Source organism: Rattus rattus, chromosome 8 (genome assembly GCF_011064425.1).
Source record: "Rattus rattus isolate New Zealand chromosome 8, Rrattus_CSIRO_v1, whole genome shotgun sequence".
In the NCBI taxonomy this organism is placed as follows: Eukaryota; Metazoa; Chordata; class Mammalia; order Rodentia; family Muridae; genus Rattus; species Rattus rattus.
In genome coordinates this window covers 21405366-21549544 of record NC_046161.1, presented here as the reverse complement: position 1 = coordinate 21549544, position 144179 = coordinate 21405366, and the positions used below count along the sequence as shown (strand labels likewise).

The following is a 144179-nucleotide window of genomic DNA, read 5'->3' as shown; positions in this document are numbered from 1 at the left end:
GTCACACATGGGTAAATAAATATATACAAAGACATATCTACTAGCATGAGCTCACATGCACATGCACACATTAACATATGTAAACACAGACTCTCACAACTGAACACAAATTCATGTACACATACATGACATATATGTAAGCAGGTACATATGTACACAAGCACATATATGGAGTCACATTCATCCTTGAACATCTAACAAGAAATGAATTCATAATACTCAAATAACCATATATGCATAGGCATACAAATAATCATACACATCTATGCATGCTAAAATATGCATTCACACACATGAAAATATATAAGACACACAATCATGCACAAACAGACAGAAATAAATACATAGAAACATAAACACACATAGGTGTATGTACAAAAGGCTCCCTCATATACATTCATGATTCATGCATAGCTATGTGCATATATGCTCAGACATATAACACAAAAGCAGACACTATGTAAGCTTATATGTGTATACAGAAATATGCATACCCATGTATTCATGAAGAGATAAATACATGAGCACAGATGTATACACACATTATACAAACATTCGTGGCCTCCCATGTGTGCACAGTAAAATGGAAGCACACAATTAGGTACATGCACACATATGAACTTATATGTTTACAAGCACACCAATACACACATATATCTAAACACATACAAGAAAATGTATTGATTTTTAGAGATATGCACATGTGAACATTCAATCTCACACAACCACAAAAATATATGCACATAGAAGTTGATATGCATACATACAGACTGCACACATACAAAGACCCATTCATATGTTAACATATGTACACACATACACAGAGGGACGAATGCACACAATCAATTGTGACCACGTACAAAATATCAAGAGCATATGAACAAAAATGCATAGCCAATTGTGAGCTATTTTATCCACATGTACACACAACCACACAAGTGTGTATAAAAATATATATTCCTCTTGAACACATACAAATTCCTACATGAAGATGTTCACAAACACATACATAGATGGTACACATGAGTATGCACATACAAAAGCACATAGGAGTGTATACTAATATGGACCCATATCCATGAATGCAAATTCACTTACCTACACACACATTTACATATATATACACAAGCAGACACTTATACACACACAAACACAGAACTAGAAGTTTCATACACACACCCACACACACATATGGCCAAATATATGGGCACACATAAGGACACAACTATGAATATATGAACATATGAAAAACATAGATGATACATGTATGCATTCACACAAGTGCAAATACACAAAAACATATGCACAGGCCTGAATGAATGCATACAAATATAAATATGTGTGTACATATACACAAGCATTAGAGTGCACACAAATTGAAACATGAACACATAGACATGGACTTACATATATTTGCTTAAATATATTACAGACAGACATGTGCAAGTATGAATGGGCATACTTTTGTGCACACACACGCTAAAAACTATACACACTCACCACAGGTGTGTGCATGTAGATTTGCTCCTAAACACAAATATACATGTGTGCACATAAATATGCAAATACTCAATCACTTGTACATGTGTGAAAAAGTATAAATACATACAGACAAGCATGTATACAAATATATTTTCATGCATATTCATGCAACACATGATAAAATAAATATACACAAATAAAGTTACACACATACACATGAATACAGGCATACACACATGCACATAAACCCACACATGCAGGAAAACGTATTTGTGCTCACACAGACACATACTCAAATACATATACAGCTATACACATATACAAAACATGCCCATATGTATATATACATTTACATGTATGCATACATTTGAAAACATGCCATACTCTTGTACTTGCAAACACGTGAACATACACATGTATTCATACAGAGTAACACACACACACACACACACACACACACACACACACACAGATATACCAAGGAAGAAAAGACTTACCTTGGCCCACAGTCCAAGGATACAGTCCATTACACTAGGGAAAAGTGTGTGAGGTAGATCGCCACATTGTATCTGCAGTCAGGAAGCAGACAGAGTTGAATTCTGGTGCTCATTTTCTCAAAACCAAAAGCATGGTGACCCACACCTTGGGTCAATTTTCCTGACTCTGTCAAGTGTTTCTGAAAGCACTTTCTTAGATGTACTCAGAGGTGTTTCCACAGAGATTCTAAAGCCATCCAAGATCAATGAATAGTAATCATCCCACTGACAATGTGTGTTATTTTTCCCTTCTATAACATCACATAGAGGTCATTGCACCCTTCATACAAGTTCAACAGCAATTTATAAAGACATAGTTCTTGATGCTAATAAGCACTGTATACAGTGTGTAAAGAGCTTGTGTGGGCTTTTGGAAAAGCAAGGTTATTCAGAACCATTGAGCCTTTGAGTGCACTTTCTTCTATCGCATGTGATGACTTAGTATGCTATGCATCTTCACCTTAGAATTAGTGCAAATGGTTTTAAATGCTCACATTCCTTAATGTTCACAAGAATGTTCTATGTTCTCTGTGAAAAGATTCTCTATGTGTTTGACAGAAAAGTCCTTAGACTCCTGAAAACTTAATTTTCTCTTTCTACAATGTGACAATTTAGCATGAGATGTGAATTTCATTGAGCATCAACACAAACTAATTTATAATGACAAACGTTTGCTGTCCCAAAATGTTATATTCCCATTGCAAATAACTGCTTGTTTGTGTCTGAATAAAGAGACTACTGAGTGGACTAACATGTTTTCTCTCAGGAGACAACATAGCATGAGATGTGTTTTTCACTAAGTACCAACTATTTTGTAAATGCATGTTGGGTTGTAAACACTCTGCACTGTGTGTGGGTATGTGGGGGAGGGGTTCTTCTTTTTTTAAAAAATCAAGCATTTTCAAAGCTTAGAAACATTTGCAGTTCTTTGAGAATTTCTTCTTTAAGAATTTCATAAAATATATTTTGACCATACTCACTTCTCTACCCGAACTCACCCCAGATCCACCACTGCCTTTCCATACCTAGCTGACATTGAATTCTCAATTTTTAAAAATCCCTCTAGTCTGACTTGTGCTGCGCCTGTGCTGTTGAATGTGTGGCCATCCACTGGAGTGTGGTACAATCCACCAGGGGCTAACTACTTAAAGAAAACTGATTCTCCCTGTCCTAGAACCTATCAACTGTCAGTAGTTCCTCAGGTAAGCCTGTAACTTTATGCCCACCTGCCCTCTACACTGTGGCTTTTGTTTTTGTTTTTTAGTTTAGAATTGTACAGGTCTTGCGTGTGCTGTTACAACTGCTCAGTTCACACATGAGCTGCCCTGATGTGTCCAGAAAACACTGTTGTTTCTGTGTAGTCTTCCACTAATTCTGACTCTTACAACATTTCTGAGTCCTCTTCTACAATGACTCCTGAGACTTACCCAAAGGAGGTGTGATATAAATGTTTCGCTTAAACCCAAACTTTCCACAGGCTCTTGCTCCTTGCCTCTGGCCTGGCAGATAATTTACTGTTTTGTGCTTCTTTACCCCAGGCCAACACAAAAAGCTTAACAAACACATTATTCTGCGCTTACACACACTGCATCTTTTGTGTCTTTGGGAGAGAAGGTGACTTTTTCTTCCCTTCCATAGTTTCATCTAGCTTCAGAACAAATTGATTAATAAGCACCCATTCATTAGTGCTCATAGCTGCTGTGTTCACTGTGGGAAGGGCTTCATGTTTGCATCTCTGAGATGAGAAAGCTGTCAGAGGCCTAATGATGTGCTTTCCTTCCCTTCATGAGATCATTCAGTCTGCCATCCATCATTCATGCACAATCAAACCGAACTGTTTATCGAAATACATTCTTCGGTGCTCATAATTGCTGCATTTACTCCATGAAACACATTTGCTTGAGCCTGTGAGAAAACAAGGCTGCCTGAGATATAAGAATGTGTCCTTCCATTCCCTGAGCCTACTTACCATGTGACATCATTGGTTAAGCACTTCCCACAAACTGGTAAGGGCAAATTCCTTGCTGCTAGCTAAACTTTGATTCAGGGTATAAGATGCCCCTTGTTTTTGGTTTTAAAGGGGTTTGGGGAACATTTGGTGTCTGACACTGTGCTTTCTCTTCCCTTGCCTGAAATCGATTGGTGTACTATAGGATGATGTCATTATGCAGGTGAAGGCAGGTACAAGATAGAATGAGGCCTGTCATTGGATGAGAAGGAAGGACCAGCGAAAGAAAAGTTTTAGAGAAGAGGAGGAGGTTGGAGGAGGAAAAGGAGCAGCTGAGAGAACATGAAGGTGAATGTTGAGATTCCTTTCTGCACATTTACCAGTTGTTATGAATATTCTTAAGGGGTGGATGTGTACAGGATTTTGTATGTCTAGATGAACAAATTATACCTTATCAATTGGATCAGAGGTTATTGTGTTGTGTGTTCTTTCATGTGGTGATTTCATTTTAAGAGAGTGTGTGGTGGTAGGACACACTGGGCTGCCACGGAATTGGGATGTGTATGTCTGGCATGGTGGCTACCTGCCTTGGGAACTAAATAGGTAGAGAGATTGTTGTCAGGCTCAGAGAGTAGCCATCAGCAGTGCGATATGAGATGGAGCAAAGCAGGTGAGATGCTTTGCTGACTGAGATGAAAATATCTGACAGATGTCATGTGTGGCACTATGGTGATGGCACCTAGTGCAGGGTAAAAGAAACCTTTATTATAATTTTACCGCAACAGTGTGCGCTGCGTATTTCATTCTTTATCAGTGTGAGCAGTTTCAGAACACATTTCCTAGTGCTCCTGAATGTTGTGTATGCTCTGTAAAGATCACCTTGGTTTTGTCTTTGAGAAGGAAAACAGGAAGTTACCTAACAATGCATGTTCTACTTCTCTCCTATGGCAGCACCTGGTATACTGCTCCCTGATGACCGTGCCCAGCATACAGCACTGCCTTTATCTAGCACCCACCCTGTTTTAAACGTGCATAGTCCTCAGTATTCATAAATCCTGCATTCACTATCTCAAAAGAACCTCACTGTATCCTTACAAAATGAGCCCGTTCGACACCTGAAAAAAAAATCTACTTTTATTCAATGAGAAAAGTGTGATGTCTTTTTTCTTCACAACCAACAAAAAAATGTTTTGTGAAGACACGGATATCATATTAGGTACATGAAAAGCATCTTGTTTGTGCCTTTGAGAAAGAAGGCTGTCAGGTACCTGATAATGAGGTGTCTTCTTTGTTTCCATGGGAGCAGTCAGTGTATGAAATACCAAAAATGGGCGTGACCTGTCATAAAGACATACCCACTACTGCTCATGAGCACTGCATGTGAAAAGGCAATTCTACCCCTGAAAGAGATGGCTGCCCGTAGATACTGCACTCACTTGATGCATGAAGCTTGCAGGAACTTCTGAAGCAGTAAGGCCTCTCCTAACGAGAGAATGTGGCCCCTCTTTCTTCCATTTCATGATCTAACTCAGCGTGTACTAAAACTTTGACAGAATCACCATGAAATATTTTCTAGACCCATACTACTTATTGCTCATGGTTTATCCAGCATGTGAAGAAAACTTGCCTCCATCTGAAAATTAAAGAAGATTGCAGGCTGGAGAGATGGCTCAGCAGTTAATAGTGCTTGCTACTCTACCAAGAGGACCAGAGCTCAGATCCCAACATGTATACTGGGCTGTTCACAAAGACCTATAAGTCAGCTCCAAGGGGTCTGACACTTTCTCCTGTATTCTGTAGGCATTTGTGTATACACAAACAGACACAGAGAGAGAGAGAGACAGAGAGACAGAGAGACAGAGAGAGACAGAGACACAGACACAGACACAGAGAGAGAGAGAGACAGAGAGACAGAGACAGAGAGACAGAGACAGAGACAGAGAGAATTTTTCTTTAAAAAAAAAAGAATGATAGGTAAGTGAAAATGTGACTCCTTTCACTAATTATAAATTTTCTGTATGGTGCATCACTCACCCTACATCAGAACAAAACCCTTCATAAGGATACATCCTATATAAATCAAAGCAGAAGTGTTCATAAGGACATTTTCATTCTGTTGCTCAGAAGCTTCTGTTTATTGGGTGAAACACTTTGTGACTTCTAGAAGAAGGAGTGAGTGCTGGTCACCACACAGCGTGCTCTTCTCAGTGCACTAATGTACACCTCTTTCATCCAGCATTAATAAACATGGTTCCCAAACATTATACTTGTTTTGAAAACCTTTATTAAGCCTTTGAAAACATAATTTTCTTTTCCCTAGTGAGCACAGCAAGCTCTTGAAGCTCTGGGCCCACATATTTCCCTGGGAAGCACAGTCTGCCTGGGAGGCTCCAGCCCTACCCATTACTCAAAAGAAGATAGGCCTTGGATGCTCCAGCTCCAATCATCCACGTCAGAACTGCACTCCTGGGAGGCCCTGACTACAAATTTCCCCAAAGAGCTCATGATTCCTAGGAGGTCCCAGCCCTTCTGGTTTCCCTGGTGAGCCCCAGTCTAGCCTGTCACTCTCTGTGTGCTTAGGAGACTCTAGACATACTCATAGCACAAGTGAAGACTGTATACCTTAAAGGCTTTAACCAGGCCTCTAACCCTAGTGAACACCGCTTTCCCAGGATGCTTCAGCCACACCCATTGCCCAGGTGAGAACTATGAATCCGGGAGGCTTTAGCTACACCCATTGTCCTAATGAGGCTGAATGCCCAGGAGACTTTACCTTCCCAGTGTACACAATGTGCCCAGCAGTCTCCAGCCTCTCCCAATACCCGAGTGAAGAAGGAATGCCTAACAGTTTCCAGCCCCACCCATCAAGCTAGATAGCATAGACTATCTGGAGGACTCAAGTCCTTCACATTGCCCCAGTAAAATCACTGAATCCACAAGACATAAGTCTTTATTCAATCACTTTAGCGAATGCAATGCACCAGTAAACTTCAGCACTGCATATTACCTCTGTGAGGTCAGCACATCCAGGAGACTTCACTCTCTCCTCGTCACCCAGGTGAACACAGTGTTTACAGGAAACCCAAGCCCTGCCAGTCAAGGCTTAATCCAACCACCGTGCTGTGAACGACATGCTCAAGAGGATATAGCTCCGCCTTTCACTGAAGTGAAGTGAGCATGTCCACTGGATCTCCAGCCACATCCCTTAAGTGATAACAGCCCAGTACCCCATGAAGAGTGTAAATGCTCTCCTTCTGAAATAATAAGATTGAGTTAAAATGAATTAATAACAAATCAATTCAACTGGATCTAGCTCCAGATGCATATATCATAATGCAAAAACGTAGTAATATGACAAACTAAGGCATCATAATCCTACAAATACTTTTTTTTTTTTTTTTGGAGCTGAGGACCGAACCCAGGGCCTTGTGCTTGCTAGGCAAGCGCTCTACCACTGAGCTAAATCCCCAACCCCTCTACAAATACTTTTAACCATATAGTAATGACTTCCATTGAAAGTGAACTAAATAATGAAATCCTGGGTGGTTGTGGGGCACTTAAATCAGTGGTTCTCAATCTGTGAGTCAAAACCCCTTGGGCAAACCTTTATCTCCACAAAAATATTTCCATTACAATTCATAGCAGTAGCAAAATTACAGTTATAAAGTAGCAACAAAATAATTTTATGACTGGAGGCTACCACAACATGGCAGACTGTATTAAACGTAAGGAACTTATTTAAACGCTTATAATCATTTCAAAGGAGAAAGCAAACTCCTGAAAGAATCCAAGAAAACACAAACAACTGGATGAAATAGTGAGTAGATACATAATACAAAAGAGGAAAACAATAAGGAGAGAGAAATAGTTAAAAAAAAAACTAAACTGAATACTAGACATAGGCAGCATAATAATCCAAACTTTAAAGTTCTTTGGAAAGTCTCGCCAATAGAATCAAAGAGAGCACAAAATATCTGTTCTTAAATACAAGGTAGAGATGTTAGAACATTTCAATCAGACAGAGATAAAGCAATTAAAAAAAAGATGAGCTGGACTTTCAGTGTACAGTGAACACTACAAGTAGATCAAACCTAAAAATCACAACAAAAAAATAATTGAAAAATTCCTTTCCAAATGAATAGAAAACCTTTTAATGAAACCATAAAAGATTTCTTTAAGTTGGGCAAGCAAAGAAAGGTCAGTTCAAGTACAGGACACATAAAAAACACAATGCTGACAAAACTGGAAAATAGCATCTCCTCACCATATTAAACCACTAATCTTTCAGAACAACAACAAAAATGTATATTGGCAGGGACAAGAAAGAAGCAGCAAGACAAATACAAAAGGAGGCTTGCACAGATGACAGCAGATTTCTCAACAGAAGCTCTAAAAGCCAGAGGCAGTTGGCATGATGTTTCAAAAGGTTTTGAAAGCAGAAAATCAATTCCACAAAATTGTCTTCTGAGCTCCTCATGTGTGCCATGATATACACACGTGTGCATACACATGTAACAACAAAATAATAATTTAGACTATTGAGCAATGAATGGAATTGTAGAGGAAATCAAAGAAAAAATATTTCAAGAAATAAATAAAACTAAAACCACAATATACTCAAATCTATGAAATACAATGCAAGTAGTCCTAAGAGGGATGCTTATAGCTGTAAATGCTAAAACTAAGAAATCCAAGCAAAGAAATTTTAAGATTCAAATGAACAGAAAATATACTCTGAGATTGTGTCTCCTAGAAATAAAAGAGAAGCTTTAGCCATGATACTGAAACAATATGGCTGGGATAAACACATTAAGGGCCACCTCATCCTGGATTACTTCTGCTTAGGGCCAGTACAGTGAATATCATTTAACCCATCACATGGGGAAAAGTTGAAATGAAATAAAAAGTATACAGTAGAAAACTCTGCACTAAATATTTGCAACTAAAAATTAGAGTGGTCCAAAATATCTTAATGAAACACCTGTAATCAGGTTATATGCAAAATCAGTATATAAAAAGCAATAAATGTGGTCAGGGGGTAAATTACTGAAATAAAAAAAACAATAATTCAATGAGGGAAATAGTTCTTTAAACTTTAAAGAACTAAATAATATTGGCACGCTCTCAGCCAACCTAGTTGAGAGAGAGAAAGAGAGACAGAGACAGAGACACAGAGACAGAGACAGAGACACAAAGAGAGACAGAGACACAGAGCAGAGACACAGAAACACAGAGAAAAAGCTAATAAAATTAAGAGACAAATAGACATTTCAATAGATACAAATAAAAGTCAAAAAATCACAAGGACATGGAAAATCTAAAGAAATGGATGGCTGTTTAGAGGCACATGGTCTCCTAAATTAACTCAAGATGACATATAATTTGAACAGATATATAACAATCACCAAGACTAATACAATATTTTTAAATTTCCCAAATAAAAACAGTGCAAGTCTAAATAGATATATCGTTGAATTCCACCAAATAGTTAAAAAAAAAAAACTAAAAACAAATGTTTCCCAGACTACTCAATTAAATAAGGAAGGAAAAAACATACCAATTATTTTTATGAAGCCAGAATTATCCTCATACCCAATCTAGACAAAGACAACAACACAAAAGGAAAATATAAACCAATCTACATTATGACCAGCTACAAAGATTCTCAACAAAATACTTGCAAACAGAACTCAAGAAAAGCTCTTTCATTGTGATCAAATAGGCTTTACTCCAAATAGACAGGATGGTTCAACACAAAGCAGTAATGTCATATATCACCAAAAGATATCAAGGTCAGAACTCTCAGGGTCATTTCAATCAATGCAGAAAAAGCATCTGAAAAGCTTCAGTCTCCTTTCACAAGAAAAGACCTATATAAACTCAGAATAGCTTCCTCAATGCAATAAAGATTGTTATATTAACCCAACATTATACTGAATGCAGAAACATTCACAGCATTCCCACATAATCAGGTACAAGACAAGGTGATTCTCTTACTGCAGTCTTATTCAGCACAATATCAAAAAGCATAGCAAAAGCAGTAAGAGACAAGACACAAATTACAAGATGTAAACACCAAAGAGCAAGGTATATAGAGGAATCTTTTTTTTTTTTTTCATCTTTATTAAATTGGGTATTTCTTATTTACATTTCGATTGTTATTCCCTTTCCTGGTTTCCGGGCAAACATCCCCCTAATCCCTCCCCTCTCCCCTTCGTTATGGGTGTTCCCCTCTCCATCCTCCCCCCATTACCGCCCTCCCCCCAACAATAACGTTTACTGGGCGTTCAGTCTTGGCAGGACCAATGGCTTCCCCTTCCACTGGTGCTCTTTCTAGGCTATTCATTGCTACCTATGAGGTTGGAGCCCAGGGTCAGTCCATGGGTAGTGGCTTAGTCCCTGGAAGCTCTGGTTAGTTGGCATTGTTGTTCATATGGAGTCTCAAGCCCCTTCAAGCTCTTTCAGTCCTTTCTCTGATTCCTTCAACGGGGGTCCCGTTCTCAGTACAGTGGTTTAATGATGGCATTCGCCTATGTGTTTGCTTTATTCTGGCTGTGTCTTTCAGGAGAGACCTAGATCCGGTTCCGGTCGGCCTACACTTCTTTGCTTCATCCATCTTATCTAGTTTGGTGGCTGTATATGTATGGGCTACATGTGGGGCAGGCTCTGAATGGGTGTTCCTTCTGCCTCTGTTCTAAACTTGGCCTCCCTATTCCCTCCCAAGGGTATTCTTGTACCCCTTTTAAAGAAGGAGTGAAGCATTTGCATTTTGGTCATCCTTCTTGAGTTTCATGTGTTCTGTGCATCTAGGGTAATTCAAGCATTTGGGCTAATATCCACTTATCAATGAGTGCATACCATGTATGTTTTTCTGTGATTGGGTTACCTCACTCAGGATGATATTTTCCAGTTCCATCCATTTGCCTACGAATTTCATAAAGTCATTGTTTTTGATAGCTGAGTAATATTTCATTGTGTAGATGTACCACATTTTCTGTATCCATTCCTCTGTTGAAGGGCATCTGGGTTCTTTCCAGCTTCTGGCTATTATAAATAAGGCTTCGATGAACATAGTGGAGCACGTGTCTTTTTTATATGTTGGGGCATCTTTTGGGTATATGCCCAAGAGAGGTTTAGCTGAGTCCTCAGGTAGTTCAATGTCCAATTTTCTGAGGAACCTCCAGGCTGATTTCCAGAATGGTTGTACCAGTGTGCAATCCCACCAACAATGGAGGAGTGTTCCTCTTTCTCCACATCCTTGCCAGCATCTGCTGTCACCTGAGTTTTTGATCTTAGCCTTTCTCACTGGTGTGAGGTGAAATCTCAGGGTTGTTTTGATTTGCATTTCCCTTATGACTAAAGATGTTGAACATTTCTTTAGGTGTTTCTCAGCCATTCAGAGGAATCTTAATCCACCATCATGGCATCTTTGAGAAAAGATCACATTCAAAGCCTCCTTGGTCTGTGTGATCTGATTGTGATGGAGACATGTCATTAGCATACACCTTTAACCCCAAACGGCAAAGGTAATGTGAGTTAGTAGAATGACCTTTCCGGTTTGCATCTGCAACTGGAGAAAACCCTGTGACACAGGTCCTAAAATCCAAATCCCTTCTGGAGACAGCTGATCGCCAGGAGTGCTGACACACCTAAGAACAGAGGCTCACAGGCTCACAGAAGAGACAAGGTCCATTCAGAGAGAGCAAGAGCAGTTATCATGAGAGATAACCAGATGGCAAGAGGCAAGCACAAGAATCTAGTTGACAGAAACCAAGGCTACCTGAAATCATCAGAACCCAGTTCTCACACCACAGCAAGTCCTGGATACCCCCAACACACCTAAAAAGCAAAATTTTCATTTAAAATCACATCTCATGATGATTATTGAGGACTTTAAAAAGGACATCAGTAAATCACGGAAAGAAATACAGGAGAACACAAGTAAACAGATAAAAGCCCTTAAAGAGGAAACACATAAATCCCTTAAAGAAATATAGGAAAACACAACCAAACAGGTAAAGAAATTGAACAAAACCATCTATGTTCTAAAAATGGAAATAGAAAGAATAAAAAAATCACAAAGAAAGAAAACTCTGGAGATAGAAAACCTAGAAAAGAGATCAGGAGTCATAGATGAATCACCAACAGAATATAAGAGATAGAAGAGAGAATCTGAGGGACAGAAGACACCATAGAACACATTGACCAACAGTCAAAGACAAGGCACAATGCAAAAAGCTCCTAACCCAAAGCATACAAGAAATCCAGGAGCCAATGAGAAGAACAAACATATGAACAATAGGTATATAAAAAAAAAGCTAAGATTCCAAACTCAAAAAGTCAGTAAATATATTTAACAAAATTATAGAAGAAAACTTCCCTAACCTAAAGAAAGAGTTTCCCGAAAACGTACAAGGAACCTACAGAACTACAAACAGATTGGACCAGAAAAGAAATTCCTCCTGGCACATAATAGTCAAAACACCAAATGCACAAAACAAATAAAGAATATTATAAGCAGTAAGGGAAAAAGGTCAAGTAACATATAAAGGTAGACCTATTAGAATTACACCAGACTTTTAAACAGAGGCTATGAAAGCTAGAATATCCTGGACAGATATCATACAGACCCTAAGAGAATACAAATGCCAGCCCAGGATACTATATCCAGCAAAACTCTCACTTAGCATAGATAGAAAAACCAAGAAATTCCATGACAAAACCAAATTTAGACAGTATCTTTCCACAAATCCAGCCCTACAAAAATTATAGATGGAAAACTCCAACGCAAAAAGGGAAAGTACACCCTAAAAAAGCAAGAAAGTCATCTTCTTGCAACAAAACCAAAAGAAGATAACCACACAAACATAATTCTGCTTTTAATAATAGAAATAACAGGAAACAATCTTTATTCCTTAATATCTCTTCACATCAGTGGACTCAATTCCCCAATAAAATGACATAGACTAACAGACTAGATACATAAAGAAGACCCAGCATTTTGTTGCATACAGGAAACATACCTCAATGACAAAGACAGACACTACCTCAGAGTAAAAGGCTGGAACACAACTTTCCAAGCAAATGGTCCCACGAAATAAGCTGGAGTAGCCATTCTAATATCAAATAAAATCAACTTTCAAACAAAAGTTATCAAAAAAAAAAAGCAGTTCATACTCATCAAAGAAAAAAATCTACCAAGATGGACTCTCATTTTTGTCCCAAATGCAAGGGCACCCACATTCATAAAAAATAAAATAAAATCTAATAAAAAAAACTTTAGTAAAGCTCAAAGCATAGATTGTGCCACACAATAATAGTACGATACCTCAACACACCACTCTTATCAATGGACAGATCATGGAAACAGAAACTAAACAGAGACACAGTGAAACCAATAGAAGTTATGAACCAAATGCATTTAACAAATATCTACAGAACACTTCATCCTTAACAAAAGAATATACCTTCTTCTCAGCACGTCATGGTACCTTCTCCAAAATTGACCATATAATCAGTCACAAAACAGGCCTCAACAGATATGAGAAGATTGATAGAATCCCATGCATCCTATCACTTTATGACAGACTAAGGCTGGTCTTCAATAACAGCAATAACAACAGAAATCCCACATACACATGGAAGTTGAACAACGTTCTACTCAGTGACAACTTGGTCAAAAAAGAAATAAAAAACTTAAACACTTTTTAGAATTTAATGAAAATGAAGGCACAACATACCCAAACCTACCGGACACAAAGAAAGCAGTGCTAAGAGAAAAACTCATAGCTCTGAGTGCCTCCAAAAAGAAAGTGGAGAAAGCATACATTAGTAGCTTGACAGCACACCTAAAAACTCTGGAACAAAAAGAAGCAAATACACCCAAGAGTAGTAGACTGCAGGAAATAATCAAACTCATGGCTGAAATCAACAAAGTAGAAACAAAAAGAACTACAAAACCATCAGCTGGTTCTTTGAGAAAATCAAAAAAATAAATGAACCCTTATCCAGATTAACCAGAGGTCACAGAGAAAGTATCCAAATTAACAAAATCAAAAATGAAAAGAAAGATGTAACAACAGAAATAAAAGAAATTAAACAAAAACAAAAACAAACAACCAAACAAAAATAATCAGATCCTGCCACAAAAGCCTATACTCTACAAAACTGAAAAATGTAGATGAAATGAACAATTTTCTAGACAGATATCAGTACCAAAGTTAAATTGGGAACATATAGACCATAAAAACAGTCCCATAACTCCTAAAGAAATAGAAGCAGATACTAGAAATCTCCCAACCAAAAGAAGCCCAGGACCAGATGGGTTTAACGGAGAATTCAATCAGACCTTAATAGAAGACCTAATACCAATACCTTTGAAACTATTCTACAAAATAAAAACAGAAGGGACACTACCCAATTCCTCCTATGAAGCCACAATTACACTTATACCTAAACCACACAAAGACCCAACAAAGAAAGAGAACTTCAGACCAATTTCCCTTATGAATATTGATGCTGAAATACTCAATGAGATTCTCACAAACAAAATCCAAGAACAAATCAAAATGATCATCTATCATGATCAAGTAGACTTCATCCCACGGATGCAGGGATGGTTTAATATACGGAAATCCATCAACATAATCAACTATATAAATAAACTCAAAGAAAAAACCCACATGATCATCTTATTAGATGCTGAGAAAGCATTTGGAAAAATTCAACACCCCTTCATGTTAAAAGTCTTGGAAAGATCAGGAATTCAAAGTCCATACCTAAATATAGTAAAAGCAATATACTGCAAACCCATAGCCAATATCAAACTAAATAGAAAGAACCTTGAAGCAATCCCACTCAAATCAGGGACTAGACCAGGCTATACATTTTCTCCCTACCTATTCAATATAGAACTCGAAGTCCTAGCCAGAGTAAACAGATAACAAATGAAAGTCAAAGGGATACAAACTGGAAAGGAAAAAGTCAAAATATCACTATTTGCAGATGATATGACAGTATATTTAAGTGACCCCAAAAATTCCACCAGAGAACTACTAAACCTGATTAACAACTTTATTTAGAAAAATGGCTGGATATAAGATTAACTCAAACAATTCCAGAGCCTTCCTCTACTCAAAGGATAAACAGGCTTAAAAAATAAATTAAGGGAACAACACCCTTCGCAATAGTCACAAGTAATATAAAACACCTGGTTGTGGCTCTAACCAAGCAAGTGAAAGATCTGTATGACAAGAACTTCAAGTCTCTGAAGAAAGAAATTTAAGAAGATCTCGGAAGATGGAAAGATCTCCCATGCTCATAGATTGGCAGGATTAATATAGTAAAAATGGCCATCTTGCCAAACAATGTACAGATTCAATGCAATCCCCATCAAAATTCCAACTCAACTCTTCATAGAGTTAGAAAGAGCAATTTGCAAATTCGTTTGCAATAACGAAAAACTCAGGATACTGGATAGTGAAAATTCTCTTCAACAATAAAGAACTTCTGGAGGGAATCACCATCCCTGACCTCAAGCTGTACTACAGAACAACAGTGATTAAAAAAAAAAACTGTATAGTATTGGTACAGAGACAGGTTAGGTAGAACAATGGAATAGAATTGAAGACCCAGAAACAAATCCGCACATCTATGGTCACTTGATCTTTGGCAAAGGAGCTAAAACCATCCAGTGGAAAAAAGATAGCAATTTCAACAAATGATAGTGGTTCAACTGGTAGCATATAGAAAAATGCAAATTGATCCCTTATCATCGTGTACAAAGCTAAAGTCCAAGTGGATCAAGAATATCCACATAAAACCAGATACACTCGAAGTAATAGAAGAAAAAGTGGGGAAGAGCCTCCAACACATTGGCAGTCGGAAAAATTTCCTGAAGAGAACACCAATAGCCTATGTTCTAAGATCAAAAATTAACAAAAGGGACCTCTTAAAATTGCAAAGCTTCTGTAAGGCAAAGGACTCTGTCATTAGGACAAAATGGCAACCAACAGATTGGAAAAAGATCTTTAGCAATCCTACATCCAATAGAGGGCTGATATCCAATATATAAAAATAACTCAAAAAGTTAGACTCCAGAGAGTCAAATAACCATATTAAAAAAATGGGGCCCAGAGCTAAGTAAAGAATTCTCAACTGAGGATTATCGAATGGCTGAGAAGTATCTAAAGAAATGTTCAACATTCTTAGTCGTCAGAGAAATGCAAATCAAAACAACCCTGAGATTCCACCTCAAACCAGTCAGAATGGCTAAGATAATAAATTGAGGTGACAACAGATGCTGGTGAGGAGGTGGAGAAAAACAAACACTCCTCCATTGCTGGTGGGATTGCAGACTGGTACAACCATTCTGGAAATCACTCTGGAGGTTACTCAGAAAATTGGACATAGTACTACCTGAGGGCCCAGCTATACCACTCCTGGGCATATACCCAAAAGATGCCCCAACATATAACAAAGACACATGCTCCACTATGTTCATAGCAGCCTTATTTATAATAGCCAGAAGCTGGAAAGAACCCAAATCTCCCTCTACAGAGGAATGGATACAGAAAATGTTGTACATTTACACAATGGAGTATTACTCATCTATTAAAAATAATGACCTCTTGAAATTCTTAAGCAAATGGATGGAACTAGGAAATATCATCCTGAGCGAGGTAACCCAGTCACAAAAGAACAAACATGGTATTCACTCACTGATAAGTGGATATTAGCCCAAATGCTCGGAATACCCAAGAAACAATTCACAGACCACATGAAACTCAAGAAGAAGAAAGAGCAAATGTGGATGTTTCAGTAGAATGGGGAACAAAATACACACAGGGAGAAATACAGGGACAAAGATGGAGCAGGGCCTGAAGGAAAGGTCATCCTGAGACTGCCCTGGGGATCCATCCTTTATGCAGTCACCAAAGCCAGTCACTATTGCTGATGCCAAGAAGTGCTTGCTGATAGGAGCCTGACAAGGATGTTTCCCGAGAGGCTCTGCCAGTGCCTTACTGATACAGATGAGAATGCTTGCAGCTAACCATAGAACTGAGCATAGGGACCCCAATGGAGGAGTTAGAGAAAGAACTGAAGGAGCTGAAGGGATTTGCAACCCCATAGGAAGAACGACAATATCAACTAACCAGATACTCCATAGCTTCTGGGGACTAAACACCAAACAAAGAGTGCACATGGAGGGACTAATGGCTCCAGCTGCATATGTAGCAAAGCATGACATTGTCCAGCATCAATAGGAAGAGAAGCCCTTGGTTCTGTGAAGACTTGTTTCCCCAGTGTTGAAGAATGTCAGGGTGTTGAGGTGGGAATGAGAGCATAGGAATGGGAACATCTTCGTAGAAGTAGGGGGAGGGTGGAAAGGGGATACCATTTGAAATATAAATACATAAAATGTCCAATAAAAATAAATAAATAAATTTAAAAAAATAACACCATGGTACAGGCACAAAAAACAGACACAGACCAAGGGAGTGTAATAGAGGACCCAAACAGAAACATATGCAGCTATAGCCACTGATAACACTCATTGGAGAAGACAGTCTCTTGTACAAATAGTCCTAAGGAAACTAGATATTGACAAGAGGAATGAACCAAGATCCACATCTCTTGCCTTTCACAAAATTCAACTACAAATAGATAAGAAACCTTAACAAAAGACCTAAAACTCTGAAAACACTAAAGGAAAATGTAGGGAAAACACTCTAAGATGAGGCGTAGGCAGGGTGTTCTAAATACGACTCCAACTACTCAGGGAACGTGCCACTTACTGACAAACTGGTATTGTTTGTATTGACACAGTACCCACAGTTCTCATCTTAAAGGCAAAAAGAGCTTATCCTGTGGTCGTTAGGAGCAGTCATGGCTCGGAAACACAGACTTGTGTTACTTCAAATGCCATGGTCCAAGTTATTAAACAAAGAAAAACATAAACCGAGACAAGTTTAAAATACAGAGGGACACATCAGAGAGCCAGCCTCTATAGGCCTCTGATGCTACCGGATGACGTTTTTAGCTTTGGGTTGGTGAAAGCTAATAGTAGACTAAATAGATTACAAAATATTTTAATCTATTAGTCATGTCATAATGTGTTAGTTCAAACACAGAGGTGGACAAGGAATGACTATTCAGAAGCCAAAAACTAGTAAAAGGTGAAATAATTACCTCCGGACCTTTCCACGTCACAACACTTTCAATCAATCATTTGCTATTTGCAGACACAAACTTCTTCCCAGAAATTTTCCTTCAGGTATGGCAGTTCCCTTCCGAGCCATTCTCCTCCAGAAAGACTTATCAGCTCCAGGAGGTAAACAGGAAGTCACATGTCTAGGATGATAGGGGCTTAAAAGACCTTATGTCCCCTCCATAGCAGAACAGGGCCAAATTACAATTCATCCTGAGTGATAAGAAGACAGCCATTTCTCGCCCATCTCCATCTCAGACCCAACACTGAACAGGTAGCAGACAAAGCTGAACCTAACATCCTGACAAACAGATAAACCCTTCAGAATACATTAACTCAACAAAACTCTATTCTCATACAAACAAAGGGGCTAAGAAGGCTGTTAGATAGCATCTGAGGCCTATAGCAGAGATTCCTCTGCCCGTTGTAACTGCCCGCTTACTGGTACCACTAATGTATCCTTAAAACACCTCCATTTGTAAATGCTTTTTGTTCTGTTACTGTGAAACTACTTTCATGCTGGAACATTAAATGTAGGGAAAGCTATACCAATGCTCCCAGGCCATCATCCCATCACTCATATTTGACTCCAGAATAAACTATTTCGTATTCCTTTTAAGGCGAGAACTTTATTTTCCCCGTCAACACCAGCTTTGTCACTCTTGAGAACATACCCAAGGAACTATATCCTTCCACAGGGACACTTGCCCATCCATGCCTTCTGCTGTTCTGTTCACAGTAACAAGGAAATGGAGTCAGGCTTTCTGTCCAGCAGGAGATGACTGGATCATGAACACACTGGGATTTCATTCAGCCATAAAGGAAATGACTACGCAACTTTCAGAAATGGATGGAATTGAAAACATTGGACTAAGTGAGGCAGAGCTGAGCTTAACAAATAAACAGCACAATCTCCCGTATGCAGATTTTAGCTTCAATTTTCCCATATCCACGAAGGAAGGTTCTAGAAAACTAGTACACAGCCCATGAGAGGGAGGAATGTATTTTCAGCATAAAACACTCAGATTTAAAACTCAGTAAATGCCATCTATGCCTTATTCAAAACAGTAAATGTCATTGAGGGATAGCTTGGTAGTTAGAAGGCAGTACTGCTCTTGTAACGGATCCTAGTTTGGTTCTCTGCATTCACATTTGGTGACTCCCAGCAACCTGTTACTGCAAAGATGCAGGTGTGCATGTGTGCACACGCACGCACACACACACACACAGAGACAGACAGACAGACACACACACACACACATATACACACACACAGACACACACACACATATACACACACAGACACACACACACACAGACAAACACACAGAGAGAGAGAGAGAGAGAGAGAGGAGACAAAAAGAAAAATATACACACACACGCACACACACACATATACACACACAAAACTAAAACCCAAAAGTTATAAATTACTAAATTGGCGGTCTGGCCATTTTCTGAGCTATTTTAAATCTTTCATTTTGTTTACTTCCAGATCTATTTCCTTTTCTGACTAATAATGCTGGAGACATTTTTTGTGATATTATGTTTCAGTACATTTCTGCACATCCTGTTATTTCTACTTAGTTTCATTTTTGCTTGAAGCCTTTCATTAGTTCTCATTATTTACATATTCTAAACAAAATGATGCTTAAATTAAAAAGGAAGAATGGAAGGCATTCACAGTTTCAAAACACCACCAATTAAGTTGAAGTATAAGGAAACATTTGTTTTCAATAATGGCAAATTTCTCCTGAGAGGTATCAGACTGAGAAGGGTGTTTCTAACTTATAATGAGTTTGTCATTGATGGTCCCCTCACCCCTTGGCTCAGTTTCCCCATGCTGAGAAGAAACAAAAAAAAATTAAAACTACTGATGCTGTATCAAAAAAAATTTTAACTCACAATAGATGGTTCCAGGCATTTTGAATTACTTTTTAAAATTCAGTTTTTTTCATGTGCATGAGTGTTTTGCCTACGTATATGTATTTATACTATGTGTGTTTCTGGTGTTCCTGGTCAGAAGAGTTCCAGGCCCTTTGGAATTAGAGTTAAAGGTAGTTGTGAGCTGCCAAGTGACTAAGCGAGTTGAGCCTAAGTTGAATCTAGATCCTCCATTTCTCCTTGGTTACATCTGTTTCTTGGTTGTGAGTGTGTGTACACATGCCATGGAACACACATGGAGGTAAGAAGACTCAGTTCTCTCCTTCTGCCGTGTAGGACTTTAGGGTCAAACTTGGGTCATCAGGCTTGGCAGCAAGTGACCTTCCCCAATGAGTTGCCTTGCTAACAATGTTTTTGGTCCTTTTCTCAAATTAAAGCATATACATTTTCATTATGACACAATGCATAAATCACATACATATTTATAAAGGTATCTGCCCATGGCTCAATTATGTATTTTCTATTTCTCGCGAGACCATTTCAACCAGCAACAATTTCTTTATTAGCACCTTCTCTTTGTATCAGACAGTGCTGTATTACTCATGTGAAAAGAAGTCTGTGTGTCTGAACATAATGATACTTTCTGAGCCGGGGATGTTTTCCTCTCTTCCTTTAGAGCACTGGTTGTGATGAATCTTTTATCCCGTATCATCACGAATTGTTTAAGGACACATTTTTTAGTTTTCATTAAGTATATATTGAGTGGATAAAAGAAGACTGTTTTGTGTCCCTGATAAAAGGATACTGTGTGAGATATGAGTGTATTTTCATCTCTTCTTCCTTCAGAACATTGGATCGTGATGTATCTTTCTTCCAGCATCGACACATCATCAACCCATTTTGTTTTGTAAGCACACACTGCTGGGTGCTCACGAATGCCACATCCTCTCTGTGACAAGGAGCTGTGAATGCTCTATGTTTGAGCCTATGAAGTGTCCAAGTCCTAAGCATGTATTCTTTCCTTCCCTTCCATGAGAGTTCTCTTAGTGTATCATGCATTGTCCGTACACCACTGACAAAAAGGCTATACCCACACATCCCTTAATTCTCATGGATGTCTTCACTGTACAAGAGGAACCTTCCTTAAACCTCTAGAAAAGAAAGCTGTTCTGTAGCCTGAGAATGTGTATTCCTTCCACTCCAAGACATTATCTTAAAGGCATATCTTTCAAACATCATCAATACAAACTGTTTAATAAACACACATATTAGTTATAAGCTTTCCGTTCACTATATGAAAACACCTTGGTTTCGTCTAAAAAAAGACATAAAAGAATTCTGGATACCATATACTGTGTGTGATGTACCCTTCATTCTACATCATCAAAAACCATGTTACAAGCCTACCTTCCACAATGCTCATACGCAGTTTGTTACCACCGTCTCTCCTTGTGAGAAGCAACTCCTTTGTATCTTTGGGGAAGGTATACACTCAAAAGCATATTTTCCCTTATGTAGCAGAAATGTGTTTCATCTTTGACCCAACATCCACACAAATAAGCACCTATTCCTGAGAGTTCATCGTGGTTATAATTGGTAATTGAAATGATGCTTGTTTGAGCCATTCGAAACAGGAAACATGCCAGCAATCTAAGACCGGTTCCTACTTCTAATCAAGTGGCAACTTAAGTGCTGTTCATCTATCTTCTGCATCCACACAGCTGTTATATACGAACAAATTCCTTAATTCTCTTAGTGTTATATTCACTACGTGAACATAAGCTCATTTGTGTTTTTGAAAGGAATCTATTAGAACTACAGTTCTATTCTTCTTTTGTATGAAACCACTTAGTTTGAGATGCATCATTCAAAGGGGATCAGCATGCATGGGCTGTTTTATAAAGACACATTCCTCAGGTCTTCTTAATATTGCATTTAATACTGATGAGCATCATGCGTGGATCTTTGAATAGTGAATGTTTTGAAATTGCTGAAATGTTTTCTTCTTCCTTTCAATGAGATTCTCCTAATGTGGGAGGTATCTTTCATCAGCAACATACATGATTTGCAAAGACACACTTAGAACTCAGCAATGTGCTATTCACTGTGTAAAAAATATGTTTTTTGTGTGTCTTAAAAAAAACTGTTCTATCACATATTTTGCAGTCTAACTTGAGGTCTATAGTATGAGAGGAAGCCCATGCCTTGCCCTGCTTGAAAAGCCAGAAACCAAAGGCTGGACAGAAACCCAGGATAGAACCAAACATGACTGACAAAATCAAACAAAACAATAACAACAAAAGAAGTCAAGGAGATGGTTCCTAATTATATTCTGCTGTACTCACAGTTTGGTGCCTAGTCCAGTTGTCATCAGAGAGGCATCAGCCAGCAGTTGATGGGATTAGATGAATAGACCAGGGTATCTCCACAGAAGATGAAGAGGAAAGAAAGCAGGATCCAGAGGGGTTGAGGATACGGGATATCATGGCCCACAGAATCAACTAAGCAGGGTTAATAGGAAATTACAGACACTGAAGCAAAAATCATGCTGCTGGGGCCTGCAGGGACCTGAATTAGGTCCTATGCATGTACATTATGGTTGTATAGCTTGGTGTTCTTGTGAGATGGTATCTCTGACTCTTTGCCTGCTCTTTGGTCCCTGTTCCTCCTGCTAGGTTGTCTCATCCAGCCGTGATATGAGATTATGTGCCCTAGTCTTATTGAACTTGTAACTTGTTATGCCTGTTTGGTTAATATTCCTGGGAGGCCTACTTCTTTCTATCCTCCTCCTCCTCTTCCTCCTTCTCCTCCTCCTTCTTTTTAAGGGAAACATAAGAGGCATGAATATAAAGGAAAGAAGAGATGGGGGAGGTTTGGGAAGAGTGAAGGGATAGGAAACTATAGGATATAATGTATGAGAGAAGAAGAAGAAAAAGGAAAGAAAACTAAAAAGAAAAAGAAAAAGTGGTCAAGAAACTGTTGAGATGGTTATCAGTAAAGTTGCTTGCTATGCAAGAGTCAGGACCCAAGTTTGGGTCCCCAAAACCATGTAAAAGCTAGTCACGATGGCACATTCCTGTAAGTCCCTGCACTGAAGAGGCAGAAATAGAAAGATTCCTGGGGAAGTCTGGGGAGGCAGAGGCAGGTGGACTCTAAGATTGAGGCTGCCTTAGTCTACGACTTCAAGGACATCCAGAGCTACCCAGAGAAACCCTGTCTTGAAAAGCAAACAAAGAAAATAAATTCCCTGGAGATTGATGGCCAGCCAGCCTAGCCAAAGGGTAAGCCTCGGATTTAGTGCTAGACCTCACCTCTAAAGCAAAGGTGGTGAGTGACCAAGCAGATACCCAAGGCCTCCAAAGACACACACATCTGGGCACACACCTCACTGGTAGCCCCCATGCTTTCTTATGTCCTTCTGTGACATTTCTTGGTTTTTGAGGCATAGCTCATCTACCATCAGCCAACACTTTGAGGGTTGAACCATTGTCCAGTGAGATGACAACGAGCTGTGTGACCTGGGACTTTTTTTCTTTTTCCTTTTTGGTAATACTAGGGTTGGAATTTGCAGGGTTGTATGTAAGATGCAAATACTCTGACTTCCTTGCCTCTAGAGTCTCGTTTAAATTAGATGTTTAATGCTGGGTTTAAGTTGAGCTTGCCCTGGAGCTGTGTTAGTCACTTTGATGTTCTGAAGAAAAAGACGCCTAAAAGAAGCAACGCATGGGAGGGTTTCCTTACCCTCTTGTTTGGGAGAGCCCAGTCCATCCTCACAGGAAAGCTGTGGGGAAGGTCACAGCAGCTTGTGGCTACAGCAGCATAGCTGTTAGAAGAGCCACACTTGGTAATCAGGAAAGAAATAGGTTGGGCTAGGACTGGGTCTGAGCTACAGTCAATAAGGCCTATTCTCCATCTCATCTCCACCTTCTAAAGGTTTCCTCTTGAAGCAACACCGCCACTTGCTTTAAGGCGTTCTGTATTTAGTACATGGACTCTATACATATAGCCATATAACCTTTATTGGGCACTCATACTTTCCCTCCAATACCAGTTTTCTAGTTTAGAGGTTTGTTTGGTGGTGGTGGTTTTGGGGATGGGTGTTTGTTTTTCTCTTTTATCATAAGGAATGCTGGATTTTGTCAAGGACTTTTCTCTGAATGAAATAACCATATAATTTCTGTTCTTGAGTCTATTTCTGCACCACATTTACTGATTTGCACACCTCAAGCCACCTCTGGAATGCAGCCAACTTTGTCACGGAGAGTGATCTTTTTGGTGTGTTCTAGAATTCCATTTGTAAGTATTTGAGAATTTCTGTATCTATGTTCTTCAGGGTCCCTAATTTTCTTTTTTATTGTGTCCTTATCTGGTTTGAGAATCAGAGTAATGCTGACTTCCTAAAGGTGTTACCATCCCACAGTCAAAGACTCTGATCCAGAATTGCTCCTGTCTAAAAGAACTACAGTGACAAAAATGGAGAAGAGACTGAGGGAAAGGTAGTCCAGTGATGGGTCCAACTTGCAATCCATCTCTAGGGGAGGCTCCAAGGCTTGACACTATTACTGCTATGATATGCTTACACACAGGAGCCTAGCATGGCTGTCCTCTGAGAGACCCAAAAATCAGCTTACTGAGACAGATGAAGATATTTTCACACACCCTTTGGACTGAAGTCAGGAATTCCTGTGGTTGAATCAGGGAAAGGCTGGAAGAAACTGAGGAGGAGGGTGACCCCATAGGAAGGCCAGTAGTCCCAACTAACCTGGACCCCTCAAATCTCTCAGATACTGAACCAGGCAGCATACACAAGCTGGTCCCAAGGCCCCTGACACATATAGAGTAGAGGGCTGCTTGGTCTGGTCTCAGTGGGAGAAGATGCACCTAACCCTCGTGAGACTCGAGGCCACAGGGAGTGAGGAGGCCTAGTGAAGTGGGTCAGAAAACATCCTCTTGAAGACAGAGAGAGGAGGAAGAAACATGAGAGGGTAGACCAGGACAGACACAATGACTGAAAAAAATTAATAAAAGTTTTAAAAAGAGAGAGACTAGAATAGCATTTCTTCATTTTCTGTTTTATGGAATAATTTGAGAAGTATAGGTACTATCTCTTCTTCAAATGTCTGATAGATTCTGTAAATCTATCTGGGCTTGGAACTTCTATAGTTGAATTAGTAGTAGTAGTAGTAGTAGTAGTAGTAGTAGTAGTAGTAGTAGTAGTAGTAGTAGTAGTAGTAGCAGCTTAATGTCATTGCTCTTATAGATCTGTTAAAATTATTTTTCATGGTTCAACTTTGGTAGGTCATATCAATTTATTTCTGGTAGATTTTCCAATTTAGTGGAATATAAGTTTTGAAGGTATATCCTTATGGTATTCTAAATTTCACCAGTATCAGTTGTATCATTCCCTTTTTGTTTATAATTTTGTCAATTCATGTGTTTCCTTTCCTATTCCTATTTCTTTTAGTTTGTTCAGCTAAAGCTATATTGATACTGATTATCACTATATCTTTAGCCTTTATTATCTAGTTAGGGCATTATTGGTGCTGTACACCAAGTTCAGCATGGCCATAGAAGGGACACTGTGACACAGTTCCTGTCCCTGGGGCTGAGCCAGCAGGACTGACAGTTGCTGTACATCTAAGGCTTATTTGAATAGCAATGTATATATTTTACTTTATGTTCCTCCTTTGGGGAATGTTCTTCATGCCAAGGTTAATGACTCCATGATCATCAGAAACAGCATAATTCCAGGAAGCAAAAATGATTCTGATATTCCTCAGCAAAATGGTAATGCTGTGACCTTCAGGACAGCCCTTAAAGCTGTGGGGAAAAACTCTGAAAACATGACTTCAATAATACATAAATCAATGTAAGAACTGTTCTTTACAGGGTTCCTCAACTATGTAAAATATAAGGATGTAATATGAGTTGTGTGAGGGGCTTCACAGACCTGAAAGAACAGAAGCAACTGCACTAATGATCCAACTTTGTCAGAAAGATGTTAAGGATGGAGCTAAAGAGATTTAGAAAGTGGCGATCTCAGGGTAAGATCCCACCAAGCTAATCTTATTGCTTGTGTTTGCAGATGAACAAGGAAGAGTTGGGACTTTAATCTAGAATGAACTACAATCCAGAAATAGAGGGCATACCTGTAATCCAGATCTTGAGGCTGGAAGACACAGGCTTTTGATCTGGATCTTGAAGAATAGTGGCCATAAAAAAATATTAGACCTAGGCATAGTGGTACACACCTTTAATCCGACGAGACAAAGGCAAGCAGATATTTGAGTTCAAGGCTGGGACAGAGCAAGTCCTAGGTGAAGAAAAGCTTAGGTCCAGGTGTATTGGTTGGTATATGCCTTTAATCCCAGCATTCAGTAGATAACCATGCAGATCTCTGAGTTCAAAGTCTATAGAGCATATTCCAGGACAGCCAACCTTGGGCAGTGAAGGAGTTGGAAAACAGAAAGCTGATGATAATGTAATAGAACAATGGGGCCATGTTCCAGCTCCAGCAAGCAACAGAATTCACCAGCTTTGGCCATGTGGCTGTCAGCTTGCACCCATCAGTGACTCTATCATCCTTCTGCTGCTCACAAGCAACACCCCTTCCTCAGGACCCTTGACTAAACTGAGGCTGGTTCTCTGTCTCTGTCTCTGTCTCTGTCTCTGTCTCTCTGTCTCTGTCTCTCTGTCTCTCTCTCTCTCTCTCTCTCTCTCTCTCTCTCTCTGTGTGCATGTGTGTGTGTGTGTGTGTGTGTGTAGAAAGAACAAGAGAGAGGAATAAGAAAGGAAGTTTGTTTAGTAGTGTTTTTGAGAGGTATTTAGTGTTACTTATCCCTTCCTGCACTCTCCTCCACCCTGCATCCCCGCCCCCAACTAACCCTTGTTGTTCTATTATTCCCTTATCCTTTATACTCTAGCTCTCCTCCCTGGAAAATTAATTCCCATACACCTTAGTGATTTCCTGGTTCTCTAATTATATTCCAAATGAAATAAATGCATGTCTGAAGCTTCAAAGCTAAGATCCACAAGAGCGATAGCTACCTTTCTGAGCCTGGGTAGCCCAGCACGACTGTTGGCAGATATATCTATCTATGCGTTTCACTTTCTCTGTAACTAAATATTTTGCTATCTAAATGTACATTTTCATTATCAATTTATCAGTTGATAGACATCTAGGCTGTTTCCATTTCCTTGTTATTGTGACTAGAGCAGCAATAAATATTTCTGCAAATAGCCCTAATAGGGCAAGCATGAAGATCCAAAAAGTGGAACCCTATAAAACTGAATGGTTCCTACACAGCTGAAGATACCACTGTTTAAGTGACGATGTAGCCCATAAATCAGAGAAAGCATACCTTTACTAGACATGACAAAGGGTTAATATCTACAATATAAAAAACTCAAAAATTAAGCATCAAGAAAAGAAACAACCCAACTTAAAAAGGGGAGTAGAACGAAATAGAAAGTTCTCAAGGGAAAAACTTGTGATAAAAATTGCTATATAAATATAGCTAAGGAAAAATGTTCTTTAATATCTTTGGCCCACCAGAGAAATGCAAATTAAATCTACTTTGAAATTTCATTTTTCCTATCATAATGACTAAGATAATAATAATAATAATAATAATAATAATAATAATAATAATATGTTATATCATTATAATTTATAATAATAATAACAAAGCCTGGAGTGGATGTAGGGAAAGACTGCTGGTGGAAGTACAAATTGGTGTAGCCACTATGGAAATCCTCAAAAGCTAAGAATAGATCTACCACATGAACAGCTGTACCACTCTTGAGCATATACCCAAAGGAATCCACATCCTACAGCAGTGATACCGCTAATCAAACACCAGTTCTTCATTTTGTTGAATTTTTGTAATTTTTTCATTTCCATTCCATTGTCTGCTTTGCTTGTTTATTTTTTCTTATGTTCTATTGTATTTTGAGATTGCCTTGTTGTTATTTGTCTGAGACTCTAGGATGCATCATTATTTATTTGAGATTGTCTATTTTCCAATGACCATATATCTAGATATGAACTTCCTGTTTAGCCTTCTTTAATTGTATGTTATGATTTTGTACGTTTTCATTTGATTCTAGTAATTTTTAAATTTCTATCTTGATATCTTCAATGATATATTATGCAATAGTGTGTGGTTCATTCCCCAGAGGCTCATGTATTTCCTGTAGTCTCTTTTTTTAATCTTTCCATTATGGTAAAATAGAATAAAAGACATTATTTCAATTTTCCTATATTCACTGATACTTGTTTTGCATATTAATATGTATTAATATAGGATGTATTTTATAAATACAGAATGCTCTGCTAAGTCCATTTGTTCTATGATGTAATTTAACACATATAGCTTTATTTATTTTCTGTATGAGGTTATCTATTAATTGGTGGAAGTAGAATGTTGAAGTCACCCAAAATTATTGTAGTGGGGTTATCTGTGACCTTATATCTAGTTATATTTGTTCTATGAAATTAGATGCACTGATGTTTGAGATGTGCATGTTTAGCATTACAATTCCCTTAATTGGTATGAAGTAGCCTTCTTTGTGTCCTCTAATTTTGTTTTAAAGTCTCTTTTAGATGAAAAATGTCTGTGACCTTTCCATATGAAGTTGAGAATTAATCTTTCCATGTCTGTGAAGAATTGTGTTGGAATTTTGATGGGGTCTGCATTGAATCCGTAAATTGCTTTTTGTATGATGGCCATTTTCATTATGCTAGTCCTTCCAGTCCATGAGCATGGGAGATCTTTCCATCTTCTTAGATCTTCTTCAATGTTTTTCTTCAGGGATTTGAAGTTCTTGTCATACAGATCTTTCATTTGCTTGGTAAGAATTACACCAAGGTATTTTATACTATTTGTGGCTATTGTGAAAGATATTTCCCTAGTTTCTTTCTCAGCCTGTTTATCACTTGTATAAAGGAAGGCTAGTGATCTGTTTGAGTTAAATTTTTTTCCCACCACTTTGCTGAGTAAGATTTCTCTGGGGGAATTTTTGGGGTCGCTTATGTCGCTTATGATATAATCATATCATCTGCAAATAGTGATACTTTGTCTTCTTCCTTTCTGACTTTTATCCCTTTGATCTCCTTTTGTTGCCTAATTGCTCTGGCTAGGACTTCAAGTCCTATGTTGAAGAGATAGGGAGAGAATGGGCAGCCTTTTCTTGTCCCTTATTTTAGTGGGATTGCTTCTAGTTTCTCTCCACTAAATTTGATGTTGGTTATGGATTTCCTATATATTGCTTTTAACAGGAACAGATATGGGGGAGGTGACAGGAGAGAAGCCCAGAGGGCCAAGAAAATGAATGGAAATATGTAGCCTCTGGGGCTGGGAGATGGGGGAGCCCCTCTAGAAAGTCCCAGAGACCTGGGAGGTAAAAGACTCTCAGGACTCAATCAGTGACCTTAGCCAAAATGCCTAACATGACGGAAAGGGAACTTGAAAAGTCCACCTCCAATAGATAAACAGGGCCTCAAGTGAAGTGACAGGGTTATCAACCCACAGTCAAATTTTCTGACCTAGAATTCAGAACTACAGGGATAAAAATGGAGAAGAGACTGAAGGAAAGGCTGCCCAGTGACTGTCCCAACTTGGGATACATCTCATGGTAGGGTAGGTGCACCAAGGCTTGACACCATTACTGACGCTATGATGTGCTTACAGAGGGGAGCCTAGCATGGCTGTCCTCTCAGAGGCCTTAGCAGCAACTGACTGAGATAGATGCAGGTACTTATACACAACCATTGGGCTGAAATTGGGAACCCCTGTGGAAGAATTGGGGAAAGGATTGAAGAAGCAAAAGGGAAGAGCAACCCCATAGGAAGACCAGCAGTCTCAACTAACCCAGACCTCTGGGAGCTCCCCAAACTGAACCACAAACCAGGCAGCACACATGAGCTAAACTAAGGCCTCTGGCACATATGTAACAGAGAACTGCCTGGTTTGGCCTCAGTGGGAAAATATGCCCCTAATCCGTGAGAGACTTAAGGACCCAGGGAAAGGGGATGCCTGGTGGGGGACAGAGTGGAGAGCACCCTCTCTAAGGCAAAGTGGAGGGGAAACGGGTGGAGAAACTGGGGGAGGGGCAAAGAGTAGGGAGCAACGGCTGTAATGTAAATAAATAAAATATTTTTTATGTATGTTTTCTTATTCTATTGGTTTAGAATGCACTTTTCCATCCTTTCAGCATAAGACAGTGTCTGTCTTTGATGGTAAATTGTTTAGCATGGAGGTAACTAGTAGATGGATCTCTTTAAATACGATCTGCTTCTAAGTATCTATTGATCTGAGAAATCATCGTTATTCACTTATTGTTAGACGGTAGTATTTAATTCTTGTAACTGTATGACTTCTAAGTTTTTGGTACTTTCTTAGTTTTCATTTGGGTGAGTTACCATTGTACTGATTTATTCTGTCCTGCAGTTTGTTTGGTGTGTTTATCTCTCTCTTTAGTCTGAACAATTCCTTCCAGCAACTTCTCTGGGGTTACTGTAGCGATCACAAATCCCCTTATCTACTTTATCATGACGACTTTCCCCTTTTCCTTCCATTATGACTATTTTGCTGTGTCTAATAGTCCGGGTTGGTAACTGTATTCTTTGAGAACTTAAAATACACTGTTCCAAGCACATTTGAATTTTTATTTATTGAATTAATTAATTAAGGTCGTATTATGCATCCCTGCCTAGTCTGGAACTCCATATGTAAATTAGGCTGGCCTGGACCTCATGAGGATCCACTTTCCCCTCCGCCTTCTGAACTGGAATTAGAGGCAAGCACTAGCACATTTCTGGCTTCTAAAGTTTCTGCTGGAGAAAAAAAAAAAAGTCACCGTCACTCTGGTGGGCCCGCCTGTCAGTGTGGTGTTTCTCAGTTTTCAGTACAGCTTTTTGTTCTGCATACTTAATGTTTTAACTATGATGGGTGAGTTTCTTCTTCTCTTCTGTCTTTTTCTTTTCTTTTTTTTAAGTCTGATTTGAAGTTCTATATACTTTTATCTGGATTCCAATAACTTTCCTTGGATTTGAATTTTTCTAGTACTCTATTGTACATAGTTTCTATGCTTTTAGTATAAAAATTATTCTCCTCCTCCTCCTCTTCCTCTCCACCGTTCTCCTCCTCCTCCTCCCATTTGCCTGATATGTTATACATTGGGTCTTTTTTACTCTGCCCGAACATTTTTGTTCATTTATCTTTGTCCTTAGCTGAATGCTACAATTGCTCTCCCTTGTCTTCTGTCCTAGCACAATGACTTCCTTGTGTGTTCTGTGATGGGGCTTCCCACAGAGCGTTTTATTTGACTTATTGAATTTTCCACCTTTAGCTTTTCAGTTTGGTTTTTCTTCAGAATTTCTGTCTTTTTATTGAATGCCATTTTTCTATCCTGTGCTGACTTCCTTATTTCATTGAACTGTAATGTGTTCCCTTGAAAGTTAGTGAAGAGCTTGTTCCATCCTCTTTGATTCTCCAACACAGTTATGATCGTTAATCATTCTTTTGAATGCTCCAAGAGTTCTTCTAAATCACTCTCACTGATGGCCTGATGGCCGTTACTGTGGACGTGGTCATTTTTGAAGGAGATTGGCACTGATTTTTCGTGCTACTTGCATTTTGCACTGGGACTTGCATATCTGAACTTAGGCACGGGTTGGCGGACGTTTTGTTGCTTTGTTTTGTTTTGTTGTTGTTTGTTTTTACTTGACAAGAGAAGTACTTGCTCTATAACATAACAATGGAACAGGTTGTAGTAAGGTGGAGGTGTCATTTTCTTCTGTCAGACTTGCATTGGGGTAACAGGCTCTTCCTCCAATCCTCCTGAGAGTAGAATACCCTCTGCGACAGTAATAACTATTGAGGAGTAGACCTACTGTGAGAACAAGGAAGAGTCAACTAAAACACTGTTTTCTCTTAAGTCGAAATTACTTTAAAGGGCAAAAGGACAGAAATCGTAACCAACATATAAGTTCCTGTGTGTTTGGAAACAAAATGCAAAGAAACAAGCACGGTAAGAAAAATGACTCACGCTGTGTTGATAGAAAATAGAGAAACAGAATGTAGATAGAAAGGAGAGCATCAGGAGGAGGAGGGAGTTTGGGTTAAAGGCAGATTGAAAGGATAAATAAACGCCATCGGATAACGGAAAGATCCCCATCATCTTTAGAGTCTGAACCACAGAAAACATGTAAACCAGACCAGGCTGTGTTCTTTGAGTGAGAAAATGAAAAGGAGTAAGGAGAAGATAAATAAATAAATAAATAAATAAATAAATAAATAAATAAATAAATAACTGACCAAGAACAGGGCAGGGTCAAACTCGCCTGCTAGATTTACACCAGACACAAACAAATGGTGATGAAACAGGTGCTGCTGAGGAGCGATGCGCAGGGATGAGGGATGTGAAAAGGCACTGGCCCGATACTAGGTTCTCGCTCAGATCTCCCAGCATTCCTTCCCCAGCTCTCAGAATTCTCTGTCACCCCTAAGAATGCCCCTGAGATGAGTGGTCCTTCCTTAGGATTACAGATGCTGGCCCGGTTCATGGGCTGCATACTCCTTGTGCTGAGCTGCGTCTGGTGTTCGTGTCTCTGCGTTCTTCCAGGGCTCTAGTGGCAAATCAAGTCCTATCATCTCTTAGAAAGCACACCTCAGGTAAAGGCAGATCCTTGGTTTCACTACGGAAAAGAATTTCAAACTGAGCAAGTAGAAGGTATAGTTGGAGTTTATTGAATGCATTCCTAACTGATTAGGAACAGAAGCTGAGAGTAAGAGCGGTGCTCACGGAAGAAACGAAAGACACACCCAAAAGCGTGGGTGCAGGCATCGCAGAGGGATCTGTAACTTGGCTGTCTTTATCATCCCTAGGATGTGGGTAGTGTTTACAGCTCATCCTGTTGCTAAGCCATTCAAATGAGATCCTAGGGTGCGGCTGACAATAATAAATTAATAGGTAAAAGTTTAGCTTCCAGGGATGCAGGCATCACCAGCTGTTGAGATATGTGTGCTCGCCTCCTGGGTACCAGACTTGTGAGGGTCAGAGCCTGAGCCCCAGAAGTCCTAACCACCTAAGTGTGGCAACTGCCCTCCATAGACCTCTTGATGATAAAAAATAATAGCAAAAGGGAAAAAAAGGAGATGATTTGGTGTGGACAACACTGGAAAAGGGGACAAGGAAGTCTAGTCACCTCCACTGTCCATCATTAGGATCCTATGTTAGGTTTAAGTAGCAGGGAAGGGAAACTCCTGAGTGAACTGTCCAAGTCAAGGTGTTGGCCCTTACTGTCTCACTCCAGTCTTTGCAGGTTGGTATGGCATGCTATAAATCTCAGCTGTTGTAAACCTCTTCCCAGGAGACAAGCTCCCCATGTGGCTGGCACCAGGCTTCAGTCGTTTCTTCCTGCTACCATGAGACCCCTGGGAAATCTCTAGTTTTGAGAAGTCTATTGTTTCAACAGTCCCCCTCATCCACCCCACCCCCCAAAGGCACTCCTTACCTTAGAATGTCTTCATTCCTGGTAGGATGCTTCTGGGTGAAATGTGAGCAGTTACGGTATTCTCGTTGTTTTTAAAGACAAAGTTAATCGTTTTTCTGAGCTTCCAGAAAACACTTACTTGGGGTCCACCCACTCCAGGCCACACATGTTCGTGTCTTAAAGTTGACTTACTGCTATGTTAACATTTTCGTTAATGTCGATAGCCTTCATAGCAAATAATTTACAGGAATCCTTGCTTCTCAACCAGCAAGAAGCTTTGATGGGAATCCAGACTGAGGGGCTCCTTTTCTTGCCTGTGACTGGATAACTTTCTGTCTTTCTACCCTACCTCACTTATGCACAAGAGGAGAAACAAGCCCAAACTAAAGAAACTCAAGAACACGTCTGTCTGGCAGTCTTGGGTTACTTTCCCTTTCCTTTGCATCCCTAGCACAAGCGGTGAGGGAACCCATAGGCCAGGAGGGCCTCTGATTGTCCTCAGAGCCACTCTTGCTCTTTCCTCCCCGATTTGCTTTTGATTATGATATCTTATCACTCTAAGACAACCACCATTTCTACCTGTTATATTTGGAGTTTAACTGGAAGACAATCCCACTGTAAACCCATGGATGCTTGTCAAAAGGCATGGGGCATACAACAGAGTGAATGTAACATAAACTATGGTCTTTTGTCAATAGTAAAATGGCAGTATTGGAACAGCAATTACAACAAATTGCCCTGCTGTCAAACATGTTGATAAGAAATTGGGGGTGATATTAAACTCCTTTGTACCAGTTTTCCTCTATCCCAAAAATTGAAGTTTATTAATTAAAAAAAAATCAGAATAAAGTCAAAATCAGAACCCAAGCTAAGTGGGACTAAAATAAAAGCAATGGCCTGCAGGCTAAGCTCCTGGGATCCTGATGTCAGAAGTGAAACACCAGTGGTGTGGCTGCAGTTCAGAACCTATGACATCAGGCCTCTTAGGGAATGCTGGCAACCGCGTGATCACTGCTACTCTGAAATCCCAGCACTGTGATTACTTATTCGAGACCCTCACAAGACTGGACACCGTAACCCTCCCTCATGAGGAGAGTTCACAAGCTACACAAGGCCACACAAGGGACCCACTCAGAGGCCAGAGATAAAACCTCACAGGATGCTCTATCCCTTCCCGGGATACAGGTCAATGATGGCTAGAAAGGAGCTTTTCTTCGTGGTGTAGCTGCTTATGTCTCCCGTGTTCCTTTATTAAGTAAGTTAAAGGCATGGCTCACCAAGCTAGACTTGGGTAGAATCATTCTTCGGCCTGCTGTTGGTGAGCACATGTTCACCTCTCTCCAGAGAGAAAGTTGACATAATAGAGTTGAAGTCAAAACTGCTTGGTGACAGTGACAGTTTCTCCATCTTGGGCCACTCTGTACTTAGTATAGAAAGTGTGATAAACTCTCAGCTTCTACAGAAGACTGGAATGACCTAGAGAACGGAAGTCTAAGATGTATGCTTTATTTTTATAATGTCGCCCACATGATAAGCATGGAGCTGACGTTGTGACTGGGTTTTAGATTCCAAGTATCCTGGGTTTTGGAGTTCTTTAGTTTTTTTTTTTTTTTTTTTTTTTTATTTCTTTTTTTTTTTTTTTTTTTATTAACTTGAGTATTTCTTATGTACATTTGGCAAACATCCCTTCCTCCCCCCCTTCCTTATGGGTGTTCCCTCCCAACCTCCCCCCCATTGCCGCCCTCCCCCGACAGTCTAGTTCACTGGGGGTTCAGTCTTAGGGACCATGGCTTCCCCTTCCACTGGTGCTCTTACTAGGATATTCATTGCTACCTATGAGGTCAGAGTCCAGGGTCAGTCCATGTATAGTCTTGGGGTAGTGGCTTAGTCCCTGGAAGCTCTGGTTGCTTGGCATTGTTGTTCATATGGGGTCTCGAGCCCTTCAAGCTCTTCCAGTTCATTCTCTGATTCCTTCAACAGGCGTCCGTTCTCAGTTCAGTGGTTTGCTGCTGGCATTAGCCTCTGTATTTGCTGTATTCTGGCTGTGTCTCTCTCAGGTTGATCTACATCCGGCTCCTGTCGAGTTCTTTAGTTTTTGGTTTGAGTGACTGTCAGGAGCTGTGAATTGGGCAGTTGCTGTAATGGAAGGATGATGTACCTGAGATAAACCCAACCCAGCTCAGGCTCAGAGAAGTCCACCTCTTATTGTTGTCCCCAAATCCTCCGACAGACCCCTGAACCCCCACCAACTCAGCGATCCACTCAGGTTTAGCCTCCTGCGTATCCTGAATCGGAAATCATTCCTTAGAATCTAAAGACAACTGGTTCCCGGACTCTTCCCTCTAAAACACAAAGTCCAAGTATGCTCCAGTCTCTTACCCAGAATGGTATGGCATTTGCACACCTCTTCTCACCCATGTTATACCGTCCAGATACGAGGACATCCAATACAAGGTAAGCCCTACAAAACAGTTGTACCATATTGTTTAGAGGATAATGACAAGAAGTGTACACAGTACACACAATTTATGTTTTCGTCGGTGGTCGGCTGGATCTCTGATTGTAGGATCTGCTGATTCAATGCCCAGGTATGCCTCAGAATCAGCCGAGGAAGCTCTGAGCTCAGAATATAGCCTATGGGAATGGTGCAGGTAATGAGTCTTTCTGGTAGAAATCATAGGCTACACTAAAGGCCTGGGGCCGAGGATAAACTCTAGCAAAGTAGAGATGAAGAAGAAACTGAGGGGGAGGAAACAACGTGGATGACAGGCATGTGAGGGGTACCTTTGTAGGGTCCCAGTAGGAACATAAAAGGGGCAGGGGAGGAAAAGGCATTTGGGAGTGGGTGGCCGTGGCCCACAGAACTAACAAGATGAGAGAATGAGACAACCCATCCCACACTCAGACTGAAGCCAGGCAGATTAATCTGTTTATTATTCGTTTCCTTTTTCAAAACAAAACTAAAAATCTTTGAGAAGTGCATTCATCACAGTTAAAAGCTTCCTGAAGTTTGTCGGCAGAACATGACATCGTGGTGAGGCAGAAATGAGAGCCGTGGCATGGATCGCCAGCCTGAGTCCTCTTTCCCATCTCCACTTCACTGCTCTGTCACTGTTCTCATGCTGCTATACAATCCGGCCAGCAGTGTAGCCCCCGCCCCAAGCCTGAACTCAGCCACACAGCGTCAAGACATTGCAGTCCCAGCCGGCTTCGCTGTGATGCCCAGCAGAGCCAGTGCCTGACAGGCTCCCCTCAGGAGAGGTTCTCAAGTGTTCACAAAGTAGACAGTGGTGCAGGGACCAAGACGTAGGTCCTCAGAATGATGATTCACAGGCCCTGGATCTTCCCACCCTGTAGTGCCAGCTCCTTCCTATGCTCTCCTGAGTCAGAGGCTAGAAAGAGTGATGTCATCACCGCTCATGTTTGATGTTGGCCTCGCTTGGCTCTAAGGTGACTCCATTGCCATTCCTGGGGACTTCCTTCTTGCTCCAGTCCTTTTCCATGTACAATTCAGCAAGCACAGGGCAATGTTCGGAAGCGACTCCACCCCAGGACCAGTTATCTGGAATCCAAGGGTTTGTGAGGCCTTCTCTCACAACTGCCCAGTGACCTGAAGAGAGAGAAGAAACCAAGAATTAGAGTAAGGGTGGCCGGCACTGTTCACCTGACAACCTTCCTCCAGTAATCTGGCCTGCATAATCAAAACCTCAGGGCCAACTGTAGCCTTTTTCTAAAATTTTTCACATAATATAAACGACAGTAGTTTACTTGTACAAGTATCGAGGGTACCCAGAGATCTGGCCTCTTATCCAGCTAAATAGTGAAAAAGATCTACTCCTTTTTCATAGTGTTACTAATATGACCAACAAAATTAAATGTAAGTAATATTTTACCATTCTTTTTGGTGACTATTTTAACTTTTTACGCATGTATACAATGTCTTGTTCATATGCATCCAACTCTCTTTAGACCCTGACCCCCCAAATCTATCTCCCTCCCAAGTTCACATCTTTCATTTTATTACAACCTACTGAATCCAATTAGCATTTGTAATTAATTTTTATAGTAGTAGGGATTAAAGCCGGGGTCCTGAATATGTGAGGCCAGCACCACACTATACCTCTAATGACAAATGAGCGTTTGACAAAGTTAATGAAAGACTTCACAGAGCATAAATCACTAAGGAAGCATTAGCAGACAATTTCTTCCTACAGAAAGGATGAAAAGGAGAAGCTTATAATGGCTATTGAGAAAATATTAATACCTTTGAAGTAAAGGGAGAAATGTAAGAAATAGGAACTATATCTGAAAACCACAATTGTAAAACAATTACAAGGAACTGCTGTGCTCCTCTGTGATGTATGACATCAGGGTTAATATAAGACATGAAGAGCCTGGATTCCGGATTTGGCCTGGGCAGCACAGCTGACAGCTATGGCAGGCTTGTCCCTTCACCCCATCTTCCACATCTTGAAGGTGGAAGACAAATGAAAGGATGGGTCAGCTCCACCATTTCTGACAGAAGTGCCTCCCACAAGGGCCCTCCAGAGAGCGTAGTAGCCCTGGGCTCCAATGCACGTTCAGCAAATCATATCTTGCCACAGGCAATAATAGTCAAAGCCCAGTAGAGGCCCAGCTGAGCCCTGTAGGCATGCTGGCAAGACAGTCATCCACACTTAAAGTTCTAAATCCCATGTCTGTGTGGCCAAGTCTTGCAGTGGGACCCAGGAATTGCTTCTTTTCCTCTTCAAGTTTGTTGCTGTATGTGGTACAGGACAGTTCTGCAGAGCTACGGGAGAGACTTAGAACACCGTTCTAGGCTTTCATCAAGCACCCTGCTACTGGTTTGGGGATGTTGTTTGGCATCCTGGGCATCTAAAGGCTCTAGGGTTCCATCTGCACCACCACATTCATAACCACAGAAGAGCCTTCCATTCTCCCAGAGTGCTAGCGGTCTCCTGGCTCTGAAGCTCACAGTCTGAGGCTACGTGGAGTATCCACCATGCTGTGTTCTTTGGGGAGCGCTGAGGATTTCTCTTGCCCTTCTGGGAGAATATGTGTTATGATTTGGTTCCTAAAGGTTCCCTAAAAGCTCATGTGCTGTAGGCTTGGTCCCCAGCTGATGGTACCACTGGGAGGTGACAGAAGGTCGAGGGGGCAGGAAAAGTTAAGTCATTGGGTACATGCCCTTTCAGGGACACTGGGACTGCAGCCACTTCCTGGATCTTTCCCTCTCCTTCTTGGCTGCTTTAAGGGGTGTGCATGGGGAAGGGACAGATGAAACAATGTCCCAAATTCACAATTCCTGCCACAGGTGTCATCCACAAACCCCAGATACTTCTACCACAATGAACCATCTCAGATCTAAAAGCAGTCATGCCAGGTGACCATGGACTGAAGACTTTGAAACTATAAGCCAAAAGAAAGCTTTTTTCCTTGTGGGTAGATTATCTTGGGCATTTTTGTCACAGCGACAGAAACACTAATAGTGACGCATCTCCTCGCCTGTGAAAGTGTACCGTGTACCTCATTCCACAGGACAGCATTTGAATATTTGACTGAATGTTCACTGAATGACTAAGTGTTCTTAATGTCCAGGTAAGTTAACAGTTCATCTCTGAACCATGATTCTGATGACCTACAGAGGTGGTTGTAGCTGGGTTTGCATGTAAAATGCTTATGTGGACTAGTGGTTATCTTTAAATTATTTGTCACATGTCCTCTTAGACATGTCTCTGACCCAACAGTGACACAGTGGAGGATGGCAACTAGCACTGGCTATCTCAGATGTTTACAGGTCCTCGGCCCACTACTGAACAGAGACAGCCGGGGGTGGGGAGTGGGGGGGAGGCTTCCCTTACCCGTGAACACTTTCTTTAAGCTTTTGCTGATCCAGATGTTGTCCACGGACTTGGAGCCTTGAGGATTCCTGGTGCTGATGTTGGTGAAGGTGTGAGCCGGGATCAGGTGGTGAAATTTTTCTCTCCTTAGGATATCATAGTCACTGCTATCTGGCCCTTGGCCAAAATCCCCTAAAATAACAACATCTTTTTCTCCTGGGAATAAAAGAGAGAGAAATCAAAAAGAGGAGGTCAGAAGCAAAAGACAACATTGGCAATGGCCCCTTGAAAGGCACTGTGATTCTTTGGTTTGACCACTCAGGGTTTAGGGCCACAGGTCTGGTTTCTGTTTTCCTGTCCTTTCTTGTGTACCCACCGACTATGGACATAGGTTAATTTGGAAATGAGGGACAGCGTGAGGCAGAAACACCCCTCATTCAGTGTGCCTAGGCTCTAAACTTACAGTGGGGAAAGGGACAAAAGGCCTTGCTCATATGTCTAACAACCGTTCGGCAAACCTTTACAGAGCGTCAGGCCCTGCCTGTACGGCAGTCAGAGATGAACACAAGACAGTCCCTGCCCTCTGGGACTTCACGGTCTAAGGGAGAGAGAAAGGAAGAGACCGCCAGGATCACAGTGTAGGTCTAAAACCAGAAAGTGGTACTGAGGGCACAAGGAAGGTTGCCAGGGAGGCTCCTGGGAGACGGGTGCTGGCTTTGGTCTTAGAGGATGCACAGGAGCCATCAGATGAAAGGAAGATGTTAGGCAGCAAGGAACAATGAGGCAATCTTGTTGGGGGGATGCACGGCAGAATCTGGAGAAGCCGGATGCTTCCAGAGTGAAGGTTTAGGAAGTCAGATGTGGCTGGCTCAAAGATGAAGGCGTCTGCTGTCAATCCTAATGGCCTGAGTTCCATACCCAAAGCTCACACAGTGGAAGGAGAGAATGAGCTCTCTCAGTTGTACCCTGACCTCATGCAAGAGATGCAGGCAGCAGATACTCTCTAACTGGCAGGCATGTCCTCTGCCTGCGAATCAGGTCACGGTAATGAACCACGAGAAAGACTGGGTGTGTCTTCTCCTCACCCAGTGAGCAGCCCAGAGCATCCATGTAGACACCTTGCTATACTCTTGTGTAGGTCATTTCTTCGATTGTCCCCAAAATTAACAGATGTAAATAGTGCTGAAGGGAGACGTTCACACAAGTATCTGTGTCCCTGCTTTCTGTAAAGAGGCCCAGCTAAAAGTATGGTCACTGTTCATACTCTAGATAAGCAATGCTGGCCTCGTGACCAGAGGCTATTCTCATGTCAACCCAGCAATGTGAGCAATGCCTCTCTGCGCTAACACCATCCATGAGCATCCTCAGTCAACGGTTTGGTCCGTCTTATTTGGTTCACCTTCCTATATGTAGACAAGTAAGATGTGCCCATGGCCTGGAGGATAGAGCACCCACACAAATTATTTAGAATTCTGCACAAGCATTTATTAACCCATTCAAGCATTTGTTTCACCCCGCCATGTTGTCTTTTAGTTTTTCGGTCTGAGTGCTTTCTTCCTTTGTGACCTGCCAAAACACTCCAGGATCACCTGTATCTTTCCTGGCCCAGCCCTAGACTTAGCCACTTCTCCAGGGAACCCCATCTCCCTCCAGCCATGCGTTGGGTGGAGCACAGACACCTCTTCCCTCAGGGTTCTAAGGATTCATTAACCGATTACAAAAGCTCTTTATATGTTTAAAGAATAGTGACCTCTGTACCACAGATGAGCTTTTCAAATCTTTGCAAAGGTGACAACAAAGTCACACAAATGTTCAGCATTTATGGTTATCATCTTTTTCTTTTTTTCTTTTTTCTTTTGTTTTTGTTTTTGAGGCAGGGTCTTGCTATAGTTCAGAATGGCCTGGGACCATGAGCATTCTCTCTCTCTCTCTCTCTCTCTCTCTCTCTCTCCCTCTCTCCCTCTCTCTCTCTCTCTCTCTCTCTCTCCCTCTCTCTCTCCCTCTCTCTCTCTCCCTTTCTCTCTCTCTCTCTCTCTCTCTCTCTCTCTCTCTCTCCCTTTCTCTCTCTCTCTCTCCCCCTCTCTCCCCCTCTCTCTCCCTTTCCCTTTCTCTCTCCCTCTCTGTCTCTCCCTCTCCCCCCCCCATTTCTTTCTTTTTTCCTGTTTTTACAAACAGGAGATTGAACACGATGCACAATAGGTAAGGACTCTTATCCAGCCCCATTTTTACTTATTACTTTGAGACATGACATTCCTAAATTGCCCAACCTGCCTGTGACCCAGGTAGGCATTGAATAGGAAATGCCCTGTTTCAGCTTCCCATAACAGACAGAAGGAGGAGTGGTCTTACAGAGTTTAACCCTGGGGAGCACCATTTCTGTGAACACTACTTCCTGTCCCCATCCTAGGAGAAAATAGTTGGGTGACTCTGGTCACTGCCACCTCTCAGTTTGGGAGCTGTAGGCGGGGCCTTGGTCCACCAAAGAGAGAGAACAATCGGTTTCCTGATAGTTGTTGACAAGAGTACAGAGCCCAGCGTTCCTGTAAGTGCCTGGCACAGGCTCTCCCAAGCAGTGCGGACCTCCTTTTTTCTCTCCGGAGCCACATTAGTGAGAGTCGACCAGAGGCACAGCAGCAGAAAGGACTTTCTTGTGTGTAAGGAAGGGCTACAAAGAGAGGGCAGGGGAAGGGTGGAAAGGTTGTCCCTTTGAAGTATTTTAGACATTTCTCTCACCGCCTGCAGGAAATGGATAGTTAGGAAGTATTTCCCAAGTAATATGAATTTCAAAAGAACAATGGCCCCCAGCCAGGCTCCACTAGATTCCCATGAACTGGGCTGACCCTTGTGAGGAATTTACTGCAGGGAAGCCACAGTCCCTAGGTAATGAGGTTTCCGTTGCCCTCTGTAAATGGCCCTTTAGAGAAAGCAGCTCTTGAACAAAATAGCATATCCAAGACCTTCAGCAAATGCCTTTCCCTTGGTTGAGTACACCGGCAGTAATGACAGCTAAAGGGGAAGAAATCTAAAGTGAAATGACAGACGAGGCCAGCAGGGGGCACCTGTGTGCTACAAATAACAGCTCCCACAGCAGGGCCCACGAGAAGCCTCTCCCACTGCTCCACTTCCTAAAACTTAGATCCCATCCACAGTATGAATCAGGGTGAGCCCAGGCATTGGAAAACTGATGCCAGTTTCTCACAGGAAAACCAACTTGAGAGTATTGCTGAACAGACCCCAGGACTGATGACCTGGTCACCCCCGTGACAATGACCAGTCACGGAGCCCCTACTACACTGTATAGACGACTTCTTGGACAACGTGTCACTTAACTGTCACCGCTCCTAGGAGACAGGTGATGTCACATTCTCCTCTTTGTGGGTTGAAAGCTCAGACTCTGAAAACGGAATAATTTCCCCAAAGTCATGGAGGCGGCTCTTAAGCCAGAGTTCTTCACAAAGAGTGAGGGAGGAGGAGGCTCGGAATGCCGGCTGCCATTTGTCCTAACACATGGAGAGATGAGGCCAGGGTCTACTGTACAAGCAGACAATCTGTGCCAGTAGGAGGAAGACCTCTGAACGAAGGCAAAGCTATCACATACACTATCTGGGAAACTGAGGTAGACAACGCCCATATAAATAAGGAAGCCTTTCAGTGGGGTGCAGACCTGACTACTGGGGGGAAAGAGCAACTCAGCAAGCAGGCTGGGGTCAGGGGTCAATCAGCCAGCTCTGTGTAACTTCGAAAAGGAAGACAAAGGCTCCTTTTGAATGGGCACATCCAGATTTCTCACAACCAGCTCTTCTGGCTCAATGTGTGTTGGAGGTGACATGGCCGTGGCTTTCCCCTAAGAATGTACAGCCCGAACTCTCTCCATCACAGGCCTGCGTGGGCTCCCTAGTCACTGTTCCCTGAGTTCCTAGGAGTGAGGCAAGAAAGCTCTAGGCCAATTTCCCCAAGGAGATTCCCTAGATTTAGAAAAGGCCAGCAACACCCACTGAAGTGGCTCCCCACTGAGGCACACTCCTACCTCAGGGCCTTCCTGGAAGACACCAGGAGTAACACAGGGCTCACAGCAGGAGACCTTGTCCCTAAGCCCTGATAAGGTTGAAAGAAAGTTCTGCGAAATGACAAGCATTTAGGATCCCTGATGCCAACCAGAGTTTCCCAGAAAGGCCTGGAGTTTGCTAATCAGATGTTTCTGCCTCTCTGTGGGAAAAAGGCTTCATCTTCACTTGAGCAGAACACCGCACTCATCGATCTTTCTTTGCTGCAGGGCTGAAGTATTTCCTGAATCCCCTGGGTCACCAGTTAACAATTAACTGGGTATTAGTAACCAGCAGGGGAATGGGGGGCATGAGTCACTGTCCCTACCTGGATGTGTCAAGGCCAAGTCATGCTGTGGGTCAGTCAGTAGGCCCTTGGCAATGTGAAACTTGCCTGAAGTTTTCTGATAAACTCCTGAACTCTACCTGGAAACCAGGGGCAAAATGGTATCTGCTTATGGCTATCGGGAAAATTTGAAGAAACATCTTTGTTTCCTGCATCTGAGATAGAGACTAATAGAGATCTAGAGATAGAGACAGATATGAAAAGGTCTCAAGTTATCCTTTGAATAGGTGGGAGAGTAGTGAGTGAAGAGTTTTGCACATAGCTACTTGTTGGATGGGGTATCTCAGTTTGAACCTGCTCACGTGTTTTTCAGCCTGAAAAGTCATCCTTTAAGTAGAATACTGGTCAGGGCAGGTCCTGACTTGAAACATAAGCCTGTATGCTCATATTCATAGTGTGCAAAGGTTGAAGCAACCCAAGAGCCTACCAACAGATGTGAACAATACAATGTAACACAAACAATAATTGTTCAGCCACAAAAAGGATTGAACGTCTGACATATATACAACAGCACTCATAGGGAGAATGCTAGGCTAAGTCAGAAAAGCCAGACACAGAGGGAAAACAGCATGTTTTTCTCCTCATATGAAGCATGTTATCAAATTTATAAACGGAAAGGCTGGGATGGTGGATGCTGGGCACTAGAAGAGACAGAGGACCAGGATTCAGGGGGTACCAGGATTCCAGAAGGAAGATGGCAGTGTTCTGGAGAGAGATGGTGGTGGATATATTGTGGATATACTGAATGCCACGGAAGTACACACTTACCAATCAAAACAATGGTGAACTTTATGTCTATCTTGTTACAATAAAAAGGCTTTGAAAATGTAAAGTTATAACTGGACAGAAACATTTGCATAGCCAATTATTTACTGAATGTCCCACTATGATGGGACAAGTTGGTGACCTGACATCTAGGAAGTTAAAAAGGCAGTCAAGACTCAAGAATACAGAAAGGATTTTGAGGTCCCCAGCTGCAGTTCTTCACCTTGTCGCCTCCTGTCCCTCCTGCACAAGAACACGTGCAGACCTGCAGGCAGTACCATCAGAGGAGTCAAGCCAGGAAGTGTTGTCACAGCAGAGGACTATCGCCACTTATATTTCCTCCTCTAGTCCTCTTCATCCAAGAGGCTGACAGACCATGTCACTGGTACCTTGACACCCACTGGAGAGACCCTCAGACGCAAAGGAAGGGCAGGCAGAAAGGTCGGATGGGATCTACAAGAGCCAGGAGTGTGAATGCCCCTGGATCCATGACTTCTACTGAGTGGCTGGGCTAAGAGATCAGAGAGATGTCTGGGGAAAGGTACCATTACCATTACCGCCCTGAAGAAGTGTTGCCCACCCACAGAGCTAGAGATCCCTACCTTTCAGGGTTTCCTGGAGGGTTAGTGCAAAATTCAATAATCGGTGACCATCGCTGTGATTCTTGCTGGAATTCTCAGCTCCCGGGAGGGCCAGGGCTGTCAGCTGGAGGTTAACCAGGGTCAAGTCATTACTTCCCACCTGGGTGGCAGGAAATAAAGAAACAGGGAAAACCTTTTACAATGGATTAATAAATGGTTTTCTACACACGGTTGACGATGGAACCAAAGCTAGTTCTTATGCATGAGAGGCAACACAAGGTGTTTTATTTTCAATTTATTGAATCTAAAGTCTACAACTCTAAATCCCAGCCCCCTGCCTCTATTGACATATCTGGAAGTGGTAGGATTTTTGATAAACCTTTTGCATAACTGTATGCAAGAAGGAAGTGTCTTTAGTATCGAGATCTTACAGACTCAAGGCTGTTCTCTATAAGGCTAGCTTGAAGTTCCCTACCAACTCGTCTTTGTTCCTTTGGATTCAATTGTGCACTAACATCCACTTTAACCTGATTTCTCTGTAAGAACCAAAGCTCACCAATCAACCAGAGATCTACCCAGAGCCTGAGCCCCAGGGTGGCTCTCATGGTGTCCTGGTAGTGTATACATGTGAGGGTGTTTTATCTTCTGGGCTATCATAACATTGCTCAGTTGCTCTATGTTTAGCAAGTCTGCTTTTTCTATTGCCATGGCAACAAACATTAAACACTTCTGAGAAGGAATGAGTATATGGGCCCCAAGATGTGGAAAGTACCAGTCTTATCTTGTAGGTGTGGCCCCAGGTCACCATCAGGACCAACAACTCTACAGATGCTGCTATCACATCCAGAGAAGCCACCTTGAGGCTTGTACTGGAACATGCTGCCTGTAAGGATAGGCTGTCTGGGTCCTAGAGCGTTGGCCATCCCTTGAATGTGACTTGAAAAACAAGAAGTCAATGGAAACCAGGAAAAGGAATAACATTTGAAATGTAAATAAGAAATACCCAATTTAATAAAGATGGGGGAAAAAAAGAAGTTAATGGCTGGGCTGGGTGATTGCTTCCAATGATTCAAAGCCACCACTCCCAATGCCATAGCTAGCATTTTCTTTATTAGCCTATTAAATATAGTTTGCTTTTTTTTTTTTTAATGTTAGCTAAAGACAGTGTTTTACAAGCTGTTTTTTGTAAGGTGGTAAGCTGAGCAGGGCAGAACTGGTAAGGTTCATTATATATGGCCACATAGTAAGACTGTTTCTCAAAAAATAATGGCACTGGCAAAAATATCAGCCTGCTATGTAAGCTGGTTGTGGCTGCCTGCTCCAGTTAGCCAGAGCCGGAACAAACCATTTAAAAGTTAAATGTATTGTTAGGTTTAAAGATAATCCTGGCTAACTCATGGATCAGAAGAATCACAAGTGCCAGAAATACAGACAGAACCTCGTCAATATGGCAAGAAAAGGGATTGAAGGAGCCACTTGGTGCCACAGCAGACACATCGGTGTGAGCATACACCAGTCCCATCGCCTTCACTACTACAAATTCGGGAGATGGGATACAGGCTTATATAACCCATGATAGAAACATGGCTGTCCCCAAGCCCCACCTCATGCTGGGGTTAAATGATGCTGGCCTTAGGGGGTAAGTTTAAAGCTCCAGAGTTACTGGGGAAGACACAGAAAGAAAAGGTGTCAATAGAGACCAATAGAGAACGGCTTGCTGGGCTCTTGAAGGGATCAAGCTGCCTGACTTGGAATTCACAGTTAAGTTGTGATGAGGTTCATTGCCTCTGTAGTGACTTTCTGGCTTCCTCTCATGTCCATCATTAAAGCACTTTGGTATTCAGGAACACTGTCCAGAGGTATGCAGGACAGAGCAGAGAGAGGACACTCAGATCCACACCACCCAGCTCCTCCCCGGAAGCTTCTTCATGGACAAGGAGATATAAAGAGAAGCCAGTGACGGGGTCCCTCAATCCAGAGCTCCTTCTGGATCCCACCTCCAATCCAATAGGCCCTCAGTGAGTCCATTCTTTTTGACATCTAAACAATGAGGTCTGAGGGGCAGTTGAAGAGGAGAGGCTCCTTAGAGCAGCTCTGCCAGAGGTGGCCATTTTGACCCCATTAGTTAGTACCAGACAGGTGGGACCCAATGAACACATTTGAAAACAGCCTAGGCCCTATCACAGAAGGGCAAGGCCTAGGCAATGCCTGATTTTAAGAAAGGTTATTCTTCTGTATAACATGCATGGAAACAGCTGTATGAATTAGTTTCCCACTTTCTTTCCTTCCTTCCTTCCTGTCTGTCTGTCTGTCTGTCTATTTCATGTATCTATCAACTAAATATCTTCTACCTATCAACTGTCTAGCTAGCTACCTACCTACCTGTTTTTGAGAGAAGAGGTTTTACTAGATTGCCTAGGGTAGTCTTGAACTCCTGGACTCAAGCAATTCTTTTGCCACAGTCCCTGTTGCTGAGACAAGGGTGCCTCACTCCTCCCAGGTTTCTGTCTTTCTTCTTGCCATGGGTTAGATTTTTCTGGGTCAAAGATGCCCTCAATAATCCCTTCACTCCTGCCCTATAGAAGGTCACCTATTCCAGAATAGGTACTAACCTATACTAAGAGAATGCTATCAAGTGAGAAAGATGTGACTTCTCTGGGTCAGTGTCACAGAGACTTCCCTTTTGGAAGGAACTGGATTTCTGAGGTGACAGGAAACAGGTACCTTGAACCTGGCGAGGAATGGGCTGGGACCCACAGCTTTCGCATGACCGTTGCTGGGTGAGCTCTCCCGCCCGGGGATGTCTCTCAGCTCCACATTGGCTGCTGTGTCCCACAGGAATCCAGAGTAGCAGGGGCCCTGCAGAGCAAATGGAAACAGGGTCTTGGTGCCAGGTTCCTAATTCCAAGAGGCACATAGCATAAGGAAAAGCAGAAGGACCAGACATGGAACAGCGGGCTCTGCTTCAGGCCCTCACAGTCACTCACCATGGGATGCTTCTACAATGAAGAACATACCTCCAAGCCACAGTGCACCCCACACCAATGCCCAGTGCAGAGTTTTCCTCATGGCCAAGGGTGCCTAGCTCTTCCCTTTATGGGAGAAGGTAGGAAAAGCACATACCAGGCCCAGAATCACTTTTGAGTGACCACATGACAGAAGACAACAGCTCCCATCTGCACATGACAGATGAGGCCACTGCTGTTCAGAGAGACTGAGTAACTCCCCTAAAACCCCGTAGCATAGGTGCCAATGTGAGTTCAAAGACTCTGAGGGCTGGTAGGCCTGTGGGTAAGTTACTGCTTGCACAAATGGTGCCTAAGCCCTTGTCAGCTCTCAGTCAGTATCTGCCAGATGAATGGATGTCGACGCTTAGGGGTTCCAGTGATTTGAAATGGGGCTTTCTACAGATGGGCAGGACTGCACACAGAGGTCTGAAGCCTGGGCCAGAGGCCTTGATGGGGAGGTGCAGACAACCTTGGATTGTGCTGGGTAACAGTTCAAGGCCCCCGTCTGTCTCAAGGAATCAGAGAAGATGCTTCCATTCTGTTTGCTTTGGCCACTGCCTCTGGGGCCTTATAGAGAAAGAAATGCATCAGTCTGCCTACGCCAGCTGAGCCACGGCTGGTGACCAGGGCATTCTTAAGTGCTTGACACCAGGGACAGATCAACAGGTCATCAAACAGGCCAGTGGCACTTGACCCTGCTCCTCTATGTTGCAATGGGAGAGGAAGTAACCTTTAACCTTAGCCACCGCTGAGCAGACACTGTCACACACAAAACTTCAGCTCACCACCCAGTCAGACACTTGACAGGCATACTCACTTAAACAGGTGTGTTTAGGAGGGACGTAGTGGGGATATGAACATGAGTTGTCTAAGAATCTCCTTGCCCACCTTGAGGACTCTTGGGGAAGAACAGGAGGAAGACTTGAGGGCCTGGGAAGAGATAGGAACTCCACAGGAAGCCAAGAGAGTCAACTAACTTGGACCCTTGGGGCTCTCAGAGACTAAACGGCCAACCAAGGAACGTACACAGGCTGCTGGACCTAGGCCTCCCTGTGCATATGAAGCAGATGCGTAGCTTGGTCTTCATGTGGGTCCCAAACAACTGGAGCTGGGAGGAGGGTATCCCTAAAGCTGTTGCCTCTATATGGGGCATGTTCTTCTAGCTGGGCTGCCTCGTCAGGCCTCAGCAGGAGAGGAAACACCTAGTCTTGAAGAGACTAGATACTCAGTGGGGTCCCCACCCACTCAGAGGAGTGGGGATGGAGGAAGGACTGTGGGAAGGGGTGACTGGGAAGGGTACAGTGAGGGGGACATATAAATGCATAAGGGAGAGAGAGAGAGAGAGAGAGAGAGAGAGAGAGAGAGAGAGAGAGAGAGAGAGAGAGAGAGAGACCAACAATCAGAGTCTCCTTGCCCACCACTAAAGATAGTACTAGTTTAAGCATGGTCATACTTGGGTCTCAGCCAAGCCCTTCGATGTGTCTAAGACTCAGTTCCTCACGGAGACAGAGAGCACAAAGTCACTATGGTAGGCTCGAGAGGCCATTATTTTGTTTACTGTGGCCCAAGGAGCCACACACTGCCTCGAGCATCACTCACACCAGCTGCCTGGAAACCGTCCGGCTCCACAATCCTCCAGGACATGGGAGGAGGGGTGTCCTAAGAGGACTCGGTTCCAATGCTGCTCCCCACCCCCGATCAAGGCCCCCAGCTTCTCTGAACCTTTCTCATCCCTACACTTCTTCCTTCTCACTGCGGCTCTGACTATCCCCAAGGGACCCTTCAAAACATGACTCAGTTGGGCAGGATGGTCACAGCATAGAAAAGCACTTATGCCAGAGATAGCTCACTGGGCATAGGCAGGCTGCCACTTCCAACGACAGGGGCTGCTTTGAGAAAAATCATTTCTTCCTACATTTTTATGTCTCTGTGTTCTCTCTCTCTCTCTCTCTCTCTCTCTCTCTCTCTCTCTCTCTCTCTTTGTTCTCCTCTCTCTCTACCTCCTCCTCCTCTCTTCTCCCCCTCTCCCTCTCTCTCTGTTCTCCCTCTCTCTCCCTCCCCCTCCCTCTCCTCCCCCACCTCTCCTCTCTCTCTCTCTCTCTCTCTCTCTCTCTCTCTCTCTCTCCCTCTCTCTCTCTCTCTTAGACAGGTTTTCTCTTTGTAGCCCTGGTTTCCCTGGAACTTGCTATGTAGACCAGGCTGGCCTCAAACTCAGAGATCCACTGCCTCCTGAGTGCTGGAACCAAGGGCAAGTGCCACCCCTGCCTGGCTGCTGTTTTATTTGTAAAGTGCTCCTCCATTTGATACCTGGACATGACTGCAGGGCTCAGGGACCCAACAGCTGTTCAGTATATGGACTGCAAGTTCACTACCATGGAGATATGATGCCTGACTCACATTATGCTTAAAAATGATTTTTAGATCTGTGCAGCATTAAAGTTTAAGAACTCTCCCATGCCATTAATCTCTGTGACTGTGACCCACTGGGCCCATAATAACAGGAGGCGAGGCCTAGACATGGCTGCAGCCTGACAACTGGCAGGGATCCCAGTTCAAAGTCACCGTCCCCTGAGCCACATCTCACCCAGCCCTGGTGGTGCTCTATTCCAGGAAGCACCCAACACTCACTGTCTCCTTCTATACGGGGCTATCCTGTGAGCTGAGGAGGGAGCTACTGCTCACAGTGTGCAGAAGAAATAACGAAAGCAGAAAGCTCTCAGTGACAGTGCTCTGATGGCCTTGGCGCCCCCTCCTAAAGGAAGGTGAGCTGACTTGTCCTTCTCAATGGCTGTGCACTTAGTGAAAGGGGTTGGAATACCCAGAAGGTCTTACAAAAAGTGGCCACAGAGAGGGCTAGGTTGCTGGGTCTGTTTTTCTCACATATACATGAATAACCTTTCACAGATAGTTATTGAATGAATGAAGAAGGGCAAACGGACTCTTAAGAGGCATATGAAGTTTCATTCAGTGAGATCCATGAAAAGTGCTTTTCTTTCTTTTTCTTTTTTTTTTTTTTTTTTTTTTTTTTCTCTTATTTTGGAAGCCGCAGAGTGGCATTATTCTTTTTGTGGACTGAAAAGCAGAGCCCTAGGCTACAAATCTGAAAACCAGATGCATCCCACGTGAACTCCTTTCAGCCCACTGTGAACTCGCTGTCCACTGCAAGTCTGTTTCCACCCTAAAGCAGCCAACCCAGATAAAGGAGTCACATGCAGTTTTCAGTAGCCACTGAAAAGAGCCTTAGAGTCAATACTCGTAAATGGATAGATAATTTTAATCCATTCTACATCTATTATTTGAATCCCAAATTACAAGTATCAACCGTGTAAATACAACCCATAACATTGTAAGCAGACAAGGAACATCAGAACCTTAAAACATCTGCACCTGTGCTAAAAATTATATGAGAACAGTGCTTTTTAAATTCAAGTAATTAAAAGAAATCTTCTTAAAAAGCTAAGAACCTGGGCTAGGGATATGGCAGTCTGCAAGGTACCACAAGCCCGGAGACTTATGTTTAGAACCAGATAAAGAGCTGAACACTGTGGCCTATGCCTCAAACCCCAGCATTAGGGTAGAAGGCAGAGAGAGTGGATCCTTGAAGCTCAGTGACTCGCTGAGCGTATCTGAATCCCTGAGCTGCCAGTTCACTGAGAGTCTGTCTCTACAAGACAAAAGGTGGAGAGCAACGGAGGAAGGCACCTAATGGCCCGCCTCTGTGCACACACACACACACACACACACACACACACACACACGAGAGAGAGAGAGAGAGAGAGAGAGAGAGAGAGAGAGAGAGAGAATATGCAATGCGTGAACTACAGTGAGTGCAAATTCTCAGCCAGTGAATAGGGTTTTCTGAAAGCTTGGCAGGGGACAGAGCTGTCACCTCTGGATTACAAGGACAAAGGGCAGACATACAGACAAACGCAGAGATGCTTTGGTCCCAGACAGGATTCCTCCTCCCCTAATGCTAAGCTCCCGTTTCGATGTGAGCAGGAATTCATCTCTGATCAAAATATAAAATGAGGCCTAGGGCATTAAAAATGACTAAAAGTCAGGGCCGATAATGCAAACCTGGACCATGGACATTGACAAAGAAAAAATTAAATTGCCCTTGGTTTGGGGGATATTGTGTTTAAGAACAAAATTCATGCAGGCGGTTGTCAGAGAGGTGTACCTTCTGGAGCTGACTGGAAGGCTTCTCAGCAACAATGGACCTCCAGCATCCCCGGGGGCCCTTCCACTTGCGGATGTTGGGCAGGATCGGCTGGTTCAGCTCTGTACAGAACTGCAAAGACAGAATGCAGGTCAGTGTGTGTGTCCCTGTGCACAGCATCCTCAGAAACTAGACGCAGATGATTCTGTGTTACCACAAAACACTTAAAAACCTGCTGACTTTCATCCCCGTGTTCTCAATGACCAGGGATGGCAAGGCTTGATTTGGCTACTGCAAAATAAGGGCATAACGATGTCCTTGTTTAACAGGGTTGTTAAACCCCACTTAACAAACAAAAAACAGGGTTTGCAAATAACCATGCTACTAAACACCACAAATTAGAAAGCAAATATTTATCAACCTACAAGCCATTATCACCTGAGGACCCTCTCTGTTCAGAACAAAATGGGTTCTCTCCATTCATTCTAATCTCTACGGTTCAGAGAGAGATGTCTGGTCCCTATACATACTGTGACACTGGGAGATTCAAGGTCCCAGGAGCCCCTGGATGAGGATCAGTGCTTGGCTTAGAGGGAGCAAAAATGACCCCAGTTTAATTCTGAGCCAGCAACCTTCTTCTCTGTCCCCAGTTGACTCCCACAGCCTGTGTTCATATACATGGCATGCTTGGCTATTTTTATTTATTTTCTCCTCTTCTGTGTAGTCTGAGGAACAGCCGCAGCAGCATCCCCTGGAAAACACTAATTCTCTGAACACATCACGGGTCTGCTTGATCAGAGCTTGTAGCAAGCGCTTCGGGTAATTAGGTTTGAGAGCAGCTGTGGCTGCCTCAGTTTTGCCTAAGCATGGATCCTGGACTCTACAGTGCCGCAGACAGACAGCCCTTCAGGGGCTTCAGCCAGGCAAGTTCCTTTCATGCCCTCTGGGCAGCACAGAACCACACAAATGAAGTTGGTGGGGTATAACTGCAAACTTGACAGGATTGAATCGCCTGAGAGATAATCTCCTGGGCATGTCTGCTGTAGCTTCAAGACTGGGTTAAAGGGCATTGGAAGACCCACCACCTAAAGGCGAGTGATATCATTCTCTGGTCTGGGGTCCCAGACTGAGTTAAAGGGGAAGCAGCCAACAGAGCATCGGCATCCACTCTGATCCCTGTATGCAAAGAGCACAGAAGCCTGGGTAGGGGAGGAGAGGGAGAGGCTCCTCCCGGAAGACAGAAGAGATGCTTTCGCCGGGTTGGATAACATGAAGGCATTAAAGAGGAACTCATCAGTGAAACTGAAAACTCAGGCAAGGCACGATATGGTGACTTGTACCTGTTAATGCCAGCACTCGGAGGCAGAAGGACACTGAGTTTTAAGCCAACCTATTGTTAACCCACAAAATGCAAGCCAAACACAATCCTTCCTTTTTTAAAGTTGCTTCTATCAGATAATGTCACAGCGATGCAAAAAGGAACCAATGCAGCAGGATACAAACCCCCCCTAAAAACGCAGCTGTGATCTAAGGACAACAGAGATCAGTGAGGGGAAACACTTCCAAGCAATTGCTACAGTGGCAAGGCCATGAAGACCCAGGTCTTCAATGCCACCGAAGCCTCACTGTCTCCCAAGTAGGACTGAAGTCTCATCAGAACCTCCACAGTGCACCCTGGATGGTTAATCGTCACAAGTCCCTGTCAGGTTATAGCTACCATGGAAGCTTACAGAACCCGGGCATCCAAGGGTCACTGTCTACAGGCAGTGGTGCTCAAGCCAGCAGCAGGTTCTTAACCCTCAGGAGGGTTTTTGGATAGCTGGGGACAGGTGGATCTCTGAACCCACTCCAAATTCAACCAGCTCAGGTGACCAAGTCAATGGCATTGCTTTCTGTGCTCACCCCTTCTAGAAGCCCTAAGGAGGCATCATCACTATCCTGATGAGGCAACTTAAATTTAGAACATTTGGAAACTGGCCCACGTCATCCTCTCTCAGCCCACACAACACGTTTCCCCTTGCTCCAACCTCTTTTGTATTTCTTATGCCAATGAAGACGAATAATTATTCAAAAAGCTGAGGAGATACATTCGTTGCCGGCCGAAACTGTTCTATCCTCAATTTCCAGGATCACCGCTAAGTACAAGGTAGGATTTTCTTATGGTTCTAGGACTGGAGAAAAGAATTATGGGTTTGTAACTGGAGATGACTCTGCATTCGAAGTCCACAGCTAACCTGCACAGTAGGACACCTCCTATGTCCTCACTGATCAAAGTGAGATCCAGAGACCAGACACATAAACATCGGCAGGCTCCTAAGACGTGCTGTCTCAGCGTCCACCATTTCCCAGGATGAGTTGTGATCTGAGGGAGCTGTGAGAAATCAACAAGTCTGCCTTTCCATCAGCTGCACTACGGTAGATGCTGCCATCCAGAACAGCTCTGCTGTCTCCACAGAGCCCACGGTTGTTCACGAGCGAAGGGCCCCACAGACAGGTGAGGCCCAGGCTCGGGCCACGATCACACAGCAGGTGAATGCCATTGGGAAGACCTGAACACATGGCCTGCCTGCTGGATCCCTCGCCTGACAGGTGGGTGAGAGCAAGGTCAGAGGAGCTGAGGCCAGGCCCTCTCCACAGAGCTCTTGGATCCCAGCAATGCCAAAGGGAAACAAAAGGAAGACATCTTCAGCATGTTGAATGTGTAGAATGGAGTTCTTTTCAGCTACAAAGAGCGAAGTTCTTTAATTTTCAGGAAACTGGACACACTGGAGATAATAATAAGTGAATTCAGTCTCAGGAAGACTCGTGTCACATGCTTTCTCTCATTTGTGGCTCCTAACTTTTATACAGACGCGTACAATCCAGTGTACATATGATATGAAAGTAGAATCAAAACTCTCTAGGGGATAAGGGGGCTGACAGGAAGGGCAGGGTGGGGTATAGAGCAAGAGTAAGCTCAAAGCACATTACATATTCATATATAGATGTCTTTATGTAACCCAGGGTCATGTATAATGAATGTACACTAATGGGACCGAGAAGCATCTTGTAAGCACTCTCAACCTGGACTCTGCCTTAAACTGTTTGAAGTCGGCTGCTTCTTAAATAATCTGCATCACCCAACCAACCAAAGGGAAGACACAATAGTCCTGTGAGTACAACTGGGTCACTAAGGCAGAAAGACCGAAATGGCAGGGATGGCAGAAGAAAAGTATATGTTGTTCAAAAAAAGGTGTCCCTGTAACGGTGACTTGGTCCGCTCTCATACCAATATCCCACCCTCCCTTGCGTGCCTCAAACTCTTACGGCTAACTGATCATCAACCTAAATCAGAACTAAGCTGGCCCCTGCTCTTTTGTAAGTTAACTATTTCGTATTATGATGGGGGTGGTGTGTGTGCCCTGGCACACGTGTGGAGGTTGGAAGGCAACTTCACGGAGTTGAATCTTCTTTATCTTTACCCAGCTGTGTTCAGTTCTATCTACAGGATTCCACCACAAGTGCCTTTACCCGCTGGGCCATCTCGCCTACCTCTCTTCTTCTTAATCCAGTTAATTAATAAGCCCTAATTGACTGAATCTCCGAGGTTAGGTCCAAGATTGAAAGCTATAACAGATTTCCCCAGGCAGTTCTCATGTGTGAGAAGCTCAGACAAGCTGCGCAGCTGCCGTGGAGCTCAGCCGTTCAACCTCCATTACTCACTGTCTGGGAAGACGGCTTTCATTACTCTAAACAAAAACCACGTTAGCATTTCAACCCGGCACCTTGAAAGCATATGGCTTGTGGCTCTCTGCAGTTGATCCATGAGATCACCATATAACATCGAGGCACACAGCAGGCAAGCAATGGTGTTCCACCCTCTACATTCTAGAAGCATGAGCTACAAGGGTAGCCACAGACACAACTTGCTTCTCTACATTCAGTCCAAGCAGGGCAAAACCATTTTTTTTTTTCTTTTTAAATTTGCCCCACAGCCAGTGACCAGAAGGATGATCAGTGCTATTGTGTGGACATAGCACTCCCCAAAGCCTTTGTGTCTAAGCCTTGGTCCCCTTGAAGTTGGCACTAAGGGGAGGTGGAGGAATCTTCAAACTATGGGGCCTACCAGGAGGATATCAGATTCCTGGGGTTATGTTTCTGAAGAGGATATTGGGACGATGGTCCTTTCTTCTTGTTGTTGCTACCTGGTGTTCAGGTAGTTCCCTCTACCACGTTCTTACCACCACCCGGTTCTGCCCTGCCATGAGCCCAAAGGCAACACAGCCAACAATGAACCACAGAATGAAATGTCTAAAACCATGAGCCGAAGTAAACTTTTCTTCTTTAAAAGGTGGTTGTCCTATTAAAAAAATGGGGTTCAGAGCTAAACAAAGAATTCACAGCTGAGGAATGCCGAATGGCTGAGAAACACCTAAAGAAATGTTCAACATCTTTAGTCATCAGGGAAATGCAAATCAAAACAACCCTGAGATTTCACCTCACACCAGTGAGAATGGCTAAGATCAAAAACTCAGGTGACAGCAAATGCTGGCGAGGATGTGGAGAAAGAGGAACACTCCTCCATTGTTGGTGGGGTTGCAGACTAGTACAACCATTCTGGAAATCAGTCTGGAGGTTTCTCAGAAAATTGGACATTGAACTGCCTGAGGATCCAGCTATACCTCTCTTGGGCATATACCCAAAAGATGCCCCAACATACAAAAAAGACACGTGCTCCACTATGTTCATCGCAGCCTTATTTATAATAGCCAGAAGCTGGAAAGAACCCAGATGCCCTTCAACAGAGGAATGGATACAGAAAATGTGGGTACATCTACACAATGGAATATTACTCAGCTATCAAAAAAACAACGACTTTTATGAAATTAAGTAGGCAAATGGTTGGACCTGGAAAATATCATCCTGAGTGAGCTAACCCAATCACAGAAAGACATACATGGTATGCACTCACTGATAAGTGGCTATTAGCCCAAATGCTTGAATTACCCTAGTTGCCTAGAACAAATGAAACTCAAGACGGATGATCAAAATGTGAAGGCTTCACTCCTTCTTTAAAAGGGGAACAAGAATACCCTTGGCAGGGAAGAGAGAGGCAAAGATTAAAACAGAGACTGAAGGAACACCCATTCAGAGCCTGCCCCACATGTGGCCCATACATATAGAGCCACCCAATCAGACAAGATGGATGAAGCAAAGAAGTGCAGACCGACAGGTGCGGATGTAGATCGATCCTGAGAGACACAGCCAGAATACAGCAAATACAGAGGCGAATGCCAGCAGCAAACCACTGAACTGAGAATGGGACCCCCGTTGAAGGAATCAGAGAATGAACTGGAAGAGCTTGAAGGGGCTTGAGACCCCATATGTACAACAATGCCAAGCAACCAGAGCTTCCAGGGACTAAGCCACTACCTAAAGACTATACATGGACTGACCCTGGACTCTGACCTCGTAGGTAGCAATGAATATCCTAGTAAGAGCACCAGTGGAAGGGGAAGCCCTGGGTCCTGCTAAGACTGAACCCCCAGTGAACTAGACTGTCGGGGGAGGGCAGCAATGGGGGGGGTGGGGAGGGGAACACCCATAAGGAAGGGGGGAGGAAGGATGTTTGCCCGGAAACCGGAAAGGAATAACACTCGAAATGTACATAAGAAATACTCAAGTTAATAAAAAAATAAATAAAAAAAAAAATAAAAAAATAAAAGGTGGTTGTCTTAGGCATTTTGTCACAGTCACAGAAAACTGACTAATATAACCAACGAGGAAGAAATGATGGGAATTACTTGATTACCACCCTGCCCTATGTCTTGGCAACAGGAGGCCAAAGCAAACATCTTGATGGCAATCTACAAGGTGCCTGGGGCACTGGCAGTGGGAGATGCCGAGACAAAAAAACTACTACGGCTGTGACCTCAGTGCTCACTGCCTGCCAGGTCTGCCTTGGACCAGCTGATGACTTATCTCTGCAGTGGCCAAAGGGCCCTACGACTTGAAATGACTGCCTTTGCCCACAGACCTTTGCACTTTTTTTTTTTTTTATTTACTTTGACCGCTCCCATTTTCTAAAAAGAATATTCCTTAATGCAACTGGCCATGGTCAAAGTAAAAATGAAAACAGTGTTCCAACTCTCTAGGAGGCTTAAAGCTTCCTTTTGTAGTCAAGATAAAGGAAGACCTGGCCCTGTGACCAGTTTATACATATTGCTAATAGAATTCACAGGGTTAACGGGAAGCAGCTCTGGAGTCCTGGTAGCCATTTTAAAGCAAACACAGCATGGCCACTTCATCCTGCTTCCTGGAAGGACAAGGAGCGCCGGCTCCATGACGATGGATTTCCAGAGGAGTTGCTTCCCTGGGTGGGTGTTTGGTTTGCTTCCCTCATTTTGGACGTGACTTCCCTTTAATAATGAGTTTCCCATATGATGAGGCCAATTTCCTCTGTGTTCTCGGTGTGGCCACTGGAAAAAAATCCAATCTGCTTTGGCGAATGAAGTAGATGGAGTGTTTTTCTCCTTATAAAGATACATTGCCACCAAAAAGAGAAGAAGCCCAATCTCAGGTCAAGCAGGGTCAAGGGTCTCATCTGAATAGGATACAATATGGCAAAAGACAACGACAGGGCTTGTAGAAATGTCGGTGGGAAGTAAGGGCGTTTCCTTATCTAAATGTTCGAGCACAGGACATAACAGATATTAGAAATTCCTCACATGGTGGCCAAAAGGAAGGGATGGCCTGAGTCCATAAAAAGCATCAGCCTGCTGCATAATAAAACTAAGCAAATGCTAAAATTCATTAAGTATAAACTAAATAGTACCCATGTTTGACCTTCTAAATACAGCAAGCCTATTGTGAAGTTTCTCTAAAATACCAAGACTTGGAAAGACCACATTGTACAAGTGAGATAAAAATAGCCTTCCTTTCTCAGTTCTACTGGGAGCTGTATCTTTGGTGACGGTTTGTAGTCTCACCATCCCTCGCACACATCTAGAAAAAGATGGTTCTCAGGCAGAACGCAACCAACACCATCAGAGAGCAAAGCAAAGAACATCCCTTTCCCTTTCCTTTATGGGAGGAAAAAGACCCTCTGGCCTACGTTCTTTAAGGATGAGTACTGTGTCCCTACATAGCCAGCCAAAGTGCAGCTACCTCAGCTCAAATGCAAACACAGATGCCAGGATCCAAGGCTTGTCTGAAACCCACACACAGTGCTCCCATTCCACTACCTCAGGGATCTGTGCCCAGAGACCCTGGGTCCTGGGGAAAGAACAGAGGAGTCCACTTCAGACTCTACTACTCAAAGGCCCAGTGAGCAAATGGCCTTTTCCATTAGCAGAAAACAGCCCTAAAAAGAAGACAAAGGCACTGTTGGAACACTAGGGTCAACTTGTCAGTAGCTTGGTTCCCCACAAAAAGGTCTATACCAGCTTTCTTCGGTGTCTCCTAAACTCCACAGGAAGCTCCCCTCACCAAAGTAATTAGAATAGAGGCTTACTTTTAATAGGCTTTGATCCTTGTAGGCTGAATCCAATAAAAAGAACAATCAAGCGCCTAATCATCTACACACAGGTGTGCTTCTGGTTTAAAAAAAAAAAAAGACGGAAAGAGGCACAGGGAAGGGAGAGAAACATGGCAGGCACTTCTCACAAACTGGCACCTTCTTTCGAACATGTCATAGGAGCAGTCCCTCTGGTTAGACAATGATACAATGAGACATTTGCCTCACAGGGTTGACAGGACTGGGTCAATCACACGGCCAGCAAGAGGGTCAGAGTAAAAAGCCAGGATTGGCCAACTCTCTTGCTCCAAGCATTCAGAAAATATTAGCCAGCTACTCCCAGATGATGGTGTACGCCTGCCTTCATGCAGTGTCCATTCAGACTCCAACTTGTTAGTTCTCTGCAACTGAAGCCTGAAGAGAAACGACCCTGCTGAAGCCAGTTGTGTCACTAGTAGCCTACCTCACATGCATGCCACGCTATAGGTCAGCCTTCCCTTTCATGGGGACCATGTCATTGCATGCCACCTGGACCCTGCTCTAAGTAAGACCCTGCCTTCATCTGTCCAGAGAGGCCCAGGCCGTCAGCTCCTTCTTTATTACATGTCACTGTGAGAACAGCTCCTCTTTCTACAGAGAAAGGAAAAGGGAGTTGTGTGTGGCTGGCTGTGCATCCTTGTCCGAGCATCTGTACTTCACAGAGGAAGGAAAGGAACAAACGGCCATACAATCATTTAATTATGACCTCTTTGCACATAACCTGTCTCCAACGGCTGGGAATCTCGCATTGTTCCCAAAAGACACGAGACAGTTACATGTACTGAGGAAGGACTCCCCTACCCTACCCCACCTCAAAAAATTTAAGGGCAAGTAGTTTCAAAAGCAAGAAATTTCATGGAGACTGAAATAAAATTAGGACTGTGAATAAGAGCTCTCCTTAGGGATGGTATGCTTCGAACAGCTAGCTCGTCTCTGTGTCACTGTCACCACTGTCCCTTCCTTTCAGAAACAGGTCTAAAACTTCCTTTCTTCTCTCAAGGTCTTCAGGCACTAAGGATCCATCTCACATGGTAGCGGAGACTCTGGTGGTGATCTTGTGGTCATTTGTTTTGTTTTGTTCTCATTAAATAGAAACTAATGGCTGATATAATAACCCAGGCAATTCGTAAGGCAAAGACAGAAAAAATAAGAGTGTAATATCACTGTGCAAAGACCACCAATGCTAATATTTCTAGAAAATTCTTTCTAGACGGTTTCCTATGAATTTCATCCATAGACTTCATCTCTCTATTCACACATGCTCTATCTGTCTCTCTCCCTCTCTATCTGTCTCTGTCTCTGTCTCTCTCTGTCTCTGTCTGTCTCTCTGTCTCTCTGTCTCTCTGTCTCTCTCTCTCACACACACACACACACACACACACACACACACACACACACACACACATTCTACTTTTCCTACATCTATGGTCCCTTGTCCCTTTCTGAGACAGTTCCCCAGCATGTAGCAGTCTAGCCTCAAACATACGATCTTGCTATCTCTCCTCCCTAGTGGGATCATGGTAGACTGTTCCCCTGTCAGGATTATACATGCCACACTTGGAGAAACTCCTCAAACCCAAGTAACAGGCTCTCTAAATCACTGTTATCTACACTGCATCCCCTTGATAGTGAAAGATTTATTGCCTGGAGATAATTTCTGCCATGTGAGGCTTATTTTTCACTAGAAACATTATACAACGGTGGCAGGAGACCCTCACCCACCCTCACGTGCGCCATGTGTTTTATCCATGTTTCAAGTATCTTAAGAACGTAAGGTTATATCGTCTTTGTTTATGAAAACAAGCCAAGAGTTTTTGTTTTGTTTTAACATGTACCTGTGGTAGACCACAGCTCAGAGAGAGACCTGGGGAGTACATGACCAAAGCTATAGTCCACCTCCCAGAATCTGTGATCGGAAAGAACGTGACATTTTAAAAAATGTCTGATGGGCACAAAAGAGGAGAATCCTCACAAATAAACTTCTTTTCTGTCACCTGGAGACAGACGATACTCACCTTTATCCCTCTTTCTAGCTTTCCTTATAATAAAATGCTTCTGTGGAGAAATTCTCCTAACGCCAACCTGCACTTATTAGGACCCTCAGGCGAGTGTAAGCCCCCAAAACTGCTAAGTAGCATGGTTGGTTTTGAGTTTAGCCTCTGTGTGCTCAGCGGCTCAGATACTTTAAATAAATCTACCAAATCCAAGCTGCACACCACCGCCATCATCGGGGTTCTCTCCCAGAATGTGCCCTTCTGGGCCGGGTTTGTTATTTAGCAGCAAACCTGTATTCTCTCTCCCTTCATTAATTCTCAGAGCTCTGCCTCACTGCAGGGATTAAAGCATCAGTGCACAATGGCTGAGCGAGACAGAAACATGGGACGCACAGCACTTCTGGACCTCTGAGAATTAGGAAAGAGCACCATTGCCTGCCCAGGCTGAGTTGGCTACGGATGAAGGCTGGGGACCAGAGGTGGAGACATACAGTTACTCAAGCAACAGCCTAAAGCAAAACCAGACTGGTGACTCATGCTATGAAGAACTGACTGGAGAAACCTGTGTGCATATTTGCTGCTGGTGGGGAAACTGCCTCAGTTGGAGGAGGCTTCGGCAGAGGTAACATCTGAGCTCCGAACTAAAGAGTAAGAGGAGTTGAGTAGACAAAGAAGTGGGGCGAGCATTTCAGAAGCAAAGGAAGCACACAGAAGATGCGTAGCAGAGAAAGCAGGAGGAGTTGATAGACCAGAGAGCTACTTAGCTGCAGCAAAGACAGCAGAAGCGGTATGAGCTCGCAGAGTCCTAACCAGGCTGAAAGGAATCAGTTCCTTGCCCACAAGCACCCCTATCGTCACTGAAGACTGTGAACAGGGGCCCTGCGATCTCAAAGGCTGCACAGCTGCAGTACAGAATGCGAGGTGATCTAGTGGGAACAGAGAGGCAGGGCCCAACGTGGGGTGGCTCCTTATATGCAGTAACTCAAGACTTCTCTCCGCTCCGGGAATGACCCAGTAATTCTTCAAAAACTGAAAACTGGTTCTGAGAGGAAGAGAGAGAGAGAGAGAGAAAGAGGAGGAGAGAGGAAGAGAAAAAGACGGGAGGGGAGAGAGGGCGGGGGAGAGAGAAACAGAGAGAGAGAGAGAGAGACAGAGAGACAGAGAGAGAGAGAGAGAGAGAGAGAGAGAGAGAGAGAGAGAGAGACAGAGAGAGAGACAGAGAGAGAGAGACAGACAGAGAGACAGAGAGAGAGAGACAGAGAGAGACAGAGAGAGACAGAGAGAGAGAGAGAGACAGAGAGAGAGAGAGAGAGAGAGAGAGAGTTAGCTTTAGGGCAAATAAAAGAAGCTCCTCTTTCCCAATTAAGGCACTAAACTCGTGAGTAATGACTGAAACTAATTATTCTAAGGGGAAGCAAGTCTGAAAATAGCAGTGCGTTTTGGAGGATTTTATAGCTATTTTGGGAGAGCGTGGGGAAGTTGCAGGCAGACTGAAGCATATCCCACATCACAGTAAAACACTGGGATGGTCATGCCACGGCCCTTTCACTGAACATGCTTACCCAGAGTCTGAAGTTTAATTAGCCCAAGAAGCACACTAACAGTGAAGGCGGAGGAAGCAGAGCTGCCCGCTACTTCCTACTGTAATGCTGAGCTCCCAGTTCGGCAAGAGCTGTCAAGCTGTGTGTTACAACATGGACTTGTGATCAGATGCACTTGCCATGAACTTGCACCACAAGGTACCCTATTTCCTAACACAGGCCTTGCTGATTAGACAAGCACACCCCTTCCTGTTTTTAGACTCATCTTTACTCTTTGATGTCCGACGAACACCCTCAAAGAATGGATAACATGGAAGAAAGAGACCATCCTCAGACCTCCACGCCCACCAAAGCACCCTAAGCAAAGTGATTCACAAGAGGGTATGATGGTAAATTGTGCTTCTTTTTTAACATATGTGCATGTATATGTGTTCTCATGAATATCTCCCATGTGTGTGGAGACCCAAGGAAGCCAGAAAGGGATCAGCTCCCCGGGAACTGCGTTTACAGGTGGTTGTGAATTAACCATTGAACCATCTCTCCAGCCCTGTGTGTGTGGTTATGGACTGAGAAATGCCTGGAAAATTTCATAAAGAGGGCTGAGGGGTATATCTGAACACATTTCTAAAAATCGTCATCATCATCATCATCATCATCATCATCATCATCATCATCATCATCATCATCATCTAAGTGGGGGATGTAACTGACACTATTCCAGATGGGGCTGCAGGAGTAAAAAGGGGAAAGAAGATCCAGGGACACCAGGATGGTCTCCATCTACTTCCCAGGTCCTGCAAGGTGAAGAGTCTCCAGTCATCATGATGAATGGAGCCAAGGACTATGGTTGAAACTTCATGAACCACAAGTCAAAATAACTCATGCGTCAAAAGTTGTAGGTCCCTGTCCCTAGAGGCATTGCAGGTGTGGCTGCTGTGTCACATGTGTAGGTGACAGAGAGGAGAGAGGCTATGTCTATGCTCAGCGTTCTTACCTACGAACATCTGAATGATTACAGTAGCCCAACGTTCCCTGAAAAAAAAAGGGGACCTGAGGCAACCACAAATCCTGCACCAGACAGGCCCAGATGAGCTCCCAGGGCATGTGGCATGGTCAAGGTGGAGTCCAGAAGAACTAACCCTGGGCTGAGCAAGGAGTGAGCCCTAAATGACCACCAGACTAGAGTCATGGGGCCCAGACAGCTATCATGAGAAGACCACCAGTGCAGCACTGCTCAGGCCTTGGAAAGCAGACCAAGCCTGAGATGACCCCTGCCCAGTACCGTAATACATGAGCAGGGGCATAGCAGTCCTGAGACCACACCTCACAACCCCAGATACTCAAAGACCCAAGGCATCACTAAGATGAGCAAGTAGGTGGTGGAGAAGGGGAAGAGAAAGAGAAACAGAAAGACGTGGGCACAAGGAAGAGAGGCAGAGCTGGGAACTAGAGGGTAGTGAGTGTCAGCCTGATGTGAGCTGGTGATGCTACCTAGGGCCACATATGGGTCCATGGCCTTGCAGCAGCAGGGATCTATTGCCACCAAAGACCAAGCAGATGTCCCTCACCTGGGCTGCCACCCAGCACCATATTAATGTCTGAGGAGAACTGGCCCCATTCCTTGCCTGGGCATAATGGGAGAGCTGGCCTTGGAGGCCTAGGAGCAGGAGAGCCGACCCCACCCTGGGCTCTGGCATGGAAGTTGCCAGTGAGCCTAACCCAAGGATACAGGCATGGAAGAACTGGCCCTGCCACTCCCTCCTGTGTTATGCTGTGGACGAGGGATACATTCATCCCTCACCAGCTTTAGCAGGCAGAAGCCCTGGCTCTGCCCCTCACTAGCTGCTGCACACATTGTCTGGGCAGCACAGTAGAGCTGACCCTCTACTCTGGTGGGGGGACTGGGGAGCTTGCCTGAGGGCATGAGCATGAAATAGCTGAGCCCACCAATTTTCTGCTATGTGGTGACATGAACAAGAGAGAGAACCCCACCCCCATTTCTTGCCACCTACAGCAGGCAAGAGAGTTGGCCCCAGTGGGGTCACAAAAGCAAGAGAAGCTGTCCCTGCCTCTCGGCTGCTACAGCACTTGGGAGAGTTGGCCCTGTACTGATGTAGGGTTTGTAGGTGAACCAGCCCCAAGGATGTGAGCACAGGAGAGCTAGCCCTGCCTCTTGTCTATTGCAGTGGTGTGGACTACGGGGAGATGCCTTCCTCATCCCTCGATGTCTATGCTAGTCAGGAATGCTGGCCCCTGCGTCATGAGAGTGGGAGAACTGGCCATGTCCCTCACCAGCTCCAGCACTCCAGAGAGCAGGCCTGAACCTTGCCTGGGCAGCACATAAGAGCTGGCCCTGGTTTTGGGTGGGGGTTGATGGTGAGGCAGCTCCAAGCCTGTGAATGCAGAAGATCCAGCAGGCTGACCAGCTCAGAGCTCTCTCAGGCCAAGATCCAGGGCTTTGAATTTGCCCACCTCAACATCTACCCCATCAGTGAACTGCTGGAGTATATGAAGGGGCCGGTCCTACAGACCCAACCACTACAGAATCTCCATGACACAGGACAACAACATGATATCAGAGAGGAGTCCTAGTGAGGTTTCAGTATTGGTGAAGTAGCAGAAGCCAGAGGTCTTGTACCAGACCAATGAGTCACTGTAATGAACATTTGCAAGCAAAGAAGTGTGGTCAAAAGGGTATACTATGGGACACAATGAGATTGTATACAGATTCCACAACGAGATTTTTTTTTTCCCCACTGCTGCATCGGAGGTGGCAAGAGTGTTGGGTGGGTACGAGGGGAGCGGGAGATAACTGGAATTGGAGTTCATGATGTATGGTTCACAAGAAACCAATAAAAAGGCTAGAAAGAATTGCAGGTCAGGAATTTCTATTGGAGTGATGTATGTTACTAGTATGGAGCGCTTTTACCCCACAGGGTTCAAGGGTCAGATATAGCAGGAGAAAGGACAAGGAGAATGAGAAGATGAGAAGCAGACAAAGGCTGCAAATGTGAGGAAGGCTCAGTGCCCAAGTGCTTCAATCCAAAGCCTAGTCCTTTGGAGCAGAGCAAAGCTGCCGTTCACACTAGCTCCCAGGCCTCCTCTCTGTGAACGCCCACACACAGTTTTTGAGCTCCAGAGACACATTTTCTTGGTCTGTACATGCTGACAATTAGCTTCCTCTGTAACTCTCTCTAGACTGCAGAGCCCCAACACTACCTACACGTGCTTCTGCGAGGGACCCAGAGTTATTTAGGAACTGTCACACTAAACAGAATTAGCACTTACGATGCCTCGGGGAAATGGCTCTGGTTGCCATTTTTCTTCTGAAATGCCAGTCTTCAGCTATTCTAAACCGTATTAATATGACCTGCTTTCTTCAGCAATAATCATAACACGAAGACTTCAAAACTGTGGGGGGACACAGCATAGTTCACGACATTTTACTACACAGATTTTCATTATGCCAAATTCCCGCTCTCAAACGCCTTTACTTTTCCCAATTTCCTGCCAAGGAGACTCCATAGCTTTAAGTGTTCTCTCCTGTGTGGGCAGCAAAGGAGAGAAAGACCTACAATTTTTCATTCCCAGAGGCTTGGTGGCAGCAAGAAGTGAAGAATGTCTGAGATTCATTAATTCTTCATTTTTCTAGGCTAATGGGGAAACACAAAGTCAAATCCCCACCTATCTTTCAGTCAAGTTTCTTTCTCTTTAAATTTTCTGGCCAGCTGCAACGCCAAAGTACGTGATGTTAGTCTCACAGGCTTTTCTAGATCCTTTCAGAATATAGGAAAAGGGTGGGCTGAATGCAAACAGATAGAAAGGGTTAGGAAATGGGCACTGAAACCAAGCTGAATAGTGGTCAAGGTTTGTATTGTGGCCACCATGGCAATGCCATGGGGCAATGAAGCCACTTCCTATCAGTGTGGCAGACCCCCAGAAGGTCTGCCCAAGTCCATCATGTCTCTCAGCTCCTTCCTGAAACAAATACCCATACCCATGGGTCCAGCATCTTTATTTACAAATCCACTCAACTACAGATTAAAAGTAATCAGAACAAAAGTATGTTTGTGTGTATTGAACATGTGCAGATATGTTTTAGTATCATTCCCTAAACAGTTGAGACAATTACTATTTACATAGTGTTTGTGTTGTAGTAAGTACTGTAAACTTAATGTGATCGCATAGAAGAGGTTTAGTGTATATGTAAATATTTGAGGAATTGGTAGGGAGGGGTCCTGGAACAACCCCCTGCAGATACCAAAGCTCTTCTGTATAAATCATAGGATAGAAGGGTGACTCTGAAAACAATAATTTTTATATTTAACTTCTCTCCCAGTGTTCTAGAAATTTCATCTAACCACAGGAAAAATATCACTTGATTGGCTTAGCCTTTACTCATGTGGAAGGCACGTGCTTCCCACTTTCTCTGCCGTTTCTTTTTCATAAAAGAAAAGCTCACTAACTGCTGTTACCGAAACCTCAATGCCCATGCCTCATCCTGAAAGGGAACGCTTGTTCCACGTCTTATTCATGAATATATTCATATAAACTAAGTGCATCAATGGGCAGGAGCAGGCAGAGAAAGCACACCAACAGTCAGTGGATAACTGCTGTGTCTCCACAGGGACTTCCAGCCTAGAGGAGAGGAAGAGGGGGGGCAGGAGACTAGCTATGATGTAATCCTGCAGCCTTACAGGCTAGAAGCCTTGGGAGCTTTCCTGCCTTCCCCAGCAACTTGTGCAAATATGGGCATTTAGGCACAACCCCAAACTTCTTCCGTTTCGATACTTTGTATGCTGGGGATCTGCGTTAGCCATTGCGTGTGGTGGGGAAATCAAGTCTAGGACCCGCGGGCTGGTCTTGCATCCTGGTATCAGTGTGCACTTGTGAATCACTACCCAAATGTGTCAAAGTCTCTGAAGCCAGGCTGGACATTTTCCAAAGAAGTCTAGAATCCTAAGGTCCAAATTCATCACTTTAATGTCTTTGAAAGCTAGTAAAAATATTTTATCAGCTGCAGGAATTACTTGCCCTAAATGCAGAATTGCCAGTTCATCAGAACACTCCTCTGAATTATTTCTGGCAAAGCAAACTTTAACAACCAGCTCAGTCTGGACATTTTACCTGCTGAGAACATCTGGCACTGATGTTTTAGCAACTCAGGAAAATCAGTTTCACCTGTCTGCCCTTTGGTTTCTTTCCAATGACCACCTATCCCAAACTAGGCTGAGTACAAAGTCGGTATTCAGAAACCAGTGAATGAATGAAGCATTTCATGAAAAGCCTAAGAACTTTCTAGAAAGAGTGAATTGTAAGTTCTCTCCAGGTTTAGTCCATTGTTTGCATTTCCCGGTAAGACTAGTGTTGAGGCTAGACTAAAAAATGTCAGGAAACTGTAGAACTTGTGCCACATGGCTCTCCCAGCAGCTATAGGTGTTGGCTATTGTGAGGGCCAGCACCAACCTGTTAAAAAGTGAAGACAAGCAGAAGCCTTCCAATACTGACAAATCCCTCAGCACCTCTCTTCCGAGCCAACAAACTAACACAACAGTTCTCACACGTTTTCACTACGACTTCTGGCAGCAGATATCATTCTTTGTGGCAGTCAAATATACTCTATTTCTATTGGTCATTCATTCAGCAGTCCACATGCCCACTCACCCATATGCCCATGTATACATTCAAGACATGTGCTGAAACAAATGCTAGGTGAGGCATACTATACTGATTTTGAGATCTAGTATTTGAGAGTCAAATTCAATGTCCACTCACTACAAAATCCTTGGTGTTTCTAGAGTATACTAATACCTTGCCATTTTCCCCTTTGCTCAATCCACATGAAACTTTCATTGTACTTTATGCAGCTAATGCCTTAAAGCTCATTTCGAACAAAAGAAACTGTCACTAAGGCAGGACCAAATTTAGGACACTAAGGAAATACACATGAGTCTATCATAAGAAATCTAATAGATCAAATACTTCATTTGGTTAACATAGCAGTATTAGAAACGTATCCAGCTGTGTAAAGTCACTTGGTCCCAGTGAGATAGACTACTGGACCTGCACAGAGACAATGGAGACCAAGGCAGTAAGATGACATAATCAAGCCAGGAGCAATGCAAACACCTATAAACCCAACACTTGGATGATGATAATAGGAAGATCAGAATGTCAAGGTCATCCTTGGCTACACATGCATGTCAAGGCTAGCCTGGGCTACATGAGACCCTGTTCTGGAAGAAGAAAGGAAGGAAGAAAGGAAGGGATAGAGGGAAGGAGAGAAATGGCAGATAGATGGTGCTGAAAGAAAATGAAATGACTGCCATTCGATCTTACAATTGGGAAAACTGTTCTTTCGCTGAGTCATCTAATGAGCAATACTTTAAAGTTAGAAGCAGAGAGGCAAGCTATCTCTAAAGGGGAATAGTGGTACTCGTGTCTTGGCAGTGACCAATCACTCCTAACTGGACTGAAAGCTCAACGGGAGAGAAAAATCAGGCCTGGGACTAAAAGCCTAGACAACTACTAGGGGCGAGTGAAGTCATGGATTTTAGAGGAGAACCTATGGCCACTTTATTAGACCAGTGTGATTCCTGAACTGCATTCTAAAACCTACCTTGATATCACACGTAAGTATAGCTCCAACTCCTCAGTAAAGGTTCTCTTTGCCACAGATGGACACCACTATAGAAAAGCACCATTGGTCACAATGCAGAGATAACTGATTATGGGGTGCCCAACCCCAATGGATACATCTATCATACAACCTCCACCTCAGGCTCAGGAGGATGGAAGGAGGCAAAGAACCAAAAGCCTGCTGTGAGATAATGTCGCCTTAAAATGACAGGGAAGCTACACTCGTCCTCAACCTAAACTACTAGATCAATAGACATGCTATCATGGTAGGCAGAAATCTCATGAAGTCCCACCCCTAGACAAGGAATTACTGGCAACTACTGACTATTAAGAGAGGAAGAAAACTAGTCTTCCCCAGGTGCGAGCCCTCTGTTATCCAATACCAAATTTCAGCCCTAAAATCATAGACATACAAGCAACAACAAGCAAAAAGACAATGTTCTATTTGTATATATTTATACATTGTGTGTGTGTGTGTGTGTGTGTGTGTGTGTGTGTGTAAGAATATTAATCAAAGAAAAAGAAGTCATGAATTTAAGAGAAAAGGATATGGAACAGGTTGGATGGGGAAAAGAAAAAATGATATAATTATATTTTAATAATTTCAAAATATGATATTTAGACCAAATAATCTCAAAATAATCTCACACTAACCGGAGAACTGAATTTTTAAAAAAGTACCACCTGCAAATGCAATTGTAGTGCTGTTGTGGGAGCCTATTTCTGCCCTTCCATTATCTCATTTAAGTGATTGGGGGGTGGCCCAGTTGACCAGCGCACTCAGCATCTACAAGGTCATGGTTTCAGTCCCAGAGTTAGGGTGTGTGGGGGTGAGGGGTTGTATAAAAGAACATACATTTAATTGTACTATAAGGCCTACAGCACATTAAAAAAAATGAAATAAAGGAGAAGGGAGCTAGGAATGAATAACAATGTTCTGGAATAAGGAAATCACACTAAGTGGTCGCTCAAATCCACAGGCACGAATAATCAGCTGTGACTGTAAGGTAGGCTTCTCTCGGCTAATCTACAGGTAAATGCTTGCTCTATCTCCTGCCTCCTTTAAAAGCCTAAAGGTGTATATAAAAAGAATTCCAGCAATGCAGAGCCAGTCTACAAAATATGTATTAATATGCCTACCATTCGTGTAAAAGGGGGAGGAGAGGATGTGCTCTAGAGCACAAATACGCCTACAGCTTTCTGGGAATGGAAGCATCAGTGTGAAACAATAAAAATTTGAAAGCAGTTGGTGTGACCTTATAAATTAAGATATTATGATAAGTCATGAAACAGCTACTAGAAAATAACATACGGATATACATAAAGAAAGGATTTTAAAAACTACAGTGCTGTGTATTTACGTAAAGCTGGGTGTGTGGCTTATGCCTATGACCCTTTGATTTGGGAGGCTAAAGCAAGAGGATTGCTGGGCTACTCTGGGCTGCACAGTGAGACCCTGTCTCAAAAAAACAATCAATAAATAAGAAAAAAATTAAACAAATGCTAGGAAAAATGTATGCTTAATACCTAAGAGCGGAGCAATGAGGAACAACAACAAAGAGTAAAGACAAAAAAACGAAGGTGAAATGGTAGCCTCCCGTTCAACCACAGACTTCCCAATGCTAAGCATAAAAACACTAGGCACTATAGGGCTGAATAAAAAACAAGCGTCAACTGTCGCAGGGTCTGAGAGTGGCAATGAAAGCCAAAGGGGAAAGGGGTGGATATGATGCAAGGAGGAACTGCGCTAAGGTCAGAAAGATGGGCTGTAGCTGGGTATGTGGGTGTACACCTTTGGCCCAGCACTCACAAGACAGGGGCAGGCAGGTCTCTGAGTTAGGGACCAGCCTAGTCTACAGAGAGAGTTCCTAGACAGCCAGGATTGAGAAACCCTGTCCAAAAAAAAAAAAAGGAAGGAAGGAAAAGAAAATTGAACTTTAAAAAAATTACTAAAAATAGACATGATGAAAAGACAATACATAATAAAAGGGTCAAGGGATTAGAATGATATGATCATTATGAACTCAATAACAGGGCCCCAAATAATTGAACCAAGAACTGACAGAATTAAAGAACTAGGTAATTCACCGATAATAGTTAAGTGGACGGTTTGACTAGGCAGGTGATTGACAGGACCATAACATAATGCAGAAGCATGAGTCAACAAAGCCTACAGTCACTCCAAACATCTAGTAACACACATCTGACGTACACACGGGAGATCTCCGAACAGACCATACACTGGGCCAGTAACCGTGGGTCAACACACTTACAAAGATAAAAATCAAAGAAAACACGTTCCCTGACCACGAGAGGGTGGAAATGAAAAATCAGTGAGAAAAATAAGTTTAGGGGCTGGAGAGATGGCTCAGCGGTTAAGAGCACTGACTGTTCTTCCAGAGGTCACGAGTTCAATTCCCAGCAACCACATGGTGGCTCACAACCATCTGTAATGAGATCCGATGCCCTCTTCTGGTGTGTCTGTAGACAGCGACAGTGTATTCATATAAATAATAAATCTTAAAAAAAAAATAAGTTTAGAGAATTTACAGGTGTGTGGAAATTAAACAATTCACGTGGACATACCAAAAGGTTAAACAGGAAGTCATGAGGGAACAGAAAGACCTTGGCACGGATAAACTGGAAAGGCACCGTGCTGAAGCAGAAGGAATCAGCTACGACAACATTAAAGATCAGTTTACAATAAGGGGCCTTTCCACACCAGCAGAGAAGAAAATGCTCAAATGGAGAATCTCAGCCTCCAAGGAAGAATGCGATAAAGCGAAAGCGAAGAAAGTGACATCAGAAGACAGAAAACGACAGAGAAAATGGGGAGTCTCAAGCTCAGGCCAAACTTTCTCATTCCTCTCTACACCTTGGGCTTCTGCTGGGGACTTGGCTGCCCACACACTAGCCACCCACAGGGTAGAGAGCTAGGTCAAGTGACAGGGAAATGGCCCTCACTCTGAGCTCCTTCCTGCCACTCTTGTGGCTCCTACAGTGTCTGCCTATTTTAGTTGTCCTTTGGGACCTGGCAATACCTGAGTGCATCTTACCCAGTTCACATTGTTAGCTGAGGGAAGGTCATTCTGATATAAGGTACACGAACGACTGTGATCATAAGTGGAGACTGCAGAGAGCGGAGGCAGGGGAGGCATCTCAGGACGGCCAAGGCAGCACAGAAAAAGTTGTAGCCAGCTCATGACCTAGGAATGCCACAAAGTCATGAGTCATCCTGACAGGCCAGCAAAACTTTTTCAGGCTGGTGGTTAAGAAAAAGCCTCTGAGTGAGACACAGAGGACTGACTGCTCTAGCTCAAAGTAAAAGTAAAGCTAGTTCTCCTGTGCTCGTTTAGACTTTGAACCACGTCCATGGGCCAAAGCTCCTCTGATCCCAAGACATGACTGAATTAGCCTATTATTTTGTTTTGTTTTGTTTTGTTTTGTTTTGTTTTGTTTTGTTTTGTAGACCCAGCTGTGGGCTCTGCATACATCAATAATCCATATGTGTACAACCTCTGTTCATTGCCTCTGTAAGTCTAGAACTAACTAGAAGACTAAGGTATAACAATGGAACATTTTAAGTATGGAGGAAACCCAATTAAACCATCACAGAAGTAGCCCCAAAATACAATCAGACAGGCAGAAGATGGCCACCATGAAACTCCCCAAAGGGGTTCAGCAGTCAGCCCACATTTGATCCAAGGGTGACTTATTTCCTTTTCTTGCCAATCCATACTTCTGTAACTTCAAACATTTTTCAAAGGTAGATCCAGTGACACGTGACCCCCATACCTGCCCCAATATCAAGTCACTGCAGGACTAGGCACATCCTCTCCCACTGAGGCCAGACAAGGTGGCCCAGTTAAGGGATCCATAGGCAGGCAACAGATTTAGGGACAGCTCCTGTTCCAGTTGTTGGGAGGATCAGCATGAATACAAAGTCCAATGGAAAACAGAGAGCATCTTAACAAAATGGTGCTGATCAAAGACCTCAACATGTTCTTTCTCTTACTCTCTTTTCTTGCTCTCTTGCTCTTGCCCTCTTCCCTTTATCACTTCTCTCCCCATCCCCCTACCCCCTTCCCTCCACATGCTCATGGCCGACCTTTACTCCTCTCCTCTTCTACTCTTCTTCTCTCATTAAACCTTTCTACCTGGAAAAAACAAAACAAAACAAAAACACCTCAACGTAAGACCAGATACACTAAATCTAATAGAACAGAAAGTGGGGAGTTAGCCTTGAATACATGGTATTTTGTAACCACTCCCTCTCTCACCTGCTGATTGATTTAATAAAAAGCTGACAGCAAAGGAAGAGAGAACAGGTGGGACTTCCAGCAGAGACAGGAACTCTGTGAAAGAGTAAGTGTGGAAGATTTGTCAGCCAGATGCAGAAGAAGCAGGCTAGGAGTGAAGAAGAGGTAACCAACGAGCCGTGTGGCAGAACATAGGTCAGTATATACGGGTTAATATATATTTAAGTTATGAGCTACTTGGGAACAAACCTAAGCTTTAGGGCCCAATACTAAAATGAATAAATAGAAGTCTCTTTATTCAGAACTGTGGCAGACATAGAAAGACCATACAGTTATACCCCAAAGATTAAAAGATATTTTAAACCTAAATCAATTTATTTTCAATACCAAAACATACGGGAACAAAAATTATCCAAAAATTATTTATATTCAAAAACTTGAGCATAATAATTTAACAATAATCTTTTATAATAGAAAGTAAAAATGTATTTTACAGAGTGAGAGAGTGAGAGAGAAAGAGAGAGAGTGCGTGTGTGCGTGCGTGTGTGTGTGTGTGTGTGTGTGTGTGTGTGTGTGTGTGTCCCCACTTGCACACTTATGGAATCAGAAAACAACTTCCAGGAATCAGTTCTCTCTTTCCACTAGGGAGTTGCAAAGACTGAACTCAGGTCATGAGTCTTAGCAGGAAGTATCCTTACACTCTGGCCCCCATCACAAAGCCTCTACAGCTGAAAGTGCTTCAAATTAGGTAAGCAACTGTCTACGGTAATTTATTAGATTGTCGTTATTATCATTATTATGAGGCAAGGGCCACACACACTCCAAAGCTCCAAGGAGTGCTGAAGGGGGGTAAAGCTGGGCTACGGGATCAAGACTTCTTTCCGGGTAAGTACCAACCAAGAGAAACAGGGCAGAGGCAGAGAAGAAAGCAGGTCAAGTCTCAGCGCCCTTCGGGTTTTAGGAGACCTAAATATGTCTGATGCAGCTAAGAATGGGAGCACCGATACTCTGGAAACCAGATAGCCCCTTCCAGTCCCCACTGTGCAAGTATCCATAAGTCACAGAAAAAAACTGGGGTGATGCTTCGGCACCAGTAGGATAGAGTTTTCAAACTCTGACCAGATCTAACCACAAAATCTTTCTCCTTGACCTTAGGCTATGTGCTCCGCCGCCTTAGGCAAATTCATCCCACGATTAAAGCCCCGTCCACAAGATAAATCCATGTGGACAAGAAGAAATGGCTGGGCATACCTAGAGGAAAGAACTGAATCCTACCTTCACCAGTAGTAAGACCTCGAGGCGCCCTGCAGGCTCCCAAAATAAGAGAAGGCAACCACGCGTAAAGGTTCAGACATGAATTTTTCTGAGGTAAGTGTATGTAGTTCCCCCTCTGAAAAAGATACTACTTATCTACAAGGGGAGTCAGCAAACAGCAAATAAAAAGAGCCAACTGATAGATAACTCGAGGTCTGCCAGATAGATTATCTCTATTACAACCCCTAGACTCTGTCCTTGCGGTTTGACCGCAGCCATAAGCACCAAGTTAAAATGGGTGGGTAGCTCTGTATTCCAATGATACTGCACAAAAACGAGGCATAGGCCAGATTTAAGCCACCAATTGCAGCTGCTGTGATCTGCTAGGACCCACTGTGTACAGGATGCCGGGCTGTTGAGAAGGGCTGTTCCCTCTCTGTTCCACCCCACCCTGCAGACACCACGGAGCTCCTTCCTTATTGCTCCTTCCTCCTGGCCCTCCCACTATAGCTGCCAAAGAGGCACTAAAATGTTCAATCCACAAATATTACCTCAATGGTAAAGGAAAAGAAGAACCTCCCTAATTACGTGTTTCCCATATTTCCTGGATGCATTAAGAACACTAGGTTAGGGCCCCTTTCCTGACAACCTGCTTTTTCTGATTCGTATTTGAGGTTTTTTTTTTTTCCTTCATTTCACTACTGTAATTAAGTAACTGTGTAACAGCTAATGGTGGTCCCCTTATCTACGACAGGGTGAACTCCTTGAGGTAGGGAAAGGAAAACGTCCTGTTCACAGATATGGACATCTACTAACACAGGTCTAACAGGAGATGGGGATCAACGAATATCAGCTTAAGGAACGAATACATTATTTATACATGGTTATTATCAAAGCAAGTGGAAGCTTAGTCTCCTTTTTGGTAGGAAGTTTAGCACATTCCTACCAGGCTAAATGCTACCATTGATGGTAGTCATACCCATACCCAAAGCAGATCTATCATAGTCCTTCCTAAAAGCTAGCCATTCTCTATGACACTGGCCTGCCTTCCAGCTGTTCACCCTTGCAAAGCGTGTAGCCATGTGTTGTTATTTTCTGTCTTCATGGACTGTTTCCTTAGGAGACATGCGCAGGAACAGGCCCTAGCTAAGGGGTAGGGGCATCTCTGAGGCGAATGGAGCACATCGTGTGTTTGAGGGTCAGCCTCCTGTCCCCTGACCTCTACAGAATTCGCCAGCATTCAACTTCATACACGCTGTTTTCAAAGCACTGCTAATACGACCGACTTCAAATAACCTCTCACTCTGCCTGTGCTTACTTTCGATAACTAATAAAGCTAAAGAGGTTTTTAAACGCTTCAGGCGGGGAAATGGCAAGACAGTGTGAGTCCCTGAGTATATACATAGTATCTTGTGGGGATGTCAAAACAGTAGGAGAAATCCCATCTTTGCTCCCACTCTTTTGCTGCTACTGAGGATTAAAGCCAGACCTTGCGCGTGCTATAGGCAAGCAGCCTACCGCAGAGTTACAACCCCAGCACCACCTCCTTTAAAGAGACTATGCAGCCTGCTCCATAATTCCCCAAGCTGTTCCAATGCTCAGCAGTGAGGTCTGTGGGTAAACTCCAGGGTGCGGTCTGGAAAGTGGAGCCTCCTGATGACTCCAAGCTGCAGCAAACCCCTGTCAGAGTCAGGCTCCACTCAGGAGACCGTAACCTCTGACAGGAGCCCCGTTTCTGCTCACTGGTCCTTTAAAAGTGGCCAGCTTCCTGCCGTCAAAGGATGACAACGAGATTAATTATGACCACACACAGCTCTGCTCAACACACGGATGAAACAACCATTGTAGATGTGTGCCTACCAACCACTCAACGTGACCGTCACATTCAGCTCCAACCAATGAGGAGTTAGGTAATTGAGAGGGGACGATAACACAGCAGATCCGCAGGATTGTATGCTGCTATCTTTAAAGTACGCATTTTCCAGAGAATATTATAAAGTATCTCAGCCCAAACGCAGATGTGTCTACTCCATGTGCTTCATTTTTCTAATGTTCTTTACCGTTCTGTAACCATCTGGACCTAGAAGCCAGGACACTAGGTGCAAAGCTCTCCTTTGCCTGACCAACAAACCAGCTATGGCCTGGGGGAGAGGGATCACTCAATAATCTTGGTCTCTGCGTACTTTCTTAGAAATGTATAGGCTTGGTTCACATAGTTTGAAACACCCCCCCCCCTCAGTTGAAACATTGTACTTCTACACAGACCATTTGAGGACAAAGCTTTATAACTTCACCATCTTTGGTAAAAAGTATAACTCAAGAGCAGGGCAGCCACTGCACTCGTGCAAGCTAAATGAACCGCAAATCCGGATCACGACAGAAGCCACTATCTATGTGCATTTCGGTGACTTTGAAACACGGCCCCCAATTACTGTCAGGAGCCGAGCTAGCATCCTTGGCTTAGTCACCCACATCTACATAAAAACTGTTTGCCTCCTATTCCTTCTGAAGATCTCTGGGGAACTATTCACCACTAATCCCAATGCTGCTTAACACAAGTTCCTGGCTGGAAGAAGAGGGACTATTGTATTAAGTTTAATTTTCCTAACCCCAGGCTTCCTGGTGAAACGAATATATACTTGTCACGCATAGAAAACACCAAAGCGGGGCTTAGAGATCGCTTGTTCCGCCTACCAGAAAACCAGACAATGGGTTGCATTTCAAAGTCAGTATTTTAAGAAAAACATTTCATAGCAGCAGCAGCATGGAGGAGCACTGGGCATCTTACTGTCCAGGTTTGGCAGATGGCGGGAGGGGAGGGTTATGGCTTTTCCTTTACCATCTTCCAATGGCAGTGGTAAAGCTCAACCTAAGGTTCTTGAGAAAGGAAGGGACAGCATAGATGATAAGAATAATGAATGTGACAAGGACAGGGACAACAGCTCACTGACAGCATACATTCCCTTTAGTTCTCACAAAATTCCAATGATGTCGCTACAATTGTAACCCTGGGGAAGGGGGGGACACTAAGATTGTGGGTAACCTGCCCAGTAGGCCTCTCAGTGGTAATAACCAAACTGGACTCAACCTGGCTATGCCCTTGAAGCTCAGCACTAGAAAATGAGTGTGATGTCGTATCAGATCAGTTGATCCGGGATTGACGAACGAGTGACAGCCTGGGGTGCAGAACAGCCAACAGTTGTGAGGTGGGTGGCCTCGGAGGCTGAGCTCACAGGTGGGCGTTGATCACAGTATGGTGGCCACCCTCTGTGCTGGCAGGGTGAAGGTGATCTCTAGCCAGAATGGCTGGCCAGACTATTGTCTGCAGCTTTGCAGGAAGCTGTTCGAAAGGATCATTGGGGGAGGAAAAAAAAAGATCTTTCTAAATCAAGCTGTACCAATATTTTTATTTCCTTTCATGTAATGCCACATCTAAACTCGTTAGATGAGTTTGTTTTTAAATCCTAGGAAACAAGTCTTAGTGGCTTGAGTTCAGGAAAACAAGAGGTCCTATTCTCAAAGCAAAGAGCATAGACAGGCAGTTGATAAGCATGGTTCTTACTGTGCTTGGGAGCTAAGCACTGTGTGGTGTGAAACACACACACACACATGCATGCACACAAACACTGTTTCAGAAAAAAAATGGCACAGGCTGTGATACTTATGCATATTAGATACCCTGATCATGGTTCTAATAATATTCTTTTAATAAGAAGCCCATAGAGACAAATCTAACTTTGGGTTAGCAGAGAAGACTTAGGTTATTAATAGCTTAGCAGATATATGCAATTCAGAAAAAATATCAGAAAAGTTTGTCTGGGCTTTTTTTTTTTAACCATACAGGTCTTTTCATTTGTATTGAAAAGAGATTTTTATCATATATTTCATCCTGACCAAAGTTTCTCCTCTCCTCCACTCCTCCCAATTCTTCCCTACACCTCCTCTCTCCCCCAGATGCACTCCCAAGCTTCCAAGAGGCGACAGCCGAACACAAAAAACAAAATACAATAAGAGAGGGCGAAAGGAAGCCTTCACACCAAGGCAGGACAAGGGCAACCCAATAGGAAGAAAAGAGTCCCAAGAGCAGGCAAAAGAGTCAGAGACATACCACTCACTCCCACTAGAAGTCTCACAAAAATACCAACAACAGCCATAAAGTATGCGGATGTTAGCTGTTAAGGAAATGATAATCAAGCTACAATCCATAGACTCAGAGACATTAGGTGAGAGGCAGACTCTAGGGGGAGGGGAATAGAATAGAATTTGCAATTGGACTGGGGGCAGGTCATGATGGTAGTGGGAGGGATCAGGTTAGGGAGGGGTGGAAGGAGAGAGTGTGGGGAGAGAGAGATGGAATTGTGGAGCATTTGGGGGTATGGTATGGAAAGCTAGTGCAATGGAAACTTCATGGAATCGATGAGTGTGACCCTAATGAGGAATCCTAGTAATGGAGGTTGTGGTCATCTTTTGTAGCCAGGGGTGGGACTGAGTTATATTCCGTTGAGTTGTTGGTTGAGGTGGTCCCGGGGAGATCCCTAAACAACCAAGGCTGATGCTAGGACAGAGGGTCACACTCAAAAGACTGAGAGTGGGGGCCATATTGCTGAGGTCTACATCCACACAGCTCAATGAACATAGAGAGATTGAGCTGATGCCTTCATGGAGTCTTCACCACTACATCCTTGTCTCTTTGGCACAATAAAGTACTCACAGACTACGGAAAGAAAAACCTGGACACTAATCCAGCCACAAAACCCTCCACCTACAATCTGTCCTGCCTGCAAGATGTGTTGGGGCAATGGTGGCACAGAATTCATGGGAGTGGCCAACCAATGCCTCGTTTAACTTGAAGTCCATGCCAAGAGGGATTCTAAGCCGTATACTGCCTGCATGGCCAGGAAATAGAGAGACTGGATAGCCCAGAGACCTAGGATAGGTGCCTTGTTCTGTCACTGTAAGAGTCGTCTTCTGGCAACAGATGGGAGCAGAGAGAGACCCACAACAAGACATTATGCCAACAAAGAGTCTAAACTGGAGGTCCCTATCAGGTTTCCTCCCCTCAGAGATCTGGGAACCATGCCAAAGAGTATGAGAAAACATTGTAGGAGTCAGAGGGATCAAGGACACCAGAAGAACATGGCCCACTGAATCAACTAAGTAGGTCTCATATGTGCTCAAAGAGACTTAAGTACCAAGCATAGGGTCTGCATGGGTCTGCACCAGGCCCTCTGCATAAATGTTATGGGTAATAATTTTTTAAAATAAAAACTGGATAGGAAAATTTAGATTGTTAATTTCATGGCTTGTCACTTACTTTTAAAACAACTGACAAATTGCTGTGTCTAATCTGGAAACTGGGCCCTTTGTGGTATTTGAAAAAAAAAAAAAAAAAAAAAGAAAAGAAAAAAAGAAACACTCAGAGCCAGAGCCACAATTGTTCCTTAGTCTCTCCCCAATCTACAGCCCTAACTTGAAGCTCTGGCATAGGCCTATAATCCCAGCACTGAGGAAGCAGAGTCAGAAGATCACTGTGCATCTGAGTACAGCCTGGTCTATACAGTACTTCCAGGCCAGCTAATGCTACACAGTAAAACTTTGACTCCAGAAAACCAAACCAAACCCAGACAGGGGTTGCAGGGAGGGTTTAAAAACTCAAAATAGAAACCCTGGACGTCTATCCATTGATGTCACCACTGTTCACAATTCCTCTATCAGAATGCCAATTTTGACGTTGAATAGGATAGATATGTCACAAGAACCCCAAACCTAGTAAGGAACACTGGGAAAAAATGGAGAAAATAGAATGCGGGATAAAAGACAAAACATCCCCCAGTTACAGTGTGGCCAGATATCAGCTCTGATGAGCACAGCTATGGGAGGCAGCATGGAGAACAAGATCACAAGACCTCCAGGATGGTCTTTTGCCAGTCTCCAGAGTCACAGGGAGCCACAGAGTGGCTGGAAGATGCCCCAGCTCTGTGTTCTGTACATAGCAGGAAAACCTCAGCTCAAATACTAAGAGTATGCTAACAATGGCTGACCATAAGGGAAGGGGCATTGGGAATCTCTTTTTCTAAGACCTCCAAACACTGCCAACCTTTCATGTTGTGTTTTATGCAGCTTAAACCATCACTGTTCAGACCTACTGCCAATTCCTGTGTGAGAGAAAAGGCCTTTCAGAATCACTACCACCTTCCAAGACAGAAGGATGCACAGGTCCCTACTATCGAGACTGAAGGCACAGGTCCAACATGGCCAAGTTTCAGGAATTCGGCGACCATAAATTCCAAAGGCAGGTTTCCATGTCACATCAGCAGGGAGATAGTGAGAGGTCTGAGGCTTGTGAGCTGCACTTCTGAGACCTCTCTGTCAGCTCTATTACTAGCAGGAAAAGTAAGATCTAAATGAGGTTTCAAGAGGCTGGGTAAGAGTGCTTGCTTTGCAAGCATGAGGACCCGAGTTCAAATTCCAGCATCCACTTAAAAAAAGCCACGTGTGGTGCTCTAAATGAAAATGGCCCCTACAGACTCAGAGGGAGGGGCATTATTGGGGGTGTAGTCTTGTTGGAAGAGTATGTAATGGGGAATCTTTGAGGTTTCAGAAGCTCAAACCAGGCCAAATATCACTCTTTCCCGTGGATCCATATGTAGAAGTCTCAGTTACCTTCCCATGTCTATGTCTATCTGCATGCCACCATGCTTCCCCTCATGACAATAATGAACTAAACCTCTGAGCTGTAAGCCAGGCCCAATTAAATACTTTTCTTTCTAAGATTTGCCATGGTCATAGCATCTGTTCACAGCAATAAAACTTTAACCAAGATACCAGGCGTGGTTGCACATATCTGTGACCACAGCGCTATAGCAAAGACAAGCAAATCCCAGGAGCTTGCTGGCTAACTGGCCAGACTAGCAGAAATAGCAGGATTCTGGTTTCTTGAGAGCATCTGTCTCAAGGCAATAGGGCAGACAACAGTAGAGAAAGCCCCCTCCCCAATTCTGCTCTGGCTCCTAAACAAGTCTGTGTGCTTGCATACTCATATGCATGCCACACCCAAAGAGAAATCTACAAATAGAATGATGTCGTCTGCTTTTTAGTTGCCCCACACATATATCTCCCAAAGGAGTTTGACTGGACACAGAAGCAGAATTTGTGCAATCTAATAGGCTTCTGACTTTATAGGCTAGTCGATAATCACTGTGGGGATAGTAAACAGTCCTTTCCTGAATAGTTCTTGGACTTTATTGTGCACTAGTCACCTGGGCTCTCTGTAGGATGTGGCTCTGATTCAGTGGGTCTGAGCTAAAAGGGCAAAGTTCTACATTCCTAATGAGCTTCCAGAGTTAGCTACTAGCCTGGTGACAATGTTGACTAGCAGAGCTGGGTTTACCAGACACTTTTCTCAGTGGCTCTCTAGCCTGACCAAGTGGAAGGAAAGTATGATCCATGAGGCTCCTTGGGGAACATATCTTATTTTAACAAATCACTGAACCAATCTTACTACAAAAACAAAACAACAATGAAAAAGTTCTAATCTAGGCAATATACCACGATTCACTCAACATATAGTAACTGGATACTAGGAGCATAGCCACTGGGCTGTTTCTGAGCATTTCAGAAAATGTCTACTACTTGCCTAGCATGCAGAAACCTCAGCACTTGAGGAATGGATAAGCGAATGAGGACACAACTGCACAGAGGAGAGAAAAGAAACCACAAGGTCTTGGCTCCCCACTGGTCCCTACATATATTTCAATGGTCCTATCTGTTGAGATAGGGTGATACAAACCCACTACCAGACTTACAGAAAGGGAAGACGGACAATGGGGGGAAGAGGAGGACAGCTGGAGGTGAATGGGGATGAGGGAACAGTATATATAGAAGCCAACTTCTGGAGATCACTGAGACCCAGATGTCCTACTGAGCACCTTCCCCTAGAGAGCCCACTTAAGTCTCTTCTAAAGCTTTGTGAATTGAGGATTAAGATTTTCATTTTTTAGCTGGAAACCTGAGGCACAGAAGGTAAGTAACCCAAGATAATTCAAGGAGGAAGGAGAAGGCAGGCTTTGGAGCAGAGCCATAGAAGCCTGGTTCTCAGGGTGGCGCAATGACTCACTGGCTGGCAGCCAGCCACGGCAAGCCCAATACCACCTTCTGATCCATTTTGCAAGCTTTGGTCCCCTGAATTGGCCTGGCTATGTGGCCTCTCTAAATTGGACAGTAACCACTTCAAGGACATAACTGGTATTTTTGGTGTCTATATTTTTATTACTCTGATGCATTGGATGTGGAGGCTCCACGTGTGGTAAGATTTTTTCTAAAATTTTCAAAATCAGGAAGTAAACACATAGGTGCAGTGAATACTATTACAATGGGAAAGGGGGTAAGTCTTTAAAGTTTCAAAGACATACAAAGAACTCTCATATAACTGCCTACACAGAAAGGTCAATGGTTTGCATTTTGCCTCATCTGCCCATACCTTCCCCTTCCTCCCTCCCTCTCCTTCCACGTTCCTCTCCTCTCTCCCCTTTCTCTCCCTCCCCTTCTTTCTCTCCAAATACTTTTCAGAATGAATGATTCTGTATTCCTTCCTGTGATTCCTAAGGACCAGGCCATTCTCTGACAAGATCACAAAGAAGTCACCAGCTTCCAGAAAAGTTATAGTTACTTTGGTACCATTATCTAATCTACCATCCACCCTCAAGGCTGTCATTTGTCCCACTGATAGCTTTTATAGTCATCGTAGCATGTTTTAATAGCTGGCTGTGTATGAAGAATTGACATGAATAATTAATATTTGATATGAACACATTGCTTTCACATCTAGAGAGCCATTTGGCTACATTAACTCATTTGCCTCACATCTTTCCATTCTAAGGTCCAGTGGAACCAGTGTCCTTGTCTCACCCCTCATGGAAAAGAGGCTGGGTGGAGTCTCAAAGCTCAGGCCACTCCCTACCCTTCACAGCACTGTTTGATCCTGACTTTAAAGGCTTCCTTCATTATCATAGCAAGAAACTCAGCACTGGTTCAAACATTTTACATTCCTAAAAAAAATTACTATTGGATGTTTATCTCTCTAACAACCTATGTTTATGTCAACCTATAGATTATAATCAACGTCTGCAGCTACATTTGTAGGAATAGTTCTGAGCTAGCCCAGGGGAGTGTACTGCAGAAGTACAATAGCTCTCACAATGACATTTAGGGCCTGGCCTCCTCTGTACCTGCCTAGCCTGAATCGTTAAAGCCATTCCTCTTCAACCCAGAACTAGAATCTACAAATAGAAGAGTGTCAGTTCCAGTGGAGTTGAACCTGCCAAAATGCACCAGTCTGTCTCCCACAGCACAGGTATGGAGGTGATTTCCCAGTCTTCAGCAACAGCCCATTATACCATAATAGCTAAACCACTAAAAGAACGCTGTCACAATCACAACTGTTAAACAGCAAAGCCACCATTCTAGAAATGGACCTACGAGAGGTTCCCACTGAATTCATTTGCCTAGGGCTGGTGACCAAGTATAGCTGATCCTCAGTTCCTTCATCTATACACAATTGAGTGTGAAACCAAGAGGAGGAGAGAGTAAGCATGATGCCTGACAGATGGGAAACATCTTTGGTCCTGTGGCTAAGAAACACAAGAAACCTTCTACAGAGTATGGCCTGGCTTGTGATAAGCAAGCCTCTGCTTTCCCAGAGATTGAAAAAAACAGAGCAAGCTTGGGTCTACAAGTGTAAACAGAGAGCGTGGACTGGGAGTTTCAATTAAAAGTCTGCATGGCTCACCACCCGTGGAGAATATGAAGAAACAGACTGCTTCTGCAGTAAGTGCTGCCCCTGGTCAGGGAGCAGAATTCTTCCTGTGTGGCAGGAAAAACAAAATATTTACCTTTTCCAGGGCTTCTTTGTCAAGCAGTTCTTGCACAGCTAGAAGTTTGATGCTGTAAAAAATAAAATAAATCATACTTAAAACAAGTCATTTCATGTCAGCAAGCATCATCACATGAGTCAAAAAAGAAGAATGCAAAAATCTCAGCCCATCATTCCATGTCACCTCCTACCTGAAGGTGACTTTGTTTGGTGTAAACTGACTGTCCCAAATATATTTGAAATGTTTCTAAACTCTAAAAGTAGCTTTACCACAAGATTAAGCACTTCTATTTTCAGTAGAAGTTGAAAGTCAGGACTTGAAAAGGAATTTGCACATTAGTGTTCACGCTATTCTTCATAACCTAAAGATGGAAACAACCCGAATATGCATCAGCAGATAAAAGACAAACACAAAGTGGTGTGTGTGTGTGTGTGTGTGTGTATGTATGTATGTGCCTGTGTCTCTATGTCTGTGTCTATGTATGTCTGTGTATCTGCATGTGTGTGTGAGTGTGCATGTGTGTCTGTGTGTCTGTGCGTGTCTATGTGTGTCTGCATATATGTGTGCATGTGTACATGTGTGTCTGCATCTGTGCATATCTGTTTGTGTGTTTGTGTGTATGTGTGTGCATGTGTACGTGTCTGTGTGTCTTGGTCTGTGTGTCAGTATCTGTGTGTGCATGTGTACATGTGTGTCTGTGTCTGTGTGCATGTATGTGCAGGTTTGTATGTGTGTACATGTATGCATGTGTGTGTACATGTGTGGGTTATTCACCCTTAAAAGGAAGGATATTTTAATAAATACAACAGAGATCACTGATGCACCTTGACATGTTCAGTGAAATAAGTCATAACAAAAAGATAGACTGGGTGATTTCACTTACATGAGGTAGCAAGAATAGCCAAGTTGATAAAGTCAGAAAGAGGAGTGTTTCTTTCCTGGGGCTGGGGATGAGGAGAATCAGGAGCTACTGCTCAACTGGAATGGCATATCCTTGTAGGATGAAGAAAAAGTTCTGGAGTTGGGTGGTGGTGGTGAGATGGCAGTGCAAATGTGATGATATCAGCAAATGTGGGCTTAACATTGGTTAAAATGGTAATTTTTGTCATACACAGTTTGTTAGCACAAAGTATCCTTACAGTGACTACTGATCACTATTTCATGCCAAGAACTTGACTCAGTTCTGAGGACTAAGGAAGTCAACAATTGCTCATGCTCAGGATCAATCTTCACTCATGATCTTTCTGTGATAATGAGTGAAGTATAAACATCATAAATTGCTCATCAGGCAGGCACTGATGATGCCTCACTGCGTGCATAAGGCTAAAAATGTGTGAGGGGTTCCAGGCTGCGTGGAAGCCATGATGAAGGCACAATAGAAAGTGAAATGTTCTGAGTGGATAAACAGAGATACTAAGGGAACCCTGGTTCCACAGACACCACAGAAGACTTCCTAAAGAGACCAAATTAGCCTTGCAGGGAAGAATGCCCAAAGATGCCAAGAGGAGTGGGCAATGTTACAGTTTCTAGTTTGGGGCCTGGAGCCTTGACTGAACCCAATGACTGAGGTGACAGAATTTAGTAGTGGGATAATGCTTTCTTAATAAGGCTTGCTGATTCTGAAGTATTGCAGAATATGAACAGATCCAGTCAAGGATGCAGGCAAGGCCTGGGCTACACTGAATGCATGGGCAGAAGCCTGAGAATTCAGACATAGTTTGAGAAAGAGTCAGCTGTAAGTTGTGTTATAACACTCCCTCCTCAATGCTGGTGTCTTCATCTATGGTCACTTGTCATTGTAGTCTGCATGCCACAAGCTGTGCAGAGCGGAGGTGAAAACCCTTCTTGTTACACATAGCTGCCTACAGGGATCAAACCACTAAAGGCTCGCTGTACCTTATAAACATCTTCACACTCTTTATACAACTAAGCAAGTGTACCCTATCAAATGCAATGGCTTATGTTGCTAGCGGGTCTAGGAGAAGCAACTAGTACCTTTGAGGCCTGTAATAAATTCACTACTATCCCCATCCATAATTTGAGTGCTAATAGACTGCCTCAGGGCATTCTCTCCACGAGCCATGGACTTCTCTTCCATCCACCACACAGATTTGCCTCAGCTGTTTCTCAGAGACTCTTTGGGACTACCCCCAAGGAGCTTCTCTGGTCAACCACGGTGGAGGGTTTTTGTTTCCCTTACTACTCTTTTTAAAATATTATTTGCTGTAGTGCTTCCCTTTATCTTCACACAACTACTGAAATGCTTTAAACCTGAAGGGCTCAGATGTCATCGCTCATAGTTACTCTTGCAACATCTACATGCATCTACAATGCATAAAACATTCAAGGAATATTTGCTAACTTCATGGGCCAAGAAGCCCGAGGTCCAAGTTACTCTGAAAATTCATACATTCCCGTTGTGCCTCAGTTTCTCCACATGATAAAAGCAATGCCATAAAGGAAGTAACTGGACAAATTCACCCTGGGCAAAATCTGCTACACAAGGTTGTATAAGTGACTGTTGCTAATGAAACAGATCCTAAGGCAGCCCAAGCCATTGGTTCCTCGTCAGCACGTTCTGACTGCCAGTGCAGAAAGCTAAGATTCTAGCCATGTGGGCAGCAACTTAAGTGCTAAGTTAGGAGAACCAGTCACAGCTCAAGTTACAAAAGCTTAAATTGCCTCTGAAATAACTGCTGGAAAACATTCGCTCCGGAGGGGTGTGTTAAACAGCCTCCTGTCCCTGCCTGTCTGTGATCACAAGGTCTAGGGTCCAATATCAGATGCTAGGTTAGATGTGGAAGCTGTGAAGCCACTGAACGCTTTTTCTCTCCATCTACAAAGATACCACATTCAACCTATCCAAGAGTACCAAGGGAAAGCTCTAGAGGAAAAATGAAATTAAAATAACCTCCAACAACCCTAGGCTACTACTCCCCACTCTCTAGAACAGGGGCGACATCCTCATGGCTCCTCTCCAACTATCTCTGCCCTTGCCACCTCTTTTCATGGAGTTTCCTTCCATTGAACCTAAACAAAACTTTAGAATCCTTCTGAACAGCCTTGCAAGCCATAGCCAATCTACTACAGATTATAGCAACCTCAAACCCACTCAACATCTGCTCTAAAACAAATAGCAGCCTTAGTGTCATAGGGAAAGGGTAGAAAAAGACAGACATTCTCACATTTAAAACCCGGACCCAAGGTGGGAGGGCCTCTGGGATCCAGGGAGGGGTGGTGATGAGCCCCTTAATCCAGACAGTCTGTGCCCCAAAATGGGAGCAGGGCAAGTTAGGTGGCTGTTCTAGGGCTTGATGTGTAGGATCCTTCAGCAAGCCATGACTCTTCCTCCTGAGTCTGCAGGCTCTAAGTGTGTCATCAGATGTCCTATTATATGCTATCCACTGCTATTTCTAAAGTTGGGTGCTCCTCAAGTCCTGGATATTTTTACTAGTACTGATGATATCCAATCTTCTAATGAGCCTGGTATACCCTGGAAAGCAATTTCATACATATTTAGGAGCAGCAAACTTATTTACCAAATCTTCCACTTGATACCATCTAACTCCCTACTCTGGAAGACCATCTGATACGTGGTTTTCAATGTCGCCCCATCTTCTGTCCCTTCTGTCTTCTGCTACTCCACAAACAGACACTGGATATCTCCAGCTGTAGAAAGTACGTCATGCTTGGGGTGGGAGGCCCATGTGAACACCATAATGTCCCTGCCCTCAGGAGCAGGAAGGAACAAAGGTACCGCTTCGGCACATGTGCTCAGGGGACGGGAATGTGTGATATTTAGACTCTCTCTGCATTCCAGTGTGGGTCTGGGTCTCGGAGCATGTCCTATGGGAGGCCTGGTACCTAGTCAGGATTCTCTGGGAGCAGCAGAAGCCAGCAAATGAACACTGCCATGAACGGCCCTTCCTTTTCTGGTACTCCACTTAGAGAAGAGAGGGAAAGCACATCTATCAGCTGCCAGCACTGATTTGATTCAGAAAGAATCTCAGTGGCAAGGTTTGAGGTCAAGCAATATTTGGAAGCACCTAGAATCCACACAATTAAATTCTGCCACACAAGCCTCGAGGAGGCAATGTGCTGGAGGGCACTGTCTCCTTTACAAGAGTGACAGATGGCAGAGTGAGGTCTCTGAGAGGACTGGAAGAGGCTGTGAGGAGAGTGCACTCTCCCACGGTGAAGAAAAGCACCACCATGACAGAGGAAAGCCAGAGGCCAGCTGCAATCTGGGGGGCTCAGAGCCGTGGATTCAGCAGACGTCAGTAACCCCCGAAGACATGGACAAGAGCACTCTATAAGGCCTGCAGCAGTCTTTCATTTTAATCTAGTTTTTTTTTTTTGAGAATTTCATACATGAGTAGTGTATTTACATCATTTCTACCCTTCCCTCCTCACCCTCCAACTCCTTCCAAACCCCCCAGTTCTCCTTCAGACTCATGACCTCTTCTTTAATTATTATTGTTTTATATACATGGGCATATAAATGCATGGTGAGTTTATTGAGTGTTTCTCATATGTACATGTGTTTAGGGCTGGCCACTTGGGATTGGATAATCTATCAGAGGGGAAAACTGATTCTCTCTCTCTCTCTCTCTCTCTCTCTCTCAGCAGCCATTAATTTCATGTAGCCCTCCATCCAAGGGTGGTATATTGTGAGACTTCCCCCACCCACATTGCATGACGACTGGTGTTAGCATTGCGTTGTTTTGGTAAGTACTGCAGAGATTTCATGGGCACAGCATTCTGCATATCCAGCATTATCTTGCAGCAGACACTCTGGTTCCCTACATCTTACATTTTTTCTGCTCCCTCTTCTTATGTTCCCTAAGCCTGAAGTGTAAAGTTTGTATAAGGGTTATAGCACATTTAAAGGTACAACTCCCAACTCTAGAGACAGGCAAACTGTCATGGCGATTATAAGAGAATTATAAAAGGAGATTAGTAAAGGAAAACTATTAAGAACCACAGTGCATGGGATAGATTGGTATATGATAAATCCATAAGTGTCACGTGATGACACATGTATCATCAAATGAACAAAACACTCAATCCTGTTTTACATGAAAGGCACTACTAGGAGACACTGAGAAGCAAGGGTAGCCTTTGCCTTAATGCGCCTGCATCTGATGAACAAACCAGATAATGATATCTACCAGTTGGTGAGCACCCTTCAGGATCACATGTGCTATATGGCCCACTAGAAGGATACCAGACAAGGGTAGGAGTCTCCTTCTGATGCTGTTTTATTTGAAACAGGGTCTCATTATGTAATCTAGGCTGGCTTGGATTCATGATTCTCCTGCCACAACCTCCTGAGTTTGCACCATCTCAGAGGGTTTTTTTGTTTTTGTTTTTTTTTAATGAATGAACTATGAGAAATGGTTGGGTATGAGACACCAAGAGAAATCTCACCTCAACTGTTAAGACTGGGAGGTGGAGGGAACATGTCCTTAGGGAGGACAGTGAGATGGAGACTGGTGATTTACGTCTGACACTTGGGCCTTGGAACGCAGTATGAGAGAGACAATAACTGTACCTCTGTACCAGCAAGCTCTGGACTCTGGAATTGGACAGTGGGGTAGAGAGAGATGGTGTCAAAGAAGGTAACTTTGACAGGAGGCTAAACACAGGGGACAGCCAACAGCAGATGCCCTAGGCCATAACTGCTTTTACATTCACTTCTTTTATGTGTATATGTATATGCTAGAGAGAGTGTGTCTGTGTGTGCACCGCATGTGCATACAGGAGCCCAAGGAGGTCTGAAGAGGTGTCAAATACCTTGGAACTGAAGTTACAGGCAGTTGTGAGGCTCCGTGTCAGTGCCGGGAATCAAAGCCGGGTCCTCTGGAAGGGCAGTAAGCCTCCTTAACTACTGGGCCATCCCTCCAGGCTCCTGAGCCATAGCCATTTAAGAGACAAAGAAATCCAGTGTGGTATTTTGTAGGACTTGCTTAGGCAACCAATCTTGAGATTCTGTGGGTGCAGCCTCCTTGCCACATCCAGAAAACACAATCTCACAGCTCTAACACTTTCTGCCCCCTCTTCCTAGATTGTTTTGTATGTGCTTATTATGTTCGAAGGTTACTTGGGCTGTTTCCACATCCCTAAGCATAGTTGCGCCCCATGTGACAACATATTAGTCAAGGATGGCCCACATCTGCAGTGGTGGTTTCATAAGCTTTTATTCTCAGGGCTTTTGGAGCGTTCTTGGCCCATATGAGAGCATTCTACAATGCATGTACAAAAAATAATGAAATCACCTCATGACTCACTTCTCCAAATGCGTTCCTGTTGCTAAGTGACGCATGCCTATAGTTGGGTTTGTGGGTTTCATTTTTCTATAGTTCTAAAGTAACACAGTACAGGATAGGCCTTACACATTTTTCACTCTTTAAAATATATTGTTCAACGAACAATGGCTGCAAACAGCAGGCTCATTGGTAGGATATGCAGCTTGCTGTCTATATGGTTGTCCTGGAGACAGGCCTTTCCGAAGACTACAAATATCACTCACCTTTTCTGTCCCAATTTAAGGTAGATAGATATAGATATAGATATAGATATAGATATAGATATAGATATAGATATAGATATAGATATAGATATAGATTTAGATATAGATATAGATATAGATATAGATATAGATATAGATATAGATATAGATATAGATATAGATTTAGATATAGATATAGATATATAGGGAAGAACCAGGGCAAGATGGCTAGGACTCACACTGGTAGCTAAGTCTTTACCTCCAAGTTGCAGAACGAGGCACTGTGGAAATTTATCCACTTAAGTTTGAGGTCACGTTCTCTGACTGCTAGAAGCTGCATATCTCAAAGGAGTGGGGCTTCATCTAGTTTAATGTGGATCCAATACAAAGACATAGCAGGTGAGAACAGCTCATCCCAAAGGACGGATGTCAAATGCATCCACAATTGTGGTTCCATGGGACAAGTAGCAAGCCCAGCACACGTGAGGGCTTCCACTGTGCTGCCTCTCCTTAATCATGCCCACTAACAAATTCTACTTCCTAGCCAATAAGAAGATGGGCTTGCTGGTAACATGTAATCACAGCATGGTGGGGATAAAGCAGAAGGATTGTGAGCCGGGGCCAGCCAGGGGCTACATAGCAAGATACTGCGTCAGAGCACTATTCTGATCTCCTCTACACAGAGGTTTTGCTTTTCCTTCCAAAACATCTGAGCAGTTCAAATCTTTGGGAATCTAAAGGTGTTTACCACTAAGTTTCCTCATACTGGTGCAAGGAGTCAGCTCCAACAACTGAAGTCCGTTTGAGCCTTGCTGCCTCCTGCTTGCTGGGTTTTAGGAACTTCGGGAACCCTGTCTGGGGAAGGTGGGAAAAGAGTCGAGCACATATTTCTGTGGCCCTGTGCAGGGACTACATGGGTAAAATCTGAATGTTGCTCTGCTCAGAGGAAACATTCACAGAGGCGGGTTTAAGCACTCAAGTTACTTTGAGCCTTCCTTTAGTCATTAACCCTTTCCTGAAGATCAGAAAGCAGACAAAAACTATCTGTCAGGAAAGTATAGTATTGCAGACAGGCAGCATAAAAGTATCATCTGCTCTCCCCTTTTAGACTTCCACTGTAAGATCTGTCTTTTTTTTTCCTTTTGGTTTTTTTTTCCAAACACGGTTTCTCGTGTAGCTCTGACTGTCCTAGAACTCACTCTGTAGACCAGGCTGGCTCAACTCAAAGATCTGCCTGCCTCTGCCTCCAAGGGCTGGGTTAAAGGCATGCACTGCCATGCCCCATTTCTGACTGTTTTTAAAGCTCAGTTGTTCGGCTCTTAATCAAGGACTCTATAGATGACATTGTGTTGCAAAGTTATGCAATGGGATGCCCAGGGCCAGGGCACCCATCCAGAATAAACTTCTACAGCAGAAGAATGATGTCTAATGTTCGGAACTGCTTGTTAGGGAAACACTAGCAGCGCTCTCTAGGGATACCAATTTTCAGTGCTTATAACAGTCATTCCCATTGGGTAAGTTTCAAACTAGAGCTAAGAGATGAGATCAGCTAGCTCTTAGGAAGCCTCCACACCCTAGCTGCAAAACTCTCTAGTGAGACGGACTAGAGAGTAAATGTATGTGGCCCTTTAGGTTTCTTTGTAAAAAACAAACAAACAAAAAACAAAAAACAAAAAACAGCATCCCTTAATGTGATAGAGGTGTGAGTTCTTTGCTGATGCCAGGAGAGGAGACGCCTTTGCACGGGTGTACCTTATTCTACTGTGCTGTGAGGATTCTGTATTTAATACAAATGGAAGGATGGAGAAACCCTGCACTGAGCACATCTATTGACACTGATGTAATCACTTTGCATCTCTGTCTCGTTTTCACAGTGTTTCACATTTCTGCATTATTACAATAACCATAACCAGTCATCTATTGTGTTACTACTGTGACTGTTGGATGCCATACAAGTACCATATAATACAGTGAGCTTAACCAGTAAATGTGCGTGTTTACCCGGCTTGAGAGCTGCTCACCATCTCTCTCCCTCTCCTCAGGCATTCCTAACCTCTGAGACACAACAGTACTGAAATCAGGCCAGTCAATCGCCTTACAGACACCTGTGAGTGTCCACATAGAAAGAATGTGAAGCCTCTCACTTGAAACCAGTGGTTCTCAACCTTCCTAACGCTGAGACCCTTTAATACAGTTCCTCGTGCTGTAATGACTGCTAACCACAAAATTATTTTCACTGCGACTGCAATTTTGCTACTGTGAATGTACATGAATCTCAATATTAATACTTGTTTCCTAATAACAAGGTAACCCCTATGAAAGGGTCATTCGACCCACAAAGGGGTCACAATCCACAGATTTGAGAATCACCGTTTTCAATCAAAAACTAGATATGGGCAACCTCGTGAAAAAGTTAACACCAACCAAGGCAGGGTGAATGGTGCGCCTCCTGCCCGCAATTCTTATCCAAGTTGTGAGTGCAAAGGAAAAGTTCTTTAAAGATTTTTTGTATCTTTAATTAATTAATTAAGTCATGCTGGTGATCATAGGAAGGGTCCCTGGGTAAAATGAAAAGTGCTAATTCAATGAACACAAAAAGGGTAAGCAAGCACAACAGCCATACTGTCCATAGGGAAATGGAGTGGTTTGGAGAGATCGAACCGCCCAGAGCAGGTACAAAGTCTTCTCCAAAGCAAGGCCCTGTGCTCTAACCCTGTGCCCCCCAAGAGAGCTGAGGAAGCTGGAGAAGACAAGTCTGGGACTTAAGGAAATGGCAGGCGAAGCAGCGGGTGTTGATCTGTGAGCCACAAGAAGCACACGGGGCCCCTGAGACCACTGGCGTGCGCTGCTACAAGTCCCCAGGACTTCAGAGCCAGAGCCATCAAAGTCTAGCTTTAGAGCATTGCGGACAGGCCATCTCTCATTAGGACTAGACATAGCTGGTGACTTTGAGTGGAAGCCAACGTTCATTTAATGTCCCCAAATTCCTAGAGCCCCCCCGAGAATGAGACTGAAACTGCCTGCACCCAGTGAACAAAGTAGCAGAGGCCACACGGCAGCGTATCTGTTTGCAACATGGCTTCCTAAATATCTGCCGCGGATCGTTAGCACTTACTTCCCAGAAAAGGTTCCTTTCAAATATTACAGGACACTCACAAAACACCTGATCACCCATGAGTTCTGGCAGACATAGCTAGCAAGATTAATGCTGCTCTTCTGCCTGCCAATGTAGCTGTCCGTTATGAAAGCCCCATGTCAACTGTAGAGGCTTCTGACTTAAGAGATGCATTTAGAAGACTTTATCTGCCATAGATTCCTCTAATGGATGTGGCAACGGGAACCGGGAGCAGGCTGGAAAGGATTGACCATTCTAGACGCCATTAAGAATATTTGAAACTTATGAGAGGTGAAGACGTCAGTGTTCGGGAGAGTTTGAAAGAACGTGATTCCAAGCCTCATGAATGATTAAGGGTTCGAGATGTGAGGGAAGGAAGTGACTGGAGAGGTGAGGGAACCAGTAGACAGCAGGAATTCTAAGTGGAACTTGAGGTTTGCCTGAACTGCCATGATGTCACGTTAAACAAGAGGTGAGGACTTGTTCTTAGGAATGAGCAAAGAAAATCTCAAAGAAAGAAATTGAGCCTGCAGCCTATGACGAAAAAGTGAGACAAAGGTCTCTCGGGGTTAATGTGAAATCAGTTGGTAAATACAAGAGACGGTTGTCTCTAACTTTCAGAGGTTCACCCATGGGCAATGCTATCAGACACTGTCACAGCCTGGAAAGAAATCTATGAAAGAGAAGCCAGGCAACAAGCTTCATTGTTATAAGAAATAAGCACGGCTGCTGACAGTAGCCACCAACAGCTTGATCAATATGCAGCATCATTTAGGGAAGACTCCCCCCCAACCCCAGGGAGGGACTACAGCTCACTGCAGGCTCAAAGGAACATATGCTGTTTCAGCAATAACATTTTTTAACTGCAAATATGCACACTAGTAGACTCTATTTTAATGCAAGCGTAAGTTTTACTTGTACTTAAGAAACCAAAAATAACTCTGCTGTTCCGATGTAGCACGCCACCTCACTGTAAAGAGACCATCCTTGTGTATTCATGTCAACGAGGCCTCAGATAGCCTCACTCATTTTACCACAGACAATACAGGGTAAAGGCATCTTACAATGTATGAGCTGAGACACTGGTCCTCACAGGAACACAGCTTGGCTGGCATTTTATCCTGGACCTCCCAGACTCCAAAGTAGAAGAGCTTAATGCTTGCTGTGTATAAGTCATCTGCTCTATAGTACTGTATCATAGTAGCAGACCATGGCAGACCAGATCTATAATGACCTAAGGTCATAAAATACTTAATGTTCCTATGATAAATGAATAGAGTATGTGATCAATTATAGCACTATAATATGTTTCATGATAATGAACTTATAAAAACTGAAGCCGAGCCAGTAGGCAGAGTGACGGGATGCAAGGACGGGTGGCCAGACTGGTGAAGGCCTGTCCTCTACAAGGCGTTTGGTCAGACTGCAGTCTCTCCTCTGTAAAATTAGGACAGCAACTCTAATTTAATGGGCTTGCTGTGAAAATTCAATGAAATGTCATATGCTTGCATTATATAGTAGTACTCAATAAATTGTACCTGATGATATTGTTGTGTATTGAAGTAGACACGATTCTTACCTTCATGATCACTGGAAAGTACATAGAGAGCTGCCGTTGATCAAAATAAAGCTAACGTTTTACTACTAAAAAAAACCCAACTGTTACAAATAACTAGCTGATATAGAAAAAGGACCTGTGGACGTGGAGTTGCTGAGCTGGTGTTTCTGCAGTTCCTTCTGTCAGCAGTGAATCACTTAAAAGGAAACACTCTCGTTCCTGCTCTATCCTAGGCACTCCCTCACAGAGCGATGACGATTGTAAGTTCTCTAAAGTCGACTAGACAGCACGCTTTTGTTCTTTATCTCTAAAATTTTAAAGTATGGAAATAATAGGCAAAACATACATGGATGTTCTGTTCTTTATATTCTTAATGCTTAATGCTTGAAATATATAGATATATACACATAGACATGCTGGTGAATTGGACCTAAGTCTAAATATGAAACTTACTTCAGTTTCAAAAAGGTCTTATACACATAGCCGAAAGGTAGGTTGGTAGACAGACAGACAGACAGACAGTTGTAGCCTATGTTCTTAGTATAAGATATCTCATGAGATCAGGGTCAGAATTTTTGTAATTTTAAATAAACATGTTTGTTGACAACTATCAAGCCTACATGTGGGATCTGTTACAAATTAAAATCCCTTTAACAAAAATGAGAAGATCCTAGAAGTTACAAGATGTTGGAAAGGAATTAAATATCAGGTCATTTGAAAGTGAGAAGCGAAATGCTTTCCCGAAAATAGAGGAAGAAAACTGCTACTTTAAGAATGCTGTGGTGCACACCTTTAATCCCAGCACTGAGGGCAGAGGCAATTGGATCTCTGAGTTTGAGGCCAGCCTGGTCTACAGAGTGAGTTCAAGGACAGCCAGGGCTACACAGAGAAACCCTGTGATTGAAAAGCCAAAAGAATACTCTGTAGCAAGTTTCAAATTGGGGTGAAAGGAAGAAGAAAAAGAAAGCCTCCCCCCACCCCCCAACACACTGAGCTACAAACATGCTTCCTACACACTTCTGTTTGCACCGTCATTAGGTCTACTTGAAAGACAGGAACAGTACTGTGGGCCAGGATGCCCCATGAGCAACGCCTCCCTCCGTGCTCAGAGCCTAGGACACTAGTACCTCCCTTCATCCTAACCTTCCCAGGGTCACCACCAGGGAAGAAGAAATGAAGCTGTGGAGCACCCAGGAAGTCCTTGTTGGTCATTTTTAATCCAGTCCACTATGACTCAAGATGGATAGACCTGCATACAGCATCCTTCAGTCCAGTCCAAATGAACCACGGTCCTCCAAAGATAGACTTCTCCCCGGGACTTCCTCAGCTCTGGCCTTGACTTCTACAGAGCCAAGTCCTACCCAAGCTTCATAAAGGGTCCATTCCTCCCCAGCCCTCCTCCTGTCACTGCCCATTCTCTAGTACTTGTGTCTCAATTCCTTCATCTGAACCAGTGCATAACGGTGGCACAAGGGGCAGTCCCAGGGAGCTGCCTTCACCTCTGTGAACTATGCTGGACGGTCCAGTGAGTCCAGCACCCATGTGCCTAACAACCAATAGACGCCGGGGCCTCAGATTCCTTATTAACTGTACCTATTTCCCTGGATAAAGAAAAATGCTATTAAGGGCTTTTAAAAATTCCCAAATACCGCTGTTAGAAGCTATTGGTATTCTGTCCGAAAAGTTTTGCATGGGATCTATCCATCAAGGTAAGTAGGACCAAAGTCTACTCACTGGACAGGAATGTTTAGACGGATTTGTTTATTGCCTCAAAATCGTGAGTAGAGGAGAACCTGATGCTGGCCTCATACCCTCCCTGAGGCTTTGGCAATAGCAGACTCACCTACAGGAATGCCATGAAAGAAGGCATTGTAGTGGACATATGCTGGGAACTGAAGAGAAGCCTAGAGGCTGTCCAGGAGGAGGGGTACTCCCCAAGAGATGTCACAGGCACTAACCTGCTACCCCTTGACATCCAGGAGCAGCCTCAGCCCCAGAAGGAGAGAGACCCCTGCTCCCGGGATCTACCCACAGCACTGTATTGAACAGTGAAGAACTTGGACCAAAATCCCAGTTATCAAGGAGCCCAAACACTGCATGAACAGGCTTTCGAAATGTGAGTGAGCAGGTACTCGGGGACCAAGGAGCACCAGCTGTGCGCCCAGAGCCTTGGCTGTGCAACTGCACACCCTGGTTTATGAGTCATTTTTAAATATGGGAATCTGCCTGGTCTCTATTTCTGCGAGCCTCTCTCTACATTACAAAAAAGAAAAACACACCACTTACTGTTCTCGCAATTAGCATCTGCTGCTGAGTCTCCATGCTGAGAGCGGCAGCAGCTGAGAGGTCTGGCCCCTTAAAAGCAACTGCAAATGCCCTGCTAAGCCAGTTTTTGTCGGAGAGGTGTAAGTGGGGGATGACCGGGAGTGCAGTTAGGGGCTAGATGACCCGCTGTGGGCAGAGTCACAGTTAGGACTGGAGCCAGGGGCCTGGGTCTGGTTTTTGTTAGGCAATGGCCTCTCACTACTCTTCAAAGACTTGAGTCCCAGACACCAGAGCTATGAATTCCAGCTGCTGGGCATGAAACCTTATCCTCCAGCCTGCAATTCAGTTCTCTTTGGTCCTTCAGTCAGCAATTTAAAATACCAAATTCGGGGTGGAAGTGGAGGTGGGGGATGGGGTGGGGGGGGGTGCATGAGTCCCATCTCGGCTCAGAAACTTATATGCAAATCACAGCCAGGCCTGGAAAATTGCCTGGGATCTCAGCAGAACCTGCAGACCCTGTAAAATGGAACAGTCACATGACAGGGACCTCTAATTTTATCAGTCCAGTTCCCCTAGCTTAGGGAATTCAAAAGCAGGTTTCAAATAGACAACTTCAAAAGCACCTTCAGGCAGGGGGTGGGGGTGGGGCACTACCCCAGTTCAGAGGCCCCTGCATGAAGGTTAGCCAGGGCTAATTAGCCCTTGGCAACTGCTGCCGTGTGCTTTCAGCGCAGGGCAGGACAGTGGTTCTGTGAGAATGGAGACCACCATCTTAATTAGGCCCCAGGTGTGGCGTCAGAATTTGCTCAAGGGTAGAGAGTGGGTACTGCCAGACTGAGTGATACTCTGAAGGACTTATCACTTGAGAACCTCATGAGGGTGCAACATCAGGCACACAGTAGGCTTTCATGAGCATACATGAGCATACAACACCAGCGACTGGGGCTGGGGGACCTGATAGCCCCATCTGGGGATACCCAGTGGCTCTGGGGATAAATAGGGGGCAGGAGGAGACAGCTCAACTTCATTTTGTGTTTGTGCTTGAAGCCATGGGATACCGGCAAGCATGACTCAGTAAAGGGTAAAAATGACTCCATTAAATATTCTTTAAAATTATTTTAAAGGTCATGTCATATTGCATATGTATGTGTTCTACAATTTATTATTCTCTATTGTTGGACACCTATTTTTTTACTTTTCCATGATTTATGATAAATATATATGCACATATTGTAGACACTTTAGATATTTCCTTAATCTGGATTTAGAGAGTGGCATTTTCTATCTTTAAAAAAAAAAAAGTGTATGTAGAAGTTAAGCCTCTTTAAACTCTGCCAAAAAAAAAAAAAAAAAAAAGCAGTTTCTAGCCTTTCTCCCACCAGCAATTCAGGGAAGTGTCTTTCTTAAGGCAAGTCCTGCTTCTATAGCTGATGAGCAAAAAAATGTTCCCTCCTCTTCCTCTGCGTTTCTCCAATCATCAACAAGTTCTCCTATGCAGTGTGACTTCGTGTGATTCCACCATGCAATTTTTCCATCTCTGCCTGCCCTTGGGTGGATATTTCTATTACGGTAGAAATAGCAGAGTTGGAGGAAAGGTTTGGTCACTAAGAGCACTGGCTGCTCTCTTGGAATTAGCAGACTCCAAGCACCCATTGGTGACCCACACCATCTATAACTCCAGTTCCAGGGCATTCAACACCCTCCCCGGGCCTCCCTGGCCACAAGGCATGCGTGTGGTTCACAGACATACAACCAGACAAAACATGCGTACACATAATTGATTTTAAAGATAGGAAAGGCTTTCCCTCTTGATTTATATATTTACCTTTTAAAATAATTAAACTTCTTTTTTGATACACGAGCCAAGATTTCAACACTGACTTCAAACTTTGTTTCTAAAGCTTGTGATGATACTAAAGTTGATTTTTAAAGGTCGCCCAATCCACTGCTCTATCTTTTCTCCTATTCCTCTCTGGTGTTCCATGCTTTAAAAGCCAGCTCTTCTCTTGAACCTCTGGCTAATTTGAGAGATGCAGTTATAACCTTTAATGTACACAGTGGGGGGGGGGATGTAATTCTCTTGCATTGGTCACTTACTCACTTATCCCTCCATTACTCCACTGATCTGCCATACTGTGGCATCACAAGCAAAATTCTCTGAAAGGCTCCTACTCTGAGATGCAGTATTCTGCCTCTGCTTGTAGTCTAATTTTTGTTTTAATTATCGTCCACTTACTGGATGTTCCCCTTTCTTGCTTTCATACTTTCACTCAACAAACACTAACCGAGACACAACACGTACCGTGCACTAGTACCAGGCATGAGGTACACCACTAAATCAGGGGAAACACTTCTCTCTGTTCCCCTTTCTGTGGGTGGTGTGGGAGACCAAGCATTGAACAAGCAACATTTATTAAATGCTTCCCCTGTGTGCCGGACTCTGCTAAGCACCTTCTGTGTCATCTCAAATTCCACGGTAGCCCTATGCCTGCGTCCCAGCGCTCTCCCACACCTCCCTGCTTGCTCTCAGCCCCCTCTGTTCCATCCATCCGCATTATCATGGGACCTACAAACTGGTTCAACAGCCTTCATCCTCCTCCAAGCTCTGCTGGAACCCTTAACGGGGCTTTTCCACCTCTGGATTGAGAGAGCCCTCACCTCCGGGAGCCTTCCTGGCAAAGCAGCTAATCTTAGTCAGATGTCATGAGATGAGCTGTGAACAGCTCTGAGCTCTTGAGCCTCCTAGAACCCAGTGCATGAGAAGCTGGAAGATCCAGTTCCTTTTGTTCAAGGATCAGTGACCTTCTTGGCTGATCCAGTGTAGCTCTGACACTGTCTACAAGGGAATTTGCACACACAAGTGAAGTGAGGCCCCCATAAGACTCCAAAGACACTCCGCTGGGCGAAGGGTGGTCCCACAGCAGGTATCACAGATACGATACGGTAACCAAACACTTGCAGAACTGCCTCAGGAGAAGCAGAATAACTACACGCAGAACGGATGTGTCTTCAGGTGGGAGACACATGTCCTGCACGCCGAGTAAGTAAACACCATGTGTTCCTTCTACCAGGAAGTCTTCTGACTGGGAAGTATGGGACAGCTGGGTAAGTGAGGCCTCAAGAGCCACAGAAAGCAATGTAAGCAGCTGCCTGGGTGAAGAGCCACCAAGAAGCCCTAACTGCTTTGCGGCTCTTTTCTTTGTGCCTGCATTTAAGGCAGCAAGCTATCTTGTAACTGACAGAAAAGAAGGGGCAAAAAGCGGGGTACACAGGGAACCATGAACATGTCCGATGCTTAACAGGGCTCTACCAAAGCCAGATGTGGTCACACAGAGGAAAAAGGAAGGAAGGGAGACAGAAGGAAGGAGATGTGGATACATTGTCACAAACATGGATACATTGTCACAAACAGTATGGGAGTGGGGGGGGATGAGAATGGGAGGGAACTGAAGTATTTACCTATATTACCCAGATGGACTTCTCGTAGGATACCAAAACACTCCTCCAGGCTAGAAGGGCTGAAGCAGGGTAAGAGGACAAAGGGACCGTTTGTTATGAGTGCAGGATCCAGCCCCACCCGAACATACAGACATTAGTGAATGGAAGTGACCACTTCCTCCAGTAGACATAAGGCCACAGCTGCCTTAACAAAAGAAGCTAAGACTGATGGGAGAAAGGACATCCACCCTAGAGCCTGGTGCTAAGTGGGCTTTGGCTGCTCATTTGAGGTCATGAGAATGTTAGAACTGTTGCCTTCTGGGAAAAGAGCCTTCGAGATGCACAGAAGGTTGGCTCAAGTAGCACATGAGTGGGTCTTTGGGACATAGCTCCAAGAAAATAGATCCAGTCCTGCCCCTATCCTAGCTTCCAGATGCACACAGACACAAGGTCTATCGAACAAAAGCTTTCCCCCTCTGTGGCCATGACTAAGCACTAGAAAATGACACTTGGGTTTTGTTTTGTTTTGTTTTGTTTTGTTTTGTTTTGTTTTGTTTTGTTTTGTTTTGTTTTGTTGAGTCTTATTTTCCCTACCAGCAAAATGGGGCTCAAAGTTCCTGGCTGTCATGAGATGGACGGATGGTTGGCAAGGATCCTCAACTCAGCACTCTCCTGCAGCCACAGACATCTACATGCCCTGCAGGAGATGGCAAGGGGCCAGAAAGCACATTAATTACTAGGCCAGGTGCTGCCCTCAAACCACATGGAGTGCCCAGCAGATTTGTTCCAAACATGCACTCCACATGATTCCCTCAGTCTAAGGTATTCAGGAGAGACTTCAAAGCTCTTCCCATTAAACCCAGTCACAGGAAGGGATCAGAAACCCACACCAAGTTCACAGCAGGAAGGGTGACTATGCAACAGCCCACAAATCCATGACAGACATAACATCAATAGAAGCTCACACACGGCAACCTTGGTTCAGAAAATCCTTCTCTGAGCAACCGAAACACAAACCAGAGCTGCCACTGAGAGCAAACCACATGGCAAGCCTTGGTCTAAAGACAGCCCTCATTACTGTTGGAAAATTAGTTGCCTTCACAGCTAAATCAATTAGGTTCCTAAGAGACAATCGGTATAATATAGCGAGTAAATAGCCCTGAAGTCAAACAGACCCAGGGTCAAAGCTGACTAAATTTGAATGTGTTTGAGCAAGTGCTTACCATATGTCTTCCACATGCCCAACACTGTCATACATGACCCACAAGGCCCATACCGCCCTGAAAGACAGGAATTATTACCAACCTTTATCTACAGCTGAGAGCACTGAGGCACGGGATGCTTGCTTTAGCCATCCAAAGACATATGACGGAGAGTTGAGCCCAGCCTAGTCTCCTCTTGCTAACCTGGGTCCCCGAGATCTAGATATCACAGTCACCTAGGGCAGGGATGGGGCATTCACTAAAACAACCCAGAGTTGCATTCCCTTGACAAGTAGTGCCTGAAAACATGAATCGCTAACAAGTTCCCATCCAGATGATGACCACCCTGGAACCAGCTTTATGGAAAACTGCCATTCACAAGGACAAACGTATAGATGCTTGTAAAGAATCCCCAGGGAGAACGCATAAAAAGAATTTAACCCAGTTTCTGATAGGGTCTAGGGGTCCCACAAGTATTATTTTAACTGATTCTGACTCAGGTGTTCTGGGGCCTTTCTGTAACTAACATTGTGTCACCTACCCGGGTCATCCCCTGCCACTACTGCATGGTCACATCTCCTCCCTCATTGCCCCAAGCATCAAACAGTCAGTCACTGTTGCCTCAGAGTCCCAGGACAGAAACGTGCTCCCATGTCCTAACACAGGCATTAACTATGTTCCCCATCCTGTTCTAAAACACCAGCACACAGCAAAACACAGGCCTTCCCACAAGCAAACATGACAGTAAAGGGGCCAGACACTGACAGGTACACATACTTGATTCTGCAATTCTAAATACGAACATCTAACTTGCATAAAATTATGCCTGCTGTTATTATGGGGCTGCTATTGAAGGGAGGTGGGAAGGAGAATACAGGTCTCAAGTGACGTTCGGTGCAACGTCTTCTCAGATGAGAAATTGTGTAAACCTGGAAGCCGCCTGTTTCTGGCCACAGCAAAGCTGCCCTGTAAGACCCCCGCCCAACCACGCAGGAGCAAACATCCAAAGGCCCAGAGGCTCCTCTGAACTCTAGTAACCTGGTTCTGCTGGCCCAGACCCAGGCAGACAGCTCATTCGGGTCACTGGGATTCACACTTCAAAAGCAGGAACAAGCTGACGAGATAAAAATAAAACTGCTGAGGCAGAGGAGGTGCTCCATTCCTGGAGGGCACCGGGCTGCAGCCTGCTGCTTTCTCTACTCCACCACGGGAGTGAGCCTCGACCAGAGCAGACAGGAGGCAAGAGCTCCCTATCTCGGTTCTGAAAACTGTAGTGAGTGAGATTCCAGAAGAGAATCGAGCCCATTCATGTGGGTTTCAAAGCATCCCAAAAGATGGCAAGTCCTCATCCTCCCTGTGACTCCAGGGCAAGAATGAAAGGCAGTAATGATTAACAGTGCACACATCTTCCCTGGATGTGTTTGGTGACTATGCAGAACCACAAGAACAATAACCTAATTTCAGACGGCAAACAAACACTTTGGGATCTACAGGGAAAAAAGCGACCTTAGAATTAAGGCCATCCAATTAGCAGTTCCCAGCAGTTCCCATGCGCCTGCCCCTTGCTGAAGACCCTCCCCAAGATGCCCTTTGCCTATGAAGAGCTGTGAGAGGCTGGCCAGCCTGGACTGCTGGGTCTTGCTTATGAACACCTAGTAGGGTTTCAAGCAGGGAGCCCCACCTGTCTAGGCTGTCAAGACAGGCTAAGCGGAGTTATCGATGAATGGGCAGGGTTCAGGACTCACTACCCACCCCTTCCCAATTACTGCCTCAGACCTCATCTAAGCCTTGTATTCAAAGCTTCTCCTCAGGAGAGCCTGGGCAGACTAAGGCCCTTCCCTCCTGCTATCTATTCAGGTAAAATATACACAAAGGTTTCAAGGCGCATTACAAGAGAATAAAAAATGCTTCTGCAGTAATTTTATATCATAGAATTTTATATATATATAAATGATTTTATATTGACTGTGTGCACAAATGTTAGTGTTTTGGATACAGCGGAAAAATTAAAAGTTACTAACGTGAATGTTACCTGTTCCTCCTGAACCTTTAAAACTGTGCTTGCAGACTGCTTTAAACAGCATCCACCGCTCTCATTCTAAATGGCTAGCAGTGAGAATGGAGGCAGCCTGCCTAGCAGGACTCTTGGAGCAAAGAGGGTCCCGAGTTTCTTAGGTTCTTAGGGTCAGATGCTGTTTCTCTGCCAGCGTCTCTGGTCACTGTTCCCACTCAACCTTCGGAAAGCCGAGCTGGTATAGTCCAACGGGTGTAAGACAAGGCCCTCCATGTCACTCAGGACCTGACTATACACAGAGCCGGCACGTGAATGGAAGACAGAGCAGCCTCAATTCAGCTCCGACTCAGCCATGCTGGCAGCTGGAACCTGTTAAACTCAGCATATTCCTGCTCTTATTTAGTCCCCTGGCCCCATTACCCCAGAGTCCAGGGGTGAATTTCTAAGGAGTTTCATCTGTGCTACTCTTGACTCCCTTGGCCTTTTGCAGAAAAAAATCCCTTTGCTAGACCATTCGCCTGTAATGGGTAAGGCCCTAGGTTCATCTCCAGTAAAATACACACACATACAGAGAGAGAGAGAGAGAGAGAGAGAGAGAGAGAGAGAGAGAGAGAGAGAGAGAAAGAGAGAGAGACAGAGACAGAGAGACAGACACAGACACAGACACAGACACAGACACAGAGAGACAGTGACAGACACAGAGACAGAGGAGACATACACACAGACACACAGAGACACCCAGGGAGACACATACAGAAAGAGAGACAAACAAACAGATACGCACATAACCTCATGCCACTACATCTGAGCAAAGGAATCACTAGCCATGCTCACGACCTGCAATTGTTTCTTAGATCACACTTTACAGGACCCGGCTTTCACTCTTCCCAGTGCTAGGACTGCAACAGCAAGGAAAACAGATACCTCTGTTCAGGGAAGGCTGGATCTCCACACCTCTACACCTCCACACCTTCCCCTCCCCTCCAGATCCACTCCTTTCCTGTCTCACCCTAAAAAGAACAGGTTTCTAACCTGTAACAACCAAACATGACAAAATAAGATTGAAGGTGAAGCAAAAACTATCTTATCAAAGTTGGACACGGCTGGGGATTTAGCTCAGTGGTAGAGCACTTACCTAGGAAGCGCAAGGCCCTGGGTTCGGTCCCCAGCTCCGAAAAAAAGAACCAAAGTTGGACACAGCAGCCCAAGAGGAGGAAAAGAGTCCTAAGAAAAGTCAAAAGGCAGAGGCCCACTTGTCCTCAGAGTCAGAGTGTTGTTCAGTTGTTAAAAGAAAAATGACATCATGAAGTTTGCAGGCAAATGGACGGAACTAGAAAAAAAAAATCATCCTGAGTGGGGTAATCCAGACCCGGAATATACTACCTTATAAGTTGATATTAGCTGTTAAATAAATGATAAGCAAGCTATAATCTGTGGACTCAGAGAGGCTGGGTAAAGAGAATGAGTTGGGGGAGGGGAGGGGGAAGGAGGCGAGGGTGTGGTGCAAGGAAGGGAAAATAGAATAGATTTTACCAGTAGACTGGAGGTGGGATGGGGACAAGAGCAGAAGAGAGAGGGACAGGGGCTGGGGGTGTGGGTGTGGGTGAGAGATGGGCTGGACGGAGAGATATGGGAAAGACAGCAGAGATAACTTACAGGCCACTGCCACATAAATATAGGACATTTTCCTCTTCACAAAACAATCAAATTGCAATGGTCCAAACATGACTCAACTTTAAAAGGAAGACAGTCCTAGGAGATAAGACTATTTTCTTTTGTGTGTCTTTAATTATTTTATTTCCATGAAGAATCCCTAGCCATGATCTCCTTGTGAAGAAACACCAACGTCGTAGGAAGGACTGAGTGACAGCCCATACCATTGCGGCCTCCAGAACCTGGGTCTCTCTTGGCTTTTGTTCTGGCGGAAAAGTGACGAATGGTGTCACTGGTCTTCATTCCCATCTCCCGGTCTACTTTACTCTCCCTTGGGTCAAGGAGCCCAGGCACATCCACCTCCCCTCCCCACTGAAAGTCAACATGGTTTGGGGAACGGAATGACCTAACATTTAGGCCAGGGTGATAATGAGAAATAGACCAGGGCCACTGCTTTCTGCTTATCAAACCTGTCACTACTGAGAGATAATCTCTGTCAACAACAGCCCACGATTTACTCTATACTCCACATATCAAACATAGATCCAGGCCCTAACAAGTCTACATCTGCAACACTGTCCCTAAAATCCACCTGTAGGTACTCTCCTGTGTTTCCCAATCTGTTCTAGATGCACCTGCAAAGACGTCAGGGGCCCACTCAGTTCTGCATCTCATGAACCTAGAGCCTCAAAGAAGGAGGCAAGGTGCCCTCGTCCACACAACCAAAATGGGCTTTCTGCAAAGGGATTTAGATGTTTCTGTTTCCACCCTCTCTGAAATTTGTTTCATCCGCTTGCAAATCCCATCTTGGTTTACTGAGTCAGTTTTCTTCTTTCTGCCAAACCAATGGAAGCAGAACTTGTGCCCAGCACACCACACTTAGCTGTGAGAGGCCACATGAGAAGTGGCTATTGCCCACAAGGAACTTTCAGTCTCACAAAGAGACACTAAGTCAAGAGACTGGATTATCCAACAATATGAAGTGGTAAAGGCCAGGTGAGTGATCTGGTACAACTGGTCCTGGAGAACAATCCAGAAACTAAAGAGAAGCTCACCCTAGATTCCTGAGTCACACATTCCATACTCAGCAGACACCAGACACTCACACTCTCATCTCACAGACCAGAGGGCCACATCCAGTCCAAACCACAGCAAAGTAGAGGGATCAGTGAGAGCATCTCTGTCTGTAAACATGGGTCAACACTTCTCTATTGCATTGTGTTTGAGCCAGTATCAACATGGCTGGGGTGTGTTTAAGTGGAAAGCATTTGCCAACATGCTGAAGGCCTGAGCGTAGATTTGACCATAATTCATGTGCAGAGAGAGAGAGAGAGAGAGAGAGAGAGAGAGAGAGAGAGAGAGAAAGAGAAAGGGGGAAGAAGAAAGAGAGGTAAGAGCCTTAAAGGAGCCTTAAATGACAATTACAACAGTACTTACCTCATAAAACCATGTGATATTAAATCAAGTTTATAAGTAAAACTTAGTTCTAAACAAAAGTTACCCATCAAACCAAGCACAGTAGCAAATGCCTACCATTGCAGAACCCAGAAGGCTGAGGCAAGATGATGCCCCTGAACTTGAGTTCAGCCTAGGATACACAGTGAGTTGAAGGTCAGACTAGATTGTCTCTAAAAGCAAGTTCCTTATCACCCCTAGGCGCACCACCACCATCATCACCGTGGCTGCTGTTTGTAGATAAACTGTAATACCTTTACCCAATGTGAACATTTTCAATGCCATTGAAAGGGAGATCTAATGACTTGGGGAAGAAGTAAAATACTGAATGAAGAGTCAGTCTGTAAGAGTATGCAGATAGCATTCAACCATGAGCACAGAAGAGACTAAGCGAACATTTGTTGGGGTCTATAAAAAGGTTGTTCTGTTTGGCAGTATTAAGAGTGATTTTTCTATATTAGCTTTGCTTTTCTGAAGACTAAATTTTCTTAACCAGATAATATACTTTTTGTGATGCCTTTTTCTAATTAAGAAGCTTGCACACAAATAATTTCTAGATTGTAGTTCATTCCAGATGCCGTCAAGTTGACAACCAGAAATAGCCACCGCACATATACACTGTGTGACCTTGGGTCTGTTTGACCTTTGTAAACCGAGGCTCACAGTTAACTAGGAGTAGTTCCAACTCTGTAGGTCACAAAAAGAAAATGGCTCCGTCCTCAGATACATCAAGTCATCCAAGAACTATTGGCTTCGTTTAAGAACAGCTTGTTCAGCACCCGCATCAAGCTGAGTTTGTAGGTCTTGCCACTGACCATGTAATCTGTGCGGTTCATTTTCCACAGATACCCTTTCAAGTCCTGGACCGCAGGCTTGCCACCCTCAGAACCAGGTGACAGTCCCGGTAGAAGGTGGTCTGACAACAAACATTTTCTTGGCACAGGCAGGAAATGAGACAGAAAATAGCGGAAAACATAAATGTAGGCCAGAAAATAAAGAGTAACCCAATCCCTGACAAGATCCTGGCGAGACAGTCACTATGCAAAGGCCCTGAGAGAAGTCCCATGCTGTTCCAGGGAGAGAATTCCACACAAAGGCCTGGATGGAATGATCTATGTCCTTGAGATCTTCTTACCCAGCTCTCATATAGACTCTGGTCCAGCCCTCCACTGTTCTATGTAGGCACACAACAGAAGACAAATTGTTCTCTCAGCTTTGGAATCAACAGTATCAAGTTGTCAAGTAGAGGATGCCTCACACCTGAATCACAGATCACCTGAGAACCCTGGAAGACTGCCAACTCTAAGCACTTGAGTCCGCAGCTCTTGTAAACTCTTGGGTAATGCTAATTTTACTGGCCCATGGTTAGAATGACAGGAGAGCATACTTCTTCCTTCCTTAGCTTAGACTCTGAGAGGCTTCAATGTCCCTTCTTATGGAAACCAGGAATATAACTGTTGGTGCAGCTGAGAAGGTGGGATCCACTTCAGTAGAAGACCAAATCAGTGAGAAACAATAAAACATGGGAGGCTCCCCTGCTCCTACAATATTCTCCCTCTGTCCTCAGAGTAACCCCATACTGCTGGGTGGTCCTGAGGCAAACCTAGATTCCCCACTCTGCTCCTGACCCTTGCACCATACCCTGGTCTTATTTGATGTGTCTCTCTTCTCTAGCCACACTGTCCCCACTTTCATCACTCTAAATGTAACCCACTCTCTCCTGACTTCAAGTCTCTGTCCATGCTCTCTGCCCAGACCTCTGTTCTCTGGGCCTCCTTACCTAACTTCTGGCTAGCATTCCCAGTCATGCCATGCACCATCTGTCCTGTTGGGATTCTTCCTGACACCCCACCCACCCGATATCTATTTTATATTCCAGATATAACCATCTATAGTATCCTATACCCATTCACAGGACCCACTGTGTGACCTTCTTGTTTTTCTTATTGGACAGGCATTCCTTCTATAACTTGGACCTGAGCCCTAGAGGATCCAGATGAGACCTTGAAGAGATCAGGGACCAGTTCAAACTTAGCATGCCCTCCCATCTCATCTCCATGCAATAGTCTATGGCAAGAAGGAATACTCTGTTAGTCTTCCCTTCTCTATGAGAGACAACTGGGCATTATTATTCTCCACAAGGAACAAGCAGGCCAACCAGTCCACCTGGGCTGGAAACAGGAAGGATAGCAGGTCTACCTGGGCTGAGGACAGGAAGAACAGCAGGTCTACCCAGGCTGGGGACAGGGAGAATAGCAGAATGTTTCTACTTTTACAATTTGTTCTGGATCTCATCCATGAAAACACAATTTGCACTGTGGTCTTATAAGTGTCGTTTCTCTTCCTGTTCACACTGTAAATGCACATTAAAATATAAGAGGAGTTGGGTTATGGAATAAACTATGCCATTTGTAATTCATGGTTAGTGTTGAGATACAGACCGCCAATGGATATACAGATCACAGTGCTGAAGTTTGAAGCCAAGGTTTTGAGCATTTGAGGCTATAATCATTGAGATACACCTCCACTCCTTCTAGGGGGATATTTATTTATATACAATACAGAGATTTTAGATACAATATGACAGCTTGATCCAATGTTTGATGATATGTTTGTTGACTCAGTCAAAGTAGTTAGAGCCTCCCTCTCAAACATTTTAGCATTTCCTTCTGTCTAGAAGTTTCAAAGTCCTCTATACTAACTCTTCATAACATACACAACAAATTTCTGTAAAGTATACTCATCCTATTGTGCATCCTATAGGCTTCCCTCTGGGCTGGTGATTCTCAGCCTTCCTAACACTGAGATCCTGTAATTCAGTTCCTCGTGCTATGGTGACCCCCAACCATGAAATTACTCTCCTTGCTACCTATAACTGTAATTTTGCTGCTGTTTTCTGATGGTCTTAAGCAACCCTTTTGAAAGGGTCATCTGACCCTCAAAGGGGTCACCACCAAGTTGATAGCCACTGCTGAAAATGCTAAGTCCCCCTCTCTTTGTAGCCATGACTGGCAATCATAATAGCTTCTACTTCTATGAGATCAATTTGTTTAGCTTCTACCTGAGTAAGGGCAGGTAAAGCTGCACTGGTCAAGTTACTGAACATTCATGGTCACCATTCTTCCCAGTATTCACATAAAACTGTGAAGAATTCATTCTCAAAAAGAAAAGGAAGAACCAAGTACACACGGAGATGGACAGCAAGGTCAGCTATCCCAAGAAGCAAGCTGTCCACTTCCTGTGTATTCCTCCCAGGACACTCTGAGCTCTGCCACTGTCCAGCATTGCCTCTGGGGGAGCTTTTCCCTCCAATCCCATGATCAGGGAGTTGGCTGCATCTGTTCTTTTGCCTTCTACTCTTTTAAAAATAATTTGTGGTTTGTGTGTTTTTACACAATACAGATTAGCTGGCTGAGGACGCGTCACCGCTTGCACGCCATCACTCGGGGAGTTTAAAAATAAAGCTCACATCAGCAATGCAAAGCTCACATGCTCCCTTTTCAGAGCAGGGTGAGAGGCCTTGGCACCCAGTTCATTCTTTTACCATCGATTCGGGCCTGCATACTCCAGAGCAGGGTGCAGAAAGGTGATGTTTGTCCTGTGAGATTCTGGCATCCTGGGGAGATCCATAATGTTGCTGACCCTTGACCTCCCCTGGCCTATGCCTTCAAATTCAAGGGCATAGGATAAGAGTCATTAAATAAGCATGATCTCATAGACTTCTAAATCAGAAGATCACAGTCTCTGGTCTCTATGGTGAGCACCTTCAAAACAAAACAGCACCTTCCCCAAATATCCCATTAGATACTTGGGGTTGCAATAGACAGGCACAAGCCTATATTTGGTGGCCATCCAAAGTGTTGGAAGACTTGTACCATTGAGGGAGACTGGATTGGGCAATGAGAATATATCCTTTGGTTGCCACAGTCTCTCTCTTCTTCAGTAGAGGGTGAAAGTCTTAAAACAGAAAGCAAATATTATTTACCTCTAGCCAGTCCTCGCTCTGGTCTTGGCCATAATGGGGTAAAACAAAGAGGCCAGACAGCAGCATGTTCAAGCTGCAGGTGCAGGGAAGTAGCACTGATGAGCCTGACATTTGCCCCTCTCTTGTGCGTGTCTCTCTCTCTAGCCCAATACTACTCTGTCCTCCTCCCCAAGCCCCCTGCAGCATGAGGTATGTAGTATCCATGCTCACCTGGAAGCTGTGCTTAGCTAAAATACTGACTTTAGGTTATAACAAAAAGCCACCCCTGATGTTTGGAATGGCTGGGATTAACCTAGGGCCTTATGCACCCTTTCCTAGGAACTCTCTCTTGCACTCCAACCACATACTCAGATTTAGGATCACTGATGGAAACACCCAGAATGATGAGACCTGGTACAAACCAATACCTCTCAGAATGTTTCCTTGACAGGAGCCACAGTCACTCTGTCATCTGGTACCAACATGACTTCCGAGGGCTGTTTAGTTTTCTACCACTTGGCCCTAATGGGAGAACTCTGAAGTTCCAAAGTAAACACAAATGTAGACGTCTTTTCGAGTTCACTGACCTCCTAAGTATTTTTTCCTGGGGAAGAGGTCAATGACCGGCAATGACTTGAGGGAAGACAGTAAAAGATGAGAAATGGGGAAGTTGGGGCATTCCGGCTGTGCTATCTAAAAAGCTTGCTCAAACGAACCCTAGGACACAACCTCCAGAAAGACACACGGCTTCCTGAGGGTCCTAAGACAGCCAAGCTGTAGGCTTCAGCCAGCCCCACTACTGTCACATTGAAAAAAATGACTTCCTTTGCAACAGAGCCTAAAAGAGACATGATGAGCAGACACAGGACCCCGTCACGCATGGCTGCAGAACAAAGACCTGAAGTGAACAATCAGAGCTGCTCTAGAACTACTCAAAGAAGTACTGGTAGGAATCTCCTTAAAGAGGCCGCTCCAACTCATGGTGCATAGGGTGGAAAAGACATCCCTCCAAAGAAGCAAGACAAGGGACCACAGAGATGGCTTGGTGGTGATGGACCACAGCAACAGAAGTTAGAGCAAGCAATCTGGAGATCCGCAAGCTTAGCACATGGATACTTGGTCCTCGTGTGTTCAATAAAATAAAATTCCAATGCTAGCCTCTCTACCTTTTAATCTATTCCCAAGAGAAAGAGGTGGGCATAGGCACTAACACACATATGTAAGGATATTCCCTGCAGTACAGCTTGTAATAACAAAAGCCCAAAAATGGACTAAATGTTCAACAGCAGAATGGATAAGCACATCATGGGACACGCAAAAAAAAAAAAAAAAAAAAAGATTTAATGATCTCTTCAGCCCCTAAATCTTTTTAAAGGTAAAAATGGGGACTAGGGAAATAGCTGAGTTGTTTGTTTCTTAAGTTTTGTTGGTTTGTATTTTTTATTGGATAGTTTATGTATTTACGTTTCAAATGTTATCCCCTTTTCTGGTTTCCCCTCCAAAACCCTCATATCCCATCCCCTTCCCCTCTATGAGGATGCTCCCCCTCCCACCCACCCACTCCCACCTCACTGCCCTGGCATTCCCATACACTAGGGAATCGAGCCTTCCCAGGACCAGGGGCCTCTCTACTCACTGATGCCTGACAAGGCCATCCTCTGCTACTGCATCCTCTGCTACATTCCCTGCATGTGTGCTCTTTGGTTGGTGATTTAGTCCCTGGAAGCTAGGGGGTGGGGGGGGGGGTTATGAATGGAATCTCGAATTTGAATCCAGAGCCCAGCAGTAAGGCTAGTCCAGCTCTCCATCGTCCTACAGGAGTACACTAACTCCACCTTCTGAGAGCTGGAACTACAGGCTCCCATATTAAGGGCCATTTTTTAATGAAGATATTTCTCAAAACCAAAAAGTCAGTAATCTGCTACTGGTTCTGAAAGATGCTACCAATCTTCAAGGGAAGGAACAGTGTTGTTCCAAATCCTTGACCTGCCCTCCATGACCCTAGATCTTATATTCCCAGGCTGCGTGTACCTCTGGACTCTGTCACTTGCTTAAGATGTGTTCTGGTTGAGCACTGTCTTTGGCTGCTATCGGGATACCACCTCCTAATTTCACAGACATGTCTGAAACTCAGTGCTCCAGAGTAAGTATTCACAAATTATGGCCGATGGGTTATGTCCAGAATGTGGCCTACCTATTCACATCTTATAAGAATGGTTTTGTCGTTTTTCCTCTGTGTGTGTGTGTGTGTGTGTGTGTGTGTGTGTGTGTGTGAACAAATGTTCATGCAAATGTGTGTGCACATTATGTGGAGGCCCAAGGTTGACAGCAGGTTCTCTCTGTCTTACTTATTAAGGCACCATCTCTCAGTTGAATCCAGAGCTCACCGATAAGGCCCATGTAGCCAGGCGGCTTGCTCAAGGTCCCCCTTTCCAGCATCCAAACACTGGCATTACGACACAGCTGGTATTTCTGTGAGCTCTGGCAGTGCCCCTCCTGTCCTCACATTTGCAAAGCTTTAGCCACTGAGCTACCTCCCAAGACTGATTTTTGGCATTTTTAAGTTAAATGTGTCCTTTGTCTATCATACATTTGATTTACTCCCCTCCCCCATCCTGTACTCTCTCCCTCTCACCTTTGTTTTGGTATTTTAACAGTTTAAAAATATCAAACGGGGAGTACACATTTCATAGCATAAAAAATTATACGAAAGTCAAACATTAGTGATAACAACATTCCGCTGGCAAACAGTCTACTCATGTATGCCCTGTCTGAGGAACTGCAAGAAACTTACAGCTTACATAAAAGAGGGCAAAAAAGCCTAAAGTGTTTATGCTACACCTGACCCCTGACAGAAACGACTGGCTGACCCCTACACTAGGAAAAAAAAGAGTTTTTCAAAATAACCAGACGAAGTATAAAAGAACAAAATAATACAGTTTGCTTCTTTGATTAAACTGTTTGTAAGACTATATACAATCTATAAAATATACTTTATAAAGAACTGAAGGCAAGGATGTAACTCGGTGGGAGAGCACTTGCCTTGTATACACACAACCCTGCATTCAACCCCAGTGCCACAAAAATCAAACTAAACAAAACGTTAGGGCTGGGAGTCATCTGGAAGCAGCAAGAAGATGGGCGGAGAGGGAGCCCGCCAGTGACAGCTAGCATTTCATTATCACTGCTGGGACACACATCTGTACTGAACAGCTAGAGTGGAAAGGTTCACGAATATGGAAATTTCTCAGTCTGAAGAAAGCAAACAAAACCACATTAGTGGCTCAAAGCAAAGCTGCTCATCAGGTGCATAACAGGCTCACGGACTGTGTTTTGACAACATCCCCAGTGCCAAAGCAGTAGCAGGTTCTGGGCTTCCTGCGAGCAGCTGAGGGTGCAGTTCTGAGCTATTATTGGAGCAGAGCTGTTCTGGGGGTGTCAGGCAGGCTCCATGCAAAGGCCAGCGGCCACCCAGAACCCACTCTCTGGCCCACTGAGTACTCTGTGACCTCTGAGGAGCACAGGGTTGCAATAGCCAACTCCAGAACTTCTGCCAAGTGAACCAGGTTTCTCTGAGTCCCTGTGGAGAGAACATGACAATGCGTGGGCCATCTGCAGGTCACAAGATACTCAGGGATGACCCACTGTTCAGCGAATTGTGACTAAACAAAACAAAGGAACCTGTGAGTGAGCTTAGGCACAGATTGCCATCCCCTGGCCTCTCCTCTAAAGCCTGCCTCACCACAACCACCTGCAGGCCCTGCTCACCCCCAACTAGCTCCTCCTGCTGATATGTGGCCCCTGCTTTTTATGGAAGAAGAAGAAGAAAGAGTTCACAGGATACAGGACATACACAGCAGGGTCAGAAAAGGAAGAAAAGGTAAAAACACAAGCAAGGAATTTAACCCCACAGTGTCACTTTAATGCCGGAGTCTGTGTGCTGGTGGGCACTATCCGTGGCAAAGAAGTAGCTCACGGCTGCTTCCACCATACAGAGGCCCTGACAGAGACTGACAGGGATTGAGTTCCATGCTGACTCATCTACTTTCCCAGTCTCATGAGAGAAGGCAAACCATGGCTGTCTGTACCACAAGGACAGAATGAAAGGTTTATAGCAGCTATGGGACTCTGTAGGGCAAATCCATTGGTGGGCCATTTGGTTTTAACTTAAAAAGAAAAAAGAATTAGTCTATTTATAAATTAAAACACTGAAAATGTTTATTCTAGGTATTGTTTTTATTCATGTATAACTATGTATAACCTTTAGAAAGGTCCCAGTCATAGAGTTCAATAACCACCATGCTATGAAGAGAGACACACTGAGGGTTTGGCTCTCACCCCATCCTCCCACTAGGTTGTCATTTTACTGACTGGTGTCTAGCCAGGATCTCTCAATGTACTGTAAACATGAATGAATATATACTCTTATTGCCCTCTTTCTTACATGAAAACAAGAGGAGCTGTGTACCACTCTGTGGTCTATCCTCTGAACAGCACAGAATAGGAGGCTCTCCACATGCCCTCTCTGTCCTCTTCTGTCACAGCGACAATCTTTCCTGGGTGGCTAGAGCTGTTTGTTTCCATTGACACTCAGACTGTCACACACAGAACACGGTGATGTGTAACTCTCCACACTTGTTTGTAAGATAAGTTCCCAGCAGCAATATCACAGATTTTTAATTTCCCCTCATGCCACAGGTTTATAAATCACCTTCATTTTTGTGCAATGCTCTGGTTCCTGGTGAGAAACAAGAAATAGGAAGTGGGAGCAACCGACGGGAGCCCTTGTTTTTTGCCGTTGCTGTTAGCAATATTAGAACAGATGGGCCAAGGCTCGGCCGCTGGTCTGCAGTTTCCCCTACTCCCGATGAAAAGTGCAAGAAAGGACAAACGAACACACGAGATACAAAAATAAATGCACTCAACAACTCCATAAAGAAGGAAGCCCCATTTAATCTGAGCACGCCCTAACTCTGCTGCCACATATGTCTTTAGACAATCAGATCCTCATTGGCTTACATCTTCCTCTACATGAGGGAGCAGTTACCTGTGAGAATGGTGACGTCCTGGATATAGCCAAGTGAGGCTTTGCAGATTAACAGCTGGCTCCTGGGTACTCTCTCTTAGCCCCATGCAAAGAAAGCATTTCCACCATGGGGCTGGGAGATGCAATGAGAGGCAATAAGAATTTTCCCTGTGACAAACACCATCTACTTCACGCAAAGACCAAGAGCCCTTTCCCAGGCACAATCACACTCTGGGAACCAAAGAGGAGTTTTCCCTTGAACAAAGAGCCACAGAGAGAAGGGCTCTGGACCTTGGCTTTCCTCTCCCTTTGGACTGGCATGCATACATTAAACATGGTACCTACTTTCAAAAAGGTATTTTCATATGAGTAGATAATTTGGAACAACATGTGGTGGGCTGGACTTTAAGCTTCTAAGTCATACCTGGAGCCAAGCTGTCTCCTTGTGGGCAACTGAAACGGTGGTCTATCCCCTCAAATGGTTTACTTTTTTCAACAGTGTCCTGGTTGCTGGACACTGAGCCAGGTATTACTGGCAGATGCCGCAATTCATAGGCAGAATGTGGGTCATTATGGTAATGACAATACCTAAAGACTTGAGGACAGGGATAAAAAGATGGGAGGGTCCCAACTTTGGGACTCTGGGCTATAAGGAAAACTGGGGTTGGCAGGAGAAAGGTTAAGTAAGTCTGACTGACAAAAACATAAATGACTCGGAGATAGGGGACAGTGAAGGGTTCAGTGTGATGGAGGTCCTCCCTTGTCAGCACAGGGTACCAGGAACACACACACACACACACACACACACACACACACACACACACACACAGAGGCACGCACAAATGACATATGAGGGCCTTCCTAAAGCAGTGCTCTCAGGAAGATTGGGGTTTTCATTTTGGAAGCCCCATTCTGACAGTAGCATGTAAATAGTAGGTAAGGCTCTCCAATGAGCCTGCACTAGGCAGCCAGGCCTTATGACAGGGACAGAGAGGAATGTGACAATGGCCATGGATAATGACCATGAAACAGGAATGTGCCAAATGCTTTACAATTAATTCCATGAGTTGACACAACCTCATCTTGTGTTCCTAAAGATGAGCCCTAGGGACTGAAATGACTTATTTTACACTCAGCACCTGCTAAAAAGACTAGTCAAACAAGAAGACATGAGAGCTGCTAACTTGTATCAGACACCATTAAAGCAGACAGTAATAACTTTACATAGCAGAGAACCCACCCTCTGCAGTGCACGGGTGATGCGTGACCTTTACCACGGTCATCCCCTAAAGCTTCCTCATTCCCATCTGCAGTGGATCCCTGCTCTCAACCCTAGCCCAATTCCTGACACACTTTCTTTCTATAAAAACATGCAATACCCATTTAAGTCAAGGCAGATTAAACCATGCTGGAACTTTTTCCCCTCCCATCGAAGGCATTCAAAGTACCTAAGAGCTACACTGGGCCAGGCAGCACTATTTTTAACACGTACAATATTGTACCATATGCTATTTCCCTCACTGACAATGATACATTTGGTTACTTTGGTGTATTAGGAATTTAATTTTGAATCATATTTACAATAAGAGAAAAAAACACATATCAAACTAACATGATCCAAAGTCAAATACAGTATCTTAAATTTTAAGCCTTCCTCTACACACAAAACAATGAAAACATCATTCCAAATACATTTCTGTTTTTATAATCCTCACAGAGGCTTGCAAACACTAAGGCTTTAGCATTTAAAACACTATAAACACTGTGCTGCTAACTACAAAAGAGAGGACTCAGCATCTGAACTGAGGTGATTTTACTCAGTCATACAGTAGGCCTCCGTAAGTTAATTTTTCCTACTTTAAAAGGCAGCACAGAGATAAGAAACGCTGACATTCTTCCAAACTTCCTGCCCTTTCCCAGAAGGAGAAGATTAGCCTCAGGCTTTTCCTCAAATTCCCGCTATCTTCCAAGTGATTTTACACCCCCTCCCACAAAATCTGGAAGGCCTTGCATCACTTTTCCTAGGAGGCTTTTCCCCCTCAGGCCTTTGCATAGTTTCCCTGCCTCTCACATTCTTACTCAAGCCCAGCCCCATCGTCAGCGAGGTAGACCAGTAGTTCTTAGTGCCTCCTCTACTCAGTAAGTACCAACAAGGGGCAGGGATAGCTGACGGTACTCTGGGACTTTCCTCATCATCCTGTCTGGTCTTTGTCACAAACCTACGTCTCAAAAACACAGGAACCCACTGCCATTGCTTCCCAGATCTCCCTGTAAGAGGCTGCCCACATGTTCCCTTCAATGTCACAGTGATACAGCAGTCACCTCTTTTCAGTATGTCTCCTCTGACACCTCCTCCCCTGTTCAGTTGAGGTCCCATAAGCTCTGCCCTGGGTCTCTCCTTGCCTGTTGACTGCCTTAACTTTCCCTCTAGCCAGGGAAAAGCATTCCAGCAATGGTAGAGTCCCTTTGCCACTCCTTATGACTTTAAAGTGCTTCTAAAGCACAGGCATGGGCCTGTTCTGCCCTAGGAAACATTCATTTGGAGATTTCTAGAGAGCCTTTGGTTTTCACACGTAGAGAAGGCAGGCCCTTGTAGTATCTAGTGAATAGAAAGCAAGGATTCACTAAATAGCATATAAAACACAAGCCAGTTCCACCACAAACAATGAGCTTCCTAAAAATACCAATAGTCTGTGATTCTCCCATCACCTCAATATGAAAAGTATAATTTTTAAACAATCAAAGCTGATAGAACTCAGGCCAAGAGAGCCTCCATAAATGCACTGCCTGCTGGGGCCAATGTAGCCCCTACCGATTGGTTCATTATTAGTAGTATTTGTTTAAGGAAAAAAGCAAACCTTAAAAATGGAACTGTATTTTGAAGAAGGCAGTAACCTCTGGTGCAGGTGGCCCCACCTGCTCAGGGTCTGCGCCGAGAAAGCCAACAAGCGTTTATGCTTGGGAAAGTGATCATCCTACAAAGGCCAGTGCGGAGGACATTAATAGCACTCAGAAGGCCCTGAAAACAAACTGATGAACCAGCAGCAAACAGTCCCATGATCATCTATGGGTTGTTGGCAGCAAACAGAGCCTAGAAACACGAGCGGGGAGACAGACTGACATTGAGCCACACAGGATTTTGTCCATGCTCCTTTGCACAGTGTACCTCCCAGCCCCCACAAGCCCTAGCCCAGAGCAGCTCATCTTTTACCAGAGTGGTGTGTTGTGCTTGTCTATAAGACCCTGGTTCTCAACCTTCCTAATGCTGCGACTCGTTAAAACGATTCCTCATATTGTGACCCCCCCCAACCATAAAATTATTTTTGTTGCTACTTCACAACTATAACTTTGCTACTGTTATGACTTGTAATATAAATATCGGATATGCATGATATCTGATATGTGACCCCTGTAAAAGGACCATTTGATCCCCAGAGGGGCCTGCCTCAACCCACAGGGTGAAACCTGCTGCCACAGAAGATTTCATTTAAGGAAAGTTGTCCTTGACTAAAAAGCATTTTAAAAGCACTGTCCAGGATCTGGAATACAGCTCTGTGGTAGAGTGCTTGCCTGGCACAAGCAAGACCCTGGGGTTCTGTCCCTAATACCTGTAAACAAACAGATGCATTGCCCTGGGCCTGAGGGTCAGGGCACATCCACCAAGAGTAGTAGCTTCAAGAAACAGGAAACAGCATTGGCTGGTCGGAAGAGGCAGTGGCACCACTGTAGCCTCTTTGAGCAGTTCTACAGTTAGCAGCCCTGGGCATGATCGCTCCCTACCACCAGCCACAATATCTGTGCAATCTGTCCAAGATCGAGATCCTGAGTCAACGGTCCCCACAGCCAGAAGGAGCTCTTCTTATCCCCTATGCTTTTGAATAGGTACCACTGTCCCTCAATGTGAGGCCAGCAGGGGCACGCTATGCCAGGCAAAAGTGGTTCCACTGACAGCTTCATCAGAGGGTAGTGAGCACTGCTGACCATCAAGTCTCATTGGGAAGGTGATTTCTCATGTTCTGAAGGAATACAAAGACCAGCACAATGGTAAACGGCACCAAGACCTCAAGAGCGTGAGCCCAAGCATCTTTCCTATGACTTTGAAAGTTTCATACAGATAATGAAGTGCTCCACAAATACAAACAAGGAGAACTGGTGCTGTACAGTCTGGCCTTGAACCATGAAAAATAAAAATAAGGTCAAGGTTCATGGCTCCAGCTCCAGCAGCCACCAGGCCACTGGACAGCAAGAAAGAGTCCCTGTGTCCATCTGTCGCTGATAGTAAATCACCAATAGTGCCATTGGGCTTGTCTATAACGAGCTGCAGGAGAGAGAACTTGCAAACAATTAGTCAGAAGGCAGTATCCTGCCAATTGCGCACGGGTTCTCCCAAGTACTCTTACTCCCTGACAACGTGAAGGAAGCCGAGATGTAATTAGCACTAAAGATAAAGATCTATTTTTAAAGATGGATATATTTATAGCCGTCACACAGCCAGACACTCTGTGGGTGGAGAAATATACAAACTTCTGTCTGTGGTCAGATATATACAAACCTAGGGACACATGAGATGTAAAACAGGCTTATAAAAGTAAGACTCCATTAATTGATCCTATTTGAACCATGAAAGATAATTTGGAGGTTGCTGACCTCAAGCTCGACCTGTGATGAAGTCTGACTCACTGCTCGATTTATTTTGTGCAAATAAAATCGGGTTAAAATTCAAGTATTTGTAATTTAGTCTCATTATTTGGGGTCTGTCTGCTTGTATGCCAGCAGTAGCGTATGTTTTGGGTTTTCTGCTAGGTCCATTAGTATCTGTGTATCTACTTATACAAAAATATACTCGGAAAAATCTAAGGTTTAGAGTATAGACAATAATTTATTTCCTAAAGATAAAAGCATGAGAGGCTGGAAAGACAGCTCAGCCGAAAAAATTCCTGGCAGGCAAACACGAGTTCAAACCCACAGCACCCTTGTAAAAGGCTGAGCCTGCTGGTACACACCTATAGCCACGATATTGGGAGGAGAAAGCAGAGACAGGCGAACCCCTGAAGATCACTGGGCAACTAGCCTAGCGGAGCCAGTGAGTTTCAGTTTATGTCTGAACAGATCTTGTCTGAATAGACACAGGGAGAGAGCAACCACAGAAAGATTCCAGTATCCATGTCTGGCTTCCACAAGCACATGTGTGCACACACCTACACCAGCGAGTACATACACTGCCCACAAATACACAGAATTAAAATCAGAACTTTTTAAACATGTAAAGCATGAGGAATGGTAAAATTAACAATAGAGAATGAGAGTAGCAAAGGAGAAAAATCGTAACTAGTCACAACTGAGGCCTCCAACTGTGTGAGAGGACTTCTGAGTTCTGATCAACTGGCCTTTGTTTCCAATGAGGAGGCCTTTAGAAAACTGGTCTTGAATTACAAATAAAATGGTCTGGTTTGGACATGTTCCCCCAAGGTCATACACCACTCTTAGTGAAAGGTATTGGGTCAAATTACAGGTGGTTAGAACAGAAAGCTTTGTCCCCACAGTGGACTGCCCCTTGCTGGGGGAGCGCATTGGTTATCCGAAGAGCGGGTTTTGTTTTGTTTTGAAATTATGTATATGTGTGATTGTGTTAGTTGTTGAAACCGCTAGGGCTCCAGTTACAGGTGATTATGAGCCATCTGATGTGAGTAGGAGGAACTGAACTCGGGTCCCCAAGATTTTCTCAGACGGAAGATGGATTTGGTACGACGTTGAGCACTTCTTCCTGCCACAAAGACAGTATTCCAAACTGTGTCCAGGTGCAGTGACCCCATGACTAAGCAGCAAGAAAGAAAGGAAGGAAAACATCATCTTTTTTTTCCCCCAGCTTAGCACAGATCTGAAAATACATACTCCTAACCCTTGAGCCGTCTCTTCAAAAGCAAGCTTGGCCCTCTCCAGTATCTTGCCTTTCAATGTTCCACCATCCACCACAGGGACGACGCAGCCCCCTCGGTTCTCACTAGCTGCTGGAACTCTGTTCTTGGGCACCTCCCGGCCTCTAGAGCCATGAACAAAACAGATTTGTACTCAGATAAATCGCCTAGTTTAAGGTGTCCTGTTACTACTATAGGAGACAGGCTAATACAGAAAGGATATACATTAGAGAGATCACCGTGGTAACAAGACAACTAAACACAACGACAGACCACCAGGGACAATGGGAGTGGGGGCTGCGTACACGTGGTAGAAGGAGAGAGTGAGGGAACTGCTCCTGAGGACAAGGCCTTCAGAAGCAGCCGCTAGCTGGAAATCTTCAGAACTCAGCAGGTTCTTTTGTGAATTAACAGTTTCATAATTCCCACCAGTATGTCTAAGTGCATTTAAGTATCTCTTTACCCTGCAAGCGGATAGGAGGTGCATGACAAGAGAAATGTCATGTTGAACACAAAAGCAAAGGGAAGTGAAACCTTGCAGGGTCCCTTGAAGTGAAGGGTATGACTCAGTGTATCACGGCTCTGGCTCAGAGGGATCAGGAAATAAACATGCTGCATGTAATTTCATCTGTGTGTGATGGCTTGGCCAGCATCCTCCAGCAGGTGTTCCTTCAAGGCACTTCTCCGGCCTGAGGGGCCTGTGGACTGCAGGCACTGAAGTGAGATCCCCAGTGTTTACCTCTCACTGCAAACCTTGGCTCCAGATGAGTGCTCAAACTTCCATCCAAAACACATAACTTAAATGTGAAGTTGGAGGACACTCAGTACCTCTGAAGGACTCTCCTAAAAGGACTGCTCAGACACACTGCTTCTGCCAGAATCATGGAACATGCCAAGTGGAAGGTGCCAAGGTCTTCCCAGATGGAGTTTCCTTCGGGTAGGATGTCGAGAACTTTCTCCTATTACAGAGAAATTTCCCAGTTTGTGTCTTGGTACAATGACTCTGTGACTAACTGGCAAGAAAGAGGGGAAAAGAAGCAGTCAGCAACCATCTCTGTGTTCCTCAGCTTAGCAATGACTTTGAAGATAACCTAAGCCCAGGCTTCCATCTAGATATTTCTCCAAAGAGAAGTAAACAGCCAGTAACACACGGGAAGACGCTAAGCATCCCTGGGTAGTGGAGAAATGAAATTCAAACCCTGATAACACTGTTCCACGCCCAATAGGATGGCTATGGTCAAAAATCAAAAGACAATAATAAGTGTTGACAGGCATTTGGAAACCATGAGCCCTCGTGTACTGCTGACAGAAATGGAAAGTGATTCAGCTGCTCAAGAAAACAGCCTGGTGGTTCTTCAAAATGTTAAACATAGAATTAACTATGAACCAACAACATGACTCTCTGGATATGGTGTAGAGCAATGACAACACCTTCCATATAAAAATGTCTTCATCTATGTTCAAACCAATATTATTCATCAGAGCCTAAAGGTTAAAAAAAAAAAAAAAACTAGTTTCCATCAAGATAGTGAAAGATTACTCAGCTCTCAAGGGAAAAAAAAAAATGGAATTCTAACACATTGCAACAAAGGTGAACCTTGAAACATGGGAAGGGCAAGGAGTCCAGTTCAAACAGCCAAGTGTCCAGAAGAAAGGACGGGCACCGGAAGTGACAGCTAATACTTATGGAGTTCCATTATGAACTGTTCCATGTTTATGTTCCATGTTCTGGAATTACATGGGTGACAGCTACACAACCCTCACCTGTGACTATAGTAAAATACCGTGAATATAATAAAAACTACTGTCAGTTTACTGCCATGAGCTGTATGACGTGGAAATTTTATTTCAATTCCAAAAGCAAACCCAGCCGCCACACAGCCCAGCATTGCTGGCCTCCCTGGGACAGACTGGGTGACTTCCCCACATACCAACTGATTGACAACCACCTTGAGCTCCCTCTTCCCACAACTCATGCTGTCTCTCCAGCCTCTCTAGGTATAGAAGTGTCCCATCCTGGGCCTGATGTGGTCTCTCCACATTTTCAGATTCTCTCCTACTTAAAGGAGACAGGGCCTGATCCCTTCTCACCAGCTGAGGGACTTCCTGCAAACTTGCTTGCATTCTTCAAGCACCGTCCTCATGCGTCTGGTAGACATACTGTAGCCACTTGCTGGTATGAGAATGAAGTCAGAGACTGAATATAAAATGCTTACAGTGGCTCTTGAACCAAATTAAATAATAAATGTGACCAACATATTCTTGTCATGAATTTCTTAGTGCTGCTGGGCCAAAACTACGATTCAGAACCCAGCTCCTACCCTTGTAAAAAACCCTCAGTCTGGAAGGGTGGATGGCATCTACATGCAATTGCAGTGCGGGACCTGCTAAGGACTGGGAGATCTGGATGCGAGCCCATAACTGGACACAATAACAAAAGTCAGAGAAAGCTTGGCTTGCGTTGGCTCTCTGACAGGCACTCTGGACTCACCTTCTCACTGCAGGTCTAAGGGACACAGAGTTCCAAATAGCAGACAGACACTAAATCCCTACCTGAAGTTAGTGTCTAGGTCCTGGCAAACTCAAGCATCAATATTATCTGGGGCTAAGGGCAAGCACCAAGTTGGCAGACTGAAGGATGCTGTCTGGGAGTGGAGCTGGACCACAGGGCTTCAGGGCAATGCAGTTTGTTCCAGCAGGATGCCTAGACTGGCACTTCTGAAGGGCAGTGCAGGGGAAACTAACCCTGGCTCCCAAAAAGCTAGGTCAGACCTACTGTGGCTCATAAGAACGCTGTCACCCCAATGTCACCCCAGGAACTGGATGTCAGCTTTAATCTGTGCACTGAACACTTTGAAAGTATTCAGAGACATATCTTCCTCACAAATGGCCCAAAGACACATCAGTCAATTCTCCCTAAATTATCTTCTTATACACTGAATGATGGTGGCCTCTCAAACTTCACCAGCTAAACCCCAACTCACAGTAAGTCAGAATCTACAAAATGAACTATCTCCTCGTCCAAAACGACTAGTGTCCTCACAAGCAGACAAAATTTGGATTCGGATAGGTAGAAGGGCCGTGCAAAAACAACGGGAGATGAAGGCCAGTTAGCTATTTGGCAGAGACAGAGCCTCGGGGGAACACAAAACAAAGAACACTGCTAAATCACACGTAGTGGTCTCTTGCCCCGGCAGTGAGACAATGAATTCCAGTTGTTTGGGCTACTGGGTCCACAGAACTTTATCAAGGCAACCTTCTTGACTAATACGCACCCTGTCTACAGAAATGAGTGTCCCTCCTCCTCTGAATTCCAAGTACGTCGCAGAAAATAGGGGTCACTGTCCTTACTAGTTAGTAAAACTTCAGAATAGAAGGGACTTCTGCAATTTAGAAGAAATGCATACATTTAAGTATACAACACCCACCAAAAGAATTGACCAATAAAAATATCACCCAGACACCCTTTGGCCCTCCTCCTTTCTTTCCTTCTCTTTGTGCTTTGATTTTTACTATTAGAGAAAGGCTGGCCTTAAGATACTACAGGGTCTCAGCTTGGAGCTCAGAATTCCTTGACACAAGCCTGCCTCAGACTCCATACTGCACCACCCTCCTGGCCTAACCGTGATTTTAATGAACACAAATACTGTATCTGAGCTGGGTCTGCTGGTGCATGCCTTTAATTCTAGCATTCAGAAGACAGAAGCAGGGCGATCTCTAAATTTGAGGCCAGGTCTAAATAGAGAGTTCTAGAACAGCCAGGGCTACACATTAAGCACCCTGTTTCAAGACTAAATAAATAAATAAACAAATAAATAAATACTATATCCAAGATCAGGGCTAACAGATAGTTTTGAAATCTTGCCTACCATTCATCCTCCAGGTTACTTCTGTCATGGCTCATGTCAATAAATTCTTCATTTTCATAGATAAGCAGCACTTTGATCCATCATCTTAAATGTTCTTCAAATTAAGTTTACCCTGGACTTAGATAAAACAACTTTTGCTTCTATGTCAAAATTAGCAGTTATCTGACAACGGCTTATATTTTTATTATTAAATGTAGAATCATCAAGACTACCATAATTCAAGATCATCGCCATTTTGCGTGCTGTCTGACTGTGTTCAGTGCAGTTCATATCCGCTGAAATGCTCCCCTCAGCCACTGGGAGATCTCACACATATTCTACATAAAAAATAGTAAAAAAATAAATAAACCTTAAAATTCAACTCAGAACAATTTAAAGAGACTGTGCAAACCTTAAAACTTAGGAAAATGCTTTGCAAGGCGTCAAAGACAGCCTTCTTTCTCAAAAACTTATCCCAACTCAGGGTAATTCACAGGCTACATCAGCAGGAAATCCTACAACAGTGGCTCTCAATCTTCTTGATACTGTGACCCTTTACTAGATTCCCCCAACCATAAAATGACTTCATTGCTACTTCACAACTGTAATTTCGCTACTGTGACGAATCGTAATGTAAATATCTAATACGCAAGATGTCTGATGGACGACCCCCAGGTTGAGAACCACTGTTTTAAAGTCTGTTAAGTAATTCGTGTCCTGAGTCAAAGAAAAATAAAAGCAAAAATGAAAGTCCATTGCCACTTACCTTTCGGGGAGCCAAAATGAGGAATTTAGGGAGAACTAATACACTGGAGCAATGGCCCTGTGGTTTATAAGTAGCCACATCTTTTGAGTCAGCCTTTGATGAGCGGCTGACACTTTCGGCTACTGCTAGGAGTCAGCAAACGCCATGCCCTGTAGCACTCTATAGACTATAACTTGGGCACGGCTACCAAGGTTTAGTTTGTTTTGTTCTTTATTTGACTGGGATTTTATTTTGTTTTGCTTGGGATGGGGCTGTAGCTCAGGCTAACCTCAAACTCACGCTTCCCTTGGCTCTGCCTTCCAAACACTGGCACGACGGGCATGTGCCCCTATACCTGGCTGGTGCATTTTGAGATTCATCGAACACATACTAGTGATTTTACACACAAAAGTGAGTTGTTTTTCTTTTTTCAGCCACTTCCATTCAAGAGACCCAGCAGACTGCCCCGCTCCTCTGTTAATGCACACTTGGCAGGCCCATAGGACACTGAACACTCCTGAGTGGAGTAGCCATGCCTATGGGCATCCTGTGCTTGCCAGGGGCCAACTTTACCCCTCGACCGTTAATGCTGGTTGCACGCACTGCTACTATCCCTAAAACGTGACACCGATTCACGAATAAGAAGCGTGAACGGAAAGAGAAGTTGTTTCTCAGAAAATAGAGACGAATGTTTGGAAAGATGCTGTGGAAACAAATTATGTCAGAAACTGCTATCCAAAAAGAGGTGTGGGCAGGATAAATACAAAAGACTCAAAAGTCATAAAAGAAAATACGCGGTATCTTACACCCGGGCGGCTTTGCGAATGTCCTTGTGAAGAAGCAAAGGCCAGAGCAAACGCACGAATGCATGCACATGCACTGCAGGAATGGCACTGCTGTGTCTCCACACGCTGAAAGAACTCCGAGCAGACAGAGCAGCAGAGCAGCGGGTACTCCAGAGGCAGACCAACGAGGATTACTGAACCGACAGGTACTTCCTCCTCATCAAACTTAGACACTAACTGCTGCGACTGTAATTCAGACCCCATGACTAAAAGCCATGTGACCGTGGCAGAGGTCTAGGCTTCCCCGGGCCATCCCTTTGCCATCCATTAGACAGAGACAAAGATGACAGCCACAGGTGATACAGGCTGGGCTCACGCCCAGCCCCAGCCAGTCCAGTGTTACTTATGAGTTTTTGTTCTCAGCATACATACTGCTACCAATAAAGCTCCAGGCCCTGTGGGGAGACAGGCACGGAAGAGTTTGCTGCTTAGAGCGAGATTTTACAGCTTAAGATTGGAGACCACAGTGTTAACCCAACAAATGGTGGGGGGGACACCAGGACTGGCAGCTGTGAAGGCTCCTTCTGAGAAATGAAAAGAGGAAACAGAGTCCACAGTTTCAGGCCCGCAAAGCCAATCACGGGAGGGGGGCTTTCAGACCACAGACCACTGTCTTACTTTTTCTTCAACGTAAAATAACAATTGTGTCATTTGCAGGACAAAACTACGGATGGAACTGGAGACCATCGGGTCAAAAGACATAAGCCAACTCACGAAGACCAACATGGCATGTTTCCTCTCAAATGTGGACTCCAGATTGCTGTTAGAGATGTGGCCCTGGAGAAAGGCACTGTCTGGGGAGAGACATGGAGACAGCAGTGGGAAGACAAAAGAATAATGGCAGGCAGTGACTGTTAACATGCACGATACCCACGCAGGACACCACCCATGATGAAGCTGCTTATTTTATTTTAAAAAAAAAAAAAACACTTAATTTCTTTAAAGGGGGTTTTTAAAAATGCAAATCAGACTGAATTTGCTCAAGAAGCTTTAGGAGAGGTTTTCTTTGAACCAGTTATTAAATCAATATTTAAAAAAAAAACCACAATCTACCTTAAACCCTCCCTCTTAGATTCCATGCTTTTAGCCTGAATTGAGAAAGTACTAATGTACTCCAGAGTTCAATCAGCAAAGAAGCTCGCAGATCCCTACAAGAGCAGAACGTAGAAGACACAGGCAGGCAGGACAGCATTCCCCTGGTAAAGCGCTCCATTTCAGGACCTTACAGCAGCCCTCTCAATCAAAGGCCAGGCCTAACAGCTTAATCAGGTAATGGCTTGCCCAAAATAGAATCTTCAAGAAACAAGGGCTGGTCGGGAATAAGCACAAATCAACATCAGTTAGAGTACTATGGCCAGAAAAAAGAAAAAAGAAACACACAGGGTTTCTCTATATGGGACTTCGGAAGGACTCCGGACTTCTTTTATTGACATGTTTACCCCCAGATACCCTCCAAAGACTCCTAGCCACCAAGATCTGCGTGTGTATCAGCTCTCAATTACAACACTACAATAAATAACTGCGACCCAGAATAAGGTCTGTGTGCAATCACATGGAGTAAGGCCAGGAGGCTTTCACCCCACATTTCTGTAGCAGCTCCTTAATGCTCTGACGGGAAGGATTACCAAGATGGGATCCCACCTTGCTTCCTCTATAGCACACAGACCAGGTATCAGTGATGAGCAAATGGTATTTTAGTGAAATACGTCATTTTATTTGCTACTATAGCAAAGATTATTAAGGAATTATGGACTAAGACATTTGTTTTTTGTGTTTGTTTGTTTGTTTGTCTCTCTATGTAGGTCTGGCTCTCCTGGAACTTGCTAATGTAAACCAGGCTGGTCTTGCGCTCAAAGTGGTTCACCTACCTATAGATCCCCTGCTGGGATTAAAGGTGTGCCACTGTGCAAGGTCAAAGATAAAGGCGGTTGTTCTCATGTTAATTATTTGTAATTTCTAGAGAAGAAACCTGGGTTTCTAAGTATGATACATTTGAAACCTGAGTAGATGGTCCAGTTTGGCCCTCCATCTTTATCATGGAGGAGCTACTAACTCATAGCCCCAGCTGTTGCCACATTGCTCTCTGTCAAATGACATCCTCCCTCCCAGTGAACTTGTTCCCAAGGTTGTTCCTCACTCTCCCCTTAGGCTGAGGTTTCCACATACCCAGTGGAACCAAGCAGACTGGTACCGAGTCACTGTGTTCTCTGCCTCTCAGAAATACTCACTTCCTCCCTCACAGTGCACTTCGCCTTGGTAGCTAACTACCTGTCAGATTCCTATCTCCACTCAAGACTGTCCGTTTCCTCAACACAGGGCAGGTCGCTAAACCACTGACCTCATCGAGGAAGAAGCAGAGCAGGTGCTCAGTCAACAAGGAAACAAACTAAGGTAAATTATCTTCCTATGAAAAGTTACCTACGATCCCTAAGCATGACTGTTCTACGTGTCATTGGTGCTAATAGAGTACAGGGCCCTATCAGATGCCACTCTGGGGCAGAGAACAGGCTATATAGCTATGGGTACCCACAACCCTACTCCTCATCCAGAATACAGCATGCACAGGGAGGAGCGATGAGGTCAGAGAGTTGTGTGCATGTTCACACAGAGCAGAAGCATGCCAGTTGTCCTCAAAATTTCTGAAATGCCTCTGTGCCTGTCTTCTAGGAATTTTGACGTTTCAAACAAGTCACCATCATCCCTGACACAGACAACTACCTTCATTCTTATCTCTAAGTAGGTCCTTCATTTCCACCCACTTCATCTCCACAGTCACTCACTACACCTCAAGCAAGAATAGCCTCTTTACAACTCCTAAAACGCAATCCATTCAGGCCACAGCAGTCACAACTCAGCAGGAATTCATCTCACCAGCGTCTACCTCTACCCCCAGATTTCCCATGCCTGGCTCGTTGCCATCCACCAGCGCCCGGAGGAGACCTTCTATGACCTCCGTTTATCTAAACAAGCATCTCTTTGCCTCACCTCTCCATACTCTTGCACCTACCTGTAATTAGGTACCTGTGTGAGGACATGCTTATCTCCCTATCCAGAGGGGAAGTTCCATCAAAGCAGCAGCATTGCCTGCTACCCAGAGGGAGAAGAAGAAATGCCTGATTGAATGTTTAATCATCCAGAAAAAAATCAACAATATCAAACCTCCACAGGACCTTGACATTAGACCCCAAAGAAACTCACCTTCTTTGAAAAACAAACATCGCCCCTTTCCTTTCGGAGGGATGCCCGCACCAAGACCTCTCTTTACTCACCCCCTCCTTCTCTTACAAAGCCACAACAGTCTTCGTGCCGACCACCTTTCTGTCTGGAAATGACCCAGAATTCCTTGGCTCTGCAAACCGGAACTCCACCTTGGAGTGGAGCCCAAGGTCTCAAACTCACAGTTAGGGCCAAGCAGAGAGGCCTTGACGTCCTCTGAGTTTGCTCCACACTCTGGCTGCCACCCCAGCCTTTGGAGGAACAAAAACAGGAAAGGCACGGGGGCCTTCGGAGGCTAAGACAGTTTCAGGGATTTGGGTGAAGCCACCCTTCTTACAAGGCCCTGACGCTTATTTAACCCAAGACGGTGGGCCAGTGAGGTTCAGAAACAGGACATGGAAGGACATACTGAACTTGGTAAAATCCGTACCAAGTCCTGGCTTTGAAAACAGACAAATGAAGAGCTTCAAATCCTCGCTCCAGCATCTTTACTTCTGAAGGCCAATGGGGTGTTATCTCAAGCCTCTGAGCCTCTGTTTCCACAGCTATCAAAAGGGATGTTACCCCGTCTACTTTAAGAGGATTGCAGAGTGATTTTTTTTTCCTCCCCTGGATATTATGTTTGGTTCATCTACCTACTCTTTAATTCCCCAACATGAGCCGATTATTCATATGGACAAAATACAAATGAGTTTCTGTGAGTTAGGGGAGAAAAAAACAATCTGGGTTAACCAAACTGTTTCCATGCTGAGCTACACAAACTGACTGACATTTAGTTAATTCTGTCCGTGGAGGTGATCCAAGCTGATCCCTGAGCTGTGTTTATACTTGTGCACAGGAAGTGTGCATTCAATACATATTTTTCAATGGATGAATGGAATGACAAGATGAATTCTATCTATGTTGATCCCACTAATCAAGTCTGTCAGACTAAAATCTGTTGGTGGAGCCTTTTTTTTTTTTTTTTTTTTTTCAGAACTATACACGTTGCCAGGCATTAATAATCGACATGTGATTTGCCAATGAAGACTCAGAAAGAAATACAATTAAAACCTCTAAAAAGCTAACTACTTTGACACCAGAGTTTCCTTCAGATACAGAATATGAAGAAAGCAGGCAGCCAGGATGTGGGATCTCTTTTATTTCTTTTGGAGATTCTCGATCAGCTCTCCCTGCACTTATCGTCAGAAACCAAAGGGACACTGGAAGAGAGAATGCTTACTCAGCAATAAACAAACACCAGAGGGTCATCGCTCACACTGTCCAGAATTTTGCCCAGGATATTCAGCAGAAGCATGCCTCTTTCGTTCCTGCCCCATAAATACTGAAGGAGGAAGAACATTGCCCCAGACCAAGGTTTGGCAAATGAATCTGATGAAACCGTCAGTGTCCCTGAAGGTTCCTGGTGACTATAATTATCTAGCTCCAAGAGGTCCTACCTTAGAGTTCGCATGCAAAGTGTCTCCACCTATCAAGTCAGCAGCATATGAGAGCAATAAAGACTTTAATTCCCATACAGGGGTACCTTTCCTCTAAGAAAACGCGCATATTGGATGAGCAAAACTCACAGAAAAGAAGCTACGAGACAGCCACTCCCTCCTACAAAACTGCCCAGGGTTTGCTTTATAATGCCTTAATAATGGATTTAATGCCTGTGACTGGCATGGGAGTTGGCAAATACCTTTGGTTTGGTATAGCGTGGTTTGGTACAGCAGTGCACAGGTGCTATGCCTAAGCAAACAGCATGCTTGCCAGCAGCACAGTATAAATAAAGTCAGCTGGTCTCGGTCCTTGTCCCGGGAGTCACACATGAGCTGTTTCAGAGGCGAGAGGTTTAACTCCTTTCACTTCTTTCCTCATCTAAAGATGGAGAATCTCTAACAGAAGCAAACATTCCCGACTTTAGAGCGACTGGGGAAGAACGGAAGGATGTGGAAGCTGTCAGAAAACACAACGGCACGCCCCGAGCTCCAGCTCTCTTCCCCTGGACATCTACAGTAGGAAAATAAGAACCACCCGGGAAGCTGCAAGCAGCCACACTTGCTCATACTAGATCTGCTTCCTGCTGTTAACAAAGAGAACCCCCGAGATGTTGGGAAACTTCTGTGAATCACTATGAGCGCACACACACACACAGCTCTCGGAGCATGGACACTGCCACCTGTCCTCAAGGACTCAGTGACAGCTTCTGGTGCCCCAGGACAACCACAAACGTTCCCACCCCAGCTTTGCAGGGATCAGGCCTTAAGCCTATTACTTGGGTTTTACCAGACACTAACCATGTGCTAGGATTCCTCAGAAGAGTGACTGAATTGTGATCAGACCAAAGGAGTCACCGACTCATGGGACATATATGTAGCCTAGTGTGACAACCTAATGGAGGTAGAGGGCACCTTCCCACTGCTTACTGCCAGCGCCCTCTCTACACTTCACTGGGTTTGGGTGAACTTGCCTGAAGTTCACCCAGCAGGGACACAACTCCAATAGTCTTCCAAGAACAAAACAGGACAAACTCCACACTGAACAAGAATTGTTACTGCCCCTCTCTAGGCAGCCCCTTGTGGCTCCATCGTTGATTCAGAGCCAGGCCAGCTGCCTGAGTAGCTTCTGAGTAGCTGGGAACAACCAGCTCCATATCCAGTCTCAACCCTCCCATCGTCCCCTCTCTTCATTCGTATATCTTAGAAAGTATTAAGGCCCTTAATTCCTGGCCAGACTGAATGGTATAGGAACGAATAAATTCAGGGATGGCCAGAACAGTCAAAGGAGGGGGCAAAGTAACGGAAAAGCTCAACGCAAAGTCACACCAGGAATGCCAATACCAGCACCGCGCCTCTCAGCTCTAAAGCACACCAGAAACACGTAGAGTGATCCCTGGCTGGCACCCAGAGCTTCTTAGGCAGTGGCTGGTGGTACTGGTCCAGAGCCACACTGATGAAGTGAATGGAGAAGGACTGCCCCTGCTATCCACCCTACTGAGAGACTTGAGATCCAGACTCGCCCATCTCTTTACTACACTGGGTCTTAAGAAAACCCCTGCTGGAAATCAGGCAATCATGCTGCTGGCCGCTGTCCCCCAGCAGCTGTGAAGGAGCACCATTATCAAGCCGGTCCTGATGTGAGTCTCCCAGGGCTGTGAACAAGATTAGTTTGCAGAATGACTGAGTTGGGGTGACAGACAGACAGTAAGTACAACATAGCAGGGAGTAGAGCACCAAGTGATCTTCTGGTTCCTGATCCTTCCTGCAACCCTCTCTCTCCCCTCGGAGATAAGAATGTGCTATGGGACGGTGCCAAGAAAATGTTGTGACCTGCTTTCCTCCTCACTAATCTGTCCATGACCTGCCACAATGCACTGATTCCGCACTGAGAGCTCACTTCTCACTTCCAGACACCAAGAAACCACCTCGCCAAGCAGATCGGCCTCCTCAAAGGAGGGCAAGCAAAAAACCACCAGCACTGACTGCGCCCCAGATCCCTGCAGATCAGGATCTGAGAATTTCCAACACAGTGAGAAGCTAATGACACTGTACACTGTTACAAATAGCAGGAGTTCTGGCCACGATGTATTATTCTACCGTGTGGGGAGTTAGTTCCTACAGACGGTAATTCTGTGACGATTAGAAGCATCCTCTCCCACTGGCCGGACCTGCCAGGCTTTTCTCCTTTAGTTCAAAAGGAACCATCTGCCCAGTATCCACACCCAAACTGGCCTTTTCTAGCTCTGGGACAGGAGGAGGAGCATGCTAAAAGCCAAGTTCAGGTTCAGCAAGGAAAAGCAGTGTTCCGTGCTTTGTTCACAGCTCCCTGGCAAATACAGTGCGTAAGTTTGCAAATTTTTTTTTGTCCACACAAATAGGCGTATTTGATGGGAAAACATGACTTTCCCTCCCACTAACGTAACCTTTAAAAAAAAACTCAGGATTTTATCAGGACAGTGGTAGTGCATGCCTTTAACCCCAGCACTCAGGAGGCAGGGGCAGGTGGATCCCTGAATCCCTGAGTTCAAAGCCAGCCTGGTTCTAGGACAGGCAAAGCTACAGAGAAAGCATGACTCTGAAGAAAGACAAAAAAAAAAAAAAAAAAAAAAAAAACCCTCGTTTTTCTTATATGCAAGACTATATGCCTCAGTCCCTGAGGCAGTTAAAAGTCTGTGAAGTTCCATAAGCCAAAGTCCTTCTGCAAAGCAGAACCCACAGTACACAGCCTCTGCATAGCAGGGGACCATCACTCAGCATTCAGCTCTGGAACCTCAGGAACATGGGTTAAGCACTCTTTCCTCTCCCTTGCCACAAAGGATCCACTCATTTGTATCCTCACTCACAGCACCCTTCCCGGTTGCAGCCCTCACCTGTTTTCCAGAAGCGTCATGCACACCACCTCTCGGACCCCTGGGTTATTGGCCTTCTCCACAGAGCAGCCCTGTAAGTTCCACGTGGCCAACCTAAACACAGGTCGCCCATCCCTCATACCTCCAAAGGCCTCCACCGAGGGCCTCATAGAGATAATCTGCGTGGGCCCCCCTGGTGGCAGGTCCAAGTCCTCACTCTGCAGGCTCAGAGACGTGGGACTGGGGTGAGGCTTGGCAGTGAAGGTAAGACCCCCATTGGTGTGGGTAGATGGGGGCCTGGACCTCTCTGCGAACACCTGGTGTCGTATTCTGTCCAGGAAGGCTGCATTGATTCCATCCATCCTCACCAAGTCCTCAACACTTCGGAAAGGGCCATGTTCGCGGCGGTAGTCCACGATGCTGACGGCCATCTTCTCGCTGAGGCCCCGGACACTCATGAGCTGAGCAAGGGTGGCTGTGTTGATATTGACTCGTGGAGTGAGGGGCACAGTGGTGGCCAGGTGATGGGGCTGCTGCTCAGCCAGCAGATCCCGCCTCAGGGAACTGGGAGAGTGCTGTGCGGAGTTACCCTTGCTGCTCACACAGATCTCAAACTTGACCTGTTCTAGTTTAGTGGCCCCCACACCACTGACAAGCGCTAGATCTTCCACCTTCTTGAAGCCGCCGATATATTCTCGGTACTCCACGATGCTTCGGGCCACTGCACGTGTCACCCCAGGCAGGGTCATCAGTTCCTCCTCAGTGGCAGTGTTGATATTTAGTCGTTCCTGATTCACCAGGATGTTGCTGAAGTTGCAGGCAGCGCTGAACTTGCGGCTATGTGACAGGTCTGATGGGTCTCTGGGGATGGAGCGATGGCAGCCCAGGGTGCTCCCCATGGCCAACCACCACAAAACAATTCTGGATAGAGAAGGAACCCGGGAGCCTTCACAGGCACAAAAGAACAGGAGGTCGCAGGACTTATGGGTCGAGGAAGTTGCTGCAGACGAACATCAAATCTTCCATGACTAGTGTTCAAAATTACCTTTTGCTTGGCCCCCTAGAAATTGACATGGAAATTGATTGAAATTAATCAATCAACCCTTTGCACCCTCGCAGTGTTGGAAGTTCATAACGCGTAGGGGGGTCAGGTCAACTTCTGAAAACATGGACCCAGAAAGGCTGACCTTGGTGGGGTTTCCTCGGGTTATTTATCACACTGGATCCAAAAGGGGAACAGAGCTATCCCCCCTGAGCCTCAACGCTGGGGCCACCTCCTCATTTCGGACCCCCCTCCCCATACACACACACACACAACGGGGCTCCTGCAGACAGTCAAGAAGAAGCCCCTACTGCGCTCAAAGCACTGTAACTTGGTAACTCGGCTGAGCCTGCGGCCGCAGACACTGAACAAGGGTTTAGGGATCTAAACCCCCCGGATCTCCGATCCCCGCGTCCCACCTCTCCGCCGCTCTGCTGGGTCTGCTCTCGGTCCCCGGTGGCTCTACGCGCGCGTCCCGGCTCTTTCTCCCGGGGAAACTCTTCAGTGCAGCTTTCCCGGGGCAGGCAGGATTGCTCCTAAACGACAGAGGCAGCGGCGAAATTCGGCCCCCGATGCTGCACCAGGACTAGCGGCGTCGCAGCTGCGTCGATCCAGGCAAAACCCGGCGCCCAACTCGGGTGCGAGAGACGGCGGAGCGCGTCCTGAGCCGCGCGCCGCGCGCCACCACCGCCTTTCGCCGTGGGTGTCACAGCTGAAGTCGGGTCGCGGCGCCGGCCCGCGCCTCCGCCCGCACAGCCACGCCTCCTCCGCGCAAACTCCTCCTCCCGCCTCCCCGCCGCACGTAGGGGCGGGACGTGAGCGCTTTGGGGCGGGACCATTGGTGGGCCTCGTGGGGCGGGGTCGAGGGCGGGACTTGGGGGCTGGGCGGGCAGTAGGAATGGCTCACTGTGAGCCGGGCTGTTTTTCTGAACCTGAGCTCCTACCAAGCTCTTTTTGTTAGGTGAAGCTGTTTAGGGCTACCTAAGGCAAGCTGGGGTCTTCTCTGTGAAGTAGGCTTGTCCTGTATATCCAGAGCTCCTGAAATTCTCAGACAGGGGATAAAATGGATCTAGCTCAATCCTCTCGCTACTTTTTAGGCCTTTCCTCCTACTCAGAGAGACCTCCGTGCTCCACTAATGTCTGGGAACCATGTGTCACTGGAAGAGGACTTGCCTCCTGTGTGTTCACAAAGGTTGTACATCTGCTGCCCTTTGCAAATTTAGCTCTCTGAGAAAATAAGGGCATGTTTCTGTTAAGTATTAAATCTAATCGCAAAAAAAAAAAAAAAAACGGAAGGAAACGATACTGGGAAGTGCAGGCAGCTTTCCAAAACAGTTTTTGGATCACATTGTGAAATGATGATAATTTAGTTAAAGATTAAAGAGCCTGATGCATTACAATGGATACCTGAAGCAGGAGTATTTGGCTAAACAAACTCTGCAGGGTAGCAGTGACAGGGTGAGCCTTTAGATACTTTGACCCAGAGCTGTCAGTGACCTCTGAAAGAACAGATCTGAACCCCAACCATCAGGCCAAGGCTTCTAATTTGAATACCAACAGAAAGCATTCACATGTGAAGTGAGTGACAACCCAGGCTTGGTGAAATGCTTGGGATCTAAGGAACCTCACTAGTACAAGTGAGAGACACCCCAGTCTGATGAACTTAAAGAAAAAAGGGGTCCTGATTCCCCGGGAATAGCTATGGAATCCACCTTACCTGGAGCAGACATGCATCCTCACTAAGGATGACACAGGCTGGCCCGACTCCCTCCACGTCTTCAGCCAACTTCGATCTATCAGTTTCATTTCCAGTCAAGCCAAGCTCACTTGAGAAGACTGCCAAAGTGGGGAGAGAGGGGAAAGAAAGAATGTAGAGAGAAAAAATACGATGGCAACAGGAACAGGTAGATGGACAGAGTACACCATGTACACGTGGACTAAGGTGGAAGGCACACATCATTCCAGTGACTAATGACCAAGCTGCTGGGGATACAGACACATGAAACTTCCACTGATCACTTGAAGGACCAGAAGTTGATACGACCACTTTGCAGACTACCTTGACAGTTCCCTTGAAAGTTAAAAATACACTTGCTGCACCACTCAGACATGGCACTTACAGGTAATGACCGGAAGAGGAGAAGCACAGAGCCAAACCCCTCCACATGTGTGTGCCTAGACTTACTGTAGTCAAAGATGGGCAACCTCAGGAACTTCAGTCCAGGTTTGGGGTGAATCTGTCCCCCAGTGGTTCCTGTATTAGAGTTTGGCCCTCAGGAAGGTGATCGTGTTGGGAAATGGGGCTTCATGGGAGGCCACAGAGGTGCCTCCTGTTGAAGAGAGTCAGAGATGTTTGGAAGATCCTGAGTCAGTCCCTGGAGAGAGTTGGTACCAAAAACAAAACAACAAAAACAAACCCTGGCTCTTCCTCATGCCCTGGCTCCCAGTCTCCTGATGGCATCCCTCCTCCTGCCACTGTGATGCCATGTGCCATGAGGTCTTGCCAAAGAGGAGAGCATGTGAACACTCTTCCCTGATGACTCCAGGACCATGTGCCAAATGAGCCTCTTCTCCGCAAGCTCTAGGCATTTGAGTATAGCAATGGAAAACAAGTGGTACAAAAAAAGGGAAAAGAAAAACTTGTGCGACGTTGTTGAGCGATGACCGGAAACTACTGAACAAAAGCAACAGCAGAAAGGAAAAATGGAAAGCAGGCGGTTGCATGAAAGAAGGCGGGCAGAAAGAGAACACGCTGAGCGATTCATAGACAAGCTAAAACGTAGAAACTGTCCACGTGCAGTGTGCCAGTGCTTGTGTGGGAATGAACGCAGGGAGGGAGGAACAGAATAAAAAGAGCACAGAGTATCTTCATGGCGGGTGGTTGCGATGTACTGGCTGAATATGTCAAAAGCAAGGAAATGGTATGTTTCAAACGTACACTTTAGCGCAGCTAAATTATACTTCAATAGACTAGGCAAATCATCAAAAGATATTCCAAAAGAAATGCTTTTTTTTTTCTTTTTTTCAGAGCTGGGGACCGAACCCAGGGCCTTGCGCGCTTGCTAGGCAAGCGCTCTACCACTGAGCTAAATCCCCAACCCCAGAAATGCTTTTTTAACTTAAAAGAAAAGATGAAGTCGAGGTAGAGCAGGGTAAGCCAGAATTGACTGAAGGCTGATCATTGACAGGGGTGAAAGGGGATGAGAAGCTAAGTCAACAGCTACAAGAAGAGACGTATGCATTCCTCAGAAAGGTCTAAACACATAGAAAGCCAGACTGGGAGATAGCCTAGCAGCATCCTGGATGATCCAGAATCACCACAGGCATGGAGACGTTGGTAAAAGGGCTTATTATGCAAGGAACAAAGGTTTTAATGAACTTTCTCGATTCTCCAAGGATATTAGAATTCTAGGTGACCACTGAGTTACACAAAGATGTCAGAGGTTGTATGGTTCCAACCAAATGCCACATGTAGTGGACTTTGCCCCTTAAAACACAGCTCTCATTTAAGGCCTAATCAGAGAGGTCTAGGTCAGTGGCCTTTCACTTTTACTCAGCAGTTCCAAAGATAAAAAGAGTGACCAGGAGAAAAGTGGTGGAAGTTAAGGAGCAAAACATTTGTCAATCTCCAGGTTCAATAGCGTGGTACAGGCACTCTTAGACCGTAATGAGCCAAATTCTGATCCCCTCGATTCCCCAGAGTCCTTGGGTATCAGAGATATAGGTGAAAAATTAGGGAGACTTCTACAGGTTAAATAGGAGAGAAAATGGACTTGGCTATCAAACAATTAGTCTAAGCGACATCCCTGGGAAGTGACAGTTAGCCCGAGACTTGAAAGATAATTAGGAAATGATGCCTCGACCCACAAACTCTCAGTCCCTTCAAAGCAAAAGTAAACCCCACTTCCTGGATCTGTAATGTTCAAGCTGGCTACTGACAGGCACCTGACACCAGCCTTCTGCAATGGTCAAGAGAGACATTGTTCTGAAGAGCATTATATCAAAGGAACCACTCTTATTCGTGTGACTTGGACAGCACATCTGTCCCTTGTACTACCATGCTCCCTGTGTTTGAACTAATGAAAGTCCAGACATCCACAGAGCTCTGAAATATTCTGCATCAGGTCTGCTCCACTGCAAGTCATGCTATGGGGTGACAGAGTGACCACTGATACACACCAGGACAATGTCAACAGAAGCTCCTGTGACCTTCATACCTGGTCCTGGAATCTGCATGTAGACATTCAGTGTGGACTTCAAGTAGCAGCAAAGGCCCCACATCTCTGACCTCTCTGCCACAGCCCAACCTGAGGAGATGGACTGCCTGTTCTCCCAGTGAGCCAGCCTCCCAGAGTCCTCACTACACCCCTCTCCCCATATGGTGGAACCCAGCAGCTACACTGGAGGTGCCCAGCTCATCTCAAGGAGAGGCCACATGGAGGAGAAAAAGCAGCCCAGCCCACTCACCTCCAGGCCTGGCTCTGCAAGTGAGGTTTATGGAGCCTTCACCCAGTCCAGCTGCAGCAGATGTGCCCGCAGGAAGAGCTCAGTAGAGAGTCAAGGGCAGAGAGGCTACCAGGCCCCCATAGGTTATGAGAGGGGACACAGGTCAGAAGGCAGTGCACATCACAATGGCCCCTCACAGCATGCTTATCACACAGTCTGTGGCCCTGGTCTTGTTTCTCAATAAGAAGAGACAATGGCATAGCTCCCAATGCAGCCCTGCTCTGTCTCTCTTTCTGCCTCTGTCTTTGTCTCTGTCTCTCTCCCTCTCCCTCCCCTTCCCCTCCCTTTCCCCTCATCCTCCTCCCCCATCTCTCATAATACACACACACACACACACACACACACACACACACACACACACACACACACACATCTATCCCCTTTCTCTCCAGGTATTAGTTTCCTTTAGGGATGCATCTCACTGCTTTTCAGTTTGCTCACAAGATGATTGTCAAGAGCTGAGGGTCTTCCCCATGAAGAGTGGCCCATGAAGGTTCAGTGACAGCTGTACCTGTAGGAATAATGTGCCAGCTCTGAGGTGAGAACCATGGATTTGTTCACCCTATGAGTTCTGAATTTCCTACAGGACACAGACATAGAACACAATACAGAGAGGATTGAGGGATGGAGAGAGACAGAATGCGGTGTATGAAGGTCCCAGGCCACACAGCCTCTCCCTGCCCCTTGGCAGCTCTTTTCAGCTAAACTTGTAACTCAAGACAATACTTGTGAGGGCCATGTGGGGCGGGGAGCTAGGTGTCTTCTCAACCAAAGGTGGCTGAGCTAACTTTCCACCTCCCCTGGGTGTGGCAGTCCTGACCAGGTGAGCCAGGTGTGTACAGGAGCATGGGCTCCCTGCTCTCTCCCCAACAGCTATGAGCACCCATCTCCTACCTGTTGTCTGTACTGTCTTGGGCTCAGTTTTGTTCAGCTCTTTCTGCTTTTGGTATATATGAAGTGGCTGCTTGACCTTTCCCCTGGCGTTTTGGTTCCCCATGGCCTCACTGTTCAATACTCAAGACTTCCCATCCCTGCTCTGCATCCATTTTCGTGCCTCCTTCATAGCCAACTAATTCTTCTCAGGGGATGATGAACACCTCTTAGTGGTCCCCTGTGGTCCTGGCTGTGGCCAGAGGGAGAGGCTGGAGTCGTCACGAGTGTCATAGTCTCTGATCCTTCACCTGAGCCCAGCTACCCAGAATGCAGGGAAGATCCATCTTTAGGGAATGGAGCCATCTGTGTTTCTACCACTGATGTTATTCTGTGGTTGTGGGGAGGTCATAATGCCTGGCGGGGGTCCATGGTGGGGCATCTTTGTCTCTAGGCTCAATGAAGGCCTCCTTCCCTGAGTGTTGGCTCAGGCTCTGGTTTTCCATGTTCCTGTGTTGTTGTTGCTTTTCTTCTTCTTCTTCTTCTTCTTCTTCTTCTTCTTCTTCTTCTTCTTCTTCTTCTTCTTCTTCTTCTTCTTCTTCTTCTTCTTCTTCTTCCTCTTCTTCTTCTTCTTCCTCTTCTTCCTCCTCCTCTTCTTCCTCTTCCTCCTCTTCTTCCTCTTCCTCCTCCTCTTCCTCTTGTTCTTGTTTTAGCACCTGTCAAGAAGGAATTGACATGGGAAGGACAGGCACACTGAAACGCACCTGCTTGGGGTTACCAGAGATGCAAGGTCTGGAGGAAGCATAGATAATGGTGGAATTTGTGTCAGGTGGGTCCTTCAAAGGGAGGACAGCCCCATTCAACTCAGATCTCTTGGAGTCTAAGAGCAGATGAGTGAGCACCCCCCTTTCTATTTCCAATACAAGGCCTGCGTCTTCTCCCTCTATAAACTTTGGGCCCCATTAGTTCAGTATTCCCAGTTTCTTTACTGTGACTATGTGAGTGACTACATGCGATGCTTTACTTCCTTCTCCAGGGCAGGTCATCCATAGATCCCTCTTGGCTTGCTCTGAAAGCCACTCCTGATGGCTAAGGATGAGGCAGTTTTAGGATGACTGAACACTCCCCACACAAAGAATACAGAAACCAGTGTAATTGCTACATCACACTTTAAGGACATCTCCAGCTTCATGAGCACTTACAAACTACTTTCCAAAGTGTCTGTTTGATATTTCCATCAGCAGTAAGTGAGCGTTCCTGCTGTTTCAT

At 44.4% G+C, this 144179-nt stretch overlaps 1 protein-coding gene and 1 non-coding gene across 2 annotated transcripts; one reads left to right on the top strand and one right to left on the bottom strand.

Moving 5' to 3' along the window:
• Positions 1–36464: 36464 nt before the first annotated feature.
• Positions 36465–137500, bottom strand: Eepd1 (endonuclease/exonuclease/phosphatase family domain containing 1). Its single transcript, XM_032909373.1, has 7 exons — positions 136514–137500; positions 85411–85462; positions 52321–52431; positions 47857–47991; positions 45154–45292; positions 39419–39613; positions 36465–37167 (listed from the first exon to the last, which is right to left on the bottom strand). The coding sequence occupies exons 1-7, from the start codon at positions 137389–137391 to the stop codon at positions 36968–36970; spliced, it is 1710 nt and encodes a 569-aa protein (XP_032765264.1). The 5' UTR covers positions 137392–137500; the 3' UTR covers positions 36465–36967.
• LOC116908400 lies at positions 64271–64398 on the top strand. Its single transcript, XR_004388944.1, has one exon. It is a non-coding gene; the product is annotated as a small nucleolar RNA SNORA17 (small nucleolar RNA).
• Positions 137501–144179: the final 6679 nt, after the last annotated feature.

Bases quoted from the DNA above. Each gene is read 5' to 3' on its own strand.
- Eepd1 (XM_032909373.1), bottom strand. From the start codon at position 137,391: ATGGGGAGCACCCTGGGCTGCCATCGCTCCATCCCCAGAGACCCATCA. The intron at 47,992-52,320 runs GTACACCTCTCT...TTTGCTCTGCAG, and splicing joins CTTCCAGTCAGCTCCAGAAG to GGCCCCTGCTACTCTGGATT. The intron at 39,614-45,153 runs GTAGGGATCTCT...TTTTATTCCCAG, and splicing joins CCTCCAGGAAACCCTGAAAG to GAGAAAAAGATGTTGTTATT.